The sequence below is a fragment of the Nelumbo lutea genome, chromosome 1 (genome assembly GCF_056320005.1).
Source record: "Nelumbo lutea isolate HS-2025 chromosome 1, American lotus-T2T, whole genome shotgun sequence".
NCBI classification, from domain to species: domain Eukaryota; kingdom Viridiplantae; phylum Streptophyta; class Magnoliopsida; order Proteales; family Nelumbonaceae; genus Nelumbo; species Nelumbo lutea.
Window position 1 is genome coordinate 137,056,778 of NC_142684.1, and position 144,179 is coordinate 137,200,956.

The 144,179-nt window shown below is 38.9% G+C and overlaps 7 protein-coding genes and 1 long non-coding RNA gene across 38 annotated transcripts in view; 6 read left to right on the plus strand and 2 right to left on the minus strand.

Annotated features, from left to right (window-relative positions):
* The first annotated feature begins 5,974 nt into the window (after positions 1–5,974).
* On the plus strand, positions 5,975–7,160 carry LOC148877826 (F-box protein SKIP23-like). Its single transcript, XM_088970584.1, has 2 exons — positions 5,975–6,486; positions 6,584–7,160. The coding sequence occupies exons 1-2, from the start codon at positions 5,975–5,977 to the stop codon at positions 7,158–7,160; spliced, it is 1,089 nt and encodes a 362-aa protein (XP_088826710.1).
* Positions 7,161–11,684: 4,524 nt separating this feature from the next.
* LOC148877827 (putative acyl-CoA dehydrogenase IBR3) lies at positions 11,685–25,298 on the plus strand. 22 transcript variants are annotated; one of them, XM_088944680.1, is made up of 9 exons: positions 11,723–11,898; positions 12,393–12,502; positions 17,569–17,651; positions 18,016–18,155; positions 18,560–18,726; positions 18,810–19,042; positions 19,480–19,606; positions 20,150–20,254; positions 24,991–25,298. In XM_088944680.1, exons 6-8 carry the CDS (start codon positions 18,824–18,826, stop codon positions 20,173–20,175), a joined length of 372 nt encoding a protein of 123 aa, XP_088800806.1. In that variant the 5' UTR covers positions 11,723–11,898; positions 12,393–12,502; positions 17,569–17,651; positions 18,016–18,155; positions 18,560–18,726; positions 18,810–18,823; the 3' UTR covers positions 20,176–20,254; positions 24,991–25,298. The 22 variants fall into 22 exon arrangements, 21 of the variants coding, with proteins under 21 accessions (XP_088800935.1, XP_088800906.1, XP_088800926.1 ...); XM_088944687.1 differs by lacking the exons at positions 11,723–11,898; positions 12,393–12,502 and adding exons at positions 13,233–13,611; positions 24,070–24,189 and having other exon boundaries at positions 17,558–17,651; XM_088944673.1 differs by lacking the exons at positions 11,723–11,898; positions 12,393–12,502 and adding exons at positions 13,234–13,611; positions 16,426–16,978.
* A 6,149-nt stretch (positions 25,299–31,447) lies between these two features.
* Positions 31,448–33,362, minus strand: LOC148877828 (uncharacterized). The gene is made up of 2 exons (XR_016105749.1): positions 32,862–33,362; positions 31,448–32,442 (listed from the first exon to the last, which is right to left on the minus strand). It is a non-coding gene; the product is annotated as an uncharacterized LOC148877828 (long non-coding RNA).
* Positions 33,363–38,621: 5,259 nt separating this feature from the next.
* LOC148877829 (wings apart-like protein 2) lies at positions 38,622–67,287 on the plus strand. Of its 5 annotated transcripts, none has more exons than XM_088944832.1 (11): positions 38,622–38,778; positions 38,965–39,087; positions 40,161–40,500; positions 40,876–40,988; positions 45,297–45,425; positions 52,995–53,085; positions 61,759–61,864; positions 61,969–62,961; positions 64,041–64,199; positions 65,985–66,082; positions 66,780–67,287. In XM_088944832.1, exons 3-8 carry the CDS (start codon positions 40,242–40,244, stop codon positions 62,171–62,173), a joined length of 903 nt encoding a protein of 300 aa, XP_088800958.1. In that variant the 5' UTR covers positions 38,622–38,778; positions 38,965–39,087; positions 40,161–40,241; the 3' UTR covers positions 62,174–62,961; positions 64,041–64,199; positions 65,985–66,082; positions 66,780–67,287. The 5 variants fall into 5 exon arrangements, with proteins under 5 accessions (XP_088800958.1, XP_088800982.1, XP_088800973.1 ...); XM_088944856.1 differs by lacking the exon at positions 61,759–61,864 and adding an exon at positions 66,170–66,249 and having other exon boundaries at positions 62,741–62,961; XM_088944847.1 differs by lacking the exon at positions 61,759–61,864 and having other exon boundaries at positions 62,741–62,961.
* A 6,719-nt stretch (positions 67,288–74,006) lies between these two features.
* LOC148877830 (lanC-like protein GCL2) lies at positions 74,007–76,669 on the plus strand. Of its 2 annotated transcripts, none has more exons than XM_088944887.1 (6): positions 74,007–74,532; positions 74,617–74,795; positions 74,879–74,993; positions 75,121–75,237; positions 75,336–75,650; positions 76,004–76,669. In XM_088944887.1, the coding sequence occupies exons 1-6, from the start codon at positions 74,368–74,370 to the stop codon at positions 76,340–76,342; spliced, it is 1,230 nt and encodes a 409-aa protein (XP_088801013.1). In that variant the 5' UTR covers positions 74,007–74,367; the 3' UTR covers positions 76,343–76,669. The 2 variants fall into 2 exon arrangements, with proteins under 2 accessions (XP_088801013.1, XP_088801020.1); XM_088944894.1 differs by having other exon boundaries at positions 74,882–74,993.
* A 29,789-nt stretch (positions 76,670–106,458) lies between these two features.
* On the plus strand, positions 106,459–108,364 carry LOC148877831 (uncharacterized protein At4g19900-like). The gene has a single exon (XM_088944876.1). It carries the CDS (start codon positions 106,628–106,630, stop codon positions 108,110–108,112), a length of 1,485 nt encoding a protein of 494 aa, XP_088801002.1. The 5' UTR covers positions 106,459–106,627; the 3' UTR covers positions 108,113–108,364.
* A 4,022-nt stretch (positions 108,365–112,386) lies between these two features.
* LOC148877832 (Major facilitator superfamily protein) lies at positions 112,387–115,326 on the minus strand. The gene is made up of 2 exons (XM_088944906.1): positions 114,813–115,326; positions 112,387–114,119 (listed from the first exon to the last, which is right to left on the minus strand). The coding sequence occupies exons 1-2, from the start codon at positions 115,009–115,011 to the stop codon at positions 112,756–112,758; spliced, it is 1,563 nt and encodes a 520-aa protein (XP_088801032.1). The 5' UTR covers positions 115,012–115,326; the 3' UTR covers positions 112,387–112,755.
* Positions 115,327–139,059: 23,733 nt separating this feature from the next.
* The window catches only part of LOC148877833 (uncharacterized), a 14,847-nt gene continuing 9,727 nt past the window's right edge, over positions 139,060–144,179 (plus strand). For all 5 annotated transcript variants that reach the window (XM_088944922.1, XM_088944942.1, XM_088944932.1 and 2 more), the window contains exons 1-4: positions 139,060–140,279; positions 140,661–140,783; positions 140,896–141,021; positions 141,104–141,166. In XM_088944922.1, coding sequence (XP_088801048.1) covers positions 140,064–140,279; positions 140,661–140,783; positions 140,896–141,021; positions 141,104–141,166 — 528 coding nt within the window. In that variant the 5' untranslated portion in view covers positions 139,060–140,063. The remainder of the gene's footprint in view (positions 140,280–140,660; positions 140,784–140,895; positions 141,022–141,103; positions 141,167–144,179) is intronic.

A 144,179-nucleotide genomic window follows, 5' to 3' on the forward strand; every position in this document is an offset into this window, starting at 1 on the left:
TTATAGTCTCTCACAACTAAGAAATCACAACATTTTGTCAATGGTGGGGGTCAAAAATATTGGAATGGCATAACCATTAAAAAAAGCATGTCTCATTTTTCATTATTTCAACACAAAAGCATTTTTCAAAGAACACACATAAAATAAACAATTGACAAAGCTGAATAGGTTCCCTTACCTTTCCTTCCTTTCCCTACCTTTTATTTCAAATCAAACACAACCTTACTGAGTTTTTCTTTATTTCATTTACATGTAAATCGCATTATGCACAAAATCCATGTTAAATTGGAGGGACAAAAAAAAAAGAAATAATAGTTATCATTAGCTAAACTTAAAATATTGTCTACTTTCATTACTAATTAAAATTTCAAATTTGGCATGGTGATTTTGATCAGCCCGTGTCCTAAACAGTTTAAGTTACATGAAATGGTTCTAGACATTCCAGAATTTTCACTAATGGTAAAAATGTGAGATAGAGAGAGAAATAGCGGGAAGTAATAATCTCTATTTGTTTTCAATGCATTCTGAACTAGATATAAATTCTGCACCCAGTTCAGATTTGTATCCATTGGTTCACAACCATGTTTCAAACTCGGATGCAAAATTCACACTTTTTGTTTCATTTACATTCATATAGGCAATGCAAAATCTTGCATTCCATAGATTGATGTAAAATTTGCAATACCTTCTCTAGTTCTCCCTACCTGAATTCTCTCATAGAGAGTGGAGACCACATTGTTTTGCTTCATATTTCACTCCTAATAAAGGAAGAACCTTCCTTCTACCTTTGGTATCTTCAATAAGAGTTGGAATCACATCATTTTACTTCCCATTTTACTCTTCACCAACAAATAAAACAAAGTCAAATTTCAATGAAACATAAGCTATAATTTACACTCAACCCATTTACACTCCCACGCAGTTTTACAAGTTAGGTTGTTCGCTTTTCGGTAAGTTACTTAGTCAGGTAAATATAATTAATTGGGTAAGTTTTTCCTGGGAAACACTTACTCGGATAAGTAAGGCAATGGCCATTTTAGCCATAAAAATCCATTATTAAAAGGGGCATTTTTGTTCGATTCAAGTGTTGGCAACCCTCTCCTCTCCAAGTGGGAAAGTTATCTACCCTCCTAGGAGATACTTAGGAAAAACAAATTTCCCTGGTCCCCACATAAATTTGAAAAAAGAACATGGGATTCTTGGTCAATGGAAACCAAAATCCCACTGACCAACTTCCTCCCTTCTCAAAATCCCAAAAAAAGAATGCCCTCTTAATTGCACTCCCATCATGGACTCCCATTTGTACTCTCATGATACCCATGCATTTATGAAAAAATACTAGTATAATTAACTATATAAGGCCTCCTTCATTTTTCAGGAAGCCATTTACCTAAGTAAAAGTATTGACTTAGACAAATGTTTAATGGGAAACACTTACTTGAATAAGTGCACTTTTTATGGTTGTTTATGAAATCATAAAAACATATTAAATCGACCAAACTTAACCTGATTTTGTTGGTTTCTCAAATGAGTTGATCGGTTTCAATTTCATTGAATGTAAAAACCAATTTTTTTAGTTTGGTTGTGGGTTATGGTTTTGTAAGCTAAGTCGAAACGAAATCAAACCGATTATGTATATATATGTATATGCTATTATGTTTAGTAGTTTACATGTCATTCTAGAAAATTCAAAGTGTAGATGCTAAACTATCACCTAGCTCATTCGTTCAAATAAAAAGGTAACAGGTAATCAATGTAAAAGAATATATATAGTTGGTTAATTGATTAAGGAGGCGTTTGGCAAGTCTTTTTAGGAAGATCTTCTAAAAGCTCAAGACTTCAAAAGACTGATGAGCTTTCATAGATAGATCTTCGAAGACCAAAGACCGTTTGGTTCCAATTTTTTTCAAATATCTACTTAAAAGCTATAAAGACCAAATGACTATTTGGCAAGTATACTTGCTAGTCCCTCTTACATACATGTTAAATTTATGTGTACTTGTGGGTCCCACAACACAACACAATTTTAACTAAAGAATCCCTCATTTTCCTCTCCATCTCATCAAGATTTCATTTTAAAGCTTAAGCTGAATCAAATCACTGCTCCTCCAAATCTATTTGATCCAAGCCCCATTGGGTCAATCTGACCCCACAAATTGGTCCAGAATGTTAAAAAACCCCACCCTGTAAAATTTTAACCAAAGATTCCCTCATGTTTCTCTCTATTGCACCAAAATTATATTTCAAAGTTTTGGATTGACCAAACCACTCTCCTTTCCAGATCTACTTGATCCAAGCCAAGTTGGGCCAATTTGACCCCATCGATTGATTTAGAATGTTTGAAAACCCCATCCTTCCAAATTTCAATGAAAATACCCCTGATTGCCCATTAATATAAAAAGATTCTACTTTAGTTAATTCCATTGGCCCATGCACATAAAACCACTGTGTTCGCTCAAACTCATCTCAACCCTTCATACTTTGACTCAAAAACCCCACTAGACCTATTCATGGGCTGGGTAGCCCGATGGGCCGGTCTAGCCTAACCCATTATTTTTCAGGCTTGGACAAAATTTCAGGCCCACGAGCTTAGGCTTGGGTGTTAAATACCAAGTCCAACTATTTTTTGGTTTGGGCTCAGGCTTTCTCAAATAAGCTTGGTCCAGGCCCTGTCCCAACCCAACACTATTACATATAATAAAAAATGCTTATGTTATATATAATAAATATATGTAATATATATATATATATATATATATATATATTTTCATTAAATTATTATCAAATACTAATATACTATTTAGGAAATACAAATTAGTTTATTAATTTATTAAATTATTACTAAATTAATATAATACTAGTTTATAAAATTGCACCAAAAATATGACATTTTATGTGCAAATTGGGCTTCGGGCTTTATATAAGGGCCGGACTCGGGCTCATGATCTAGGCTCAATGGTTGAGGCTCAATGGTTGGGCCAAGCTCAGGCTTGAGCCTTGACATTTTCTATTGATAAATAGGTAAAGCCTAACTCAACCTAGCCTTTGAACAAGTTTAAACCCCAATGCTGGCCCGAACTTTGAACAAGTTTGAACTCTAATGTTGGATTAGAAACTCAATTTGACCCAACTTTCCTAAAATTACAAAATACCCACTAAACTTTACTAAAATTACCAATGCCTTAATATAAATATAACCTAACTTTTTTCATTTCAACTAATATACTATTCATCTTCCCTTTCCTATCGACACACAACGACGGAACAATGTGCCCCCGATCTCTTCTCTCCGGTTTTTTTCTTTTATTTTTTTAATCTCTCCTTCTATTTTCTCGATCCCCACTCTTAGCGGCGACCCATCTACAAACGTAGCAACGACGATGACCCAAAATGCCCTTTTCGTCTTCTTCACAGTAGCGGCGAACACAATTCAGTCAATGTAGCAATGACAACTCCATTTGAGCTCTCTCATCGTTCGATTCCATATCTCTCTCTCTCTTCCTCTCCTTCCCCTTATTTTTATTTTCTTTTGTTCTTCTTTTTTTACCAATTTCCATAACCTCCATTTTTTCCCAATCGTCGTTGCAAATCACAAAATCGGCGATCCATCCACTCTATTCCATTATTTCATTCTCTCTCCCTCTCTGTCTCTCTCTCTCCCTCTCTCTCCCTCTCCCTCTGTTTTTATAGCTTTATCTTCTTTCCTTCTATGATCATCCATAGCTCTTGCCACTGTAACTCGACGCTACATCGAGTTTGAATCCAACATAGACCATAAGCTTGAACATAGTGAATAACAAGTCTCGATCATCCATAGCTTTCGCCTAAACACAATGAATAACAAACCTCAATTAGTATTTGTGAGAAGAAGAAGAATAAGAAGAAACCAGAAAAACATACATTATGGCAGAGAGTTTCTTTCAAAATTTTGTGAAAAGCATCGGGAAGCCGAGAAGCCCGCATAGACCATAAGCTTGGCTCGTGGCTTCATAGATCTAGACCATTTTGGTCTTTTAGAGTCTTTTTGGGATTTATCTTTCCATCTAATGGGCTTTCATTAACCAAATAAAAAAAAAAAAAGATCATTTTTGATCAACTGAGCTTCTAAAAGTCTAAAAAATCTTTTAAAAAGACTTGCCAAACAAGGCTTACATCGACCAAATACAAAATAAATGTTCAAATTGATTTCAGAAGTTTGTCGGTTGGTTCTGGTATCCTCAAGTACCAACTCGACATCGTCCGTTTGGTTGGCACAAGTAAGTAAAACCGAACTGAACCAACCAATGTACACTCCTAACACTTATGTTATTTGTTTCCCGAGTAAGTCAAAAAATAACCGCTCTATCCATAAACTAGTGGGCCCCAACGCATGGGTTTTGTTATGTGATAAAAAATAACAAAAAATGATAGTAATTTTTGTTAATTAAAAATAAATGACAATAATTTATTCATAAATACATAAATTACAATATTTATTTATTTGTTAATTTTCAATAATTAAATGAATAAAATAATTACAATAGTTTCAAAATTAATTATAAAGTTTAGCAAAAATAATTTAGTATAATTGATTATCAATATTACCAATATCACCAAAATTAAATTTGCAAAATTATCATATCAAATTATTTAGTGAAAAATTTTACATATTTAGTTATTGATTCAATTATCACTAAATTAATATCTTTAAATAAATAAATTACACAAAAGGTAACTTAATATTTTCTATTGAATTAATAAATTTCCAAATTTTTTATTAATAAATTTCGAGAATCATTAATTTTTGTTAAATTTATAATTTTCCAAACCCCAAAAATATTTTTAAATTAATTTTGAAAATAGTGATAACTTCTGACATTTTAACTAAACTTAAAATTAAAAAATTATGAAATTTACCATAAATAATTTAGCACATTTAATGATCAAAACTACCAAAACTCATTACCAATATCAGAAAAAATATCTTTGCAAAGTTATCAAAACAAATTATTATTTTTTCATTAAAAGTTTTACTTAAACTAATTATTTGTTAATTAATTAATGATAGTTAATAAAATAGATAATATTGAAAAATGATGGATGCGGAAATAGATCTGGGTTAGAGTAGCCAGAATCCGACCCAAAGTAAGCACCATCTTCACCCGTTTTTTGCTATGAGTGACCACGGTAGCGAAACAGGGGGCAACCATTGGTTGAAACGGGTTGATGGCATAAGGTGGTGTTGTGTATTTTTTGAGTTTTTCTCTATACTATTTCGTGCACTGAGTGGGAAAAGAAAGGGAGAGAAAAGGGAGGCGAAAGTGAGTCACTAAGAATAGAGACAAAGAGAGAGAGTGAAATTAACTTCGGATCATTCGTTCTCATCACGGTTGCCACAACAGGGCTTTCCGGCGGTGTCTCCAGAACCATCACCACCAGCTTCGGATTCTTATTCCGGTTTTGTTCACCTTCAACATATTTTCCGCTCTTCTACTTCTCTTTACTCTTCTGTCGTCTCTCTCCCCTCCGCCTACAGATCACAATTGTCTCCACCACTCCTCTTTGGTACTCTACTAAATAAAATGGATTCTATTGTATTAAAACAAATGCAAACGTGATCAAAACAAAAAACAGAGGACGACGGTACAATCCAGACATACATGGAATGGAGTGGAGGGGAAATTAAACTTGGAGGTGATGGAGTAGTCTAGACTTCATGGGAAACGGTCAGAAAAAGCATAACCAAGTCAAGAGTCCGACTCCTAGTACAACTTAAATTAGCTAGGCTGAAGACAGGAATTAATAATGCACAAGAAATCCTAATCTTAATTTCTATTTAAATCTTTTGTTTCACTGCTCCACTACGACTAGAATTTTAGGCCTAGCGCTAGACGCTTGAAAACTATAAAAGCATATGGCTATCTCGGAGTTCTTGCATGTGTTCCCAAAAAATTGATAATTATTTCAAGCTATAATTCAATGGTTCGAGTGAATTATGGCTTATTCTGGTTCAAAATCAACCAACTTATTTCTATGCTGCGACAAGGACGACAATGGTTTCGGCAACATCATCGATTGGTCTGAAATTCCAAAGGATCTGTTGGAGGAGATTATATATAGATTAGTTCGTCTTTCCGATCATATCAACTTTGGTTCTGTTTGCACGTCCTGGCGATCTGTTGCAGTTGAGAATCGCTTTCGTCTTCCCCGTCAATTTCCACTTCTGATGCTTCACGGTAAAAAGGATACGCAAATCCGCGATTTCTTTAGTCTATATTCCGGCAACACTAATGGTGTTTATCTCCCAGAAATACACAAAAAATGGTGTTGCGGATCATCAGAAGGCTGGCTGGTCATAGTGGATGAATGTACGGAAGAGATTTTTCTACTAAATCCCTTCTCCAGAGCCAAAATTCAGCTACCATCACTGTCGACATTCTCTGATCCTCAGGATAGCAGTGACCCGGAGAAGCCACGAAATTACCATTTCATAGTGAAGGCAATCTTGTCTTCTAACCCAGATACAACGTCAAAATATGTGGTCATGGCTATAGTCTGTAATAGGCAGAAGCTGTCTTTCTTTCTGGAGGCCTGGAGATTATAGGTGGAATACGTTAACTACTCGATGGGATCCATACGAAGAAATTATATATTCTAATGGATTGTTTTATGCTCTCAGTAATCAGGGACCCGTTGTGACCGTTGATATTAACTCTGATCCTATATTAGTTACAGAAATTTTACCTAGTGTAGAAGAACCAATATTGACCGACCAGTTCTATTTGGTAGAATCACTGGGGGATCTACTACTGGTCTCAAGGATCATTGAGTGGCAGGAGGAAGATGACCGTCCACTACCGGCCTACAAAACAGTTCGGTTCGAAGCATACAGATTGGGTAGGATGAATCGAAGGTGGATGATGATAAAGAGCATAGGCGATCAAATGCTATTTTTGGGTGACAATTGCTCAATGTCATTGTCTGGTCGTTACTTTCCTGAATGCTTCAGAGGTGATTCCATCTACTTCAATGATGACTATTATGAAGGATACTTTAATAGTCCATCCGGTTGTCACGACATGGGAGTATTCAACCTGGCAGATGGATCTATAAAATCGTTTTACAAGGATCCTCCCATTTGGGTTACTCCTACAATTTGGGTTACACCTCAACCTTGGTAGGTCCAGCCGAGAGGTGATCAATGGAAATTAATTAATTAATTAATAGGCTTTTGCATTTGAAAGAATTTAAAGTTTTGTTTATGGTATATATAGTATGATCGATATAATATGTTTGATTGTGTTGATGAACATAAAGAATACGTTTTCTATTTATTTACTTAATTGTTTATTTTAGTAGTCGTTAATACGTCATCCATTAAATTAAAATTAATCTCTTGTGAATGCTAAAATCTTAGATAAAATGGAGCTACCTTTCCCTTCTTCTCTCGGTGAATCTGTTGTTTTCTCTCCGTCGAACTACGAACTACGATCGATCTCTTTGCATGCTTAGTCAAACATCGATCTCAATCTCTTCTCCCCATCAATCTATTGTGTTCTCTTCTATATATTGTCTTGTCAAACAGAGCAAGTAGCAGAATGAACGCGGGACGGCTGGAACTTCGAACTTTTTGCAAAAGTTTGGGTTTTGTCATTTCATTAGGTAGAATAATGGGTTTTAGACCACTTCAAATCCGGTTCAAATAAGAAACCGTCATGCCAGGTGCCAAAGATCGCCACCCAGTTTTTGTTTTTCTCTAATTTAGTTTTGCAAGACCTTAGTTCTCTCTATGGCGACCGCCAGCTATAAACCACTGGCATGGGTCGTTTTTCTTGTGGTGAGAGTTTGATTTTGAAGGATTATATCTGTATTAGTTTACATATCATGTGTTGTCGCGGATGTTTGATTTTGATATGGAAATTAAGTAATTCACACAAACAATACAAAACCAAGGGCCAAAGAAAGGAGATATTGTAGCTAGGGGTGCTAATTTTTCATCCAACCCATCCATTATTTAATTAATTCGTCTAATCCGTCTATTTTTTTTTTCTTTTGAATTAAATAATTTATAATTAATGCAGTAATTTTTTATTAATTATTGACTAAATTTAATTTTGTCTTGAATCAACACATTTCACCCAACATAAATCCAAATCAATTTTACCTAATTCTAGACCAATCCAATGCAGTCTTACCCGATCCATCATACACCGATCCGGGTCGACTCGAATTTGAAATAGACCTTGGACGAGATGGCTCAGTATCGCTTGCTTTGCTCGGTTTTGGTCATCCGATCCAACCATCATTCACACAGACTGGCTCGACCCGGTACAAGCCGATCCGGGGTCGACCTGAATCCAAAACGGGTCGGACCGGGTGGGATTTGGACCCTAAACCATCATGCTTGCTTTTCCCGATTTGGACCATCCAGTTTGTTCCATGCTCGTACAACCCGAGCCGAATACGTTCAGGCCCGTTTTACTTTCCTTTCGACCCGTTTGGGCCAATCGGTTCGGCCCCAAACCCATGCACAAACTTGATATGATCCAACCCAAGTCAATCCACCATTAACTGAACCAGTCTGGTCTGGTCCGACCGGATTGAACCAGCCCGGTCGGTGTTTTCTTCCAAAACCACTTTTTCCCACAAAACTGTTGATTTTGGTCAGCAAACCGCTGAACTGGCTAGTTAACCGTTCGAACCGTTTGAATGGTTTTGACCTTTTTCCAATTCTTTTTTTTTATTTTTTGTCAGAATGGGCTAGCCGTTCGGGTCGAACGGTCAGATTGTTCGAACCGGTAACTAGACCCATGATCGCTTCGGTCATCGATTCATTTTTAAAAACCGTGAATTAGATAGTTCAAGTTGGTCTGGCCGGTTTGAGCCTATGTGGTTCATCAAATCCGAAACCCAAACATAATTAAATGGCTTTGCTGCTTGTATAAAAATAACATGCATGTAATGTGACTTAAACCTTCACCACTTGTGTAAATAGCAACTACTATTACCATTAAGCTATGACTAACTTATTTGTTAAAAATGAGTTAGTTTTTTAAGTACATAAATATAAGATTAATGGTTTGGCCGGGTTGAATTTGGTTAAAGTGGGATTGGATTGAACCCAACCGATTTAATTTTATATAGATGGGTCATTAATGGGTTGGCGGGTTAAATGGGTTGGGTTGAAACTAAACCCAACCCAACCTGCCCAATTGCCACCACTAGTTGTAGCGATGAGATAGTTACAACATTATTTTTTGCTTTAATTAAGTGATGTTTGGCAACAATGATGGTTTCACTTTGCCAATTATACAGGAACTTGTGATTTCTAGAATTAATGACTTTTGAAAAATCATCAAAATTTGTTGTTTGGTATCATTTATGCCATATAAGCTGATTTTTCAAATAATGACTTTGAGTTATTTGGTACCGATTTTCAAGAGCTTATTACTTTTATATTAGAGTTATTATTCAATGCCATGCCATCCTCAAAAAATCAGAATCGGTTAAAAGTAAAGAAATCACCAAAAAAGATGATCCCTAAGAAGGGAGGATTTCAATAATTGATTTTTCATTGATTTCCTATAAATTGGCATAATCGGCCAAACCAAACAAGAAAAAAGTCAATGATTCTTCAAATTCTGAATTTCCATGGGCTGACATTTTCAATAAATTCCATATATATAAGGTGATGTGAACCCTCACCTTGCTTCTCTGTGCTCCATTACTCAAACCTTGCATTCTCCTCTCCTCTCTCTCGTCTCTCCCTTCTTATCACTCCCAATTTGCCATCTCAGCACCCTCTATCTTCAATCCTCTCCATTCCCATTGGGTTCTCTCTCCCCCCCTCCCCCCTTTCACTTTCTATGACAACCTAAATTCTCTCCTTAATTAGCTTAATATATGTTTTATTCTCCCCTTTATGCTATCTCTAATTCCCCTATATTCTCTCCACTTTCTATAAAAATAGGGTCATAATTTATTAGGATTTGATTTTCCAAATCAAACAATATTTATATATATAGACGTGATTTCAAGCAAAGAAAGGGGTATAAGAGGAATTCGATGTTTCCTATATATTCATGGAATCTTTCATTATTGTTAAATAATCCATTAGTTATGAAAATTATTAAAATTTATGAAAAATATTCTACCAAAAATTATGAAATAATTATTTTAGGAATAATCCATGATTTAACAAATATTAAATAATTTAATAATCTACAAAAAGTAATAAAAAATCCATTATTTAATAATTTTTGGTTATTAATAAATGTTCAAAATTTCATTGTTTACCATAAAATACTTTAATCATTGTATTTTAATAAAATTTCATTAATTTTTTACAAAAATGATTTATTGATTGACGATATTACTAATTACCATAATTTAATAATTTTTATAAAATAAAAAGTTATAGTTAACAATTATCAAATAATTTAGGGAAACTATTTAACTAATAATCCATAATTGTTTTTTAAATAAGTAATTAAGAATTAAAAAATTAATCTATGAAAAAATGTTCTCCAAAACTATTTAAATAATAATCCATTATTATTATTATTATTCAACTAAATAGTTATTAAAAATTTAGGAAAATTAAATTAAGAAGTTAATCTGTTAGAAGTTGTTTCATAATTTTCATTATTTCAATAAATAATTATTAACTAATTTAGGAAAATTATTAAGTCTATCCACACCAGTCTAGACCACATGGCTGAATTCGATCAGACTTGGTTTTACATTAATTAACAATAAATGTATTTTTAATTAAAAATAATGTAATTTACCATAGTTACATTAATTTACTATAATTGCATTTACTTTGATTAATAGTAAATGATTTAGGCTTAAAAATTAAATAATTCACAATAATTTATTTTTATTGTAAATAACGAATTTACTATACATTACTACTAATCAATAGCAATTTAATTTTTTTTTGGAAATTATCATAAAATATTGTAATTTATTGTTTTTTAATTTATTATTAGTTAGTTAGTTATAGAAAATTATTAACATTGTAGGGATTGAAAATTTCCCTATAAATTTGGGTCCTACCTTGCCTTGCTTCAAATGGGGCAAGTTTTCACAAATCTTAAACAGAGGCAGATAGGAAAAATATTTTTGTTCCAAATTATGGATGAGATTTGCATATAATTCCCTGACCATGATGATAAATTAGTAAAATATTCATAAATTTAACATTGATTTTTAAAATATCTCTAAGTTTTTTTCATATTCTTATAATCCTAAGATCCTATAATCCAACGGGAAATGGGTGACTTGCCCCAGACCCGCCCTGTCACTGGGGTTAGGGCGGGGATAGAGTGGAGTGTCTTGACTTTTGTAGGGGTGAGGGACAAGGGGGGGTGCCCCATCCCATACATCAAATGGGCCGCTACTATATATATAGCGTTAAAGCAACGTCAACAGCTTCTCAGCCTCTTTTCCCATCCCTCTCGTGTAGCCACATCACCATCCCTTTTAACTCCTTGCCAGCTTCTACACGTTTTTAAGAAAGAGCCCAACTCATTTAGGAATGTAATTGATGGAGAAAGAAGAAAAAGTTGCTAAACAACCTATGTAGAGGAAAGTAAACTTGTAGAGTTTCCTTATCCTTCCTACCTTTAATTAACAGCTTGTAAATGGACTTAGGTAGAGGCAATCACAGTTATAGTCGTGATATAATGAAATACTACCTCAAAATAGGTCTCTTTTTGTTCCCTTTCCTCTGGCCAAAACGAAGAAGCGAGAGGAGTGTAAAACAGCTCCAGATTTTGCTGATCAAAGGAGTCTTCATTGTGTCAAACTTTTCTCATAGTGCTACTCCTATCACTATCCGTTGTTCACTGGGGGTTGAAGAGATCCCAGTTCACACAGTTCATCATTCAGCTCTTACCTCTCATCTCAACCCGGGTATGACTTTAAATTAGTTTCAGTTTTTATTAGATTGATTTGCAGTCGAAATTTGAAATCTTTTAAAATCAGAATTGGAATGGTCTATTTTTGTAGTTTGTTTGATTCAGACATGAATGAGAATGAGAATTGAAATCACCATGAATGAGATTTCTTTCCCAAAAGAGAGGTAAAGAATGGCCATTTTCTCAAATGGAGTAATGCAATTCCAACAAGATGAGAATGAAATTCCGATTCCGCCCAACCAAACACAGTTAGAATCTGAATAACCCATTCGCAATTCACGGAACATATGAAGACTTGTTTTGTTCCATCTGACTTAGTTTTTTTTAATGGTTCCATCTCGCTTAAAAGTTTCTTTGCATCTAGAAAGTAGAAAGTAGAGGAGGAAAACTTCAATCTCTTTTCTAGCCAAGTATGATAAAGAAGTTTCCAAATTTATTTTGATATTTTGTGCTCATTCTGCTAGTTTTATGTTGAAAATGGGATTCTAGGAGACTTGCCGGCATCCGGAGAGTTAGTAGGATGCCAAAGGATGGAGTCTTATTGGCCCAACATCGATGTTGCTGCAACTGTAATTCGGGTCAAGAAGAAAGTTAATCAGGTCAGTTTCAACTAATAACCGGACCCATTAATTGAAATTGGTTCACCCATTTTTGTCACTGTGGGGCACGGCGGGCACCCATGCTGTAAACATTACTTCGGCGTGATTCAATTTTTTGCCCTAACTAAGATCCAAGAGTGTCGCTCATTTGCTAGCTTTGAAGGAGAAAGAGTATAGAATTTAATGCTTTCGTAGACAATCTTCCTCCTTGGTGGTCTAGCCCACGTAATTATCCAATATAATTTATTTAAATTACATAATTGAGGTACCCACGCCTCTTGGACTGAAGGGGTGCCCAACTGCCCATTCATTTATTTAATTATGTTATTTAGCTTAATCACTTGTTTTACTTATTTCATTAACCTAATTTACTTAACAAATGTAATTAGTTAATTAACTTAATTAGTTGATCCATTTAAATAACCTAATTATCTTAACTAATATAATTACTTAATTACTTGATTTAATTGTTTTATTAACCTAATTGGCTTAATAATAGGCTCTTTTCTTCTTAGGCCATGTTCGTTTTCCGTGAAAAAGTTTACCTGTGTTCGGATTTCAAAATTTTGTAGGACCGATAGTAAGTTTGATTTACCCGAGTATCACTTCCCCGGGTAAAAGATACCCTTGCGAGACTCGGGTAAGTTGATTTCCCAAGTGGAGGGTAGGCAGATAAAAATAGAAAATCTCAATATTACCCCCAAAAGATATAAAAGTTCGAGACTCTACCTTTCCGAAAAATCACCTGTGTTTCCCTCCTTCACTTCGTTCTACTTCTCCGAAAATCACCAACTGCCTTTCTCCTCCATTCCTTTTTTCTTCTGTGACATTATTTCTTTCAGACAGAGAATGCTGAGTTCTGCTTTTCTTCTACCGCTGATGTCTGTCTCTGAGTTCTCTGCATATCTCTGCGTTTTTCCTCCGAAAATCACCTCTGCGTATCTCCGAGTTCTGCTTCTCTGCCTTCGCTTCTGCTACGTCAAGTCATCACAAATGCTGAAGAGTTGTCGTGGCCGTCCTCCATCTGTTGCCAGCACCATTGATCATCCCAGTTGCTGTCGCCGCTCCGTCTAGTTGCCGTCACTGGTCATTTTTCCTCCATTTAAATAGTAAGAATCGCTATTTCACTTGCCGTTGATCCACCGTTCCTCTGTAATGCATTGATTGTTGCTTATTTTTTTAATCTTATTAAAAAAAATGTTGCTTCTCATCTTATTATTTCTCTTTTATCATTATTTCATTGATTTCCTTTTTATTTTGATTTTTTGTTTCTAGATTTCTTGGATCTAAACCAAACCAGGATTAGGTTGACTACTTGACAGAGGAAGAACAATGCAGGACTGAAAATAACTAAAGGCTCTAGAGGAATACATAGAGAGCAAAATTATGTGATTTTCCAGGAAAGAAATGCTAATCAGTACAACAAAAAGAAGAAAATAAAAAAATAAAATTGCATATGTAATTTACCTACAGAGAAAACCCTCTTCGATGTAAGAAATCTCAGTAAGACTGTAATGTGAAGAAAGCTATAAAACTAGAGAAGCATCAAGGGCCTATCTGACAATATTACCTCAGATGCACCTATCCAAACTCATCCTATAGGTAGTAAAGAGACAAGATACACTGTATCACATTACACTACAAATTAGGAAGAATGAAATCTAGTTGAGATTCTATTGTGGATGGATGAATATTGTGATATAAAAATTTATTGTAAAATAAAATGTAATATAAAAAATACATTCATTATCACTTTTCGGTGCCCACAGACGGGCGACTCCACTGGGGAGACCCTGGGAACAGTGTGAATGCCATTTCCCTTGCTGGCTCCAGCTGTGGCAATCAGTTTCGGTTCCCAGACAGCAATTTGTTTTCTGTAAAATTTAAAGTCCCTCTTGTTTGCACTTTTTTTTGCAGCTTGTTCTAAGTTTGTTTTTAGTTGAAGCATTCCTAGTTTTATTAGTATGGGTCTGGATTGAATTCCTAGGACGGATAGCTGTCTTGATTTTGCCCCAACCTGACATAATCCCTGCCAGAACTCGGGCCCTGCTCAGTTCCGGGTGGACATTTGTGGGCATAAGCTGAACATCGGTTACATAGTGTAAATATATTACATAACTGTATATGCTAGTTTAAATGCACATTGTTATAGTTGTAAATATATAATGTACATGTATACATTAGGGTCAAATATAGTAGAAGGTAATGCTGACTTCAAGCTTGAGTTTCCAATCTAGAGCCCAAAATATTCAGGCCTAATCCATCCAAAAGATCGGATTGAGCTGGACGAGGTTTGGGTTAGACCCGTCCAAGTTGCAGCCCATTTGGTGTTGAATGCAATGGTACGCCTGTATGAAGTTCTACTTAAAAAACCTCAATCTGTGACTGCAAACTCAATTGATGAGAAATGGAAGTGGTTCAAGGTTTGTCTACTTTTTTATATATTTGTTTTTTCATTACAACACATATTCAGGATTATTGTCCTTAAATTCATCTTTTTTTGGTGTATGTGTGTAGAATTGCCTAGGGGCCCTAGATGGAACCTATATTAGAGTTTGAGTGCCTGAAAAGGGTAAGCCTAAGTATCGAACGAGGAAGAATGAAATTGCAACAAAAGTCTTGGGCGTTTGCTCCCTAGAAATGCAATTCATTTATGTTTTACCTGGTTGGGAGGGATCTGCCCATGACACTAGAATCCTTTGTGATGCCATCTCAAGGAGAAATGACTTGTAGGTACCACAAGGTATATAATAAACCCTAACCACTAAGGAAATAGTTTAGAGAGAACCAATGCAACCATTTACTAATTTAATATATGTTTTGTTACTTGTCTAGGTTGCTATTATTTGTGTGATGCTGGGTACCCTAATAGTGATGGATACTTAACACCTTATAGAGGACAAAGATATCGTCTAAATGAGTGGAGGCAAGGGCACCAATCCAACACCCTAGCTGAGATTTTCAACATGAGACATTCTGCAGCCAGGAATGTAATTGAGAGGACATTTGGCCTCCTTAAAATAAGATGGGCAATACTTAGGACCTGAACTTGGTATTCAATAAGAACCCAAGTTAGGATCATTATTGCATGTTGCCTCCTATACAACTACATATGGAGAAGCATGCCAAATGACCCCATGGAAGCAGGACTTGAAGAATTTTTTGTTGGTGAACAAAGCCAAAGTGCAACTGAGGTAGATTATGAACGAATAACAAGCCTAGATGGTAGTAGGGAGTGGAATGCATTTAGAGACAACTTGGCAAATCAAATGTGGCAGCACTTTAGACACCAATAGAAATTTCCATTTGTTACTTTTGTGTTGTAATAAAGTATTACTTGTTCATTATGTTTACTATGAGACTATTGTGTATTACTCTTGTGATGTTTAGTAAATAGTGCTTTGTTTCAGTAGCATTTGTTGAGTTATTTGCTTGTATTTGCCTTATGTTTATATATTACTTGTTTTTAGACATGGCTAGCAAAGACAAGGAAAAAAAAGCAACCAATTAGACAAAATAGAATTTGGTCAAAAGAAGAAGGCAAGTTAATTGAAGGATTAATGATGCTAGTTCATATAGGGGCGTGGAGATTAGACAATGGGACCTTCAAGTTAGGGTACTTGAGTTAGTTAGAGAGGTTCATGGAAACGAACCTCCCTAGATGTGGATTGAAAGCAAACCCACACATTGAGTTTAGAGTGAAACATATGAAGAGATAGTATGTAGCCATTTGTGAGATGCTCGGCCCTAGTTGCTTATGGTTTGGATGGGGTGATGTAAAAAAGTGTATCACTTATGAAGATGAGGTCTTCAAGGTTGGGTTAAGGTAATTGTTATCAATTATTATTTATAATGAAGCAATGTTTATATTTATTTCACATAACATCTAATTTGTTAATGTACTTTTGTTTTAATAAATGCAGAGCCATCCACATGCTAAGGGGTTAAGAAACAAGGCTTTCCCATTTTTTGATGACCTTTCCATTATATTTGGGAGAGATAGAGCAACTGGGGTGAGTGTAGAGGCTCCTGCTGATGCTGTAGAAAATGTGAAAAGGGAGGAGTATAACAACCCTCTTATAGTGGGTGAATCGGTCAATGGTGAAGAAACCCAATATAATGGAATAGAGTTCATTCAGGATGATGGGATAGCTTCTCATTCTACTACACAATCCCCTAATCATCGACCTCAATTAGGTGCTTCATCAGCCCCTCACCCTCATAGAGCAAGTAAGAGATCAAGAAGCAACACAGATGATGATCCCGTGGCTAGGGCTCTTATAGATGAGTTGTCTAGGGTGGGACAACACTTTTTCATGGTAGGGGACAGAATATCTCAAGTGGCAGATGCTCTTATTGACAAAGAGGGTAGGGAGATGAGGATGAGGGTGTTTGACGAGTTAATGAAGGTAACTAGTTTAAGCATGAATGCAGGGATGAAGGTAGGAAAGGAAGATGACTAGTGACATGAGTGAGGTGAGTATTTTTTTCATCTTGCCACCGGATTTCAGACATGCATACATCTAATCCGAACTCCTTCAATACCAATGAACACCTTATGTTGTGTTGAATGAAGATTGAAGAATAAAGAGAGTATGGAATTGAATAAAAAGGCCACTATCCATTGTTGGTCTCAGCTTATGGAATTGAATACTGTTCTTGTTTCATTGATAAAAGTACTGTTTATATTTCATAATATTTCTATAGGAATTTGGTGTAATGTGAGGCAAGGAAATACTACTATCAGTATGGTTTAGAAACCTAACTCATTTCTTTTCACATATAATTCATGCAAAATTTGTTTCCTAAGGGCATCCATCTATGTCTTAATTTTACTAGCACGGAGAACTGATTTTCTGATACTTTTAACCATATCAATACTTCGAGCCTTGATTAGTAATTGATTATTCTTTTAGTTTCCAATCAAAATGAATAGAAAAAGTTCCCAACATAAGTAAATAAAATTCACTGATTAGTTTGGACTTTGAAATGACAGATGTTTATGTTTGTAATAATCTGCATATTGGTACATTCGTATTCTGATATTATTTTTAGAATGATGACAGGGTAGAGGCAGAGCAGAACACCTCCTAACCTCATGCATTTGCACAAAGGGGTCTTTTTATGTATCGTCCACTTGTGATTTAAGGTCAATATATCCTCTTAGTTTTAATTTCTTTGATACCTCATTGGTAATTATCTGTTTAGTACATTCATTTACTTTGGGGGGAAGTTGCTTGGTGAAATGGTAAAATCTCAGGCTGACAAGTGTGGTGCACCTGACACTGGAAATATGGAGGTTAATTATGTTTCGGAGATTGTTTTCATCTATTTTGTTCTGGCCTATGAAATATATTTTCATCTGATGGTTAATCATGTATTAATCGATGGTAAAACCTATCAACAGGTGTTCAACTGTTTTTTTTTTGGTTTGTTTAGAAGAGAATATGGCATACCTAATGAATCTATTTTGGATTTTGTGTTTCTTTGTGTTGTGCTCTCTTCTGTTCTAGGTATTGTTGCGGTGTGGAAGTAAAGAGCAACTAGAAGAGTGGCTTATTCCTTTACTTGATGGGAAAATTCGTTCTGGATTTGCAATGGCAGAACAAGTTGTGTCTTCTGATGCAACCAATATTGAGTGTTCAATAAAAAGGTAGGTTCATGAAAGAAGTTTTAATTGAAAAGGTCAACAAGACCTGTATAATATAGCATGAGTTTCTGGATTTCAAAGACATGGATTTGTGGACTAGAAGTCTTATAGGGTAGAAAGAATATTGAGGATGATGAGTAGGGGAAGGTCAGATTCTTGATCATTTTCAAGTGTTTTTTGTGATATGGTAGTAAGGTGGATTGTCAGAGTAGGTACTCAATATTGATTTACTACTAAGGAAATACCTGTATAATAGGTAGGTGGATATGCAATACGTTCACCTTTTGGAGCTCAGTGTTAACTTCCTTGGTTGCTAAAAGTTTAGAACTGTATGCTCTGGTCATGAATTTTGGGTTCTGAATTATAAAGTATATTTTAAGACAACTAACATGTTAATTATTTCGCAGCAATGTTCTATAACTGTTGGTATTAATTGGTCTAGAGTGGGATTTCTGCTCATTATTATTGATGGATCACCTAAACATTCTCTAAAGGGGACTTTTATTGCATCAATGGAAAGAAGTGGTGGACAGGTGGAGCAGTGGATCCTAGGTGCAGAGTTCTGATAGTCATGGTTAGTTGTACTTGTGTAGCCACTTTTGGAACTTCAAGAGAATAGAACAGTACTGCCACTGTGTTTTGGTTGATGTCTTTAAGGTGATCTAAATAACATGCAGGGAAAGACAGACTACACGGCTCCCAAACATAAGCAGCAATCCATGATGATCCTAGTTGATACGAATACTCCTGGTATACATGTAAAGAGACTACTCATGGTATTTGGATTTGATGATGCACCACATGGGCATGCAGAAATATTGTTTGAGAATGTACTTGTGCCTACCAAGAATATACTTCTGGGAGAAGGACGTGGATTTGAGATTGCACAGGTGAAAATTATTTGTCCTTTTTAAAGCTTACCTCTTGAGGGATGTTTGGATCCTGTTCAAACCACTCCACTCTATTCAGCGGCAATTTAGGGTTAGCATCCTTTGTCAAATGGATCTCCTTCATGACCTATTCAAAACAAAATTTGAACTGCAGATTGATTTACTATGAATGGTCAAGATGCTAATAGGAGAAATGGGTAGATAATTCGATTATAGAGGGGTTTTGCAGGGGTGTCATGGAAATATGGTACCACCCCTCTGCATATGCCTCACATAATCATGTTTACAAATTTATTGTGGTAGGGCTTCATTTGGTTCTACCTCGTGAATTGACTTTAGATTACCCTGTGTCCTTGTTAAATCTAAAATAAATTCTATCACATCTTCGTGGATACTTTACATTATCATATACTTCAAATTATCTTGAAATTTTGCAGGGCAGGCTAGGTCCTGGAAGGCTACACCATTGCATGAGACTGATAGGTGCTGCAGAGCGTGAGATGGGGATGATGGCACAAAGAGCTCTTAAAAGGAAGGTGTTTGGAAAATTGATTGCTGAGCAAGGTTAATTTCTCTCTGATATTGCAAAGGTGTGTTATTCAATTCTTTGATTTGGATTGCCCATCCTGACTCTGAAACAGAGAAAGATACCTCCCTAGCTTTGTGAAGAAAAACTGATGAAATCCATTACCAAAATACAAATTGCTGAAGTTTCTATATATGAATTTTTAGAATCTCTTTACCCACTTATATTGCTTGCTGCCAAAAAAAAAAATATTAACAGGTTCTAAATGCAAGACGGATACATCTGTAACAGTTATACCATAGAAAGGTTCTATACTTGTATATACTTAAGCTTGTGTTATCACCTATTGGATTGTTATACTGATTGGCCATCTCATTTATGAAACTTGTGTCGATCTAACTTGACTCAGAACTTGAGTCATCTGGTGGGGCTTCAAAACTGAAGAACTCATTTATTAGAAGTGTATAGGTCTTAGGCCATTTATGCATCTAATAATCTAGTAAGCTTGATTAAATAAAAAAGTCATAATTATTTTGGCCTTGATAAATCCATGTGAATTAGAATTGTATCATGTTTTGTAGTGTCGAATGGAATTGGAAAAGACTAGACTGTTAGTTCTTGAGGCAGCAGATCAGATTGATTGTCTTGGAAACAAAAAAGCCCGCAGAACCATTGCCATGGCCAAGGTAAGATATTATTTATATATTAACCTGGAAACTGGATTGGTCTAGACAATTAAACCCTATAGTATAGTCACCAAGCTGCCTTCTTCATTCTGACTATTTCCTGTTGCTTTTAAGTCCCAAATACTTGATTGGTTTGTTAAATCATATAAACCTTCAATGGTTCTGAGCTATTTTAAATCTTGCATATGCTCAACTTTTAGTTATTTCCCCCAAAACCCAAAAAAATAATAATAATAAAAATAAAAAAGGAAGAAAATCTGCTTACGTTGAGGATAGGTGATAGGAGAGCACCTTCTCACTTGGGTGATTAAGCGCCAAAGTTATAGCAGCAAGAAATTTAACTAAAGTGCATGGTGAGGCATGCACCTAAACAAAGTCCTTGCTTGGTTTGGTTTATCAACTTGCATAGTTTTACAAAAAAAATTTTGCTTGCTTTCCTACAGTTTTGCATTGGTGAAAAATTATAACATGCCATGCACTATCGAATCAGCATCACTGGAGCCTAAACATGGCAACAAATTCATTGCTGGTTGTGACGACATGTGGATACAAGTCTGGTTCATTAATATAAATTATGTATGGTTAATCTTTTGGGTTGAGCTGGTCTCCTTGACCTTGCATACAGTTTCATGAAAGCCATGGCCTTTGTTGCCCTTCTTGTCTGGTTCATGGGGATGCTGAAATAGCAAAAACTATATCGAAGCATATTATCGACAAGGCCGGTTGTCTGAGAGATGGAGAGTACATGATGCTGTCTAACATGTTTGCATTGCATGGTAGATGGAAAGAAGCAAATAACTGGAGAAGAATGATGAAAGAAGCAAGGATCGATAAAGTTGCTGGTTGTAGTACTGAAGGGATTAGAGATCCATCATATGGATGACCGAACCCTGCAGGTAGGTTAGGCGAAATTTAAAAAATTTCCTCTCACCTCATCTGGGAATCACATTCCCTGTTTTAGAAAATTTGCATTTTCAAGGACCAATCTTGAACCATAAACCGAACAAGATTTGAAACCAGAAACAAAAGAGGGATATACCTGATACGGAGAAGCAGTATCTCCCAATGGAAGTGTTCACGCCCAAGGAAGGAACCAAAAACTACTTCCACTAAAGATGGCGCAGTGTAGGATGGAGCAGAATCAGCAATGTTCGTCTAACGAACCGAACTCTTCACAAGAATTCGCTAGAGGCTATGAGCACAACTTCAGATCATCCTTTCTCCAAAGGCTGATATCAAGATCCAATCTTGATCGTTCCTGCTAGAAAGAGGAGATCAAACTGGTAGTTATGGCGGCGACAAGAAGGAGGCGGCAAGGAGAAAACAACTCAGTCTCACTGGGTGCTATGTTCTCTCTCTGTTTTGAATGTGATGATTTTCTAAAGGCTGCCGCCCCCTTCTCCTTTTATAACCTAAAGGGATCAACTCCTAATCCCATTAGGAGTTGCTGATCCAAATCATATTTGGATCTAAATTCCCTTTAAGAGATAAGGATAGACCCTTATCTTATCTGTTGATTAGATCAGCTCTCTCCAAATTTATCAGGAGGTTTCCAGATCTGAATCTGTATTCAGATTTGGACACTCTGAGTGGATAGGGTAAGACCCTATCCTATCTGCTAATCTAATCTCAGATTCGCCCCTTTATTTAACTGATCAAATCAACCCAGTTCGAAATGGGCTTTAGGCCCAATAAGAGTATGTGTTCACTTAGCTTTTCAAATTGCTACTCAGTTGGGTTTCCTTGTATGGCGTGGGACCCAAGCATTGATCTACACATCAGCCACAAGGGTTCGACCCAGCCTTTGTTACAAGGCCTAGCCGAATTCACTAGAAAGCCCAGTGAACCCCTTGAGCCCATCACATGGACTCTATGGGCCCAACACTTACACTAAGTGGTCCTTGGGCCAAGCCACCTTGTAACACGCAGGGACTGTGGGCAGATGCAAGATTAGCCCATCAGGTATTACCCTCAATGGTCTTACACTTAACCTCTTGGCCTATAATGATCATACACTGCCCGACAAGAGATGACCTCTCCCTCGGCTGTAACGAACAGTGTTGCACTCTCTACTCACATGGATCCCGGGAATTAAAACCTTTTGCAAACAATTTGAAACCGTAAAATATATTTTGCAAAACAAATCTCAACGATTGAAATCGGCTGCCGACAATCTTGGTTTCCATCAGAGAGAGTGCATCCCCGATCATTACCTTTGTCCAACAAAGGGGCTGATCCTGTCACTATGATCACCGACTCAGATGAATTCTCGGACTGTCCCAACATACCCAGGTTTTGACCCCCTCTAAGGATCTCCTTGATTGGCATATCAAAGACAACCCAATCTGTCACGTAGTGCAACATCATAATCGAGTCTAGGGGTCAGGTGTAACTTTTCAGTTTTGCTCACTAATCACCAAGGTCCAGGGCAATACTGGAAATCTGGTCCGGTTCAGGGTTTCAAGTAAACCTACACTGCATGTACCTCAGGTCTCACCCTGACAGTTGAGACAGGCCACTCCAATACTTGGCGACACATCAGTGTTAGCCTTAGTAGGATAAAACTCCCCAGACTTATCCAACGGCTGTGAACATTCTAAACTAACACGAGTCTCATAAGTGTCAAGTTTAAGGGTATTACACAGAAACACACCACAATAACATGAATCAAATATGTACTTTATTCATTTACAATAAATGTCATAATGTATATCAATCTGATTGGAGCTAAGGGCATACACTGTCTAACAAGTACTATAGAGGTCAATGGTAGAATGCACAGATTTATGGCCTGAGACAGAGAAGGTGGTTAAGCCTAGCTTGATGACATCAAGACCTCAAGAATACTTGATTAGAAAATCTGGGTTGTACGAGTTTGCTTGATAGTTGATACTTGTATCAACATATCAGCATCAATCATAAACATGTTTGATCCAGCTTCCAGCATCTTTCAGCCCTTCTAATCAGCAAGTCAACATCTTCAACAAGTTTTGTTAAAACAAAACAATGGTGACATCAGTAAATAAGTTATAGGTTTTGGATATTTGAGGCTAACTGTATTGTGAAACAAATATCACTTTTTTCAACGTGTTTATTGAGGCTGAAACATCCATTATACAGTTTACTAATATAGCATACACGCAGGATATCTGAGGCTAACAGTCCAATCACTTGTTGCCTTTAGCTTTTCTAAATCAAAGCCTTACAAAATGCTTTGATTTTAGACCATCTGACAGCTTTTCCAATTATCTATTCATTTGTCAATTAATTGTTTCTCTCTCTCTCTCTCTCTCTCTCTCTCTCTCTCTTTTCTGTTTTCAAGTTTCGACAGTCTTAAATGCCCAAAATTTGAGCCCAAAATAATGGCAGATGGTGTTTTTTTCTATCGTTCCAGAGGAAAAACTTGAATTAGGATCAAATTGGGTTTAAAAGAAGAGGCAGCATGGTTTATTTCCAAAAATTTTAAGGGCATTTAAGACTTTGTGACATGGTTTTCAAATCCAAGTCCAAAGGGTAAAATTGGCAAGAGGTGAAAAAATGACCAACTTACCCGGGAGAGTGGATGTTGCAAAAGAACATGGGAAAGTAAAGAATCTCATTTACCTAGGTAAATTAAACGGAAAAAGAACATGGGTAAATGCACTTACCCAGGTAAGTGGCTCCTAGGTAAATGAGATTCCGAAAAAGGAACATGGCCTTAAAGTAAGGTCGTACATCGGCCGGCCTTTTGTGTTTAGACCAGAATTTTATGGAAATCCATCTTTACAACATATTTCATATTAACACCCATTAATTATACGTTCTCGCCCTGCAAGATGCAAATGGAAAGCATGTAACTCAAAGTAGGTCGTTCAATTGGGAAACAGTTAGTTGCTGGAGCAAAAATAGGAGGAACAAGTCGTGCATTTGGGCATGGGGTGGACTAGCGCTACAAGGTAATGGCCATGTTGTGCTAAAAATAGGAAATGTGTGAACTTTTGAGGGTAGAGTAAATTCTATTGGAAATCATGCTAAATAGGTTGAAAAGCACATTGCATTGTGTTCATGGTTATCTATAGATTGTTTAAGGGTATGCCCTACTGTAGGTTTTAAATATTTTGATAATTTATGATTTGTTTGCTTGTATTACATACCTTGTAATGGGAGGTGTGTGCACTAACTGGTTAATCTGATTTGGCATTTTATGGGTCCCTTCTCCCTTGTACAGTTCCTTGGTGTACAACATACGTACCTGTTCTGTTCAGATACACCATCCCAAACCAAGAACGGTTTTGAAAAGAAAAGAAAAAAAGCTTCTTCTACTACCACCCCGGACCAAGGATGCTCTGCTGCTCCTCTATAAACTCCGCCTAAACCCAAGGAGCCAAGATTGTCAATCAAGTAGTAATCAAAGTTTACTTTGGTTCTACCTATTCCTAGGGTATAAACATCTCAATGTTGTTCCATGTCTATGCTTTAACTGATATTCTAGGATTATGTTTCATCATTAATAATCAAGTAGTAATGAACAGAATGTCATGACCAAGAAATTGTATTTGAGGGATTCCTTGTATGGCAGATTTGATCATATATTATCTCTTTTGTCCAGTAGAATCCTGTTTGCTTAGATAGGCGTGTGTCTTGATCTTCTTTCCTTTTGTAATTCTTTATTCTCTATCAGGTTGCTGAATAACAAATACCTTAATTTTCTTTTGATTACCTAACTTTACACTTCTCACTTGTTCTTTCAACTTCAGGGTTAGACTGAAAAGTTCAAGGAGAAAGATCCACACTATACTGGAGCAGCAACACTTACCTATGATGCATTCATGGCAATGATCATTCCATTCCTTGTATCATAGACTGAGTTTTGTTTTGATTCTATTACATTGTATCATATATTTTTTTCGCATGTTACATTGAATCATTCTGTATCATGGAATGCATGTATTTTAAGTGTTTCATTGTTCAGTTTTGAAAGGCATGTGAATAAGACCCTTCAGGGGAGTGGAATGGAGGATGATCTTAGGCAAATGAAAGAGAACATTTTTCATTTTTCAAGAAATTTAAATTTTGGAATTGCATAATTGGTCTTTTTGAGAACACAAATAAAACTGGTAACTCATGGGATGCAGTTTCCTCAAATTGCTTGCATTGACCAAGGCTGGCTTCCATATTGTGTTTTAGTTGTCCAACTTGTCAAATTGAATGAAAGATGCAACCTATATGTTAAGTTTCAAAATCTTTCAATTTTTTTTTTCTGGTAAACTACGTCTTGTCCTGGTTTTAGGCTCAATTTCTTGGTGTGATGGTAAATCATGGGGTGAAAAGTATGAGAACGCAGGTTTGAGCCTCAAAGTAGCCACTGTTAGGTCCACATCTACTCCACCTTCCCAAGAGCCTAGATATTTCTGACAAACATTGGGTAATGGCCTTTTTTATATATTGTCCCTTTTTAGAGGCTAAGGTGCTTTTTTAGGTGACTTTGCCTGTCAGTGGGATGAGTTTCATGTTAGTTTGTTTCAGAAGCTCACCAAGTTAACCTGATTACATCAAATTTCCTATTATCGTTGACTAAATTAGAACTTCAAATATTAGGATTTTGGGTTCCCTATTCTGCAGTTCTACTTTGTTCAGTAGTACAGGTTGTCAAGTATTCAAATATCTAAAAGTGTCGAACATTTCTTGTTGATATGTGGTTGCATGGAGTGTAACATCCATGACATAACCATGTAATTCTCTTCTATCCACTTATCATGCGAAACATTTGAACAACACTGCCAATGTATCCCAATATTTCATGTCCTCTGATGTACATTTGAATGGATTTTCTATGCCCTCTCTAAATAATTTGTTTCATTGAGTCTACTTGTAATCACTATGGGTGATAGGGTTCTCTACAATTCCAAAAGGAGCAACCCCAGATTTCAAAATTCTGCTTCGAATCAGTTCCAAGGGGATCATTGATTCAAATTCAAGTCCATATATACCTTTACACAAGGAGGAGGAGGAGGAGGAGGTATCCATCTTCTGTGCACAGCTTGAGAAGAAGAAGAAGAAGAAGATGAGAAAGAAAAAGAAGATGGAGAGAGAGAGAGAGAGAGAGAGAGAGAGTTAAACTTGGTTTTGAGCTCTTTGGATCGATTTTAGCTTTAGGACTTCAACAGATCGAGATACCTTAGCAGAGAGGGAGAAGGACAGGGGTTTACCTTGTACAAAGAGAGAGAGGGACGAGGGATTACCTTGTACAGAGAGAGAGATAGAGAGAGGGACGAGGGTTTACCTTGTACAGAGAGGGAGAGAGAGAGAGGGACGAGGGTTTAGTGACTTCAAGTCGAGAGGACTCGAGCTTGAACGAAAAAAAAAGAAAGGATGGGACACGAAAAATTTTCGTGCCACAAATTTTTGCCGAAACCCAAATTTCATTCTAGGAAGAATGACTCTTGCGGCAAGAAATGAATATCCAAACACCTACATTTCATTCATTCTTGCCCTTTTTTTTTTTCAAAATCGGCAAAAATTAAAAGAATGAGGCCATTGGCAGCGAGCCAAACAAGGCCTTAGTTGCTAAAGCAAAAATACATAGGAACTAGTCATGCATTTAGGCATGGGGCGGACTGGTGCTACAAGGTAATGAATTTAACCTTTCAGCAGTTTCTTTAGTTTCGGAAAGGCATGTACCTGAAAAACTTTAAACCAAAATGAAATTGGATGAATACCATTACCAGATGATTGATTATGAGTTTTTTAGGTACCGTTATTATTATTATTATTATTATTATTATTCTTATTATTATTATTATTATTTGCAATACTTTTTTGATTGAAATATTTCAATTATATATCAGTCCTTTTAAATGAAAATATTTGTCTTCTCACTTCATAAAAACAAATTAAAGGGAGTGGAGTATAAGATTTTTACTGTAAACATGCAGAAGTAATACCTATTGCTTTTGATTAGAAGGTGCTGATTTTTGGTACTTATCTATTTGATTGGACCATCCACATCCAAGATCCTACGATGGGTTTGGATGTTTCAAAGGCTCAGTTTGGATAGAGTACAAATACAAATATGTATAATACACACACATACACACACATATATATATATATATATATATATATATATATATATATATATATATATATATATATATATAAACTTATACCGATGCAAAACTATGGCAGTGTAAATTCTAACCTGTTTTTTGTTTTAAATCTTAGCTTACGATTACAATACAAATGAAGTAAATTAAGATGAATTAGAATAAAATAAAACCCAAAACAAAGTTAAACGAGAATTTGTATTTTTTTTCATTTGCACTCCATGCATTTGTACTAGTGCAAATAAATTGCACTGCAACCAAATACAACCTAATAGTTTACGTAAGTTGGCAAATAGAGACCTTCCTTGAAAAAAAAAAGTCTCTTGCCATGTGAACTATTGGGTGGCCTAGGTAGGGAAATGAGAGGGGGAGAGGGGAGAGAGAGAGAGAGAGAGTGAATGAAAAAGCCCAAAATGGGTAAGAGAGAATGGAGAGAGGTTTAAGGAGAGATCAAAGAACAAGGAATGGGACAAGGGGAGGGCTGTTGAGGTGGGACCTAATGGCTATACAATATAGTATAGAAGTGTCATTATTGAAGGGACAATGTTGTCCCACCATGTTTTAGCAGATTTTCTTGTTTGCAAGAAAGTTAATTACCCAAGTGGGTGGAGGGGGTAATACTTACCTATGTAACTATTGCATTCAAGAATTATTCTTTTCCATAGGACGAATATTGAAAATCGAATGTGAATAAATTGGGCAATTCTCATGCAGACCAACTTACCCATCATTGGTACCAAAAAAATGAACGAGGCCTAAAATCTGCACTATAGACAAATGGATCTTAGCTGTTTTTTTCCCCTATTACAAGAAGAGAAAAGTGTATAATATCATTAGGAATCATCATCATCTATGCCTTGTCCCAATTATATGGGGTTGGTTATATGAATTTATTTTGCCATTTTGTTTTATTCAATGCCATATCCATTGTTAAATTAAACACTTAGAAACACTTCTTACTATGCACATGACCAACCCATGTCTACTTTTTCTCATTTTATCACTTATTGAAGCGACTCATAGGTTCCTTTTAATGATTTCATTTTTTTTGTCCTATCATTTTTTTTGTTTTTTTTTTCACTCATCAATCTTATCATTTTTGCCACATCCACTTTTGGACATATTGTTTTTTGATTGCCCAACACTCTACTCGATAGGACATTGTTGTTCTAACAATTATTTTATAGAAATCTCCTTTCAAAATAAGTGACATTCACTTATCATATAAGACTCCAGATGCACCATTCGTTTTTTCCATCATTCTCTAATTTAAGGGCAACATCCTCCTTAGTCCCCCTCTGGTTATGAGCTATCAAAACAAGGTAATGAATTAAGAGGTCACATTGAGTTTTCTCTTGGTCTCCAACCTTAACTGTATCCTATTATACAATTAATATTAATATTTTATTATTATTATTATTATTATTATTATTATTATACGTCATATATCATATTTTTAGTCATGTTTATTTTAAAACCTCTTGTTTTTGGGGATTTTGTCCATAAATTTAATTTTGCATTTAATCCATTGTGACTCCTAAATATGTATAGTCAAGTCATTTATGATTAATGCAAATAGATAAGAACTAAGTATCTAGCCCTTGGTGAAGATCACTTATAAAATCTAAGTCTCCCAAGAATATTCTAATATTTGTTGTTGCACCCTCACACATCTTTAATTAGATCTATGTACTTGTTTAGAGCTCCATAATTAGAGATGCACACCCATAAATTTCACATCACAATTATTACAATATAAGTGAATGCATCTTGATCACTAGAAATAAGAGATGAGAAACTGGATTTATTAATTTAGAACACATATGAAAAGAATGAAATGCATTTTAAATATAAGAAGTTAAAATTATGGTAATAAAGTTAAGAAAAAAAACTTAAAATTGATATAGGAGGCTTAAAGAAATCCAAATCTCCTAGATCTATCCTTCTACCCACATGACCCCATAGTTATGCAATGGGAACATCTCCCCATGAATGATAACATACAAAAACTGTTGGAATGGTTAGAATCCACCTTATGGATGGATAAATCATGCTAAATGGCTAGGTGAAATTTCAAAAAATTTTCAAACCCTTCTTGGAACCAATTTCCTGGTGTTGTGAAAAAATGCATTTTTCTAGATCGATCTTACATTGAACCGGACAAGAGTTGAAACCAAATAAAAAGGGAGATTATACCTAAATGGATACCACAAGTTTAGATTCCAAGGTGGAATTTCATGCCCAATATCAGTCCCAAAACCCACTTCCAACTAAAGATGGCATAGCGTAGGAGAGAAGTCGGTTCAACAAAACAGTTTTTAGCAAAATTGCTATCCAACTTGCTTGGATCGAATGAGATGTGTGAGCCTGATTTTCCCAACATTTTCTTGCAAAAACTCAAAGGAAAAACTAATAAAAATCATTTATTGAAAAGCCTTAGTTGTGATAGGGTTTCTGGGAGAGAAGAGAGAAGAGGAGAGAGTAAGAGAGTGAAGAGAAAAAGTTTCATTTGTCATCTTCTTCTTAACCCCCTTATATGGAGCACTCTCCTAATCTAATTAGGAGATTATCCAAATCTAATATGGATTTAGACTATTTTAACAGACAAGCATTCTTAAGAAGATAGGTGCTCTACACTCAAAACCATAACCATGCCCAATTTTGACCCAAATCACATGACAACTAATGTGACAACTTAACTAAGTGTTGCATGGCTACTTTGGGCATGCCATTGTATGATGTAGGACCTCACAATGATTTTACACAAGTCCACATAGGTTCGGCCCTACCCATAAAAGAGGTTAGGCCGAATTCACTGCTTAAGGTAGTGAACCTTGACCCAATCAACATTGGTTCAGTTTAAACCCAACATTTACACCTAAATGATCATTGGATTCAGCCACCACATGAAAACCCAAGGATAATGAACTCATGTAAGACAAAGCCCATCAGGTAATCAACCCTATAATGGTCTCTTATACTTAATATCTCGGCTCATAATAATCAAAACACTGTCCGACAGGGAATGACCTCTCCCCTGGTTGCAAGGTGTACTGTCACACTCTCTGCTCAAATGGATCTCAAGATTAAAATCTTTTACAGTTTTTTTTTCATAAAATAATAGTATATAACATATAAATACATTTTGCAAAATCAGATTTCAAACATAAGTGAAATCCACTACCGACAACTTAGATTTCCATAAGAGAGAATGTAAACTCTGATATTCACTTTGTTCAACAAAATGGCTAATCCTATCACTATGGTCAACTACTTAGGTGAATTCTTGGACTGTCCCAACATACCCAAGTATTTAACCTAGGAGTGCAAGTCGGATTGGCCCAAGTCAATAATTTACATTGTTTCGGGTTCAGGCTTTGAGTTGGGTCAATTGAAATTTTGACAAAATCCCAACCCTAACTTGTAAAAGTTGCACTCCTAATTTGACCCTTGATGGATCCAATTGGTTGACATATCAAAGACAATCTAATCCAACACCTAGTGTGGTATTATAATTAAGTATGGGGTTATGTGTAATTTTTCAGTTTGCCCATCCATTTGTAAGGTCCAAGACATAATTAGAAATTGATTTGGATTCAATGCTTATGATAAACACCCATTGGCTATGCTTGGGGCTTAACCCTAGTAACTGAGGCAAGTTGCTCCAACTGTTTGGCAGTACATTAGTGTTAGCATTGTTAACACAAACTCTCCAAGTCTATCAAATTTCTAAGAACATTGTAAACTAACAGTAGTTTCTTAAGTATCTAGTTTAAGGGGTAATGCACAGAAACATCCCAATACCAACATGAAACAACAATTTATTTTATTCATTTATAAATAAATATTTATGTACATCATTCTAATTGGAACTAAGGGCATATGCTGTATAACACATACATGAGATGTTCTCATAGGTTATTGTGGACAAGAGATCCAAATGTGGCTTAAAAGATACAAGTTCTCTCCAACTTCCTTATTAGTTTATTATTTTGCCAATATGCATTTCATTTTACAATAGCATACAACAACAATTTAGGGATTGCTTAATGATGATGATTATGAATAATAATAATAACACCACCACCACCACCACCAACAACAATAATAATAATAAGGTAAATTTCTTAAACTATCCTTATCGTTTAGATAATTGACTAACTATACCCTTACTGTTTACATATTGTCTTAGAGTACTCCTAAATTTTCGATAATTGACTAATTCTACCACTACCATTAGTATCCATTAATGTTCCGTCACAATTCATGCACATGTGACCCCACGTGACCTACAAAATTTTATGAAAACCCAATATTACCCTTTCCTTTATTCTTTGCAAGAAGGCTATGAATCAACAATGTGACAAACTGCAATGAACCTGAGCTTCCGTTAACTGAACTCTGGCCTCAGTTACAACAATAGGTCCACTGCTTCGCGAAGTTAGGGTCAGAGGCCAACGGGGTATGTTGTCGTTTGCTACGCCAATGGCAATGCCAATTCAGGTGTTAGCTAGGGCTTTGATGATAGCTGGATGACGCCGTTTCGAAACGAGGTGGACTGGGGCAATTTTGCCATCGCCACAGGTGGGGGAAGGTTGCTGGTGACTGAAGAGCAAATTTAGGGTGTCCCTGCCCCGTGGTCTTATGTGACCTGGACCTCGTGGTCTTCTTCCAATAGATCAGGGATGACGAACATCGTGTCCTCATTCCAGAACAACGGTGAATAACGACGGTGAACCAATATACTCATTTGAAGACAATCTTGCCGGTGAAGTATAGTAAAGAACGGTGGTGACAATTTGAAGAACGACGACGAGGACAATCTGGTCTTCATGGTTGGTGAAGAACGGTGAAGACAATCTGCTCACCATCATCCATGAAACCCAACAATAAAAAAATCCTCGCTGGTCCATGCTTCTGTTGACACGAAGCTTCCCCTACAACACAAGCCACTGAGTTTAGATACCTCTCACCAATCATTCACTCTTGGAATGAATGGAGAAGTAGGACAAATCGTTGAGGAGTTGTTGTTGGGCTTCAAAATCCTGCAACATGATAAAACCCCACTCCCTCTTCTCCGAGTGCATGCATCTACCCAGTTGGCTAGAGATATAAAAGAAAGTAACCAGTAAGAGACATTTGGAAAATTCTTGATTAAAAAACTGCTGACAATGTTAAAGAAATTTGTGTATATTTAAACTTGAATTCACCTGTTACTGTAATACAGAAGATGAGAAGTATAAACGACAGTTAGTTACCTTCTCAAAATAGAATTCTGTAAAATTAGATCCAAACTCAAATCTATCTCAACATTTACATCTGAATGAGAAAATTCCTCAAAGAGAAGGAAGAAGAAACAAAGGAAGAATTTCCAGAAACAAAAACTTTGAAGAACTTGTGCAACCCAACTCTGTGGGAGAAAATTTTCATAAATTCAGCCGACCAATCCATAGCCAGAAATAAAAACTCATAAACAAAAAAAATTGGAAATTTGAGATAACAAATTAAAAAGAAAGAAATACCTGTTAGTGAAGAGCATTCCAACACAAAAGCTTCTGATACAAAGAAGGGCCCATTTCTTGGACACAATGCTCTCCTCTGCTCTTCCAAGACATTTTTGTTCTTCTGCTGCACTACTTTTTATCCAACCAAAAGACCTTTTAAAGAGAAACTCATTTCAAATCCATAAAGAAATTAACGTAAAGAAAAAAGAAAAGAAACAGATTCAAATAACTATGTCTGCAGCATATAGGACCATATAATCTTTACAGTGAGCTCCAAAATAAAAAATTCAGAGGTGAGGTACTGACAGAGTGATCGGGAGCAAATATATTGTTTATATATGTAGAGAGAGAAGAGGGATAGTAAATTTGCAAACAAGCAGCCAACACTCTTCGCTTCTTGGTTTTCCGACACGGTGATTCGGAAACAGTAGAAAACTTGGGTGACCGAAACAAACAATTTTTGCACCTCAGGGGTTCTTAGTGAAAGCCCGTTCTGCTACTGTCGAAGGGTTGTAGAAGATGAATAGTCCCTGGGCTCGATGCAGCGAGGAAGAGAGAAGGAGAGGGAAAATGACTTAAGGGTAAAATGGATATTTCCATTCCTTCTGTTACAATTTAACGACCATGGTAATTATCCAAAACATAGGAGCAGCGGAAGACAATATATAAATAGTAAAGATACAGTTAGTCAATAAGGGTAGTTTAAAAAATTTGCCAAGTCTAGATGGTTAGTTTGACAAGTCCACGTGGCATAATAGGAGGTAAGAGGGAGGGAATAGGAGAAAAGAAGGATTATGATGAACAAAAGTAAATAAAAAAGAAGAAGAGGAAAATAAATAAAAGTATAGTAGCAGAATTTTTAGCATAGAATAGAACAAAGAAGTAATAAATCAAGTGGATAATAAAGCAATACAAAGAAAATGAATCAATAAAAAACATATAGATAAATAGACAAAAATAAATTAAAAAAGTAAAATATAAAAAATATAATAATAAAAAGGAAAGGAAAATGAAAATATGTGCATAAAAAATAAAAAATGATAAAGTTGAACACAAAAAAAAGATAACAAATATAACGAAACAAAAAAATAATAAGATAAAATACGTAGAATTTACCTTTGTGATTATTTGTTCATATGGTTTGCCTTCTTTATTGTTATTTTGTTTGTTATTGTGCTTTTTTTGGATTACCATGTGGGCCCTGCCTATTGGACTCGGGAGGGGGGTTTCTAATCCCTTCCCTTTCCCATACGAGTCTTATCCACACTGGTGGAATTAGTACCTAAGCTTTGGAGTTGCTATTAAACTAAAATGGTTTTCAATGTAGATCCCGGAGGTCCCATCACCTCCATTTCACATGATTAATGGGTGGCAACTCCAAATCTAGCCCAAAGTGAGCTGTTTCCGGACACTCACAATATGTTGGTGAGAGGAATGTTCCTACTTGGAGAAAGGAAGGATCAAGGTCCCTCTCTAGAGTTAATTTGGACTGTTATCTTAGATGTAATTAGACAGGTACATTGGTTGTTTGTTTGAATTAGGTGGAATCAGGATCGGTTGATTTAGGTTATGTGTAGGTAGTAGTATTTTTACAAGGCCAATGGAGGTTTGTAGTATTTGCGAATATGTAGAGGCATAAATGGTAGATCTCCAAGGTCGTTGAAAAATAACCCATGGTAGAAATTGTTGGGATTGTGTCTTATGTTTCACCTTTGGATTATTTTTTAATCTAACGGTTCGTGTGGTTCTTCTTTAGGTTAAGAGGGTTTTACATATAAAATGTTTCTTTTGTATGTAGAGTTTAGACAAGTGAGAAATAATTTACTATTTTTTCTTGTTGGAGAGGTAGAGAGAAAGAGGGTGCCCTTGGTGTAAGAGTAGTTTTTTTTTTTTTTTCCTCTTGTTTTTGCTTTTTGGGTTGAGAGAGGAAAAGGAGAATGGATGTACAAAGGGTTAAGGGTTGGTTTGGGTTGTAAGCTACAAGGTACATGTACTATTTCTCATTTTCTTTCATATTGAAGAATAGTTTCCGTGCCTCCCATGGACATAGACAGTAAAGCTGAACCACATAAATCCTTTGTGTTCTTGGTGGGGGCTTGTTTTTATTTGTCTTTGCTTGGATTTCGTTATTTTGTTTTTATTGGATCTTTCCTTGGTTATTTTTTCAAATACTTTGTGGTTTTATCATTTGGGTGATTGTTGCGAGGCCCCAACAACAGTTTCATCATCTGATGATCTTATGCTCTATCATTTATAAGAGCTTTTATATTTTTAAGAGTGGACACTTATAAAATATTAATGGTGCTTTACCAGCTAATTAACTTATGTTATGGCTTTAGAGTATAGTTTTTTATTATTGACTGTGTTGATAAATTGTGAATTTTAATCATGCAAAAAAAATTGTTTATTGTTATAATGTTATTATGCCATATCACTCATTAGAGTTATATCCTCTTAATAGTGAACTTGCGGAGGGGGCCCTGCGCTGTAGGGGATCACTCATAAACTATCAGGCTCGAGTTTGATTCAAATTAGAGACTTGAGCTCGAGCTCGGCTTGAGTCAAAAACTCGAAAGTTTGAGCTTAGCTACCTTTGATTTTAGGTCTCTTAAGCAACCAAGGTGTCGAGCCAAGGTCTTCCTCAATTGCTGAGGTGCCAAACAACCGAGGCCTTCCTCAGCTGTTGAAGTGTCGAGTTGAGGCTTCCTTAACAGGCGGGGTGTCAAGATGAAGTCTCCCTTATTTGACAAGGTTCTGAGTTGAGGTCTCCCTCAGTTGTTAAGGTGCTGAGCCAAGATCTCCCTTAGTGATCAAGGTGTCAAGCCGAGGTGACACCCTATGTACACACTCGATTAGGCTTGTGAAACCTTTGATTGTAGGTTTCCCTAGCAGCCGAGGTGTCGAGCCAAGGTCTCCCTCAATAGCTAAGGTCTCTCTCAGCTGCTGAAGTATTGAGTTGAGGTTTCCCTAGCAAGCGAGTTGTCGAGTTGAGGTCTCCCTTAGTTGATGAGGTGTCGAACTGAGGTCTCCCTTAGTTGATGAGATGCCGAACTAAGGTCTCCCTTAGTTGATGAGGTGCCGAACTGATGTCTCCCTTAGTTGATGAGATGCCGAACTGAGGTCTCCCTCAGTTGTTGAGGTGCTGAGCTGAGATCTCCCTCAGTGGTCGAGGTGTCGTCTAGCTCAAGCTTGATTCGAATTAGAGACTTGAGCTTGAGCTTAGAAGTTCGAGCTCAGCTCAGCTCGAGCTTGACTACCTTTGATTGTAGGTCCCCTAGCCGTCGAGATATCGAGTTGAGGTCTCCCTTAGTTGGAGAGAGAGTGGCATTCTTATAATTTATAAGGAAAGAGAGTTGATAGGAGAGAGTGTCATTATTGTAATTTGTAAGGAAAAAGAGAGAGTTGGTAGGAGAGATTGACATTTTTGTAATTTGTAAGGAGAGAGAGAGGTGTGGCATTTTGTAATTTGTAAGAAAAAGAGAAAGAGAGTTGGTAGGAGAGAGAGTAGCATTCTTGTAATTTGAAAGAAAAAAAAGGAAGAAAGAGAGTTGATAGAGGAGAGTGGCATTCTTGTAATTTGAAAAGAAAAGAAACAAAATTTACTGTTAGATTCAATTTCATGCATTCTTAGGCCTTTTTTCATATATATCCCAACTTAATGTATTTATATTAATTCCACAAGGTAAATAAAAACTTACCAAACAACTCATGTTATATCTTTTAATTCATAGTTTTTCATTATATTAAATAAATTGTAAATATTGACCAATAAAAAACGATAAAAAGTTGCTTGTTTGAAAACTATAAATTTTGAGAGTTGTTGTAACCTTTCTCAAGTTGTCAAAAGTGGATAGTGTATGTGTGTGCATGTGCACATATACATATGTGCTTATGCTATTTATGTATGGTTGCATGTTTTTGTTATTTTGGCAGTTAATTGGTATATGTCATGAAAGCTGAAATGTCGAAAGGGTTTATTAGTGTATTTTTGTTTTTTGTTTTTTTCTATGGTTATGTTCCTTTCAAGTTGTTCTTTGAAGTTCTAAAAATTCATTGCTTGGTGAAGGATGAAAGCATTTGATGGACTCAGAAATGTGGAAGGAGCTTAGCATATCATTTAGGTCTTTCTTGTTCAGTCACTATTACTCTCTAATTCCCCCGTTTTCTTAATTTTTGTCAGTCTATTTACTGTAAATGTAGAAGTCTCTAATTAAGTGGCATGATTATTGGAGAGTATGCTTGGATTTTGATTGTTCAGTGCTAGATTTACAGAATGAGGGAAAATTGCTGAAACCTCCCCTATTGTTGCTAAAACCTCTAATTGCAACTATCTTCCCTAAACTTTTTGAAATGGTTGCAGATAAATCCCTTCTATTAGAATTATCTAGAAGGAGGCATGAAAATGTCTAAAATAGCCATGCAGTTACTAGTGAGGCTGATTTCTATAGGAAAAACAATACAAGCTTTATGGAAATAAAAAAAGAGAATTTAAAATTGCAACTTTACCCTTGCACCATTGATATGAAGGGCAGATTTAGAAAGTAAATCAACTTTAGAAAAGAGATCTAAAGAGCTTGGAATAGCGATTCATTTGTAGAAAAAACTTGGAAAATAAACATTTTGATCAAACCAAAGTAATTGCATAGGTGTTTTGGACATTTTCGTGCCTCTTTTTAGAGGATTCTAATAGGAGGAGTCTACTTACAACTGTCAAAAAGTTTAGGGGAAGTGATTACAATTACCAAACTTTAGGGGAGGTTTCAGCAACAACCCAAAATTTAGGGGAGGTTTCAGCAATTTACCCTATATTATATTATAAGGTCAAAGTACAAGTATACATTGATCTCCAAGTGGCTCCTTCTTCCTCTTTTAATGTTTGGAATTGCCCTTGGATTTTAAAGGATAATAAGTTCTGCGCCCCCAAGGACCACCTACTTGTACTTCTCAAAATCAGCCTTGGTGATTTGATGTTATTGAATGGTGGTTAGGATCTTTCTAAGCTTCACCAACACTTTGGTCCTTCCTTGTTTCTTTAAAAGTCAGGAGGTAAGTTTTTTTTTGTGAAACTCTATTATGATAAGACTTGGAAGGATTCTTATGTTAGACTAGACTCTACTTTGCTAAATTAAACATATATGGCAATTGAAAGGCCGAACTAAGTTCACACTGTTCCTTTGGAGGCTTTGCTACAGGTTTTGTTATTACTAAAGATAAATCGGTCAATTTTGGTTTCATTTCGGTTTTATCTTTTTTGTTCTGTCACGAGGAATCTATTTTGCATTTGTTCTGGTTAAAGCTATTTCTTTACATCTCCTTCGGGTTTTTGTTCTCTTAGGCTGCGTTTGATTTGTGTGAAGATTTTGGTGGAATGGGAAAAGGAAAATGGATGAAAATTTTTTATGTTCCATTGTTTGGTTGCAAAAGGAAAAATAATAGGAAAACCAACCCTTAGTAATAATTAATAATTAATTAATTACTAATATTTTTATTAATTTATATCTTACTATTATTAATTATTAGTTATAAATATTTTAATGAAATTAATTAATTAATATTGATAATTATCTAATTAATTATTAATTAATAATAAATATTTAAAAATTTATTTTATTAATATTTACTATGAATAAATTAATATTTTTATTTTTATTATTACTTATTTAACTATTTTATTACTTAATTGTTTTTATTGACTCATTAATTACATTAATAATAAAATCCTTACTTATTTATTCTTTCTCATCCATCCCAACTCATATTTTTCCATTTCAACAAAATCTTCCCACAATCCAAACTCTCAATATGGTTCATTTGTAATGTATTATCTAATGAAATTCTGAGTTGGTTAGCAGTTGTCCTATCTTTGTTTGGAAAGCTCGCAATGACTCAAGGTTCTGCTAGCACTATTTTGGCTGCAGTCTCAAAGGTCTTTATGGTAAGAAGTTCTAGCTCAACTAACCAGAATCAATCAATCCCCAGCACAGATAATCTGACTTGTGTTTTGCCTCCTTTATCTGATTTTGATGTTATCATGAAATGTGATGGAGGTGTAGCCCCAAATGATATGGTAAGGTGTGGTATTTGTGTTTTTCAACCTTAAGACTTTTTATATTGGCTGCAGGTGGTAAGAAGAAGCTTGGGGGACTTCGGTGTTGGCTGAACTTTTTGCAATATACTTTGCTCTTTTGTTGGGATGATCCAAGAATTGAAGACACATTCTGGTGCTTTCAGATGCTAAAATATAGTAGGCTTTTTGGAGAAGGGCTCCCCTTCTCTTCCTTGGGAATCTTTTTGGTTATGTGACTGTATTCGATCTATTTTGGGCTGGTTCTCTGTAGTTAAGTTTTGTTTTGTGTCTCGGTCTGCTAATAGGGCTGCTCATGGTTTGTCTCAGTTATCTAAATCTTTGTACTCGGATTTTGTTTTGTGGAGCAGCCCTCCCCCTGTATAGAACAATCTGTTTCCCGTTTCTGTTAGTTAATTACTTTTATCTACCAAAAAAAAAAGTTGTCCCACTAAGAGAACCTTTCTTAACTAATAGATAATAATGATTCGATGATTCTTCTTCTTCTTCTTTTTTTTTTGCTGATTTTAGTGGATTACCCATCGGTGGCTCTTATTTTGGTTGTTGGACGATTGTAGTCTTTTTGCTTCTAACCCGCCTTAGTCCAACTGAGTTACTTGTACTTCTGCAGAAATCATGCTTGCTCTGTCTATAGTAATCATTATGTGGTTCAAGATGCTCCCCATTTCGTGTCTTTATCTTTTTGTTGGCTCCTCTATATTTCTTGAGGATTACCACTTAAATGAGTCACTAATTTGATGTAAAAGGTTTAGACCTTGTTTCATGTAATTTTCATTCCTTTGAAGCTTAAAAGTTTCTATACTTCTCAGTTTAGTTTAATTTATTTATTTTTGGATAGTGGTCACACAATTCACACACAGTCTCAATGGCAGATTCAGGGGCCATTGTTTGGTTTAATGGTAAAATCCTGGGCTGGAAGCTTGAGAACGTGGGTTCAAATATGAGAGTGACCACTTCGTGCACACACACAAAAAGAGGGTTGGGACCATATCAAGTCTAACCCTCCCAAAACCCCAGATAGATGGGAGCAACATTGAGTAATGGACTTTTGGTTGTCGTTTTCATTTCTAATTTCTGTTGAAGGTTTTCAACAGTTCCTGCTTTTCCATGTAGTAGGCTATGCGTAGTTCATTTCATTGTCTATATATGTGGGTGCACTTGATTGACCAGCATTACTTGGACATATTCTTTTGTGTAAGCTCCTTGAAGTATTTGCAATTTTACTATTTCAGGGTTAAGATGATGACCTTCTGGATTCACCTATTTCAAATAATTCCCTTCTAAAATTATTTAAACCACCCCTTGCTGATTCCATGGAAGATAAAGTCCTCACCACTGGTTGTAAGCTTCTAGCACTATGCAAGAATCCAGTCATAATGAATGATACAATGAAAAGATCAGATTTTAGCTCAAGTGGCAACATTTTGAAAGTTCGGGAACTTCTATTGAACTGCAAAGAGATAATATCAAGCAATGGGGACAATAAAGAAAAGGTGAAGTCAGAATTAAGCCCAAAATGGATAGCTTTGTCGACAATGGAGAAGGCATTCTTATCTACGGTTTCTCTAGAAGGTACTCTGACGAGATTTCTCCAATTTATTTTTTTTGGTTCCTGGGAGCTTATGATATTTTGAAAAGAAAAAAGCTCTTGTTAACAGATATTGTTATTTTGTTAACAAATGATTTCTAGAAAATTTCTAAGTGCATAGTTTCTTCCCTGTATGCCTTAACAAATTCACTACATCACACATCCAGGATATTGTGCCTGGGACCTACCTATACTGGTGGTTGGGGATCCAACTGTAATGTTCCCAATATGTGATATATGGTGCATTTGTAATCCATACAGGAAAACAAATTTGTATTCTTAGCACTGCTCTCATTTATGTCCTCTTGATTGATTTCTCTTAGGCCTTTATGCTACTTTATAAGTTTATATTATTTCAGATATGTCTAGCACTATGAGACGGGTTGGTGGAAATTTTAAGGAAAGGTTACAAGAACTTGGAGGACTGGATTCTGTCTTTGATATCACTACTAATTGCTGTTCCACCATGGAGGTGTGAGCCCATATGTTTAGAATGGTGATGACAAGTACATGCCATGGATTCATGATTAAAAATAGTTCAAGTGTATGATCTAAGGTTGACATAGTTGCAAAAGTTTGATTTTTTTGAACTCATAATATCTCAAACTGCCTTCTGGTTTATTACTTTTTGCTTTCAATGGTCCCATCTAGTATGATAAATTCAATTGAATATTTGCAGGAGTTCTTATGGGGAGTTAAAGGATTGATGAAATTTCATTTAGCCAAATGGGACAAAGTTTGCAAGGAAAAAAGGATGGGGTTTGGGAATAAGGAAATTGAAGGTCTCCAATAAAGCCCTCTTAGGCAAGTGGTTATGGAGAAGGAGGCACTTTGGAGAAGGGTGGTGGCTTACAAATATGGGGTTATTGGCTTCAGATGGGACCCTGAAGAAGTGAAGGCATCTTATGGGGTAAGTGTGTGGAAAGGGATTATGAGCTTCCAATCAGCTTTTCTCAATCTTGTTTCCTTTAGAGTTGGTGATGGATTGACAATTAAGTTCTAGGAAGATAATTGGTTGGGTATTGGGAAGCTCTGTGACCATTGCCCTCAGCTATATAGGTTGGGTATGAAGAATAGCTCTGTCGGAAAGAATATTGAGATCAATCAAGGTAGAGCAGTTTGGTGTCCAAAATTTAGGAGATCTCTATTTGATTGGAAAATTCAAGAGTGTGTAGATCTTCTAACAAAATTACAATTAGTGGAGCCTCAGGTGAAAAGGAAAGACTCAAGATGGTTGAAAGAATTAAGAAATGGTTTATTTTTAGTTAAATCCTTCTATTAGTCTCTCTCAAGGTCAAACAGGGATATCTCAGGGTTGAAAGGCATTTGGGGAAACCCTATTCCTCCAAGGGTGGAAGCTTTTGCTTGGTTAGTGGCTTTTTGCTTGGTTGTCTGGGGTAAGTTGGGACCTGGGGCTAAGAAGAAACTTGAGAGACAGTGAGCTTGAACTGGCAACTTAGTTCTTGCAAATGCAAGTCCTTGATTCTGTTTTTCTGGATCTTTCTAAACCTGATGATCGTATTTGGACTCCACACCCTAGGGGTTTGTTTTCCTGTGCTTCTTTCTTCTCTTGCTTGTGTTCAGCCCCGATTCACTCCCCTTGCCCGTTTAAAGAATTCTGGTCCAAACCTCTCCCTCCCAAGGTTGGGGTTCTGTTGGGAAGTCTTTCTTGGAAAAATAAACATGTTAGACACCTTGCAAAAAAGAAGACTTACCTTGTGCCTTTCCCCAAACTGATGTATCCTTTGCAAAGCTTGTGGTGAAAGCTGTTACCACCTCCTAATTTCTTTCCCTTTTGTTGTAGGCCTCTGGGAAAAGGTTTTTGATCTTTTTGGTCATAGGTGGATTGTGCCTCTGCAGATTGGAAATCTCTTTGACTCCATGACCTTCAGTTGGCCAAAGAAGAGAGGTAAAGTCATGTGGAGATGCATTAGGGCTGCTGTGATATGGGCGGTGTGGGAGGAGAGAAATGGTAGTCTTCAGTGACATAGAAAAGAGTATGGAGGCAGTTTGGGAGTGTATTTTTAATAGAGCTATACATTGGGTTAAAGCCTCAAACTTATTCTCAGATTTCTCTGTTGATGACTTGTGGAGAAACTGGGGAGCTGTAGCTAGAAGTTCTACTGCAAGGAACAGACCAGTGGTAGCTTGGGAACCTCCTGATGAAGGCTTTATTAAGTTGAACTTTGATGGCAGCAGCCTAGGGAACCCAGGTCCAGTTGGTGTAGGAGAGGTCTTTAGGAATAATGAAGGACTCATTGTTGCTGTATTCTCAGGCCCGGTTGGAATAGGGGACTCAGTTTTTGCAGAGTTCCAAGCAGTCTTGCAAGGAGTACAGATTGTGAGACAGCTAAATTTTGATAGACTGCTCATTGAAGGTGACTAAATTGATAATAGGGTGGCTGAAGGAACCAAAAACAGTGAGTTGGAAGTACAACGAATCTATGAAAAAGTTCAAATGGCTAGTTAGAGACATGACAGTTCTTGTGAAATGGGAAAGGTGGTCTGCAAATGGAATGGCTGATTATTTTGCGAAGATGGGGGTGTTTAAGTCTGAACTGTTCTTCACTCAGTTGTAATTTGGGTCATTGTAGAATGGGGTCGCACCTTGTGTCCCTATTGGGATAGTTTGTCTTCTAAATCTTGGTGTGATCCCTCTTTTTTAATAAAATGCTATCACTTCTAAAAAAAATAATCTTCAAGACAAAGGTTTTCACTTGGCTAACAGATGCTACCTTTGTGAGAATTCTAAGGAGGATGTGCTTCATATGCTGGTTGAGTGCCTTTTCTCCAAGTTCATATGGGGTTTTTTCTTTAGGCTATTCAAAGTGGGTGGATGGTCTCCCAATTCAGTGGAGGAAATCTTCTCTAAATGGCCAAAGATAGCTAGGAATGACAAGGAAAAGATCACTTGGAGTTGCATTCCTTTTGCAGTCTGTTGGGAGCTTTGGAAAGAAAGGAACAGGAGAGTTTTTGATGGGAAAGCTCAATCAAGGGATCACATAACACTCCTATGTGGCAAATGATTCATGGATTGGATTCTGATTCTCCCAGATTTCGAAGGAATCTCGAAGTAAGATCTTGGTGCTGAATTTTGGAATACCTCGCAGCTGGCATGATGTGTTTTTGTTTTTCCTTTGTTGTCTATATGGCCTATGCTTATTGTATCATCCTTGTATTTTTCCCTATTTTGTTCCTCTTTGTAGGGTTGTACTCCAGTGATATCTCATCACTTCCAGATGTACTGCTTTTTTACTTTAGTAATTTTTCTTTTTATTGATTACCAAAAAAAATAATATCTCAAACTGCAATTTCAATCTCAAATTTTTATTTTAGTGCTACAGTCGATATGCCAAAGAGGATTTAGTGAGTTATTTAACATAGTATGCCATTCCTATTTAAAAAAATGATATTATGTTTTGCATTGAAATTATCCTTTTAGTATGGGAAGTTTATTTCATGAGAACCTATGATACTCATAACTGCATATACCTAGCTTACTGGTTTCAGGTATGGTATGTACCCACTATGATGGTGGATACTGCATGGACACTTTGAGAGTATACTTCATAGCATTGACACCTAAACTATGATACTCAGATAACTGCGTATACCTAGCTTACTGGTTTCAGATATGATATGTACCCAATATGATGGTGGACAATGCATGGACACTTTGAGAGAATACTTTATAGCATTGACACCTAAAATATGTAAAATGGTATGTTTTAACAATCGTATTATAAAAAAGATCTGTATATCTTAGAAGTTTAACTGAATATGATGAGATATAAATTTTGAGAAATAATAGTTGCTTTAAAAACTACATATAGAAGCATGATATAAACATATTGGGATAGTTCCTAGGAAATGGAGTCATATCACCATTTGCTGTACCCGTGTCCTTGTTGGTATCTATATCTGGGTATCACAGATGAGAAGAGCACAAATGCCATTTGATTTTCTGTTTAACAAGAAATGCAAATATGTTGATAATCATTGTAATGTGACGAAATATTCTGGAAGGTTTACTTGCTTGGATGAGTTTATTGATACTTGGTAGGTTTAGCAAATGTTCCATCTGGGTTTGTATACAAGCAGTTCTTCACATCCCTGACCTAGGTACTCATCAGAACTGGATTGGAATGTGATCAGACTTGTGTTTTCTATCCAAATTATTGGAACCATGGTGGACAAACAAAAAACCAGGAGGAAATTCTTTTCCTCCTCAAATGCCTAAACGTGCATCTATTCTCAAATACAGCATTAATTTCAACTACTTTAGTTGTGTTGCTAGATAGTTTGTTGCTTTCAAGTCCCCACTCTATACCCAATACTTGTATTGCTATTGCATTGCTAAATTCCTGGTGTCATTGAGCTTATAGTATGGTTTATGCATTTCTTTTGAGTGGTAATCCTCTGTTTTACCTTGGATATTTGTTCCTGTCCTAAAGTGTGTATTTATTTATTTTTTTTCATATATTCAAGTCTGTGTATGCTCAAATGCATGCTTGTGTTCTTGTTGAGATCGCAAACACATAATGTGCATATGCATATGCATGTTATAGGATATACTCAGACTTATGGTTGCTCTGTAAGTCCAGACATGAAATACAAGGGCTGTGTTTATTACCATTAGGTTTAATGGGAATTATCTTTCTGGGAATTATTCATTGTTTTCATCTTTGTTTCTCAATTATTTGTTTTTTACATTGTTTAATAAATATATTTTCTCCATGTCCTTTATAGATATTTCTTTGCAAAAATTCCTTTTTTGCAGGGATGGTTAAAATCTAACTTGCCTTGTGTTTGCAAATTAAAAGATGATGTGGTTTTGGAAAATATCATGCTGCTCCTAAAATATTTAAAGATCATGGAGAATGCCATGTTCCTAAGTAAGGAGAACCAGGTACAATTGAAATCATATTTTGTTGGTAAGACCTTTTGGATTTTATTAAACATCCCTTGACACATCACTTTTGCAACCTTTATGTTTACTTTAATGACAGAACCATTTACTTGGAATGAATGGAAAGTTGGTTTCTGAGGGATCCTCCCTTTCTGTAGTTCGACAGAGAAGAGGGAAGAGAGAAGAGAGAATGAGAGAAGAGAGAAGAGAAGAAAAATATTGTCTTGTCTAATCTAAAGCTGGCGGCGCCTAAGTTAGTATATATACTTAGGGCAACAGCTCATAAAAAATACAAGAGGAAAGGGCAAACATGCCCCTACTAGGCCACAGGCCGCTACACATTACAACACTCCCCCTCAAGTTGGAGCATATATGTCAATCATGCCCAACTTGTCACATAGTTCATTATGTCATAGATAGTGAAGACCCTTTGTAAGAACATCTGCTAGTTATTCTTTGGAACTGATGTAAGGAGTACAAACTTCCCCCTTTTCGAGTTTCTCCCTTATGAAGTGCTTGTTAACTTCAATATGCTTGGTCCTGTCATGAAGAATTGGGTTGGCAGCAATATTAATGGCTGTCTTGTTGTCATAGTAGAGAGACATTGGGCCATCAACAGAGAGACCCAACTCTCCAATCAAATTCTTTACCCATAGTACTTTAGCAACTCCATGCGCCATGGCTCTATATTCAACTTCAGCACTAGATCTGGCCACAACACTTTGTTTTTTGCTTCTCTAAGTAACCAAGTTTCCACCAACAAAGGTACAATATCCACTAGTTCATTTTCAGTCATCAACTGCCCCAACCCAATTTGCATATGTGTAGACTTTCACTTTCATGTGATCATGTTTCTTGAAAAGTAACCTAGTTCCTGGATACTTCTTTAGATACCTGAGAACCCTCTCAGCTGCCTCTAAATGAGAGGATGTTGGTGCATGCATAAACTAATTAGGTACACCAACAACATAAGCTATATCTGGCTGAGTCATTGATAGGTAAAGAAGTCTTCCTACCAGCCTTCGAAATTTCTTGACATCTGTCATGGGTTCTCCAGTACAATCACCAAGCCGATGGTTTTCCTCAATAGGAGAATCTACAGGCTTTGCTCCTAACTTTCCTATGTCTTGCAAGAGATCTAGGACATACTTCCTTTGGAAAATGAAGATGCCCCTTTTTGAGCGAGCAACCTCAATACCAAGGAAATAACGTAGCTATCCCAGATCTTTCACCTCAAATTGCATAGCAAGGGATTCTTTGACCTTCTTAATCTCAAAGTCCCAGTTCCCTGTAATCACAATGTCATCAACATAGACAATTAATACTATAACATTCTTCTGATTTCTCTTGACAAATATATGGTTAGATTGGCACTGTTTGAATCCAATTTGTTGAAGGGCCAAGTGAAATCTATTGAACCAGGCTCTTGGGGATTGTTTCAAACCATATAAAGATTTTTTTAGTTTGCAGACTTTCCCTTCACACCCTTGTGCTACAAACCCAGGAGGTTGAATCATGTACACTTCTTCTTCCAGATCCCCATTTAAGAATGCATTTTTGTTGTCCACTTGGTGGATCTCACAATCAAAGTTAACAACCAAGGATAGTATAATCCGAATAGTGTTCATTTTAGCAACTGATGCAAAAGTCTCAGCGTAGTCAACCCCATACACCTTAGTATACCCTTTTGCAACTAACTTGGCTTTATACCTCTCAACTGACTCATCTGCTCTATGTTTTACTGTGAATACACACTTGCATCCCACTGGCTCTTTTCCTTCAAGAAGATTCACCAATTCCCAGGTGTTGTTTTTGTGAACAACACTAATTTTTTCCTTCATTGCCTCTGTCCATTCAGGTGTAGATAAGGCTTCTATAACACTTTTGGGAATGGAGACACAATCAATGGCAGTCAAAAAGGCATGAAATGAGGGAGCAATGTTTTTGTAGGACAATAACTGAGCAATAGGATGCTTAGTAGTACATGATCGAACCCCTTTTCTATGAGCAATTGGGATATCAAGATCATTAGTAGATTCATCAATAGCAATAGGTTCAGTAATTTCAAAAGGAACAAGGGTACCTGGATTTTCCTTCAAGGAGTCAGATGGTGCTGGATGTATAGTCTCAAGTTGCTCCACAGCCTTTGAGTTCAGCTGTCCCTTATGGCGCCTCAAGAAGACACGAAATGGAGAGGAGTCAGGAATAGAAAGAAGATGAATTTGAGGAGTTGGAGCTTGCCTCTCCTCCTTCACACTATTCTCCCCCTGAGGAGAGGCATGGAAGAAGGGTTCAAATTCAAAGAAGGATACATCCATCGACACAAAGTACTTATGTGTGACCGGATTGAAGCATTTGTAACCTTTATGGGAAAAACGATAACCTAAGAAAACACATGGAACAGATTTGGGATCCAATTTACCCTGGCTGGGAGAAAGATCATGAACAAAACACTTACACCCAAACACATGTAGTGGAATGGAAAATAAAGGGGATTGAGGAAAAAGAAGTTGATGCGGGGCCTTGTATTGCAGGAGGCACAATGGCATACGATTAATAACATAAGCGGCAACCATCACAACATCAACCCAAAAATGTTTTGGAACATGTATGTGAAGCATCCTACTATGAGCAACTTCGAGGAGGTGGTGGTTCTTCCTTTCAACAACGCCATTCTATTGTGGTGTTCTGGCACATGAGCTTCTATGAAGAGATCCAAGAGAAGAGAAAAACTCGGCTAAGTCATGATACTCCTTTGCATTATCTGATTGGAAGATTTGGACTTCAACATGAAATTGAGTGAAAACCATGCGATGGAAATCTTGCACAATCTTGGGGACCTCTTCTCTCGAATGCATGGGATATAGCCAAGTGTATCTCGAATAGTCATTAATAAAGCTGATAAAGTACTTGTACCCACACCCAATAGGTATGTTTACAAGGCCCCAAACATCAGAAAAGACAATATGGAAAGGCAAAGTAGATATTTTATTATTTGAAGAAAAAGTTGTTCTACAATTCTTGCTCAACTGACACGTTTGACAATGTAAACTAGTAATAGGCATTGACTTGAACAATTCAGGAAACTCAACTTTCAAAGACTCAAAGGACAAATGACCAAGGCGATTATGCCATTACCATAGTTGACTGTTTGTAGACTGACTCATAAGACTCACAGAGGCTGATGCTGTAGGACCAGCTTTATTCTCCAAGATGTAGAGGTCATCAACCATATTTCCTTTACCAAACGTTCTCCCTGAGGTTAAATCCTGGAAAACACAAAAATGGGGAAAAAAGGTTACACAACAATTTAAGGACCGAGTAATATTGCTTATAGATAACAAATTACTAAGAAGCTTAGGAACATGAAGGGTATTGGATAAGACAAGACCATCTGGAAGGGATATAGATCCCTGACCAACAATGGTGGATAGAGACCCATCAGCAAGTCTCACTTTATCCTTTTAGAGAGAAGAGTGTAGGTCTGAAAGAGATTGGGCTTACTGGTCATATGGTTTGATGCCCTTGAGTCAATGACCCAAGGTGACTCGGGAGCAGAGGTACACACATGAAATGCAGAAGCACCTTTAGCTGATGTAGAAGCGAATGAGTTAGAAGGGGTAGGAACCGACCTATCTATTTGTCTGAGTGTCCTACCATACAATTCCAGATGATCTATGAAGGAGTTGATGATATCTTCCTTGGGATCGGAACCACTGGGATGTTCTTGGGGAAAAATAGTAGTCTTATTATGTTAGACAGTTGTATGCCCTTAACTCCAATCAAAATGATGTACATTATAAATTTATTGTAAATGAATAAAGTACATATTTGATTCATGTTCCTGTGGTGTGTTTCTGTGTAATACCCTTAAATTGGACACTTATGAGACTCGTATTAGTTTAGAATGTTCACAGCCGTTGGATAAGTCTAGGGAGATTTATCCTGCCAAGGCTAACACTGGTGTGCTGCCAAATGTTGGGGTGGCCTGTCTCAGCCGCTAGGGTGAGAATCAAGGCACATGCAGTGTAGGATTAATTGAATCTTTGAATCGGACCAGATCTCCAGTATTGCCCTGGACCTTGGAGATTGATGGGAAAAACTGTAAAGTTACACCTGACCCCTAGACTCGATTATGATACTACATTAGGTGTTGGATTAGACTGTCTTTGATATGCCAATTAGTGAGATCCTTAGCGGGGGTCAAAACCTGGGTATGTTGGGACAGTTTGAGAATTCATCTGAGTGGGTGATCATAGTGACAGGATCAGCCCCTTTGTTGGACAAAGGTAATGATCGGGGATGCACTCTCTGATGGAAACCAAGACTGCCGGCAGCCGATTTCAATCGTTGAGATTTGTTTTGCAAAATATATTTTATATGAGATATAAAAGTATATATAAATTATGGTTTCTAAATGTTTGCAAAAAGGTTTTAATTCCCAGGATCCATGTGTGTAGAGAGTGCAACACTGATCCTTGCAGATGAGGGAGAGGTCCTCTCTTGTCGGGCAGTGTTTGATCATTATGGGCTGATACCTGGTGTGATAATCTTGCATCTGCCCACAGTCCCTGAGTGTTACAAGGTGGCTTGGCCCAGGGACCACTTAGGGTAACTGTTGGGCCCATAGAGCCCATGCGATGAGTTTCAGGGGGTGCACTTTCCATAACAGTGTATTCGGCCAGGCCTTGTAACAAAGGCTGGGCTGAACCCATGTGGCTGATGTGTAGATCAATGTTTGGGTCCCACGCCATACAAGGAAGCCCAACTGGGTAGTAGTTTGGAAGGCTAAGTGAGCACATAACCTTATTGAGCCTAAAGCCCATTACGAACTGGGTTGATTTGATCAGTTAAATAAGGGGCGAATTCTGAGATTGAATTAGCATATAGGATTGGATCTTAACCCTATCCACTTAGAGAGTCCAGATCTAAATGTGATTCAGATCTGGAAACCTCCTAATGAGATTAGGAGAAGGCTGATCTAATCTGCAGATAAGATAAGGGTTTACCCTTATCACTTAAAGGGAACTCTGAACCAAATATGATTTGGATCAGCAACTCCTAATGGGATTAGGAGCTGATCCCTTTAAGGTTATAAAAGGAGGAAGGGGCAACAACCTTTTGACACACTTCTCATCCAGTCTTCAGAGCTGAAATCACAGAAGAGTGAATTCAGCATCACTGCGCTAAATCTCTCTTGCCGCCTCCTTCCTGCCGCCGCCATATCCGCCAGTTTGATCTCCTGTTGCCAGTAGGAGTGATCAAGATTGGATTTTGATATCAGTCCTTTGTGAAATGGCTGATTAGAAGTAGTGCTCACGTGACGTCCAGCTGATTCTTGCGAAGGATCTGGTTCTTTTGAAGAACACTGCTGATTCTGCTCCTCCCTGCACTGCACCATCTTCAGTGGGAGCAGTCTTTGGTTCCTTGGGTGTGAACACCTCCATTGGGAGATATTGTTTCTCTGTATCAGGTATATCCCTCTCCTACTGCTTTTGTTCAGATCTGGTTCGGTTCATGGTTCAAAGATTGATCTTTGAAAAATATGATTTTTCTAAAATAAGGAAATACGATTCCCAACAGGATGGAGAGAAATTTTTGAAATTCGCCCATTCTATTCCGCAAGATTCGGGCGTTCATACGATGGATATCTCATCCCTTCAGATTATTCTGCTGATAGTCTTGTGTGGCCAGATTTGCAGGAGTAAACTTCTTCTGAGGAGGCTTCTTTGAAGTGTCTTGACTTTTGGTTGCCCACTTGGGCTTCCTCACCAACTCTCAATAGGTTTCTCGAGTGTGTCTAGGCTTCTGGCAGTGAGTACACCACAGTTTGCCTTTATCTTCACCTTTCCTTGGTTCCCCCTTTTTCATTCCTGTGTTACCCCCTCATGCAGCTAGGGCAACAGGTTGCTCCTCCTCAGAAACATTCATGAGATTTTTTTCTGCTCTCTTTAGATTGGACTAGAGGATATACTTCATGAATTGAAGGAATTCCCTACTTCCCAAAATCTGCACCCGGAGAGGCTCATAAGCCGGATTCAACCCATGCAAGAAAGCAAAAACCCGCTATTGGGAGACAAGTTTTTTATAGTCCTGTGCATCTTCATCATTCCTCTAGCCAATAATCTGATAATAGTCCAGTTCCTTCCAGACAAATGTAAGGGCTGAGTAGTATGTAGATAGGCTATGGTCCCCCTATCTACACGTAGATGATTCTGCTTGAAGTTGATAAATCTTGGCAAAATGCCTTTGTTCAGAATAGGTTGCCTTGGCTTGTTCCCAAATTTCACAGGCTGTGTCAGCCCATATGAAAATTTTTCTTACATGAGTTAACATGAAGCCTAACAGCCATGACATAACCATGCTGTTTTCTTGATCCCATCAATCATGTTCAGCAGTATCAGACTTTGGTTCTTTTATTTTTCCACTTATATAACCAGCCTTCCCCCTAGCTGTAACATAAAATTTGATGCCTTTGGACCATTCCAGATAGTTCAGACCATCAAATGGGGTAATGGACATAGAGAAATTCATGCCTTCCATCCCCCATTTAAGTTTCCTTGTTGGGAAGTAATACCAAAGGTTGCTGAATCTTCAATAGCCATTTTCACAGAAAATCTACCGCTGTTTTCTCGAAAACCGAATCTGATATAGAGGGTTTTTGTCTGAAAAAAAAATAGGAGTCTCCAAAAAAAGTTTAACAGTACTGTAGGTGATAACTTTTCGTTGAAACACCTCGGTTTCCAGGAGGAAGAGACAACCAGTCCCTACAATCCTCAAAACTGTGACATTCACAGTGGTCAAATGCTTGTGTGAATGTAACAGTACATACCTGTCTTCCACAACCCACAGCACATAGAAAACCCCTCAGAAAATCAAGTTTTGGTGCATTCGGCTGCCACCACAAACCCAGAAAGACACCTTACTGCATTCGGTTGCCACCACAGATCTAGAAAGATCTCTTACTGCATTCGGTTGCCACCACAGATCTGGAGATATCTTTTACTGCATTCGGCTGCCACCACACCCTTCTCCTTGGTACAGCAACCAAGAGAGAGGAGAAAAAAAATCAGGGCTGAAGGTTGCGCCCAGAAGAAGAAACCACGATCTGAGAAAAAAAACAGATTTCCAGAAAAGGAAGGAAATCACGATCTGAGAAGAGAAGAGAACTTGTGCCCAGATCAGAGATGCTCTGATACCATGTAGTTCAACAGAGAAGAGGGAAGAGAGAAGAGAGAAGGAGAGAAGAGAAGAAAAAGATTATATTGTCTAATATAAAGCTGGTGGCACCTAAGTTAGTATATATACTTGGGGCGACAGCTCATAAAAAATACAAGAGGAAAGGGCAGAAATGCCCCTACTAGGCCACATGCTGCTACACATTACAACACTTTCTTTTTCTGGGCTCATTTTAATTATCATCAAAATTCTTTCTGGTAATTTTACAGTGCGTTAGTTGGGCTTGAAATTTCCAAATTTGGCAAGCTTACATTAAGAGGTGCTAGAATTATCTTATAGTTTTTTATTTGACACTGTTGCAATTGCTTTCTTAGTTTTTCTCTGCTTCAGAGTTCTTCCTCCATTTCCAATGTTGTAAAGTCTCAGCATGTTTCTGATGGGAATAGTGATGCTTCAGAAATTCCATTGATGGAAGACCGAGGTACTCAGTTATTCATTTGACCATAGATCTTGTGTTGATGCTCTTTTATGTTACTTTGTATATGTAGTTATTATGGATAAATAAAACTTCACAATTAAAAGATTTACTTCTGGAGTTCCATTTAGGTGCATCAAGAGAGACAACCTGCTACCAAGGAAATATGGCTGCCCTTCAATATGTGGAAGAGATTTCTATCCTTAGATTTGACAATATTTATTTGTTTTCATTATCTTAGAAAAATAAAATAAACAGGATCTTCCTCAAGAATACTCACTGATATATCATTTGAGCATTTTTCAGTTTACCATATCCCCCCCCCCCTATTCTATTTTCAAAAGCATTACAATTTGGAGAAGGGTGTAATGCAAATCTTTTAACAAAACCATAACACTGTTATATCCTTAAAGGTGGAGTGTGATATCTTGCTTGGTGCAGCAAATATCCTAAAGAGAAAGGGATGTACTGCACTAGTGCAATAGTAGAGATTTGATAAATCATAAATGGTGGTTGGCGTTGATGTTGACAAAAACTAGGAAAAAGAGACATTTGAGAATGAGAAGATGAAGTTTCACCACCATAGGAAAAATCTCTCTTCTTGAATCAACGAAAATGAAGAGCAAAGAATGGAATTCTTAAGTTAATTTCACATGAAATGACACACATGACACAACTGTAGAGGAAGTTAGGTTCCTTTAGGGTAAGAAACCATACTTGTACAGAAACTATACTCTTCTGGAGATAGAAAGATCTGCAAAATGTTTGAGAATGGAACCTATGTGGGCCTACACCATCTGTCCTTCATGTGTTGGGCTTGATGAGAGGCTTCTTATATCTCAGCCTAGGGAGAGGTTCCTGCTTGTGTACAACTTTACTCCAGTGAATCTAATTGTATCATTACTCAGAATTATCTAATTACAAATTTGGTATGGGGAAACCCTAAAAGTAACTGATGTCACATTATTATGGGACTTTACAGGTTATGGTTGTTATATCACCATATCATTAATTTTTTATATGCGATTGCGTTTATAAGAAGCCTTTGGCTCTGATTGAGAAGACCTTGGATTTGGGATTCCTAACCTCTTGGCATTGGTTTATTACAACCCAATTGTCATCATTGAAGGGAGTACAGTTGTGCCAGGCCAAAACTAAAGATCAAGACTCAATATGTATTAATTCCTTTCACTATTTTTAGTTATCCAATTTAGGGCTGCAAATGATTCAGAGCGAACTGGATATACCTGAAGAAAACTGAAGAGAAGAGAGTTGAGGGTTCGGCAATGAGGGTCTGAGAAGGGGATTTCAAACTCACACTCTCTCAGCCCCCTAACACTGTTTTATTAGATATATTTGAATGATTACAAGGAAGCCCTTAGTTGGGCAAGAATTTGCAAAGAACTTAATATTGACAGGATGGGCCAAGAATAAGGCCCATTACAGAAAAGAAACATAAATAACAAGAAAGAATAAACAACCTATGGGCCATTCGGCCCATCTTTTCTACACTCCCCCTCAAGTTGAGCATAGATGTCAATCATGCCAAGCTTGCTGGTATCATGCTGAAGTTTCGCCTTGGGAATGCCTTTGGTGAGAAAATTTGCCAACTGTCTTTCAGATGTGATGAAAGGAAGACACACTTCACCCGAAGAGACCCTTTCCTTAATGAAGTGTCGATCAACTTCAATATGCTTGGTTCTATCATGTTGCACTGGGTTGTGAGCAATGTTGATGGCAGCCTGATTATCACAGTACAACATCATTGGCTTGTCATATTCAACTCCAAGTTCTTCCATCAAAGATTTTAGCCATAATAATTCAGAAACGCCATGTGCCATGGCCCTGTATTCTGCTTTAGCAGAAGATCGAGCAACAACCGATTGTTTCTTACTTCTCCAAGAAACAACATTACCAGCTACCAAGCTGCAATACCTAGAGGTAGATCTTCTGTCATCAATGTTCCCGGCCCAGTCAACATCGGTGTAGGCTTCAAGTTTCATATGACCATGCTTGGCAAACAGAATACCCTTTCTTGGGGAGCCCTTCAAATAACATAGGATTCTCTCTACAACTGCCATATGAGTGTCTCGGGGAGCATGCATGAATTGGCTAATAAAATTGACTGCATATGCAATATCTAGCCGAGTCATGCATAGGTACAAGTTTCCCAAGAAGTCTTTGAAAATTCCTTTGTCTTCTAACAATGTCCCTTCTGAGGCTGAGAGTTTATGATTCATATCAATAGGAGTAGCAACTGGTCTAGCACCCATCTTTCCAGCTTCAGAGAGCAAGTCAAGAACATACTTCATTTGGGAGATAAGAATCCCATCCATGGATCGAGCCACTTCTATGCCAAGAAAGTATCTCAATTCCCCCAAATCTTTAATCTCAAACTCTGTATGGAGAAAAGATTTTAGATCATGAATTCCTGAGGCATCATTACCAGTCAATACAATATCATCTACATACACAATGATGTATACTACCAGAGGTCCATTCCTCTTCACAAAAAGAGTATGATCGAACTGTGTCTGCACATAACCAAAGTTAACATGTGCTGTTCTAAATCTCTCAAACCATGCTCTAGGGGACTGTTTTAGTCCATAAAGAGATTTCTTCAGTCTGCATACCTTCCCTTTCATATCAGTTCCATACATCCCTAGAGGAAGAGACATGTAAACCTCCTCATGTAATTCACCATTTAGAAATGCATTCTTCACATCCAATTGATAAAGGGACTAGTCAAAGTGAGCAGCTAAAGATAGAAGAACCCTCACAGATGTCATCTTGGCAACAAATGCAAAAGTCTTTAAATAATCAATTCCATATGTTTGTGTATAGCCTTTTGCAACCAGCCTGGCCTTGTACCTTTCAATGGTGCCATCAACTCTGTATTTGATAGTAAAGACCCACTTGCAACCAACAGGATCCTTCCCTTCAGGCAAATCCACCACTTCCAGTGTGTCATTCTTGTGTAGGGCATCGATTTCAGATCTCATAGCATCCCTCCATTCTGGAATCTTAAGAGCTTCTGACACAGACCTGGGAATAGGATGAGAAGCAACAGAAGAGAGATATGCAAAGTATGAAGGTGAAAGCAAACTGTAAGAAAGGTGCTTGGAAATGCAGTGTGTAGTGCGCTTCCGTTTTCCTTTTCTAACAGCAATGGGAATATCAAGGTCAGGGAAGGATGAATCCAAACGTGTTGAAACAGTACCTGTTGTCTCTTCTGTGACTGGAAGTGTATGAGGCTCATGTGTTGTAGGAGAAACAACCTGCACATTTCTGGATTTTTTCCTTTGATACACCTTGGGATTGAGGATAGGACGAGGAGGTACAGTATTGGGACAAGGAGAATGGAACGACTGATCCACCCTTGATACATTTGAAGGTGAGGCAGACACATCAAGAGACTCAACAGGGACAGGAAGAGGAAGAGCAAACACCTGTGTCAAACCCTCCCCCTATGGACAATGTCCTTCTGGAGAGGAACCAAAAAAAGGGGAAAGCTCATCAAAGGTGACATTCATTGAGACATACCGATTGCCAGACTTTGGATCAAAACAACAATAACCCTTCTGTGTGGGGGAATAACCAAGGAAGTTACACTTTTGAGCTTTGGGTTCAAATTTATGCCTTTGGACACTTGGAACATATACGTAACAGGTGCAGCCAAAGACACGAATAGGAATGGGAAAAAGGTCATTGTTCGGATGAAGAAGAGTGAAGGGAGACAAACCCTAAAACCCTGGATGGCATGTGGTTTATAAGGTAGGTAGTAGTAAGAAGAACATCACCCCAAAACTTGGTAGGAACATGTGAGGCAAATAAGATACTTCTTGCAACCTCAACAATATGCCTGTTTTTCCTCTCAGCAACCCCATTTTGTTCTGGGGTCCTAGCACATGAGCTTTGATGAATAATCCCCATGTCAGAAAGATAGCAGGATATGTTTTTCTCAAAGTATTCTTTTGCATTGTCCGATCTGAAGATTTTATTCCTGGTATCAAATTGGGTTAGAACAAATTCATGGAATTGTTTTACAAGTCTTGGAACTTCATCACGGGATTTCATCAGAAATATCCAAGTGAACCGTGAAAAGTCATCAATAAACAGGATAAAATATTTGTAGCCACCCATGGATGGTAAGTGGTAAGGTCTCCACACATCAGAATGCACAATATTAAAAGGAACAAAAGATCTTTTATTGCTCAAAGGATAATTGTTTCTACAATGCTTTGATAATTCACAAGACTCACAATGAAGACTGGACAAACTAATTCCCTTAAACAGTTCAGGGAATGGATGACTCAAGGCAGAAAAAGACAGATGACCAAAACAACAATGACACAACATAATCCGACTAACAAACTCTGAAGAGACATATCCGAGAGCAACATTCCCAAGATGATCAGTGCATTGTCCCGGAGTATCAAGTAGGTATATTCCATTCGCCTCATGGCCACTCCCAATCACCTTCTGAGACTCCAGATCCTGAAAAACACAGTAGGAAGGAAAAAAGGTTACACAACAGTTTAGTGATTTGGTTAAACTACTCACAGACAACAGATTTGTATCTAGTTTAGGTACATGAAGGGAAAAAGGTAGGTACAAGGAATCCGTAGCCTTGATGGTTCCCTTACCAAAGATAAGGGCAAGTGAACCATCAGCTAAAGTGATTTTATCACGTCCAAAAAGTAAGTCATATGAAACAAACAAGGTAGACAGATTGGTCATATGGTCAGAAGCACCCGAGTCAATAATCCAAGGGATCTTGAGATTACCTGAAGGGGTAGCATGATTGGTAGAAGCCCTTATACCTGAATGAGCAAATGTTGAAGCAGTAGAATTTCCTAAAGGGTTGGAAGGAGATGTCACATCACTCAGCTGACTGATCATCTTCCCAAACTTTTCATATTCTACCCTCATGGTTGCCAACTGTGCAGAAGCAAACATCTCTTCACTATCTAGCTCGACAGCTACATTTGCACTTTCTGATCTTTTACTATCATGTTTTTTCTGAAACCGAATGGGAACAAGATTAGGATGTAACTTCCAACACTTGTCTTTGGTGTGCTTCGGCTTCTTGCAGTACTTACATATAACTTCTTTCTTTCCTGTGCCACTAGAAGTTCTAGTATTCCCTTTAGGTTTAATCCCCATATTGGCAAAGTGATCATTAATATCAGCCCCTTGAACCTGGACAACCCTTCTGCTCTCTTCACTACACACCAATGCATAAGCCTGTGACAAAGAGACACTCCTTGGAAAGAATATTCTGTTTTGTGATATCATATTCCGTGTTTAGTCCAGTTAAGAACTCAAAAACCTTGTTCCTTTCAACCAATTTTCTGTAGGTCTCTGCATCATTGGTGGTGTCCCAAGTTACAGCTTCTATTAGGTCAATCTGTTGCCATAGGGACTTTAGGGTTGAGAAATATACAGCAAGAGGTTTCTCTCCTTGCCTTAAATTCTTTACATCACTTCTCAATTTATATGCTCGGGCCACATTGTGTTTTTGGGAATAAGTTTCTGCAACACTGTCCCAAATTTCTTTTACTGAATTCATCCATAGGTAGTGTTGACTGATTTGTGGCTGCATTGAGTTCACAAGCCACCCAATGACAGTGCAATTTTCTTGCATCCATTTCTTGTAGGATGGATCATCTTTTGGGGGAGCCTTCTTATTCCCGGAAATGAACCCCTACTTTCCTCTACTACATATATGAATCTTTACTGATTGTGACCATGCCAGATAATTAGTTCCATCTAGTTTAACTGTGGTCACAGTCAATAAGGAATCACTTGGAGTCCCCTGAACTAGTCCATATTCAGCACCACTTTTGTTTTCAAACTCTGAGGAGTACATCATGTAAACACTCCAAATATGATTTCAGATGACTTCTACAAGTATACTGAATAAGGACAAGCAATAATAGAGTTCAGCCGACCACAAGAAGGCAATACACTGAGTTCAGCCTTCAAGAAGTAAACAAAAGCTTCTAGGCACTCAACCGAAGTACCCTTTTTACAAACACAGTGTGGGCAATAGAGACAACCCCACTGTCAAAAGGAGCAAAGGCCTCAAGAACAGTTCGTACAACCCCCCCAAAACAGCCAGGTATAAGCAATAATCCACAGCCTTGTTACAAGGATGATTCGACAGTTTGATAGTCCAATAAAGAGTGAAAAACAACCTAGAAATTTCTGGGTTAAACCAGATTCAATGGCAGCCGAAGGTAGTACAGAACAACCAAAGTTTTTCGGGCAGTTCAACAGTCCAAACACATTCGAAAGCAATACAGGACAACCAGAAGAAACAGAACCCAGAAATCTGAGTACAACTTACAGTTTCGAACCAGAAGAAAACTGAACCCAGAAGTCTGAGTACAACTTACAGTTTCAAACCAGAAGAAAACTGAACCCAGAAATCTGAGTACAACTTACAGTTTCGAACCAGAAGAAAACTGAACCCAGAAATTTGAGTACAATTTACAGTTTTGAGCTTCAACAGAACCGAACTGTTCCTTTTCCCCTTTTTCTTTTCTCTGATTCTTCTTGCCCACCGAACCACTTCTCCAAGAGATTTGAGTCTTGGGCACTTCCAATGACCTCCAAGAATCAGGCAGCACGAGTCAAGCTTCCAGCCCTAGGATATTGAAGTTCAGGTATGCTCTGATACCATGAAGAAAACTGAAGAGAAGAGAGTTGAGGGTTCGGCAATGAGGGTCTGAGAAGAGGATTTCGAACTCACACTCTCTTAGCCCCCTAACACTGTTTTATTAGATATATTTGAATAATTACAAGGAGGCCCTTAGTTGGGCAAGAATTTACAAAGAACTTAATATTGACAGGATGGGCCCAGAATAAGGCCCATTACAGAAAAGAAACATAAATAACAAGAAAGAATAAACAACCTATGGGCCATTCGGCCCATCTTCTCTACAATACCTAAATTCTAATTTGATTTGTAAATATTGGATTTGAGTTGATCCTGTCTGTTGGATTTATATTGGGTTTGGATGATCAAATATGAATTGAATTCCATTAACAATGTAAACTAAAAATTATCAAAATATTTTTTATTTCATGAATAAAATGAATTGAAAATAACTACTATGAAACTTGAACTTATAGTACTCATTAGAACACATACCAAATCAAAACCAACTTTGCTAATAGATACAGTACATATTTTATGCAGTTGAATTGGATCATAGCACGTAGGATGGGGTGGATCCATATTTGATCCAACTATAAACAGATAAAATTCATATCACCCTTTACAAGATTGAATTTGGATAAGCAGATCGTTTTTTTTTTCAGCTACAATCCAATTCCAGAGAGAAGTGAGTGGGCTAGATATAACTTTCTACATCTTGGAATACTGTTGAATTTCTTTATTTTAACTGGTGGATTTGCTACATTTCTGTTCAAATTGGTGTGATGTTGAGGTATCTGGTATTTTTTCTTATATTTATTTTGTTGTTTTACATTTAATTTTCACTCCACTTTTTGGTTATTAGATAAACTTGCATCTAGAAAAGAAAAAGAGGCCTTCCAAATTCAGGTTAAAAGAATTTACCAACCTGGGTTGGCAGAAAAGAACCATTTCTCAATCAAAAGGAGTAGGGGAAAAACCTTAGGGGGCAGAAACAGCCACCATAAAAGTTGAGGCATTTGGCGATCATGAACCTGTTGAGTTGGTTGAATGAACTCTCCTTGTCTAAAAGAGACATGATACAATAAATGTGATGATTAGAGTTGCAATGTAGCAAGGCTACTGTGCTGAGTTCCAAAAGAGGGTGGAAATCCTTTTGTTGATAACACTAAAATACAAGAACATAAGCTTTTCCTTCAGGTTTAAAGAATCTAGAAAAACGATAAGGGATATTTTCATTTCATATTTAAAGCATATGGAGCATTTGGAAAGAAGAAATGCATTTGCCATAAGTTGAGGCCTTTGGTAAGGCACTGAATCCAATTTCCAATACTTAGCTGAAGATAGTTATAACTTATGAAATCTGATCCTTAAGAAAAGGAAATTCTTATGTTAGATGATCATTAGTTGTCTAAAGAATGTCTAATAAAATAGTGTCACTATAGAAAAAAAAGAATAACTAGGTTGGTTTTTATGATGGGTGGAGAGACTAGTGTATCATTGTTAGTTAATGTTATCCAGTTTTGAAAGGTATCTGGGGAAGGATATACTCTTGGGCGGCAGCCCATAAGATATTCAAGAATATACCTTATAGCTCTTTTTTTTTTAATTTCAGTAATATTTTTGTATGCAATTAATTCAAGTAGAATTTGGGTTGTACAAAGAAAATACTTGCCTTTCCCAGTGCCTAATTGTGCAAGGCTTTGTATATGTTTTTAATTTTTTACTTTAATGAAATACTTTACCTTTCTCTCAAAAACGTTATGTTATCCCAGGCATGCAAAAGACACGAATGTTTTTCTTTTAACTATCCTCTTTCTTTCTTTCTTTCTTGAATGCGATGTAATATAATGGACAGTTAGTGAAAGTTATATCATTATTTTTTTTTCAGATAGTTACATCATTGTTGCTAATATAGTTTTTGAAATAGGTATATTTCTATTCTAAATTCTGATGCCAAAGTTAGGAAATTGCTTAATCGATGATAATTTACATTTTTGTCCCTTAAATTGCAGTTTTACGAGATGGTACTATATCTAACAATTCTTCTAGAGAATGTTGTAGCATCATGGAGTATGTCTTTCTTATGAAAAGCTTGAGGTTACCTCAGAAACGTCAATGGTTGTTCTCTTTCTCAGGGTTCTCTTTATCTAGTTCTGAAACAACTGTTGATTTTGTGGCGGATGTTTGTTCAATGAAGTGGGATGACAATTCTTTGACATCAGGTTCATATTGTGGACACGAAGGAGTTCAAATGGTAGAACTTTTGTAAACTTTAACAAGTCAAACAGCGTAGATCCATTTGCATTTGATGAAGATGAACTGAAACCATCAAAGTTGGAGTTATTATCAATGAGAATAAAAGGTCCTCAAACTCAGAAAAGCAGGGTAGTGGTTAGAGAGCTCAAAGTGGGTGTGAGCCCCTGTTAGTTGTGAGCCAAGACGGATCAAGTAATGGAGAAAATCACCATTCTTGTGAGATCTCCTGTTCATCCTCAGTTACAGAAGAAAATTCTTCCTTCTGGATGACAGTATACTTTATACTATTCAGGGTATATCTATCTATGTATATATAATGGATTAAGAGTCAGGATTTTCCAATTCCAATTATTCTGATTTTTTCCCTTAGATCTCCTAGACAAGGCTTATAGAATGCCAGGTTCCTCCCAGTGCATAAGCATTGTATCTAGTTTCTGTTATGAAATAGCATAAAGTTCCTTGTGAATCTGTGATATCAATTTCAGGTTGTTTAATGCTCATGAGTCATGACCTGATTGCTCTTCAGGCAGTTTCACAGGGTGGCATAATGTTGGCATTTACTAGTCTAATATCAACTCTTTCTCCTTGATACTGGAGTTACCTTCTTCATCAGTGTTTGTTTTAATCTTGATTTGCTTAGTGCATCACAGTGGGTGTGAAATCAACATTAAAAACATTTCTTATTTGTTCTAATTTCTTGGAAAGTCCTAATGAACTTAACAAATGACAATCCTGTAGCAATAGCAGATTCTGGAGGATTGGAAACCATATCTTCCTTGACAATCAGCTTTTCTGGTATTCATCTCTTGCTTATCTGAGCGCAGCCAATTTGAAGAGAACTTTCCGTTATCAGAGCTCAATAATCAGAATGAGATACATCTCACAAATCACAAAATAGATTTTCTGGTTGCTATTTTGGGAGTGCTTGTGAACATGGTTGAGAATGACAGATGGAACAGGTTATATCTCGATTTTTACCACCTTAAGATTTTCTCCTGTATGTGTTATTGCATTGAAAAAGCTTATAATTTGTTACTATTAAGTACATTTCTGGATTATAATAATTTGTTATTAGTGATAATCTTTGATTTATATGTTGAATTCTGTGCTTTAATTGGGATTTTTGCTACTAATGCTCTATGACTTCTCCCAACTGTTCAAATAATTCAAAAGAACCTATGAGTAACTCCAATAGGTGATAAAACGAGAGAATGTAGACTAAGATTGTTTTTTGACGTGCATGGAAAATCACCTACTGCAACCTGTAAGAAGAAGCAATTTGTTGCAAGTTGAAAGGGCTAGAAGGGCTAAGAGCATACCAAAAAGGACATGTAGTAAAGTAATACAAAATGTAATTCATGTATCCAACCCCCATATAGTAGGGATAAGGCTTAGATGATGATGATGATGATATAACTCCTAGTTGTGCCTCTGTAGGAAAAGGGTGTATAAATCTCCTAGCATGCGTGTAGTGCAAGGAATAGTAGGAAAATTGATTCTTACTGTCTGGCAGAGCTAGCTCTAGATAGGTCCAGAAAGGGAAAAAATTGAGAAAAATAAATAGGGTTAAATACATGATTAAAGACCAGAATGTGTCTTTTTGAAATTGACTTAAATGCGCATAATTTAACTTGAATATGGCATTATATAGAACGGAGTGGTGAAACAGGATTCATGTAGCCGACCCCATATATTTGGGATAAGGCTCGGATGATGATGATGATGTGCCTAATGGTGATTATCTATCTTTGAAAGAATATACGTGGAGAAGTCAATCAATTCTTTTTTTTTTTTTTTTTTGAGAGAAAGTATAGTATAATTTCATTGAAAAAAACCAAACAAGTTGCATAAGAGGTTGATCAATTCTCACTACCTGGACTCTCACATGCATATCCTTGCATGAGAGGATAAATCTCTATGTGAACCCTTGCCATGTTAATCCATGTTCATGAAAATTTCAATCTCACATTATGTTGGTACATATGAAGAAGAATACAATCCTTTTGTTTTGTAGACCTTATAGTGAGTTCTGTTGCAGATCACAGATAGCAGCAGCTAGTGTTTCATTACACATAACTCTGCCACATCAAAAGGGAATGACGAACGAGAGTCACAGGGATGTAATCCCACTACTGTGCTCCATCTTTTTGGCCAACCAAGGACTTAGTGAGGCTGCTGGAGAAGACTGTTTCCATAGGTAAGTAAATTTATTTTCCAGCCACAATAGTCATGGATGGCCACCTCGCTTAATCACCTACCTATTTTATACATGCCATATGCAAAACTTTTATATTCTTTGTTTTTTCATTTTGATATTGTAATAATTAAATAGATATTGTTAAACTAAAATATTTGTTTGGTGGGTTTATATACTAGTTTCTTTTTATGATTTTCTTATTTGCTAAGATTCAATCAACACACGTTGGCATATGCTGCTTGAACCCTCAAAGACTTCCACCCCCCTTTTTTCCTTTTCCTAGACAAAAATAGCGGCTCAGCCCATATATTTTCAGAATTTCAGAAATTTCTTTTCTTTCTTCTTTTTATTCTCATAAATATGTTTCTATGTTTTAATATCAAAGCTTATACTTTTTTTTTATGAAGTGTTATAGATTTTTTCAATGAAAGATGGTTGCTGATTGCTATGGAAACCTAGGGAATTATTCTAGGATTCATGGTTTCTATGTAAAAAATTCCATCGCTTAGGTGCCCACTATCGCCCAGCTTCGCCTTGGTGCCTTGAAAAACTATACCAGCCACTTTTTCCATTTCAATTATCTACAATTATGGATGAACCTGGGCCGTTGAGTTGGAAACAGTCTTTCAATGGTTAACCCAATCAGTGGTATTGGTTGGTTCTAACCAATTCTGTTTTTTTTTTTTTCCTTGGAATGGGGGTTACCCAACTGATTTGGCAATAGGAACCTCGTCCCTATAGCCTTATTCATGTCTTGGGTTTAAAGCACTGCTTCAAGTAAATGCAAAGATCTGAACTCAACTAAGCCTTAACCCCAACTATTTGGGGTCGGCTACAGAAATCCTGTCATTGTGCTTAGTTTGAGTCAGGAGCCACGTTTTCTGTTAAATTTTTAGGTCCTTTGATAATTTCTTACTACATCCCACATTTTTCTTGGTTTTCCCTTGCTCTTTTATAGCTTTCCACTTGCACCAAGTTACTCCTCGTGGTGCAGTCATCGGTTGGCATTGCTTGAAGCAAATGCAAGGATCATAAGAAAAACTTTCCCTCTTTCTTCACTACATTGGAATAAAGCTGAAAATACAAAGGAATCATTAGCAAACTCTCTTGCATTCAAGCAGTGGCCATGGTGCAAACAATAACTTGATAATGAGACCCATGTTAGACTTGGCAGTCGGTTGGCCTTCAATCACAGATGCTTCTGATTGAACTCTTGACACTGAAACCAGATGACTTTCTTCAAATATGTCAGTTTATTTTTTAAGCTAGTTCAGGAATGTTTTGATAAACTACATTTTCTTCAATTTAAGCATATACAAATCCCTTTTGTTAACAAAGTTATATTCTTAAAGTTTTCAAGAAAGAAGAAAACCCTAGTTAATTAAAAAAGATACATAAGGGTTTTGCATGAGGTTCAGTTTGAAAAGAACAAATACAAATATGTAGAGTGCAAAACCTTGTATTTTGTATGTATTTGCACTGTACATATTTGTATTTGTACTCTTTCCAAACTGAGACTTAGAATTTAAGTCATTGGGCTTGTGGTCTTGGGGAGGATCCTTTGTCCATCCTCACTTGTCTACCTGTATATTAAGCTTGGGGCATGTCCCCTTTATAGGTCCATTAATGGTCTGAATTTCTTGACATTAGTGCATCCTTCAGGCAGTGGTGATCCATTCTAAGCTTAGCTACTGCAGAGTTGTAAAGAGAGTGAACAAACAGAAAAAAGGAGAAAATGATAGGTATATTCCAATTTTATGTTTTGTATTTGTTTTGAATTGTCAGAACGGTGAGGCTGCTGTGCTACAAGGAGAGCATGAAGCTGAGAAGATGATCATTGAGGCCTATTGTGCTTTGCTTCTGGCATTTCTTTCAACTGAATGGTTCCTCTCCAACCTTTATTTTCCTTATATAGAAATAGATAATTTTTGAGGATTTTCCTAATAGAAGATTATGTCTTCCCCTGACAGTCAGCAAATACGTGACAGCATTGCTGGCTTTTTCCCAGACAACTTAAAAATTCTTTTTTCCCGTGTTAGAGAGATTTGTGGTAGGTATTTCTTGGGCTTTCTAAGTGGCAAAGAGTATGAGAGTAGCTATGTTGCTTTCTTCTTCTTCTTTTTGATTTACAATTTGGAATTATTTTCATGAATTAGTTTGTGATGAGCAATGAGGGTGGGCCTTGGTGCAACAGTTGGGTTGCTCCATCACGACCTGGGGGACCAGAATTCAAATCTTGGAAACAACCTCTCTGTATGGGGTTAGGCTGCATACATCTGTCCCTCCCCAGACCCTGCATTGGCAGGAGCCTCGTGCACTGGGCTGCCTTTTTTTATTTTGTGATGAGCAATCTCATTGAATTGGATCATCAAACCCTTTGAATTGGAAATAGCTAGAAACCCAAATAAAGTTGCACCCAATACAAGAAATGGTGCATTGGTGCACCAAGTTGGGAGCTAAAATGAATTGAGAGGGCATAGTTTTGGAGTGATTCTCTGTTTCTTGTTTTTTCCCTTTTTGGTAAGAACTTTGTTTCTTGTTTGGGATTGTATAATTTATTGTTTGCATTTTCTTTTTCAGGCGTTCCATCTGACAGTAAACATGATATCGCCAGAAATCCATAAAGCTGTAAGTGAAGTTATTGAATCATGCAGGGGGCCTTAGATTATAGAGACCATCTGTACTCTGGAGGTTTTCCATCTCTTTCTCAGGCCTAACTGATTGACCGACTATTCTCCTTCGTCCTTCCACGATACCCAGAATGACTGGTGCTGGTTGCAGTTGCAGCACAGTATATTGAACTAACCACGCATCTTTATTTGTAATGTCATTGATTCTTTTTGCCCTATTTGCTTCTTTTGGTCTTTTCTACGTTATTGTCAGCTCTCTTTGACCATCTGGGCACAGTGCTTATTTTTCTTTTCCCACTGATGAATGCTTGTATACTAAATGATGCCATAATTCCAATTGTTAATTCACCTCAGTCTTTTTTTTTTTCTTTCTTAATTTGCTTTGTAATTACATTGTAGACAACCTGTAATTCGCAATTTGTTGTTTAATAAAAGAAAGGATAGTTGTTTGTTTAATATGTTCCAGTTCAGAGGATCTTACCTACTAAATAATTCTATTTATTATTTTAACGAGTAACATGCATCTGCCATTGTGGAACTGGGCACCAATTCAATATTCAATGGGTGCGTTTTCTTTAAGGGGGTCTTAGGTTGGTGTTTCTTTTTTTTTTGTTTGTGTGTGTATGCGTGGAAATGAACCGTAAAATGTAGTCATAGGATTATAGGAAATGTTTGGTTATTGTATTTTTGAAAATTGGAACTAGTAAACCGGGTTGACAGGGAGTCTGATTTCATTTTTTAAAAATACTAGTAAACATGTACGTGCATTTGTAGGTGAGAGTATCTCCAAGACAAAACTATTTACAATTCATGGATAAGTTTTGAACAGTTATAAGTGGACAATTTCTTAACTGTTACAAATGGGCTGTTTTTGAATAGTTATAAGTGGGTAGTTCCTTAACTGTTACAAGTGGGCAGTTTTTGGAGTGAGAGTAAATGACATATATGCCATTTTTATGTCTATTGTATATTGCTTAGATAAGGGGTAAAAATGTCAAATGAAAAATCCAAAAAATGGGGCTATTCGCTCTTTTGTTAGTAGCATAGATATAGATATAGATTTTTTTTTCTTGTATTTTAATGCTGTGTACATTCGTAGTGGCCTCCATGGTTTTGAAAACCGGACTAGATTGGTTGACCCGGGAACTGTCCAAGCAACCATTCTGTTTCACCTTTAACCTGTATTTGGCCAAAAACCATTGATCGTTTAATGGTTTTTGGCCATTTTTTATTTTAATTATTTTAATTATTATTTTATATTTTTAATTGGGAAAATTCTTGATCAATCTTGTACTTTGGCTCGAGTGACAATTTGGTCCGCAAACTTTAAAATGCGACAATTCAATACCTGAACTTTCAAAATGTGACAATCCAATACCTGCTGTTCGTTAATCAACCGTTAAGTGACATTTGAAAAGTCAAAATTGCCCTAAGGATTCCATCTAATTCTCTTTATCAACCACCCAAACATTGACAATAAAATGAATAGTCCCAAATTCTAGATTCTTCTAAATAGTCACCAACTTTTTTGAATAGATGATGGTAGAATTTGGGACTATTCAGTTTGTTGTCAATGTTTGGATGGTTGATAAAGAGAATTAGATGGCATCCTTAGGGCATTTTTGACTTTTCAAATGTCACTTAACGTCTGATTAACGGACTGGTTAACGACAGGTACTGGATTGTCATATTTTGAAAGTTCGGGTATTGGATTATCACATTTTAAAAGTTTGGCTACTGGATTGTCGTATTTTAAAGTTTGGGGACCAAATTGTCACTCGAGCCAAAGTACATGGTACTAATCGGAAAATTTCCCTTTTTAATTTGGAACTGGATTGTCTGTTTGAACTAGACGGTCGAACCGCTGGCTTGAAAACCAGTGGCTTGAATGGTTCTGATTTTGGGTCAGTTTTTAAAACCTTGGTGGCCTTTGGCTTTCCAAGGTGGGCCCATACACAATCTATAACAAGGTTTTAAAAACCGGACTAGACACGGAACCGTTTTGGGGACCGGTTCCTAGGTCAAATGGTCTAACTGTCTGGTTCGAACAGATGGTCGCTGACCAAATCAATGGGTCCGAGGGTCGCTGACCAAATCAATGGTTTTTGGCATAGGAGCAGTTTTAGGGTGAAACGGAACTAGTTGCCTCGGTTTGGTCTAGTTTTCAAAACCATGATCTATAAGCATTGTTTGGTAAAATGGGAAAGCCCAAATCAGCTGTCAGTCAGTGATTTGAAGGGCGGTTCGCTTCAGCTTCTTTAAATAACTTATACAAAACATTTAAAAGCAGCTGACCTAGTTTAATTGAGGCCCCGTTTGACGCATCTTTTGGCACGGTCTTTTGGCTGCTTACAAGCCAGGAAGACCGAAAATCGGTCTATTCCCGTTTGGCACATGGAAGATCTCGCTGCCAAAAGATGGGGCACCGAAAAGATGCAGGAAGCCCATTTTGGGCTGATTTCGGGAAGCTCCAAATGAAGCTTCCCGTGTCTTCCGTGTTTTAGTCTTGCGCGAAAAGACTCGAAATGACACACGGAAAGATGCACATCTGCCAAATGATCTTCGGGCTGCCCAGATCTTCTATCTAAAGCTCAATGTGTTTATTGACTGTCAGAACTACGAGAAGATCTTCTCAAAAAGACTTAAGAAACGGGCCTGAATCTTCGACTCAACCATCCTAAGAGTCCTGAGTTGTTTGCCTTGCCACGCCAAGGTTCGAAATGAGGGAGCGACTGAAACTGCTTTGTGCTTTCCATGCCTACCCAGGCGGATGGTTAGGGGCCTAATCCTAAAGTTGAGCCAGGTTTTACTTAAACAAAGAACCAAGTAAAGACAACGGATTCTGAGCATCATATATTATTGACGAGCCATAATTTTCTAATGCCAAAACATCTGCTGTTGATCAAATCGACCCTCGCCAAGCCCTAGGAAGTGGATTGATTTCACTAATGAAAACATATTCATTTTCCAATGCCAAACATTTGCACATGCTGTTGGAAGAATCAGATCCGGAAACAATTAACACATTGATGAGAAGGTGAGAAGTGAGAACCGTGACAATGTGAGAATAGCTATGTTTATTGTTTAATGAATTTGAGCTCACTTAACTCAGTAGTACCTTCCGTGAGATTTGCAAAGCTCTGGCTTTAATGAAGATTGTTTACTCGAATTTAGTTTAATGGACATTGTTTACTCTGTAATCTGTATTGAGGGGTTGTGAGTTGTGACATTTAGGAATTGGAATGGCTTATTTTAATTCTAATCGTTTGGTTGGTCAGAATAGAATTTTCAATTTCCATTTATGGTAGAATGGCATTTTCTCATATGAGGGAATGGCCCCTCTGGCCTCCTTTTTTTGGGAAGGAGAATCTCATTCCATTTCTAGTAGAATCCTTAAGATTCCTCTTCAAACAAAAAATAAAATTTATTATTGATGGTAGGGTATTCAAAGAGGTGTTTAGCTCTCTGAGTGAAAAAAAACATGTCCAAGAAGCTTACCAATTGGAAGCAAAATACTCTTTTTTAGCTGGCAAGATGACTCTTATTAATTTCGCTGCATCTATGATCCCCCAGTTTGTGATGTAGTCTTTCAAAATCCCGGATAATGTGGTTAAAGGTTTAGAAAATTGGCATTGTATTGAGACCAATCTTATCAAAGATTTGGTCCCTCTAGAAAATTGGCATTGTATTGAGACTATTTTAATCCCTTCTACCCCAAAAAAAGATTGTGTGGTTTGGAGGCTCACGCCAGATGGCAAGTTCTCTATTAGGTCAACGTATAATGAGGAATGTCTTACTAATAGAAATTTGAGTTATAATTTTAAATTTCTAGAGGCTTAAAATACCTCCCAAAATCAAGGTGTTCCTTTTCCTGCTTCTTAATGTTCCTATGGCATTAAGAAACCGGGGGTTTAACTTAAAGTCCCAATTGGAAGAGGATTCTAATCACTTGTTTCTTAAACGTTTCTATGGCAGCTGGTGAGTTTATTTCTTCCTGTCCCCATTGTAAGTGATTTGTCAATCAACCAGTGGTAGTCTAAAACTTCTAAGACTGTAAGTGGTAAATATGATCAATATTTTAGAGAAAAGCTTATAATATTGATGTGATTTATTTGGAAGAATAGAAATGAGAAGTGCTTTAAACAATAAATCTTCTCAGCCCTGGATTATTATGGACAGGGCTTTATCCCTTTGGGAGGAGGTTAGGGTGAATAATGTGAGTGATCTGGTGGAATCTTTAAAAGATTGGAAGGCGATGGGGGTGTAACCCAAGACCTGGGACCATCAAGGTTAACTTATGATGCATCCCGTAATTTGGATGGTCGGTGTTCAATTGGGTGTATTGCTAGGAACCATTTGGATTCGATTCTTGATTTCAAAGCTTATATTATTGGTTTCACCTTTATTAATCTGGCCTAGGCTTGGGCTGCTTGGGAATACATTAACCTAGCGCTAAATTACAAAGATTCCCCAGTCATTCTTGAAGGCGATTCAAAGCTCGTGGTCCATTGTCATAGAAGGAAAACGAAGGTTTTATGGAATTTGGTCTCCATCATCAATGGCTTCACCGTTTCGTCATATTTTGACTCTATCATCACCTTCTGGCATGCATTTTGGAAAGCAAATCAAGCACGGATTGGTTCGCTCTAATGCATTTTTTGGTAGGAGTTTTAGTTTAGATTGTTTACCTTGGGAAGTCAGATTTGTTTTTCGTACTCTTGGGGAATAGCTACCCCAGTTTGTATAGCTCATTTTTTTATCAAAAAAAAAAAAAAGGAATCTCATTCTAGTTAGCTAAATGAAAGAAAAAAAAAGATCTATATAAATATATTAAGCTGAAATGTCTACCTAACAAGGCCTTAGGATGAGGAAAATGGAATTTAATAGTATTTTTTTTTTACTTTTTTTCATAAAAATTACAAGAATGCCACTCTCTCCTACCAATTCTCCATCTCTTGCTTTTTTTTCTTTCAAATTATAAGAATGCCACTCTCTCTCCTACCAATTTTCTCTTGCCTTTTTTTTTTCTTTTAAATTATAAGAATGTCACTCTCTCTCTTACCAATTCTCTCTCTTTTTTTTATAAATTATAAAAATGCCATCTCTCTCTTCTTATAAATTACAAAAATGCCATTCTCTCTCCAACTAAGGGAGACCTCAGTTCGACATCTTGCTTAGTAGGTGACCTACAATCAAAGGTAGTCGAGTTTAAGCCGAGCTGAGCTTGAACTTCTGAGCTCAAGTCTAATTTAAATCGAGCTCGAGCTAGACGACACCTCGACCATTGAGGAAGACCTCGACTCAATACCTTGACAACTGAGGGAGACCTCATCTCGACACCTTATCAACTAAGGGAGACCTTAGCTCGACACCTTGCCTACTAGGGAAACCTCAGCTCAACACTTCAGCAGCTAAGGGAGACCTAGTAATTGAGGGAGACCCCAGATTGGCACCTTGATTGCTTGAAAGACTTGCAGTCAAAAGTAGCTAAACTCGAACTTCCGAACTTTTAACTCGAACTCAAAATCAAATCTCTAATTCAAATCGAGCTTGAGCCTGATAGCTTATGAACGAGCCCCGCAACACAGGGCCTCTCCGCTAGTTAGTGGCTTAAAACCCTCAAACCCAATTTATTCTTATCCAATACCAATCCTCCTTGGGAATTGTGTGCATCTTATGGAATGGAATTACAATTTACATCTGAACCAAACAAATAAGGAATAGGCAATTCCAGTTCTGATTCTCATCCCAATCACAAAGTCTATAAAACCTTGTTTTGTGAATTGTGACAACTGATTAAATCTACTTTGGATTCTAGCACTTAGTGATTTACACGTGTATACGTTTTCAAAACCCCAGACTATACTTATATTATTTTTAATACCATATTGCCTCTAAAGTTCTAAAACACATGTTTTTCTCATCAAAGCCTAATAACTCGCGCCTTTGATGAAGTGCTACTAAACGGTAAAACAGGTGGTTTAACGCCTTCGAGGAGCATGTATAATGGGTCATGGGTGTTTTAGTAATTTTCACGCCTTCAAGTGAGCAATTTGATAATTTCCCTGTTAACTATTGAAATCCAACCAACCGACTATCGATGATGGCTCAGTAGTTTTTTTGGCGGATTGTAGTGGAGATTAGGATCAAATCCTGTGTTGCTACCGGGGTTGGGGGTTTATTGCTACAAGAGGGACAGGCCACAGGGGGTGTAGCCTCATGAATAAAAAAAAAACAAAAAACAAAAACTTAATGAAATCCAAAATAAAACATTTAATAGCTAAGTGTCATAACCCTTTATAAGATTATGAATCCATTTAACTTTGGATTGAGTTAGGATTGAGGCCTTAATCAACTCGAACTTGACTAAATTTCATATTTTCATGCTCAAATATTATATAGATATGTATTTATGCAAGTATTTATATATATATGTATACAATTATATATATATATATATATATATATATATATATATATATGTGTGTGTTTATATACCTATACAATACATATACATTTTATGTTAAAAATTTAAGTTTAAAGACAATTATTTTTAACATGATAACAATGTTTTTTTACACAAAATAATGCTAATATTAAATTAATATAAACCCTAATTAAAATCTAGGAAATAAATACATTTAAAAAAATTAAACAATCCAACAAATTCAAAACTAAATTGAATTTAAGTCAAACCTGACTTAATCCATCAATAACTCGGGTTGGGTTAGAGTTGACCTCAACCTAACTTAACCCAGGCCTGAGAAGGAGGTGGGTTTCGGCACTCGGCAGTATACTCAAATAAATGATAATAACAAGGCAAAATCTATAATGTGAAACACACAAATTGATAAAAGTGAGACATTGCAGATAACAACTTTAAATTATACTAAATCCTTTAATGTGATTATGATTTATGAATCGTGAATTAATAAAATAGAAAATAAATGAATTTATAATGTCTACATCTTCTGCACCGTATTTAGACCAACGTCTCCCCTCAAAAAAAAAAATTAATTTATTATATACGTGGACAAGTCATTAGTTTGTATACGGAGACAAGTGGGAAATAAGATCAATAAAACAAAAAAATCTAAGGAAAATAAAATAAAATAATCAATAAAATTTTCTAAGGTAGAGCGAACCATAAATTTTGACGGTGGCTTGGGCCATCGGTGGGCATGTGCACGTTGGTTGAGCCGTGTGTTTTCGAACTGAATAACCGAACCAAGACAACGGTAACGTTGCCACGTCGAGAGCCTGATTTCTACGTGGAATCGTCCTGCCATAGCCTTTGCTGAGTGCTGACTTCTTCAGGGATATTTTCGTCGTCCAGTTGCTTTCTCCTCCACGTCTGATTCCTCTGTTTTTTTTCTTCGGGAGAACTCGGTAGAGCGATAAAGAAGAACTCAGGAGAATTCGGAAGAGCGGCAAAGAACTGAGCGACCACTGCATTTGTTTCGCTTTCTTTCATTTTGGCTGAGGAATAAAAAGAACTGAAGTTGTTGGGCAAGCGGCGCAGGAAGAGAAAAAGAGGGATGGCCGACCGTTTCTTTATTAACGAAATGCCGGAGTTCGTTGCCGAGACAAATGATGAAACAGGCGCCGAAGGCATCGAAGATTCGCTCTTGAAGCTTCTCTCTCTTCCCTATCCAACTCTCGCGGCGAAACTCAAAAGAACGGCTTTGGATTTGAAAGAAACGGTAATTCCAATCAAACGATAGAAACAATGTTGATTCTGGAGATCCACTAGGGGTTTCTGATGCATTCATTGTTTGTTTTAACAGATTGTGACCAATACATGGGGTTTCAGTGGGCGATGCGTCAGTGACTTCACACTGTACACTGGCTCCCTGGGGACGGCTTTCTTGCTTTTCAAAGCATACCAAGCAACAAAGAACAAAAACGATCTCAACCTTTGCGCTGAGATTGTCAAGGCCTGTGACTCTGCTTCCTGTGGATCTGGGTTCTCTCTCTCTCTCTCTCTCTCTCTCTCCACAGTTTTTCTTTGACCGTTTTGATTTATGGCTTTATGCGGTTATTGTATAGCAGCGACGTGACATTTATATGTGGGCGAGCTGGTGTTTGTGCTCTGGGCGCTATCGCGGCAAAGCACGCTGGAAACGAGCAGTTGCTTAATCACTACTTAACCCAATTTAAAGAGGTAATAATCTTTAAATTACGCTTATTGATCCATTTTTAATAGCCCAATTTGTTACATTTGCTTCTGTGCTTGAATGAACATCCACATCAATTGAGTGTTTCCTTTCTCCTGCTGCACATCTCAACAGATCAAACTTCCTAAAAATGTTCCCAATGAGTTGTTGTATGGGAGAGCTGGGTTCTTGTGGGCATGTTTGTTCATAAACAAACACATAGGTAAAGGAACCATTCCTTCCACCCTAACGGTAAGGCTTTTCCGCCCTCTGTGTTATGTTATGTTGCTCTTGTTCAAAAGGAGGAGCTTGTTTGATTTCTTAAGAGAAGTGGGGTAAACATTGTTTAGGGTCCAGTGGTGAAAGAAATCATCAAGGATGGAAGACGATTAGCCAGCAAGGTTAGCTGCCCATTGATGTTTGAGTGGTATGAAACGAAATACTGGGGTGCAGCCCATGGATTGGCAGGGATTATGCATGTGTTGATGGACATGGAACTGAAACCAGATGAGCTACAAGATGTAAATGATACTCTCATCTACATGATTAAGAATCGTTTTTCCAGTGGGAATTACCCCTCGAGTGAGGATGATGGAACTGATTGTCTTGTACATTGGTGTCATGGTGCTCCTGGTGTCGCCCTTACCCTTGTCAAAGCTGCTGAGGTAATTTTCTTTTGATGGTTATAAGATACTGTCACTTGGTTAGGTTGTATATTGAAAATGCTGACAAGGAACAAGGAGCATCTCAGGCTGTTGTGATTGGTGAATTGGTAATGCTCCAATCAATGTTTCTGACAAAAGAAATTCCTTGGGAGTGTTACCAAACATCGCCTGAATTTTGCTAGTTTTGTCCCCAACAGATTACTTAGTTTTTCATTCTTCAGTGTCTCCTTTAGTTTCTCTGTATATGTAGCTATATGGAGGAGTTGATGTCTAAGTGGGATAGAGGTAGGTTCTTTGGTTTTAATTGCCATTTTGCTCATTATTGCCATAAAAATGTTAAATTAAATGGTCAGGTTTTTGGAGGTCGGCAGTTCCTGAAAGCTGCTGGGGACGCTGGAGAGGTGGTCTGGAACCGGGGGCTGCTTAAGCGAGTTGGAATTTGCCATGGCGTCAGTGGCAATGCTTATGTGTTCCTCTCACTCTACCGACTGACTGGTAATTTGGAATTTCTATACAGGGCCAAAGCGTTTGCTTGCTTTCTACTTGACATGGGTCCCAAACTTATATCTGAGGGGAAGATGCATGGAGGTGATTCCCCGTACTCCCTGTTTGAAGGGATTGGAGGTATGGCTTATCTCTTTCTGGACATGATAGAACCTTCTGAAGCCAGGTTCCCAGCTTATGAACTCTGAGAAATGAATGTTTGAGAAGAACTTCTCTACACCCAATTCCCAAATGTGCATATTTGTAAAAAGTAGATAATTGCAGTGGTCTAGAGAGAGAGAGAGAGAGAAAGAGAGTGAGCTCAATTTTGATGTGCATCTACCTCAGCAGAAATGATCCATAACTTAATGAAATTGTCTTATCAGATTCTACTGTTGTCTGATAGGACTTAAAGCTTTTTTGTTGTTCAAAGTCGCAGGAACTTATACCCATCTTCACTAGTGTTAAGTTTGTAACAGATTTTCTTTCAGTTGGAATGATTTTACCAACAGAGATGATTGCAAGCTTTGATGTGAGGGCAACTGTGTCTATTATGCTTAATGCTTCCTCATTCTGCATATTTTCAACTGGAGCATTTCAGGTAGACTGGGCTCCATTAAATTTGGATCGGAGTTCCATGTTGGTGGGTCTGCAAAACAAATTAAGCAAATGAAAATTGAAGCACAACCTGATCGAAACATACAAAACCATACATTCTTTCTTGCTCCATGAACCTCTTCAACCTAGAACCAGAATATTAGGTGATGTAACGATTTCTGGTCACGTATCATTTTTTTGTGCTAAGTACATCGTCATTTCGTCTGCTCCCAAGTGGCCGATGACTCAGAGGCTGAAGTGGAACTTCCTAGTGTAGCGCAACCCGGTTGCTCCCTGCAGGAGATGATTTGCTCATCTTTGTAGACGGCAGACCTAGTTGATTTACCAGAATTGAATCAGAGAACCCGGGGGTGTTTACCCGGCGAGGTCACTCTGATGGCTAAATTAGCATTAGTTGTGAGCTGAAATTGATATTAGAGAATGAGAGAGCTAGAGAGCAGAGATTACCCATCATTTTTCTTCTCCCCCTTCACCCTTGTGGGGTGAAGCCTTTATATACTGGAGTCCTCGTGGGTTTGGTGGAGTAGTTCCTGGATCCCCGCTGTGATGGGATATGTTTCCGTGTTACTTGGGGATAATGCCACCAATCAGTAAGGTTGCCCATTTCCGCCTGAATCGGGGAGTGGGTGAGCTAATATAGCCGTTACAAGTCATAATCCCGTAAAATGCGGGGTACGGTGGTGAGCGCCTCGGGGTTGTCATGAGGTGGTCGGTCTGACTAGGAAGCGAGTTGCCCATAAGGTGTCAGGCTGCATGGTGGCGAGCTGTCTGTAAATGTCAGGCTACTTGGTGGCGAGCTGCCTGTGAGGTGCCGAACTGTCTATAAGGTGTCAGGCTGCATGATGGCGAGCTGCCTAGTGGCAAGCTACCTGTGAAGTGTCGGGCTACACCTAGTTGTCATGAGGTGCTAGGTGTCATAGTGTCATCGAAGGGCCAAATTCGCCCTCATCATTTGACCCCCACTCCCGAGCTGAAAGTAACTCGGCGAACGGAGTAGATTTCTCCTTTTGGCCCGGAATTCGATGGGCTCGTAAGTGCTGATTCAGTTCCTTAGGCTTTGGGAGCGACTTACAGTTCACTCCTGGATTTTGCCCATGCCGAAGAGGCGACTGGGTCTTATGTGGTGCCAAGGTCTCTGCTAGTTCGGTACTTTAGCCCTTAGGCTCTGGGAGTGACTTATAGTCCACTCTTGTCGATTTTGTCCATATCGAAGAGGCGACTGGGTCTTAAGTGCCCATGCCAAGGAGGCGACTAGGACTTGCTCGCCCATGCTGAAGAGGCGACTGGGTCTTAAGTGCCCATGCCAAGGAGGCGAATAGGACTAGCTCATTCATGTCGAAGAGGCGACTGGGTCTTAAGTGCCCATGCCAAGGAGGCGACTGGGACTAGCTCGCCCATGCCGAAGAGGCGACTGGGTCTTAAGTGCCCATGCCAAGAGGCGACTGGGACTAACTCGCCCATGCCGAAGAGGCGACTGGGTCTTAAGTGATGAGGAAGTCTTTTATCAGTTCGTTAGTTTGCGCCTGGGCCAGGCCGCTAGGTCGGCGCCCGCACCAAGTTGCCAGGCCATGCGCAGGCCGCGCTAGGCCACCGGGTGGGAGCCTTAGAGTTATGATTGCATTGCATCAGCCTCGTGATGCCGGTCACCCACTCCTACAAGAAGCTACTAGGAACTCAACCTTTGGGGGCAATACTACTAACTTTAGGTCGCTAGCTCGCACGGGAGCCTTGGAAGGCTCGACCAGTAAGGGCGTTCGTGTAGTCTATTGATCACCAACTCCTGCAGAAGCCACGAAGAGCTCATCTTTGTAGAGCTGCTTAGTCTATTAGCTCCCTGCATAGTCTTTGAGTTCATAAAAAATGGAAACTATAAAGCGAGAGCTTCGGTTTCTAAAATGTGAGGACTTAGCTTTCTGGGAGAAGATGACTTAGCTTTTTGGGAAAAGAGGACTTAGCTTTTTGTAGGATAAGAACTTAGCTTTTTGTAGTGTTTCCCACAGACGACGCTAAATGATGTAATGATTTCTTGTCACGTATCAGTTTTTTTGTGCTAAGTACCTCATCATTTCGTTTGCTCCCAAGTGGCCGATGACTCAGAGGTTGAAATGGAGCTCCCTATTGTAGTGCAACCCGGCTGCTCCCTGTAGGAGATGATCTGCTCATTTTTGTAGATGGCAGACCTGGTTGATCCATCATTTTTCTTCTCCCCCTTCACCTCTGGTGGGTGAAGCCTTTATATACTAGAGTCCTCATGGGTTTGGTGGAGTAGTTCCTGGATCATTGCTGTGATGGGATCTGTTTCCGTGTTAGTTGGGGATAACGCCTCCAACCGGTAAGGTTGCCCATTTCCGCCTGAATCGGGGAGTGGGTGAGCTAATATAGCCGTTACTAGTCATAATCCTGTAAAATGCGGGGTACGGTGGTTAGCTCCTCGGGGTTGTCATGCGGTGGTTCGTCTGACTAGGAAGCGAGCTACCCGTAAGGTGCCAAGCTGCATGGTGGCAAGCTGTCTGTAAGTGCCAGGCTGCTTGATGGTGAGCTGCCTGTGAGGTGCTGAGCTGTCTGTAAGGTGCCAGGCTGCATGATGGCGAGCTGCCTATGAAGTGTCGGGCTGCACCTAGTTGTCATGAGGTGCCAGGTGTCATAATGTCATTGGAGGGCCAAATCCACCCTCATCAGTAGGCATTTGAAGATATAATTATATAGGAGAAAGTGAACATTCAAAGTGGATAGAATTCTTCCATTTTTTTTTTCAAGTGTATTCGTGTAATGGTACTCCAGATTTTTTATGAGTTCTCATTAGTGTGTAGTAGCACAAAGCATCAAGTTTAGGAGATCTGGGCTGCAAAAGAGTGAGGTTCATTCATCAAAATGACAAAATCCACTCTTCACTGTTGAAGGTTGAGATGAGATGAGAAGTAGTAAAATGAAAATTAAAAAGAAGCAAGACAAAAGGTCCACCATTGTTTTCACTTTTGTCATGTTATCCCCATTCCCTAAAAATTTCATTAAATAACGTTTTAATCCATCTATTATGGAGAAAGCTTGTAATTAACTCCTTGTATGGTTATTTAACACTTTTTCTGGATCATTCATTCTGAGTTTTTCAATCCATGTAAAGGGTGCATTTACATTGTCAAAACTAAGTGTGAATGGTATATTTTCAGTCTGTTTGGTTCAGAGACGAATTTGAACTTGAATGGAATTGGAATCAATTAGAACGGGATTTCATTCCAAGTGAGGAGGGAGGAATCATTTCACAGAAATGCCTTGGGATGGTATCAAAATCCAGAACCCAGTTTGCTTGTTAATTGATTAATTCAACCAGATTCAGCCCTCTGCTGCCCCTGTATCGTCTGAAACAGTTCCAATCCCTTGTCTGCTTCTTCCATTCCCCAACCTTTCTGCCATCCTTTTCATAGGTTAAACAGATTTTCCTTTACAAATAAATTAAACATGGAAATTATTTTATAAGATAACAAGAAAACAGTCGGTCACTACCATCATATGTATTGGATAGGAAATCTACCCACAAACTCTTCACACGTCCCTACTCATAAGGTACTACTGTATGTATTGGGAACATCTCCTCATGATATTCCAATACACGGGAGTCGTGGAGGATGTTCTCGATACATGGCAGTAGTGTCTTGTGAGGAGGGTCTGTTGACAGCCCAGGCTGTTGAATTTAGACAGCCAAAATTTAAAAATCCTCATGATATCAAAGTATTACTGTCTGATATCATATGCAATAACTTAGATTTGGATATAGATATGTTTTGGAATATATGGATATGGACAAAAGATATGAAAAATACTTGGATATACAAGGAAAAATGTATATAAATAACACTAACTTCAAAACTAAATTATATATGAATAAGATATAAACACATGAGAAATACACAATTCAATAGGTTATATAAAAATAAACATTACAATCAATATCAATGGGACCATAAACATCTACACATAATAAAATAATTATCACTCTATTTCAATATATTTCTAATTATAATTTTCAATTTTTATTAAATTTTGAAAATGTTTACTTATTTAGTATTTTATATAAATAATAACTATTTTTTCAAATAGTAAATATGTTTTCATTTTAGCATTTACTATTTCTATTTTACATATAATTGTAAAATAAAACATATAAAATCATTTAAGGTAGATATTTTTTTTTTATAATTATCGGTTTTTATTAAAGTACACAAACAATGCAAAAGTGATCAATATACAGTTTCATCAAACTAGGCATTGATATTTGATACACATCTGTATTGGTGTATAGCGGACCATATCCACTGGTACAAAGGCATATCATGCCAATACACACAATTCATGAGATACATATTTGATCATGATATCTTGTACAGATAAGATATGCCCCATATAAGGAATATTGTGTTGATACTTTAAACCCTTGATGCTAACACATATGTGAAGAACTCATCACCATTATTCGTTATTCAGCTAAAAACCAAGAAATTCCGTAAAAGACATTTGATTTGTTCTTTTTTTTGGGTAAAAGATTAAATATACCCTAATTTTCTACAAAGACTTAAAACATCTTGTCCTTCATTTTTTTTTTTCAAAATTTAAAAATCTACCCTAAAATTTTTAAACTCATGCAAGTAGTGGGCCCTCTCTCTCTCTATATCTATCTATCTATCTATCTATCTATCTCTATATATATAGCCTTCAATGGTGGCTATTCTTTCTCCACGTGTCCAACTAGTTAAAGATCAATTTCCACCAAGCTTTCTCAAGGTACAAGAACTTTGAGAGCATTGTGGAATTTCATAATCTCTCATGTTCTGCAATGAATCTCTAATTTTTGCTGTACATAATCTCTCATAATTTTGTTGTACATAATTTATATTTTTTATGCTTGACTGAGGTAAAATGTCTTGAAAATTTTTTGGTTCTGATCCATTTTCAGTTCTATTAAGTACCTTTTACTATGTTTCCTTTATTTTTGCAAGTTTTTTTTTTCTTTTGTACCTTCCCTCTATTTTACTCTAGAAATGGCCCAACTTTTTTGTTCTTATTTTCTTCTTTCTTCTTCCACTTCACTCCTCTTTCTTCTTTTTTCCTATATAGAAGGGCAAAATAGAATTTTAAAAATTTTAAATAAGTTATTTAATTGTGGAGATATATTTAAGTCCAGGGGTCAACCCACAAGATATATTTAAGTCTATTTGAAAAACTTAAGTTACATTTTAAGTCAATTAATGAAAACTCAAGGTATATGCAAGTCTTTTTAAACTTTTTTTTTTTTCAAAAGGGGAATATAATATCTAATGGTTGAAGCATGACTAGTGGGAGTGGGGGGACACACAAAAGATTTCGAATCCTTTAGGGTTATCATTTGTCAACCAGGTGATCAACCCTTTCTTTGGCTTCACCCAACTTAGGCCTTTGGGCTAAAACCATTTAAATTTTGACAAAAGCCTCATCTAAGCCCACCCAAATTGCACCCCTACTTGAAAGCTGTGCTTATGTGGAGGTTGAATTGTTTTTGCCTCTTGCTTGCGGGTCACCATTTTGACCATCCAGGTCCAATGAGTTGGATCATGATACGTCTATTTATATGTATCTATGTATGCATATTTTATATTTTTTATTTCAGTCTTTAAAGTTTTATTTATAAAAAATGCTTAATTTTGGAATTTAAGGCCAAACATTTTTTTCTTTTGTAAAAGTAGTGGGATTTGGTGCCTTGGAACATGTAGATCTCAAAAACTTGTCCAGCCAAGTATACTAGGAGGGGGGAGTCCTTGGCCCCCTTTGTTAAATCATTATTTATAATTGGAGATTGGGTCAAAATGTAATAAATTGGATCCCTACTTCTTCTGCTCCCTATCTCATTTTCTTATTCAACTTGGCCCCTACAAAAGAAAATCCTTGGCTCCGCCAGTGAAGTTAAGCATGCGTTTTAATGTGTAACCCATGACCCAATGGTTAAGTCAAATAAGTCAATGATTCAATCACCTACATCAAATGGGTTTTGATCAAGTCAACAATTTTCCTTTTGTCAAAACCCTGGATTTTAAGAAAACCAGACTAGAAATTATGATTGGGTGGGGATTCAAACAATTCAACCATCTGGATCAATGATGGATTTAAAACACTGCCTAAAAATGTATTAGAAGACATGAATATAGGCAACTAGACCATTATATTGTTCTTGAGTATGGATCCACATGAGTGGAACTGTGGAAGTTGTGGTCCATGTTTTCACCTAATAAGGGAAATTTTTCGATTAGTACTCTGTACTTTGGGCCTAGTGCCACTTTGGTTCCTGAACTTTAAAATGCGATAATCTAGTATCCAAACTTTTAAAATGTGACAATCCAATACCTGCCGTTAATTATCTGTTAACCAGTTGTTAAGTGAAAATTGAAAAAGACACAAATGCCTTTCAAGTGTTATTTAATTTTCTTTACCAACCATCTAAATGTTGACAAAAAAAATTAACAATCCCAAATCCTTGCCCTTTTCATTCAAGAAAGTTGGGGTCACATTTGAGTAGGCATTCTGGTGACCCCAACTTTCTTGAATAGAAGAGGCAAGGATCTAAAACTATTAATTTTTTATCAATGTTTGGATGGTTGATAAAGAAAATAACATAAAATTTAAAGGTATTTATGTTTTTTTCAAATGTCACTTAATGGTTGATTAACAACTAATTAACAACAGGTACTGGATTGTCATGTTTTAAAAATTAAGATACTAAATTATTACAATTTAAAATTCGAGGACCAAAGTGGCAATAGGCCAAAAGACTAAAGTATAGGGTACTAATAGCGAATTTTCCCAATAACTAAAGATGATGCAAAGGGAAGGAGATGGGTAATGGGTTTTGATGAAGGAAGATTTAGCCCGACCTCATCATTACGCAACACATGGCAAAGGCAACAGCTCAGCACAACAGCGCAGGAACCAGCGGTCCGAACTCCCTCCCAGCGGTCCGAACTCCCTACTAGGAGCTTGAACTCCCTACAAGGAGCCCGAACTCTCCCTTAGGCCCCAAGCCTCACACAAGGCAACGACCTGAACTGGCCATCCCCACGACAGTTCGAGACACTCCCCTATCCGAACTCAAGACTTCACATTGCTCACGACTCTAGCACTTCACCTCCAAGATGCCAAACTGAACAACCGTACCTCGCCTGACACTGAGGTAGTTCGTACCTAGGGGCGGCGCACCTGACTGACCTGGGATCTGACGCTTGAGAGCCGCACTCAAATGGCCACCTGCCACCGTCACCTGCTACCGCCATCTCCAGTTACAGAGACGGCTTCGACAAAGAGAGCAGTGGCGGTTTTGTCCCAGTAGAGGTGATGACACCTGAACTGGCAGGAGCGCAGAGATAGTCATACCCGACTTGACAGAAGCCTCAGAGTGAGTGCGCGAAGTGGTTATAAAAGGCTTCGTAGCCCCCAAGAACAAGGTATGTGAACTTTGCGCCATCTGGTTTTATCTTGCCTTTGAGAGAATACTAACTTGAGCTTCGGAGCAATCTCACCGGGTTCCCCTCGGAGTTCCCTTATCTTCTCCGTTTCAGGCTCTCCATTGCTCCAGTTAGAGGCAAGGCCGTTGATAGCTAAGACCAGCCGAATTGCGCACCATCAATTGGCGCCGTCTATGGGAAAGCTTCTAAAAGCCTCCCTCTAAAACTCTCTTAACCTCTTCTTCTTCCAAAAAACTCCAAGTCCCTGTGGTGTGCATCGGACAGTTCACCATCCCCCTTCTAGTGGATGGGATCCCAGCTTGAATGTGCCATAGGCAGTGGCGCCCCTAAACCTTCCTACCCTGAACATCCCTCTTCCACTCCCTATCGAAACAACTTTTGTTGAACCAAATGCTTTCCCCCTGGCGACCCACCCCTGGTGACCCGCTAGAACCAGTTCGACGACCTGATCCAATGCATGCGGGCAATGCAAGACCAAATGCAATAGTTCCAGCAGCATCAACTCCAACAGCACCAAGTATTGCACCATCTCTCTCAACATCACTATCAGCAACAGTTCCCTCAACTACCCTTGAACCAGTCACTGCTTTCGCCTCGGCACCCTGCTCCGAAGCCGGTTAAGGCCTCTCCTCAGGGTGGACGCCCTCACCGAGGAGAAGCCTCCCAACTCCAGAACCCCCCTAATAGCCAGGCCTCATCCCCAGGCTGAAGGGAAAGGAAAATCACCCATGCCTCGCAGCTCGTAGGCGAGTCGGGAACCTCGCCCGCAAAGTCAGCACCTTGGCGCTCCAAGCCTGAGTTCCCGCTCACAGAGAACCGGTTCAGCGCCCTAGCAGCAGACTACCAACATTCCGGGCCCATCAAGCTCGGCAACACAGAGGCCAGCAGTGCCAGTACCAAGCCCGCTCAACAACGAAGGTGCCGACGAACTCGCCGAACTGCCACCCGTGTCCTGCCTGAGCTCAGAGGTAAGGAAGAGATGAGCTTAGATGAGGTAAAAGCTACCCCAATTCTCTTAGTTCCTTCCCCCCTCGCATCAGAACTCCCGACAGTCCCCATGCCCAGAGACTTCAAGCTCCCACCTTTGGACAAGTATGATGGGTCATTTGACCCCAACGACCACGTCGATGCTTTCTAGTCCCAAATGCACCTCACTAGGGCCAGTGAATCATGCATGTGCGTGGCCTTCACCACCACCTTCAAGGGGGTGGCCTGCACCTAGTACAGGAACCTAGCCCCCGGGTCAATAAGAAGCTGGATCCAGTTCGTGCAGGTCTTCATCACACACTTCGTTACCAACAAGCGGTGCCCCAGAACCGAGGAAAGCATCTTCGGAGTAGTCCAGAGGGAAGGAGAATCCATCCGGGGCTACATCAAGCGATTCAATGAAGCATGCTTGCAGATACTGCGATTAGACCCTATAGTACAACTCACGGTGGCCAAGAGAGGAGTAACGCACAAGGAGTTCAAATGGCACATGGTAGCTAGCTAGCCTGCGATCGTGGCCGAATTTCTCAAGCTCGCGGACATGTTCATGAAAATAGAGGAAGAAATCAACCAAAGAACCGAAGGCGGGGTCGAGAAAAGAAAAAGAGAAGGTGAGCCCTCCAACCCAAGCGACAGAAAAAATGAGGCTCGGGAGGCGAAGCCAAGCTAGCCGTCCCAAGCTCTCTTAGCAGTTCGGACGGATTACATGCCGTTAAACACAAGGCGGACCAAGATCTTGATGATGATCAAGGACGCCCCATACGTAAAGTGGCCACCTCACCTAAAGAGTAATCCAAACGAGAGAAATAAAAATTTGTACTGTAGTTTTCATAGAGATCACGGTCATAGTACCGAACAATGTAATAGTCTCCGGGACGAGATAGATGAACTCATCCTTCACGGATACTTGAGAAATTTTGTACAACATAATGATAATAATAATAAGGCAGGTCGGCAAGGGGAGCACGGAAAGGATGCCCCCGAATCCAGCAACAGACCGGCCGAAGCGTTGCAGCGACAGCCTCCAGAAGAGAGGCCAGTTTGGGGAACCATCCATGTGATAGTGGGAGGTTCGATGGTAGCAGGGTGTACTTCGGCAGCAGCCCGGACATCAATTCGCGAGGCAGCCCGAGAAGAACAGAACCCTCCAAAGAGGCCGAAGACAAAAGAACCGATCTTTTTCACGGAAGATGATGCACGAGGTGTCCACTACCCCCATGATGATGCGCTTGTCATAAAACTAAGGATCAGCGACTTCGATGTCAGGCGCGTACTTGTGGATTCAGGTAGTTCGGCGGACATCCTCTTCAAGTCAGCATTTGACCAGCTACAGTTGCAGAGAAGCGAGCTGAAGCCCACAAACACTCCTCTGGTGGGCTTCAGCGGAGAGGAAGTCAGGCCCCTGGGGAAGATAACAGTACCTATGGAAGTCGGCACATGGCCTTGCGCAGTCAGACTCAACCATGATTTCCTGGTGGTCGCGACCCCCTCCCCATACAATGCCATAATAGGGCGGCCAATTACGCATATTCTGTGGGCAGTGATCTCCACTTACTATCTAGCAATGAAGTTCCCTACAGACTTCGGTGTGGGGGTAGCGTGGGGTGACCAGCTTGAGTCCCGCAAGTGTTATGTTGTCACCCTGAAGGGAAAAACCAAGGTATCCGACGACCTCGAAATGGAGCGGCCTATGGAGCAAGGCGAGGAACGAGCTTCACCCATAGAGGAAACGGTCGCGATCCTAACCTTGGCTATAGATCCGGCTCGAACGCTACAGATCAGTGCTTCCATCAAGGAGCCTCTATGAACCGAACTTGTGAGTTTTTTAGTTTAAAATTTAGATATTTTTGCATGGTCCACGGCCGATATGCCCGGTATTGACCCTGACCTTATAACTCACAAACTTAACACTGACCCTGTAGTCAGACCCATTAGATAGAAGAAACGCAACTTAGCCCCAGAGCGCTGGAAGGCGGTTGACAAGGAGGTCGAATGCTCCTCGCGGCAGACTTCATAAGGGAAGTTCATTACCCGAGCTGGGTAGCCAACCCAGTACTGGTGAAAAAGGCAAACGACAAGTGGCGCACGTGCGCCGACTACACCGACCTGAACCGAGCTTGCCCAAAAGACTGCTTCCTTCTCCCCAGAATTGACCGCCTAGTGGACGCAACCTCGGGACATGAGTTGCTAAGCTTCTTGGACGCCTACTCAGGCTACAACCAAATCAGGATGGACCAGTCCGATGAGGAAAAAACCAGCTTCATAACCGAGTTTGGCCTGTACTGCTACAAGGTCATGCCCTTCGGACTGAAGAATGCTGGGGCGACCTTCCAAAGACTTGTAAATAAGATGTTTCGACCCTTAATTGGCACAAAAATAGAATGTTATGTAGACGACATGGTCGTCAAGACGCAGTTCTCACAGGAATTAATACAAGACTTAAATTCTATCTTCCAAATTTTGCGTCAATTTAGCATGAAACTGAACCCCAACAAATGTTTCTTCGGTGTCACCTCGGGTAAGTTCCTAGGGTACATTGTCAACCGGCCCAGTATTGAGGCCAACCCGGAAAAGATAAAGGCCATCCTAGATATGAGACCACCCTAAAAGGTAAAAGAGATTCAGAGGCTAAACGGCCGCATAGCCGCTCTGAGCCGCTTCATGTCTAAATCGACAGACCGCTGTCTGCCTTTCTTTAAGGCAATCAAAGGCAAAGGATTCAAATGGACCCGAGACTGCCAGCTCGTGTTCGACGAGCTAAAGAGCTACCTCGCCATTGTGGTAACCATAGCCAGGCAATAAAAGAAGTAGATTGGGTCTAGCGGCCCATCTATTATGTTAGTAAAATTCTGCAGGGAGCAGAGACGAGATACCCACAGATAGAAAAGCTAGCATACGCATTGGTAATTGTAACTCGGAAACTCCACCCATATTTCCAGGCTCACACTGTCATCGTCTTGACTAACAAACCTCTGAGGCAAGTCTTACTCAAGCTCGAGGTTTCTGGTCGACTGACGAAGTGGGCCATCGAGTTCAGCGAGTACGACCTCCAATACAAGCCACAAACTGCCATTAAGGCCCAAGCCTTAGCAGATTTTATCACCGAGTGCACATTGAGCCTTGGAGCCCCTGGGCCGGTTGAGCCCGAGATCCCCAGTTCGAGTGAACCCAGAGCTCCCAAGCCAATAGAGTCTGAACCCCGTGAAGTAGCAGCCAGTGTGGCATCTCTCCTAGTTAGGCCAAGCACAAACTGGTGAGGAGCCTTGGATCCTTCACGTAGATGGCTCCTCGAACCAACAAGGCAGCGGGGCTGGAATAGTCCTACGCGGCCCGGGTGGCACAAAATTGGAATACGCACTACGCTTTGAGTTTGCGGCATCCAACAACGAGGCGGAGTATGAGGCACAAATAGTCGGGTTGAACCTAGCGCAAAAGGTAAGAGCAAAGCACATAGTTATCTGCAGTGATTCCCAGCTCATGGTCAACCAGGTTACGGGCGAATACGAAGCACGCGAGCTCTCTTTGATCATATACTTGGCAAAAGTAAAGAAGGCTCTTCTCAACTTCCAGTCACACTTCATTAGGCAAATCCCGAGGTCAGAGAACACTGAGGCCGATGCCTTGTCCCGATTAGCCAACACGAGTCACAACACCATGAGAACTGTGTACATAAAGGACTTACCTCAGCCTAGCATTCTCGGTGGGGCAGAGGAGGTCGCTCCCGTCCTTGAAGCAAAGCCGAGCTGGATCGACCCACTCGCGAGCTTCTTGCTAGATGGAACCCTCCCTGCGGACCACAATGCAGCCAAGAGGGTGCAGCGCCAGACAGCCAAATACGTCATAATAGACTAACGGTTGTACCGACGGTCCTACATGCTCCCCTACCTGCATTGCTTGCGACCCGCCGAAGCTGAGCTCGTACTCCGCAACACTCATGAAGGACTGTGCGGCAGACACTCGGGGCGCAGAGCTCTCGCCCAAAAGGCACTTCGACAAGGATACTACTGGCCAACGATGAAGGCAGAAGCTGTTGAGCTCATCAGAAAATGTGACAAGTATTAGAAGCACGCCATTATCCAGCATCAGCCAGCTTCCGACCTCAAATACCTCACCAACCCATGGCCCTTTGCGCAATGGGGCATCGACCTCCAGGGGCCATTCCCGCCAACAATAGGTGGGAGAAAGTTCCTAGTGGTGGCAGTAGATTACTTCACAAAATGGATAGAACCTGAACCTCTAGCAACAGTTACAGCCCGAAACATGCAGAACTTCTTTTGGAAGAGCATAGTATGTCGCTTCGGGCTACCTCGGGTACTGATCTCCGACAACGGCAAATAGTTCGAGGATATCAAGTTCCAAGAATGGTGCCAAAATATGGGAATTCATCAGAACTTCACATCGGTCGCACACCCATAGGCAAATGGTCAGACAGAAGTAATGAACATAGCCATCCTCCACAGACTGAAAGCACGACTAGACCGAGCTAAAGGGTTGTGGGTGGATGAGCAACCAAGTGTTCTATGGGCTCACCAAACTATAGAAAAAACCACCATAGGAGAGACCCCCTTTAACCTCACCTACGGGACCGAAGCGGTAATCCCGACAGAAATCGAAATACCTACACTGCAACTAGAAGCATATGATGATCAGACAAACGGAGATGAGTTACGCACTAACCTCAACCTACTGGATGAGGTAAGGGACCTCGCGCACATCCGGACAACGGCCTACCAGCAAAAAGTAGCTCGGTACTACAATGCCAGAGTAAAGAAGCGGAGCTTCTGCGTCGACGACCTGGTTCTCCGTAAGATCATGGTGCCTGAACCTGGTGTGGGAAAACTTGGACCAAATTGGGAAGGACCCTACAGAGTATAAAGAGCGCTCGGGGGGCATACGAGCTCGAAACCTTAGAGGGAAAACAAGTACCCCGAGCGTGGAACATCGTCAACTTAAGGCGATACTACCTATAGATCACCAAGCGAAGCAGACAAAATCGCTACCAGAGCCGAAGGACTTGCATACCGAGCTGACGAAGGCTCAAGCAAAGTAGGCAAGCAAAGAAAAGTGTCAACCAAAGGCTCAGGCAAAGCAGAAACAACGAACTAATAGAGACACCGGCATATCATAGAGTATTAAACACCAATCGGGCGAATGGTCAGTTTGGGAGAAAGAATAACCAACACTTAACCAAAAGAAAAGTCATTCCATTACAAAATAAGGGAGTGTACATTTCGAAGAAAAAATTGCATTTCACAGGCCCGGAGCTACTTCTTCATTATCAGAAGGCACTTCAACAATACCCGAAGGTCCTACCTCGCCCTCGGAATCTGGCTCACCATCAGCAGCGTTGGCCATCTCCTGAGTTATGCGCGAAGTGGATATGGCACTGATATCGAGCTCAGGGTACGTGTTCCGGATCATCCACTGGCTTAGTTTAAAACCCCTTATATACGAGTCCACCATTAGGTCATCAAAGTGCAACAAGGCGATGTACTCATCAACGACCTTCTTCTTGGCATCTTCAATTCCTTGAGAAAAGATCTGTGTCCTCTCTCTAATGTCCTCCTGAAGGTATTCAACCTGATGCTGCAGATCTAGCCTCAGGTCTGCCATGTGTTTCACAATAACCCCCACTGCCTCGGCATCTCTCTGAGACCTTGCCTACCGGGCCATAGCAGCGCGAGCAGCCTTCTCAGCAGCTTAGGAAGTCGCCTCAGCAACGACCTTCTTCTTGGCATCTTCAATGCCTTGAGAAAAGATCTGTGTCCTCTCCCTAATGTCCTCCTGAAGGTATTCAACCTGATGCTGCAGACCTAGCCTCAAGTCTGCCATGTGCTTCACAATAACCCCCACTGCCTCGGCATCTCTCTGAGACCTCGCCTGCCGGGCCATAGCAGCGCGAGCAGCCTTCTCAGCAGCTTAGGAAGTCGCCTCGGCAGCACGGAAAGCCTCTTCGGCAGCTCGTGCCTGCCTCGAGCTCCTCTCCACCTGGGCCACCAAGGCATGGATAGAAGAGTTCACCTACCAAAAGGAAAGAACAAGTGATTAAGAGAATAACAACAAGAGGGATAAAAGCAAAGAAGCCCGACAAGAAATCTGACTCACCACCATAGCATGAGTAGCAGCACGACAAGCAACCTGGTTCAAAGGAAGATCGGTCCACGCCGCGATCTCCTCGGGGAAGGTGGCCTCCCTACTCTTTTGAAGAGCGTAGTTCGGCGATAGCACGCTCCTGAATTCACATTGGGCTCCCGAGCCTGAGGGCCTAGCTCGCATATAAGCGGACCCAGAGTAAGCGGGAGCTCCCATGTGAGTAGTCTCGGCATAAGGGGCCCCTGCCGCTTCTTGCATTGGAGGAGACACCTAGGGCTCCCTGGGCGGATCCTCTGACGGGTAGTCTGGTACCTTAGGCTCCGCATCTTGGGGCAGGTCGGCACGAGTTTGCTTGGCGACTCACTTCCTCCTCTTCATGCCTAGAAACAGGTGCCCACCGCGAGTCCTTTCTGAGTCCATCACACCTGCAAAAAAGAGTTCAGCATCAGAAAAAATGAAAGAACAAAGCAAAACAAGAAACCTCTGAGCAAGGAACCTACCTGAACTTAGGCCGGCCGCAATGAGCTTGGCCTCCGCCAGATACTGATGGCATTTTAGCCCTAGTCGTGCCCATTGCCGGAGGCCCTTCACCGTCTCTTTATCAAGCGTAACACCGGAGTCAGGGGCGGCCATCCCCCACCTATCTAAAACGGCCACTCTAGTACACTTCGCAACCTGAAGTAGTCCCACTTCCACGCCGGGACCTTGTTGGAAAGTTCATGTAAGAGCTTAAAACCCGGGCGAGGAGATAGGTAATACGCCCGGGAAGGGGACCCGCTTGCTTCTTAAGCATTAAAATAGAGGAGAATATCTCCAAGTCTAAAGGAAAGCCCTGTTCGCAAAATAGGGAGATTGTCCCCACCAAGTTACGAATGGAGTTCGGATGAAACTGGCCGACAGTAATGCCGAAGTGGTTCATGACCTCGACAAGAAGGGGGTGGAAAGGCAGTCGCAGCCCCACAGTGAGCTGCTCCTGGAATATCACGATCTCTTCAGGACCATATTCCCAAGGAAAGCTACCCAAAGGTATGAAGTAGGCGTACTCCCCAGGCAAGTTGTAATAGGTAATAAGGGATTGGATCTCCTTAAGCGTCATGGTCAAGGGACCAAACTTGTCTAACATCCGACCTCGACGAGAGGTGGACGCCAAACTGCCCGAGGCAGCTCGGCCTACGGGCTCAAACTCTTCCTCAAATTCTACCTCAGGTTCGCTAAGGCCATTGGGGGATGCAACTCGGTTCGTAGAACCTACATCAGACCCACTTGAAGAATCGTCTGAGCTATCCGAGCTAGACATCGAAGAGAAAAGATGGATTCCAAGAAAGTACTCACCCAGAAAAAGGCTTGAACAGACTACGAGAACTGGAACGAGCAAAAAACCTTGAAGGCGAACTAAAAGCCTGGACGCGAGATGAAACTCGGATGCGAGCTCAAGAAGAAAAGTGCAAAAGTGACAAAACGACTGGGGTCCCCCACTATTTATACCCACAGTGACCGAAAACCAACAGTGCAGATCAAAACCAATCCGATGGCCCGCAGTCGCACTGACCACACGTCCCCTAAGACCAAGACATGATTGGCGCACGTCTTTTTGAAACTGACAAAATGCCGACGCACGTCTTTCTGAAACTGACAAAACGCCAGCACACGTCTTTCTGAAACTGATAGAACGCCAGTGCACATCTCCTCGCATTAAAAACGGCAGCGACACATTTTTTCAAATTCGAAAAGACCCGCTGTCATGTCTCCCAGTGGCACACTTTTTTGAAATTTGAAATAAGCGCTCGCCGCCACGTCTGTCAGCATTTGTAGGCAGGTCATCGCGTTTCCCGTCTTTTGGGCTCTCGAGAAACCTAAAGAACCCTGACGACGCACCTTGCGCTATCGAAATTCGAAGTACGGGACTAATCCACTTGCCACCTTGCGAACTCCCCGCGCCATGGCAAGACCCTTAGCACGAGGAGTGGGGGGCATTTGATGAAGGAAGATTTGGCTCAACCTCGTCATTACGCAACACATGGCAAAGGCAACAGCTCGGCACAACAGCGCGCCCAAGGCGCGAGCACCAAAGGGAGGAACCAGCGGTCCAAACTCCTTACCAATGGTCCGAACTCCCTACAAGGAGCCCAAACTCTCCCTCAGGCCCCGAGCCTCACACAAGGCAACAACCCGAACTGGCCCGCCCCACGACAGTTCGAGACACTCCCCTATCCGAACTCAAGACTTCACCTCGCTCACCACTCCAGCACTTCGCCTCCAGGATGCCAAACTAAACAACCGCACCTCGCCTCACACTGAGATAGTCCGTACCCAGGACGGTGCACCTGACTGACATGGGATCTGACGCTTGATAGCCGCACTCAAATGGCCACCTACCACCGCCACCTGCTACCGCCATCTCCAGTTACAGAGACGACTCCAACAAAGAGATGAAGTGGTGGTTCTGTCCCAACAAAGGTGATGACACCCGAACTGGCAAGAGCATAGAGATAGTCATACCCGATCTGGCAGAAGCCTTGGAGTGAGTGCGCGGAGTAGTTATAAATGGCTCATAGTCCCCAAGAACAAGATATGTGAATTTTGTGCCATCTGATTTTATCTTGCCTTTGAGAGAATACTAACTTGAGCTTCGGAGCAATCTCACCGGATTTTTCCCAAAGTTCCCTCATCTTCTCCGTTTCAGGCTCTCCGTTGTTCCAATCAGAGACAAGACCGTTAATAGTTAAGACCAGTCGGATCGCACCATCAAGTTTGGTTAAGAGATATCCTATTCTTAGTTAGCATTGAAAAGTAGTTTTCTCTCACTTTTGGCTTCAGCTTTGTTCAAATTATTCACGACTGCAATCCTTCATAAATTGATTCTCTTTCTCGTAGAGACCCCACTCCACTTTTGAGGCTTTATTGTATAAGGAAAAATTATATAGGAGAATGATCAATCAGCCCAGATCAGAATTTTATAGTCCCATAGACCCAGAGAAAAACTATATATATATAGTAGACGTCTTATCTTATCTTTTAATTTGTTTTTTTTTTGTTTTACCCTGCGAGTTATTAATGACCACATGCGCTGTCTTTTTTTACTGTACGAAGGAAAAGAGTTGCGTCAGATCGGTAGCTCGCGTGAAACTTTAGCCCAACTCTATTGCTCATGAACTCATGATTTCACGATTTGAACGAATATAAAATCTATTTGTCGGAAAGATTGTTCATACTTTATGCAACTATTATATCACATGGGGTTTGGATAAAACAGTAAAGGAACAAAGGACAACTATGCAAAAAGATGCCAGACCCTTCCTGCTCCTGGCCAGTTATGGGCCACTCTATTCAGAGATTTATAAATTTAAAAATTAAAAGATAAATCTAAGTTTTTTAAAACCTACATAATCGGATAAAATTAGAATAGTGGCTCTCCAAAATAACCCTTTAAGTTGTATTTGTTTGTGGGTGTAAAACTTCATTGATGTAAAAGTTCATAATAGAATTTGACACTGAACCGTTGAAATTTAAAAAACGGAATTATTGATATAGTATTTATATCGATAATTAATATAAAATCTCATTATAAATGATATTTTATATCAATTTACTATATAAAACTCCACTTTATTGAAACATTAACAAACCTGAACTGAGAATGGAGTTTTAGATCGATTTTGATTTACGCCATAAGCAAACACCAACAAAACCGAATCGGTGGCAAAGATTTACACGGCAAGTAAACGCAGCTTTAAGAATCTTCAAGGCTCTCAGCAGCTCCACACCCTTCAACATAGCAACCGCTTCAGCTTGGATTGGAGATTGAAACTACTGCATGGGGAGGGCATGACCAAAAAATGCAGCTATTTGCTCTTTCAATGTGATTTCTGAGGACTATGTACACCATGAAAGAAGTCAGCACCATTAAGTCGGTTACAAAACCGACTCAATTTTTGGTTAACAAAGGACCCAAGTGGTCCATTTAAAAACCATAGAAAGATTAGAATCACCTGTAATAGATAGTTAGTTCAAGTATAAATAGGGGTTAACACCCTATGCTTATAAGTGAGTTTAGAGAGTAGTAGCATCCAAGTTTAGAGAGAATAGTCTCTTGGTGAGTAGCCTCCAAGCAAGGTCAGTGTGTAATTTCTAAGTTGAAATAGTGCACGTGTGTGATATATTGTGTATGTTTGTATTTTTGTGTGTTTTGCATTAGTAATATGCATAGTTATTTCTAGTTATAGTGTATTTTCTTCTCTTTGCTTTTCTTGTGTGGTCTCACTTGTTTGTTGTGTTTCTACACACCAAACCCTTCACGACCCAAGCGCTAGCTACTTGGGGAAAAGGCCGCCCAGTCTTGAAGGGAGGTCATATTCTTGGGATGGGGAGGACGATGGATGTAGTTGATCAAGAATTTGGAGCCATTTCATGAGTAGTTTCTTTTGCTTAAGACTTTAAAACTAGAAATCTATAGTAGTGTGGTGTGTTTCAAGATTCTAGGTCCTACGATGGAATGTTTGAAATTGTAATTTCTGAAACACGCGAGACCCCTTGTGAGGTTATATGCCATGGTGGTGTGATGAGTTTTGAAACACTATAAAATTAGTGCATTCCAAAATTCAAATATTTTATGATTTGGAACCAGCATACTATACATTTAATTGCAAAATCCAAAACATACACCACTGCAGCCTGAAGAAACATGTAGCTTCTATGGTGCATTTTAAAATCGGCTGGAATGAGCTTTTAACATGGTACCAAGTACCAACACTCCTTTAGTTAATGTAGTTATTTCATCTATAAAAAAAGGAAAAATCTATGATATGGGAGGAAAAGGTTTTGGCCGATCAATATCCCATGCATTTTGATGAAAACATATATGATTGGTTACCACTTTTATGATAAGGGTTGATTGGCTATAAGTTTTTATAAAAATTCCTGATTAGTACCTTGTACTTTGGTTTAAGTGATAATTTGGTCCACAAACTTTAAAATACGACAATTTCAATGCCTGAACTTTCAAAACAAGACAATCTACTACTTGCCATTAACCAGCCGTTAAATGGCATGTGAAAAAGACAAATGCCTTTCAAGTATTGGATCAGAACCTGTGATGTCACAATTTTCCTAGGAGAACAAGCTTGGCACCACATTTCGCTAAAACTCATGTCGTCTCAACTTCGATCCCTAAGGTGATGCTTGGTAAGTCAAGTGATTTAAAAACCAAGTGATAAAGTGAATATAAACTAAGGACAGAGAATGCCTGTCAATATGAGACTTATGTACATGGAACTATAGAAGTGGGGTCACCCTGTGAATTATGATAATAACGGTGATAGAGCGGAGATGGGAACAAGCTCCAGTAACCTGCTTGGCCGTCAACTTGGAGCTAAAGTCGTTGAGGCCCACTAGACCAAGGAGGCATTTTACTGTGTCAAGCATTTCGCTATAACATTTCTATTAGAAAAGGACTAAGGAAGAACATATAATAGAAAAACAAGTGTTGTATTTCCATAGGAGAGATGGATTGGCCGTGGCAAAGAGATGGGTTGGTAACCAAGGTAGGTACGTCAGGAGGAGGTTAAGAAATTAGTTACTTCAAGAGACTAAATAATGGTGGGGTATTTATATAACTTAACAAAAGGTTTCTTTGGCCGGGTTTTTGTGCACCAGGCATTTGGTAGAGGTGTTTGGAGGACTGTCAATTATTCTATGCAAGAAGGGTTTTGGTGTTTGTGACATAGAGCTTAGGCTCTGTTTCATTTGCTTGAGGAAGAAGATGATGAATAATGTGTTTTATTTTCAAAGGTAATTTTGACATTTTCAAAAGTCTTAAATCACACGAGGTCATGTGATATACATAACTGACGGTCCATTAATGGCATATACTAGATTGTCATGTTTCAAAAGTTCAAGTATTGGATTTTCACATTTTAAAGTTTAGGGACCAAACTGTCATTCGAGCCAAAGTATAGGGTATTGATCGGGAATTTTCCCTAAGTTTTTTTTTGGCATCATGGTCAAACTCTCAAAGAAAAAAAAAAGAAAAAGAAAAACTCTCTTAGTTATGGATCATAATTGGAGGAATGGGATTAAACATAACCCACTCCTTATAGATGGGATAAGGCTTGGATGATGATGATGATGATAATAATGAACAAAACCTTAATTATTGGTCAAGTACATATTTCAACACGCAAAGTGCACTATGTATATATTTTATCATCAATTCTTTTAGATTGGTTTGGGCAAATCCCATTTTTGATAATCATTATACATAAAAACATCATGGATAACTATTCTCCACATCTTAGGCCCCGATTGGTTCGCAGGAATTGGGGTTTGGAATCGGAATCAAAATGGGCTATTCTAATTCCAATTGTTTGGTTGGATAGAATCAGAATCTCATTTATGTTCTTGGTGGAATGGCAATTCTCCATTTGAGGGAATGGCCATTCCATCCCCCTCCCTTGGGAATGAAATCCCATTCTTGTTGCTTCTAATTCTCATTCTCATTTATGTCTGAACCAAATAGACTATGGGAATAGACCATTCCAATTCTGACTTCGAAGGATTTTGATTCTGATTCTGACTATGAACCAAATGGACCCTTAATATATTAACGTTGAATACATATATCATAAGCTTTTGAGCCAAGTCGGGTTGTCCAGGCCTAAAACTTCACAACCCAATCCCAAGTTAGGCCATGTCAGGCATAAATGATTGATCCTACTAAGTTGACTAGTTTTATACTAGTATATGTATGTTTAGGGGTGAATAAATGGGTAGATTCTAATTGGAATGGAATCGAATCGACTTTGAACTAGCATTGAATTGACTCTACTCAATTTGTTGTCGGGTAAGGTCTAATTAAATTCTTGGCACTGATCCCCATCCAAGCTTAAAACTCCACAGCCCAATCCCAAGTCAGGCCATGTGTTAGACAGTGTATGCCCTTAGCTCCAATCAACATGATGTACATTATGACATTTATTGTAAATGAATAAAGTACATATTTGATTCATGTTATTGTGGTGTGTTTCTGTGTAATACCTTAAACTGGACACATATGAGACTCGTGATAGTTTAGAATCTTCACAGCCGTTGGATAGATCTGGGGAGATTTATCCTACTAAGGCTGACACTAGTGTACTGCCAAGTTAGTTGGGGTGGCTTGTCTTAGTTGTCAGGGTGATACTTAATGTACATACAGTGTGAGTTTTTTCTTGAAACCCTGAACCAGACCAAAATTCCAGTATTTCCCTGGACCTTAGAGATAGATGGACAAAACTATAATGTTACACCTGACCCGTAGACTCGATTATAAAACTGTACTAGGTGTCAGATTAGGCTGTTTTTGATATGCTAATCAGTGAGATCCTTAGAGGGGGTCAAAACCTAGTTATGTTGGGTAGTGTTTGATTATTATGGGCTAAAAGGTTAAGTGTAAGACCATTGAAGATTATACTTGATGGGATAATCTAGCATTTGCCCACAATCCTTGGGCCTTTATAAGATGGCTGGGCCCAAGGACCATTTAGTGTAAATGTTGGGTCCATTAAGAGCCCATAGTGATGGACTCAGGGGTTCAATGCATTCAGTAGTGAATTCGGCCAGCCCTTGTAATAGAGGCTAGGTTGAACCCATGTGGTTGATGTGTAGATCAATGATAGGGTCCCACGCCATACAAAGAGATCAAAGTTAGACAACATTAAAGTGGAAGTGAGCCTAAAAGCTTAATGGGCCTAAAAACCCATTTCGAATTGGGTTAATTATATTAATTAAATAGGAGCGGATATGGGATTTGGATCAGCAAATAAGATAAGGGATTATCCTTATCCACTTAAAGATTCCATATCCAAACAAAGATTTGGATCAAAGGAACTCCTAAATTGATTAGGAAGGTTGATCTTTATCTACAGATAAGATAAGGGGTTATCCTTATCACTTAAAGAGTTCAGATCCAAATAAAATATTTGGATTAGGAAACTCCTAATGGGATTATGAAATTTTCTCTTTAAGGCTATAAATAAAAGAGCAGGGCGAACCTCCAAAGACACATTCGCTGAATACAGAGAAAATACAACACAGTTAGACTGCTCTTGCCTTTTGCTCTTTCTCTTCTTGCTCTTGCCGCCCTATCCTGTTCGATCTCCAGTTCTTGGATTGGATCAAGATTTGATCTTGATATTGTTTATTACCAGAAGAAACAATTTAGAAGTTGTGCTCACTATTCCATTCGATTCTTGCTGAAGAATCGCTAGTTCTTAGTGAAAAACTACCTGTTGATCTTGCCTCACCCTAAGCTGTGTCATCTTTAGTGAATTGAGGATTTGGTACTTTCTTTGGGCATGAACACTTGCATTGGGAGGAGCATTCTTGCATGGATTCTATATCAGATATATCTCTCCCTTAATTTGGTTTCAGATTTGGTTTGGTTTGGTTACAAGAACGAATCTTGAAAATGTAGTTTTCTAAATTGAGAATAGGATTCCCGGATGGGAGTAAATAAATTTTTGAAATTTCGCCCAACCTTCTTACAGGGTTCGGCCATCCATATGATGGATCTCCCATCCCTTCACCATGTTGGGCATGAATGATCAACCCTACTAAGTTGACAAGTTTTATACTTGTATATGTACTTAGGGGTGAATAAATGGGTAGATTCTAATTGGAATAGAATGGAATTGACCTTGAACTAGCCTTGATTTGACTCTACTTAATTTGTTGTTAGGTAAGATCTAATTCCAAATTTTGGGCACTGATCCCTATCCAGGCCGATTCTAGGGTCTAAGGGTTTATCCTACCCAAACCGATCTAGATAATTGGCATTACTTGGTCTTGGTGGAACTAGCCTTGGAATTGGACATGCCTCGAAAGAAATATTGAAATGCTTTCATGATGTGAAGATTTGAACCCAAGCTCTCATGATTATAAAGACCATGGTCTCACTTGATCATTAAATCACTTAAGTGCTTTGATTATTATTTTTCTAATTTAATAGTTGAATGTGTACAATAAGTAATGTAAAAGGTAATTTTACAGAACTTAAACAATACAAGATGAGTTTTATATTGTATGTTAATATATTATGATCATGTTAAATTACTCGATCCAATTAATTTAAGTATTGTCATTATTATTATTGTTGCTGTTATTGAAAATCAATGTTTCAAAGATAGACATTGGAACAACCGAGACTAGAACTAGAATCAGCCTTGGAACTGATCTTCACAGGGTAGGTTCCAGTTCCAAAATCCAATTCCTACATAGTAAGCTTCAATCCATTCTCACCTAGGTTCCAAGTTTTGCTTCTTGATGTTGTCTCAAACTAGTGAGTTGGATAAGTTGAGGTGTCTCAAGTTGGTGAGTTGGATGAGCTATAGAATTCCGATGACTTATGAACACATAAACAGTTAGAGGCCTCGAGGTGGACCCTTGAAAAGATAGTCTTTGACGCTCAAGTCAGTAAGACCACTGAGAGGGTTGACTAGGTTGTTTTGGCCATAAGAGCTGTGAACTTGTGAGTGCAAGAAGAGTTGAAGAGAGTTTGAGTTCAGAATGCATGAGTGCATAGAGAGTTTTACCTAGGGTAGTGTGCCCTATACAGATGTTTGGGAAGCCATTGCACTTTGTGCTTGTTGGACACATGTCATCTTCTCAGGCAGTCTTCGCATGAACCGTTCTCTTACATGGCTTAAACATTCTACTATAGGGAGGATGAAGAGAGTTCGAGCCATTGCATCGATTTGGGGGTTGGGAGACACTTCATTGATGTTTACCACGTATCTCGCCCATAACAAGACATGTGGTGTTTCCTTGACACTAGCTTACTCTGATAATCATTGTTTTAAAAGGCTTAAGGCTTAAGGTGAGACGCATAGATTTGGCCTCAAGGCTTAAGACTCACAATTTTGATGTAAGGCTTAAGCCTTTGCTAGAATGATGCATAAACCTCAAGACACCTCATGCCTCATGCCTCAATGATTATCTAGTGATTTAATTTAAATATATATATATATATATATTATGCATTTTTGTAGTTCAAAATATATGAAAGAAGCACTTCAATAATTATGAGCCAAATAGTAAAAGAGTAAAAATGAAAATAAATAGAAGAAATCAAGTTCTATTAATTTCTCATATTATTTTATGAGAGTTCAATGCAAAAGGGGTCAATCAAGTTCCTAGTTTCTCTTGGGTATATCAAGTGAGCTTTTATTATTATTATTATTATTATCATTATCATCATCATCATCATTATTATTATTATTATTATTATTATTATTATTATTATTATTATTATAAATCTAATATCTCAAGTTTGTTAATTTTTTCCTAATGGATTTATTTTATCATTGATTTTTTTTTTTGCATAGATCAAACTAACAGAGTTGTTTTCTTTCTTTTAAACTATTGAATGGCCATAAATCTAATATTCAATTATATGATCATATGTTTCAGTTTTTTAAATTGGTCATTTGAATTATTTGAGAACTTTACATTTTAAAATATGAAATTTAAAATATTTATAATTGTCACATTAATTATTATTTTATTTAATACTTAAATGTATTGATTATAAACTTTTATTTTATGAATATAGTTAAATGTATTGATTATAAAGGAAGGTCCCACTCTAGTACAGATATCCGTCCTCTATTCGGACATGTGTTATTTTCTCATTGGGCGAGGATTATGGCTGCATTAGCATCGCTTGTATAAATCCGATTGTACGCTTGTATATATATATATATATATATATATATATATATATATATATATATATATATTAAAACCGGTCCTGTCATGTCAGCATAGCGCTCCTTGCAGGAAAAGCCCCCTTCCTAATTTTTTGTTTTCTTGAATTTTTTATTTTTTTAATTCCACATAATTATCCATTAAACCAATAAGGAAATCACATATACCTAACTATTTCTAACAACCATAAAGCTTTTCTAATGTTTAGCCAAGGGGCACCACTTTCCCCCACTTCCTCCTAAATTGTCTCTAATTCCTATTTATCTCCTAAATTCTCTCTAGCTCCTATTTATCTCTTAAATTATATCTAATTTAATAGAGAGATTCTCTCCAAAACTATCTCTAATTCCTATTTATCCTCTCCCCCACTTTTTATCTATATCTATCTAAAGAAAGTTTCAATTAAAAAATTTTCAGAACTATTTAAATGTTATAACAAAATTTTATACTAAATTTAAAATAATTATTCAAAACACAAAAAATTAGTAGATTTAATAATATTCATATTATTAATGATTCAATATTTTAAAAAATTCATCATGAAATTATGTAATAACAATAAAAATTATAACTTTATGAATAATTCAATTTAAATGTTACCCAAATAATAGAAATTTAACATTAAAAAATAAAAAATTATTTAAATATTTCAATAACTAAAAATATTAAATAAAAAACATTAAAAATAGATAAATAATATAACAAAGTATTTAATATTACAAAATAACATTAAAATAAATAAAATTCAAATAATGAAAATTTTTAAATATTTTACACATTATTTAAATATTTAAATAACAAAATATTTAACATGACAAAATTGTAAATAGTTAAAATAACGAAATTATGTAATAAATTTTGTATTTTAATAGAATTCATAACAATGAATTATGGATAATAATTTAATATTTTACAAAATTAATTATATTCATATTATAATAGAATTCATAATATTCATATTATTTAATAATAGTACAATTATAATTTTATGGATTATTAAATTCAATAAGTAATTAAAATTTTAAGAACTTAAATAACAATATTATTTAAGTATGTAAATAATATTAAAAATAACTAATTTCACTTTTATCAATTAATAATTATAGAAATAACTATCAAAAAAATTATATTTATTAGTAATAATATTGCAATAATAGTGTATATTCATTATATATTTATATTTACTATAGTTAATATTTATTTTATTTTCAGTAATTATTTATTGCTTTTAATAAATATGCTTTCAATAATTATTTTTAAATGTATTTTTATTTTGTTATTTAATAAAAAATTATCAATAATTATTGGAGATTAAAAAACTATTGTTTAACTTTTTGAAATTTAATTTATCATATTTATTGTATTTTTGTTATAAATTTATTTTTAGTAATTATATATTTTATAATTTATAGATTAATACTTATTAGAGATTAAACTATTATTTAAGATTACACTATTTATTGACTAATTTAGTATATTTTCAATATTTATTATATTTTTTGTAATTATTGTATTTTTTTATATATCTATAATAATTTCATTATAAACTTATTTTCAATGATTTTGTACGTTTGCTATAAATTTTCAATAATTATTAGAGATTAAAGTATTGTTATTTATTAGATATTAGACTATAAATTTAGTTGAAATTAGGAGTGTTCAATTATTGATTTAGTTCAGTTGCAGGCTGTTTTGCCAACCAAGTCAATCAGGTCAAATCCGTAGTTTGTCACTCAAAACCAATTGACCATTAACGAAAACCTACCAACTTGGGTTGTATCGATTTGGGTCTATTTTCGGTTTAGTTTGTTTGTTCAAAAGATTTAAACTTAAAAAATTAACTTTAAATTTTATAAATTACAATGATATTATTAAAAAATTAATTAAAAAAATTAAATCTATGATATAAAATATTTTAGACTAACAAATATGAGAAATTTCCTACTTTCCCGTATTACAAAATTAAATTTAAAATATAAAATATTAATATATTTATTAAACCAAAGCCAATTTGAAATACTAGAAAACCGACTAACTCAGGTTGAGTTTGATCAGATTGTTTATTAAAAAATTCAAATATAAAACAATGATATACTCTTATGTATTTCTATTGTTTAACTTTCACTTAAAAAAGCACGCGTGCCCGTCACCATGCCTCTCCTTGCTCCGTTACCCCCTGCATTCTCTTTGACTTTCTCTCCTCTCCTCTTCCCACCACTCCCATTAAGCCATGTCACTCAACTACCTAAAAATATTCCTATTATCTCTCTCCTAAGATATCTCATTTAAACCAATAGGAAAGTATCATGTTGCCCCACTCCCTAATGAATTTCTAAAATGCATCCCCCTCAATCTAAACCCATTCTCCCTCATTTAAAATATTCATATTAATTAATAAATAGTTAAATACGGTTAATATTTAATCCCACCCATATTCAATGAGTATTAAATATTGTTATTACCAAAAGTTAATAAATACGGTTAGTAAATTACCAAAAATTAATAAATATTGTTATTAATTAACCCATTAACAACATTTTATAAAAATTGAAAACTCTTTAACTAATTTCTATAAAATTGAAAAACAAAAGATAAATTAGTGTAATTTTGTTAGTAAACTACCAAATAAAAATATAGATTTAATAACAATTTAAAAAAAAAATCAATAAATCCCCATAGTTACATAAATGTAATAAACATTTCAAAAATTGTCATAAAACTACATTTTCATAAAATAACATTTTTGAAATTAAAAGATATAAAGTATTTGAATGTTTATTTAAAATGCATTAAATAATTATTGAAAATTATTAGAATATTTTGGAAATTTTAGTAAAATTTATTACATTTGATAGATTTTGGAAAATCATTGAAAAATTATGTAATTTTCATTGCATATTATTGAAAATTATTAAAGATAAATGACTATGGGAAATGAAAAACTATAATTTGAACAAATAATTACACAAATTATTAAGATACATTAGTATAATATTGGAAAAAGGAAATTATTGGTTAGTTAATATTAGAAATTATAAGATAAATTAGTATAATTTTGTAAGTAAACCATTTAAAAAGAAAATAATTTATTTAATAAAATTTTAAATAAAATTGATTAAACTTTCAAAATTACACAAGTACAATAAAATTTCCAAAATTTTCATAAAATTATATTTTTGAATATTAAACACAATTTAGCATACTTTTAGAAATTTACCATGTGGTTGATACTCAATATATCCTTTTGATCATCTCTATCATCAAATTGAATATTGGGTTGACGGGGATAATGTTTTCAAAACTAGATCAAACCAGATGGTTAGATCAAAAAATTGGGAACTGAACACCGTTTCTCCTCAAAACCTCTTTTTGTCCAAAAATCGTTTATTTGGTTAGCAAACCACTGCTTGGGCGGTCGAACCGTTAACCCGGACAACAGTTTTTGGCCTTTTTGTTTTTCTAATTTTTTTTTGGGTCAGAGCGGGTCATCCATTTGACAAATAGACCGTTCGACCCCAGAACCGTTCCCTATCCGGTCCAATTTTAAAAACCTTGGACAGGGAGTGGGTGCTTTGCCTTGAGTGTGCGGCATGGCCTAGCCCAAGGCCTGGTCCATGGACCAGCCTGACCCATGACATGGCATGGGCCCGTGCCGAACCAACCCCCAAATTATCCTAGAGGAGGGAGGCACAACCCGGGACGCCTCGTGGCCCAACACAGCACGACTCACACTTTGTTTGGGCCACATGCGAGTCGTGTTGTATCGACCCAACACGACCCAATTTACACCTCTACTTGAACCTGCCCAATATTGGGGACAGGGTAGGGAAATTCGAGGATTCTCCATCCTTGATGAGGAGTGGGGTGCCTTGCCCTTGAACTCGCTCGACATTGAGGAGTGGTTACCTTGCCCTGAACCCACGTGACACTGGGGACGGGGCAGGGATGGGTGCTCTGTCTTGAATCCACTCCATTGTAATTCTCATATAATTGTTAATTATTAGTAGAATTAATAAAAATATTAGCTTTTATAATCATTTTTATTTATTTTAAAAGTAATCAAAATTTCATTTAGAAATAATAAAAAGAATATTTATTCATATTAATAAAACTAAATTTATTAAAAAATATTTATTCATATTCAATTAGCAATTATTATTTTTTATAAATCAACATTAAATAAAAAATAAAATTATTAAATCTTTCAAAATTTTCCCGTACATCGCACGGGTCCCTACTAATTTACTTTTAAATTCTCTCGAAAAATGTGATTTTCGTTTGAACAACAAAACGTACGTGCTACTGAGTGCAAATTGCGACGCAGACATAATTATTATTGCAATAAAGGAAACAAAAAAAAAGTATAAAAAAGGAAGCCGAGTCGGATCAAGCAAGCCAAGCCGAGCTTGCTGCGTAATTGACTACTTTTTGTGTTTTTCTTTATTCGAAACAAGAGAGTGCAGAAATGGTGGGAGCTTCTTCCAAGTCGACTGTTACTTTTATTTATTTATTTAATCAGATTTCATCTTGTATTTTTCGATTTAAAAAGTAGAAGCTTTTGCCGCGTCCGCCATGAAAATGGTTTTCCATCTTCCATTCGATTCTCCTCTTGATGAACAAACCAAAGATAAAGAGAAAGAGGATGGAACTGCTCCCAGAGGGAGCAAACCAGAAGAATCGGTTATGAATGTTAAAATCGCTAACCCTTCTCGTCCTTTTCTTCTTTTTCGTTCTTACTACCATTTGCAGAAGATAAGGAACTCTCTTTTTGGTCTGGTCTTCTGCTTTCCTACCTCCCTATTGTCTCTCGTCCTATTTGTGCCTCTGGCCTACAACGGCGCCAGCATTTTCTGTCTAAACGTCTCTTTTCCGACCAAAATCTCGCCGGAATCTACTGGCTTTACACCTGAATATGCAGTAGGACAAACAGCACGAAAATGGTCTTCTTCGTCTTCCTTATCCTCCTCGTTCATGTATGCTGTCAAGGAGGAAACCCCACCTTCTAAACCGAAGGGACATGTGCCCCCTTTGCAGGAACAGGAGTCTTCAGTTCTTCCATGGAACTCTTCTTCGGCTCAGAGATCAAGGTGTCACAGAAAGAATGAGCTGATGTTTAAGATTCTGCAGCCTACCGCCCTGTCAAGGCAATTTTCTGTAAGAGTATACGAGTTCTTCCATGGGTCACATTCGAATTCTTCCTGTAAGGTGCGGTTTTTCATGACTTGGATTTCTACTTTGGAGTCGTTCGGTTACAGGGAATTGCTTTCAATAGAGAGTCTTTTTAAATCACATCCAAATGCTTGTCTCCTCATAGTCTCCAATTCGTTGGATTCAAGTGGAGGAGGCCAACTGTTGAAGCCGTTCGTAAACCAGGGATTCCGGGTCACAGCAATTTCCCCTGATTTCAACTATATCTTCAAGAATACGTCTGCAGAGATTTGGTTCAATCGCTTAAAGAAGGGGAGTGTAGATCCTGGGGAAGTTTCTCTTGGTCAGAACCTCTCCAATTTACTTAGGCTGACACTCCTGTACAAATTTGGTGGAATTTATTTAGACAATGATGTTATAGTCTTGAAGAGCTTTTCCAATTTCAGGAATGCCATAGGAGCACAGACTATCGATCTAAAAACTGGAAATTGGAGTCGCTTGAACAACGCTGTCATGGTCTTTGACAAAAAGCATCCACTCCTCAACAAATTCATCGAGGAATTTGCACTCACCTTCAATGGGAACAAATGGGGTCACAATGGACCTTACTTGGTTTCAAGGGTTGTTTCAAGAGTGAGCGGAAGACCTGGTTTTAATTTTACTGTGTTGCCACCGCCAGCATTTTATCCAGTTGATTGGAATAGGGTTCAAAGCCTCTTTCATGGACCCCGGGATGCTGCCCATTTGAAATGGTTGTCTTCAAAGCTCAAACACATTCACAGGGAAAGTTTTTCTGTTCACCTATGGAATAAGCAGAGTAAGAAGATGAAGGTTGAAGAAGGGAGCATTATCAATCACATAATGTTGGACTGTTGCATCTTCTGCAACTATACAGTATCAGTCTCATAAGTATGCTAGAAAAATGAGGCAAATGTGTTGTCATCTCACTCTCTTCTTTTCTCATGTCCTGATCCAGTAATGTGGCTATGGACCAACTCAGTCCATTCCATTGTTTGTGTCAGAAAAAAGGAGTAAGAAAAAGAAAATCTTTTCTTTCATCCATCATAATCTGAACATAAACAATTGAGTTTATGTAACCTACACTGTACTTTGTCTTCTTGTCAGATCAATTAAGGCAGTCACGGAAGACCATTTCACTTATTCAGTTATACACAATTTCTAGAATATCAGTGTTGATAAGATGGATTATGAGATTCTCTGAAATGACATTTGTGAGAAAATTTTAACAAGTCATGCTAACATGAAAAAAAAAAAAAAGAATTTTATCTCTAAATGCCTGTTTAAACATTTTATATGGATGGTTTCTTAGCCTTTCTCTTTCATTTTGATATAGTAGGGGAATTAATATTTAGTTTCTGGTGTTAATACTTGCAATTATATATCAAGATCCTTATTCTCCCTTGACGTTGTAACTTGTACATATTTTCCATGCTTCTACTCATTAGGTACTTCATGCTTCTTTCATGGTATGTTACAGTTATTTCACATGAATGATCACATCCTTTCCTTAACATTTTTATGAATTCCAGATCTAGGTTCATACTTGATTTATGCAATTTCTTCTAATTTATGTGTTAACTGTTATTTGTGGTAAGTTTCATTTTATTCTTTTTTTTTTTTTTTATTTCTCTGGAGGAGGAAGGTGAATCCTTTCTTATCTCAGCAATTAATGTTATGTATACTAGAAAACTATCCTCACAGACTGATTAGTTCTCCTTTTGCGGCTGTGACTGCACGCATCATATCACTGTTGCAACTTGAAAGGCTTCTTTCCCATTTGCCAATTAATTTGAAGTTGGTATAAAAATGTGTGATTTCTTGGTATTGACTACTGCCCTACGAGATATCTATCTCGAATTGAGACCATGAACAATTGAATAACTGCATGTTTTGCCGTTTCTCCTGATGCCTGATTTATGGACTGATTGCTCTCTGCTAAGATAATTTCCATCCTAATTTATTAGGGTGCTAAATACTTCCTCTTGATATATCCTTTTGACAACTTGTTATATCTGCAAAATAGCCATTTTGTGTGTTAACGTATTAAATTAGTTGTTACAACTGGAACATGGGCTCAACTCTGTAATTGGATATGAAAACTTAACATTTATTTTCACTTGTTTTCTTCTGCAAATTATTGTAAAGATAATAAAAGAACAAACATGTTAAAGGTAGTATAGCATCCCAAATTATTATTTACTCAATTTTACATGTTTCTGGACCGTTGACATATCTGAGATGGATGCAAAGTGCTCATTTCCAATTTTCCTTTTTAATGGGTAATAAACTTATCTAAACTTTCCTAGACGACCGAATACATTCCATGGGATGACAACTTGCATGACAGTCTAATGGTTGGGTACTTCCAATATGTTTATTGAGGAAGACAATGATTAGCTGGTTTGCATGGCCTGAAAACTGCTCCTAAATGAATTGGGTTCTCTCAGGCCACATTATCATTTCCAAATCAGGAATATATTCCTTCATCTTCTCCCTTTGTTATATGCATCTGTGAATTTAAGGGCGTAATAGTTTTCATTTATAATCAGAATGCAGGAGATTGAATCATGGGATTGGTTAGACCATAATCTTTTGCCATTTCCTGCATGAGACACCATTTATGTCTAAAACAATTATCTTATAGATTTGAAGAAAATATTTCAAACTCTTCTTAGACAAATAAATTCGTGCTATTGAAAATTTTGAAGGCCTCTCTCTACCTCTATGGCAATTGTAATGAGGTTTGAAATCAGCATATAGGGAGTTAACCTTTCTATTTGATGATGACAGATTGAAACTATTTGAGTTGAAAATGGGTAATAATAGTTATTGAAAGTGCACTTGTGCATGTATTCTGGATCTCTAACTGTCGGATCAGAATCCAATCTGACAATTTGCAGCTTTACAACATAGTGCTCAGATCCTGAGATGGTGTTACACCTTGGGGATGCTGAAGAAATCATGGATTACAAGGACAATATCAACAGGGTCACTAGATCTTTTTCTTTTTCCTCGTTCAGGAGGCTGTTAGAGGGACCATACCCCTGTAATCTGGACTCTGGAGTGATTGTCTGCAAGCACAAGTTATCTATAGCAATCTTCTGGTGACACCATGAATAATACCGTATCCATGGAAAACTATATAAGAAAACCACTGCTGGAGGCCCTACATAGTGATGGAAAACAATATACAGGATAATAGGAGCCAAAAATTAAGATGGTATATTCTAGTTATAGGCATGCTGGTGGTGGACCTATTCCAATGTCAGTAACATGGACTTCATCTCTCTGATATTCACAGATATTCAGATGTGCTATATCTGTTCCATCCAACTTTGAGTAGAGGATTATGGAAAGAGAAGAAAGTAAAGCTTATGTAAGCGTGAACAAAGTTGGCTAGTTTTTTTTTTCCAGGTACACCATCCATTTCATGCTTTCAATTGATGATTGCAACTTTTGTCTTTCTCTCTGCATTTAAGCATTCAAGACGGTGATAGTTCTTTTTATATATTTTTCTCCTTCTCATAGGGTGTTCAGATTTTGAACTTTCTTATTACGTAAACTGTGACAGATAAAACTATGTATTCCTGCAAAATGGATCAGAAAAAATGCATTCACAATTTAAACCAACTACACAACAACATTTTTAGGTAATTGCAGTCAAAATTTCAATCAAATTTAGGAAATTGTTATTGTTTTATCATGTGAATGTGTGGATTTTCTCGTTGCGTATAGTATATCAATAAAAACAAGCTACTGATGTTCTTTAGCTTGTTTCTATCCTTTCACTCTGAGCATCTACCCACAAAAAAGTTTGCCCTACCCTGGGAATCTTCTGGGTTTCCAATATTTTTTTCATCATATTGACTGGTTTGTTACATTTAAGTGATATCACTTGGATGATGCTCCATGTAACTTTGAGGTAATAGGTTTATTCCCCATCTTTCCTATCAAGAAAAGAAAATAAACCATGACTACTTACCTTTATCTGGACTTAATTAATCTGATACCAGGTGTTTGTCAAGGAAACACCCTGGAATGGTAAATAGGATTCCAATTTGAGATTAATAACAAGGTAGCACAGTGAAGATCAGTTCCTAACACAGCTTTAAAGCAATACAAAATTAATAGGTTCACAAACCAGTGGAACCACAGGCTCTCTGTGGTTAGGTCAATGGACCTCATGTGCACCCTGCTCTGTCCCCAGTCCCCAGCTGAGTCCCCCTATAACGTTTAATATGCAATACCAAAAAAAAACAGCTCATGATGTGAGCAGAAAATCAAGAGGTTAGGTGTAAGCTCAAACCCATATAAGACCCTACAAGTACTTAGTAAATTTAGAAGTTCCATTATCCAAGTTTTAAAGCTTTAGTTATTTCATAATCTCAAGCTGTGGGCGGTAGGGATGATGATCGGTGAGCCAGTATGGGCTTTGGGCCTATGGCTTTAAATATATTATATTTAATATATTATTTTGTATCATATGACAGTGTATGCATAAAATATATGTTATCTATACTTTATACTTAGAACACAGTTGTTCACGTCAGCCTACTCTCTTCCTCGCATTGCTTCCCAACCCCCTTAGAATTTTGTATTTTTTTTAATTTAAAAATAAAAAAATCAAACATGGATGGGGAAACTTATATACTAATCAACAGGTATCATAGTGGTAACCATATGGTTTTCACCAAAATTCATGGGGGTGGGGGTTTGATTGGTCAAAGCTCTTCCAGTATCATACCTTTTGGGCACCATATTGTATGTATGTTTATGTATATATGTATATGTATAAAGTATATATATGTATATAAATATATTGTTGGCTGGGGTTGGCTAGAAATACTGAGTAAATTTAGAAGTTCTTTAGTTGTTAATGCTGCAGCAAATAATCTGTTGCTTTATTACCCTTGGGCATTATTGTAGACCCAAGAAAGCATTGCTCTTCCACCCAAATTCGCAAGATTCAAGTAACAAACTGGAGTGTAGGGGGGGGGGGGGGGCTTAAAACATGAAAACATGAGGTTCTTGTGCGGAATAAATTTGTTCCTTGTTCAATAATTTCCTGTCGTGCAGATCTGTTTCAACATTGACTTCACACTGTAAGAGGCATTAGGTTTTTTATATAAAAAGGAAACCTTGTGAACCATTAGAAGGTGCAATAGTATAAAGAAATCATGTAACTTTATTCCTATGCACCAAGAAAGAATAATGCACTCTAATCTCAATTCCTTATAAATATTGGGGCATGCCAACCCCAGAGGAAGAACTGTACACCACAATCTGAATAAGTTCATGTATATGACTAAATTACAACAATGTAATTTGGATAATATATGATTTCTGGATCTTTTTATGTCATGTATCTCTTATGGTGTAGCGGCAAAACTTCTGATGCAAGTCCTGCACAATGAAAATGTGGTAGGAGTTTCATTGGAGATGCAGAAACTCTGAAACATAGACGGAACTGGCATCTTTGAGCTAGCTGTATGCTTTCATAACTGCTTGGACTATCAAACTAAGCTTAGTGCTCATTCTTTTTGCACTAGATGCTCTACATCTCCTAGTTCCACTTCACCTGCTTTGCTCTCTCCCTCGTTCTGAAATAGCAATTCTATCTCCTCTAGAGACTTTCCCTTTGTTTCTGGAACAAATTTATAAGCAAAGACAACAGAGAGAGCTGAAATCATGGAAAAGATGAAGAAGGTTCCTGCCACTGTAATGGCACGGGAAACAGAGAGGAAGGACATGGCAATCAGGCCACTGCACACTCGATTTCCTACTGCCCCTAAGGCTGATGCTTGAGCACGCAACCTCAAAGGGAAAATCTCAGACGTCAACACCCAGCAAATTGGACCAATTCCCACTGAGAAAAAAGCTACATTCCCACAAACTGCCAAAATCGCTAGCACAATTGTAGCTTGTCCATGCCCCGTTAAAGATAGAGCAAGGCTTAATGCAAGCAAACAAACAGTCATCCCGATTGTGCTCACATACAGAAGTGGCTTTCTTCCCACTCTGTCAATGAGAAAGATAGCAACCAAGATGAAAGCAGTCTTGGTAAATCCAACAGCAACAGTTGCAGCAAGAAGTGGGCCATTATCCTTTATTCCAGCTTCTCTAAAGATGGTCGGACTGTAATATACAGTTGCATCGATACCTGTGATCTGTTGGAAACATTGGATTCCAAAACCAGTAATCAGCATTCGCCGAAGTGAGGGAGATGGCTTCAAAAATTCACGCCACACGGCCTTTTCTTCATACTTCTCTGCATTAGCAATTCCCGCTGCTGCTTGTATCTCCACCAGCCTCTGTTCCACTTCACTCTCATTTTCATTTGTTTTCAGCAGCACCGCTCTTGCTTCTTCAACCCGGTTTTGCATCACCAGCCACCTGGGGGACTCAGGGATGATGAACAATGCAAACCCAATAAAGACCGAAGGCAGGATTCCCACAGCAAGCATTATTCTCCAGTTTATGTGTGCTGAAAGTCCTGAAAATGCATAGTTTGAGACGTAGCCAAGAAGGATACCTAGATTTATAAAAATTTCAGGAAAGGATGTGAGAGATCCTCTGGCAATGGCTGGTGATATCTCTGCAATGTATACAGGCGCAATCATGACTCCAAAGCCTATTCCCACCCCAGCTAACAGTCTTCCGATCATCAGAACCTTGAAAGAAGGAGCAAAAGTCATTATAGCAGCACCTGTTTGAAAGACAACAGCTGCCAGGGCCATTGTCCATTTTCTACCAATGGCATCTGAGGTTCTTCCACCGCCCAAACTTCCTAAAAGTGAAACGATGCTCAAAATCCCAACAAGAACTTCTTCTTGTACCTCTGTTATATTCAGATCCTCCTGAATAAATATGATTGCTCCACTCATGACACCAACATCTACAAATGGAGAAAGGCCCAAACTTTAAGCTGCAAATTCACTTTAAAAGTACTAATTATAGAAATGGGAGCAGAAACGAGATATGAGTCTTGGTTGCAAATAGCATCATCAAATAACAAAAAGCTGTTGAATAAAAAATTTCTCAAAATGAGCATTCTCCAATAACGAATGGTTTTGGAGATCCAAAGAGATCTTTCATCTCATATTCTAACTACAGTTCTGGACAATGAGAACTATTAAAGGTATATACAAGAAAGTTTATTGCAAAAGGGTAAGATGAGTTCTGTTGACAGAAATTAGATTCAACTCTTTCTGAAGTTTTACTCAAAGCAGATAGAAGTTCTAAAGTTTGTTTGTCTCTGTATGCCCAAAAATGGAAATTTGAAGAGGACATAATGCAACAGTTTATTTATGGCATGGCGTGAAGTCATAGACATTGGATGAAAATCGACAAACTCTCCAGAACATCGAGTCGAATTCATGTGCAGAGCACTGCAATAACCAAGATCTTGCATATATGCCATTTTAGTGTGATAGAGTGAGCAGTCAGCTGCCCGACTATCAATCCAAATAAAGCTTTTTTCTTTCCGGATGAAACATAAACTTCCTATGTGAAGTTTTACAAAAGAAGTGCCGGTCAAAGAGAGAATATCGGAAAAAAAATAAGGAGAAATAGAAGGAAATATACTTACCGTAGCCGAGGAGAACAGAGTTGAGAGAGGCGAAGATGGCGCAAGCTATAACGTATTTCTTGGTATTGTCGCTCCGGCTCTGTTGATAATGATGATAAGAGGGGTCATCCACATCTGGAAGATCTGAATCCATCCTCCTGTACTTGTTCTTGCTTCCCAAGGGAAGGTCATCGGGGTTCCCATTTTCCTGAAGACCCATGTCTCTTCCTCTCTCTCTCTCTCTCTCTCTCTCTCTCTCTCTCTCTCTCTCTCTCTCTCTCTATCTGCTTTGAGGAAGAGAAGAAACTAAAGTTTTATTCTTTCCTCTGTTTCTCATCTCTTAGAGTCTCAGAGCAGAAGTCATTGTTCCAGATCTGAAAAACGAGTAAGAGAAAGACTTCGTCCATGTTGTTGGCTTTTATGGGTCCCTGTACTGAGAAGACCTTTTACTTTTGATTGGAAGATCTGGCTGCAAGTGGGCCTTCTTTCTTCGCAGTAAGCAACATTTCCATTAAAAAATACACGAGGTGGAAAGCATGGAACGCGACTTTGACCTACCCATTCTTTTTTATTAAGAAAAGTTCTGTTTCCAAGCATCCGGAGACGAGTAAAAATGAAGATCCTTTCTGAAAACCAAGATGAATATTTTACTGTATTTGAGAAACCGAGAGTGTTTACCCCAAAGAAGAGAAACTGAGAGAGTCGGCAAATGGGTTACTATAGGAAGAGAAGACTGTTATCTTCATGTTTTTCCCTCTTTCGTCAATTTATTTTGGTGGTAGTGGGAATTGTTGATTCCGTTTTTGCTGGTAAACTTCCTATTGGTTGGTTTTAACTTTTAAGATCACGCCGACGCGTGGCGCCAGAAGTCGGGATCTGAGCCTACATGTGATCCATGTGGATGAAATACTAACGTGTTCATTCGTTATTTTACACGCTATTGTTTGCAGCAGATCCGGAAATGGGTAAGATCTTAATCCCGCCCGGTAGCCGATTGGGGAGGTCTTTCAGGCAGCAGCTCTAGCTAGGCTTTACGAGGTGGGCCCCCGAACAACATATTAAGCCGTGAAAATTCTTAATTCTGAAATGCCCAAAAATGATTTTATTGATTTTTTTTGTTTTCTCAAGAGCCTCATTGAAAACAGCTCAATCCAGGCTTAAGCCCTCTCAAGAGGCCAAGAGTTTTTAAGCAATGTTCAAAATTTGTATCGTATCGTTGGCTTTCCGGAACTCCGAAATGGTGTCTCGAAATTTGAGCCTTTTTTAGGGGTGAGACTGGATCTGCTCCTAACACTTAGGGCCTCACAGGTGTTCACACGCACATCTTATCACGGGAGATATTCCCAATGCACGGTGGGTGTTCCTGTGAGACGCCCATTTGTGTGGAGCAGATCCCGTCACTTCAAGGGTAGGTAGAGAATTTACATCAGCGCCCCACAATGCCCTATAGTAAGTACATCCCGACCTTGTATTGATTGAGAACATCTCCCGTGGATGTCTCATCATATTTTGTATGTGTGGGGCGCAGATGTGGACTCCTAGCTAAACCTAAAACCAAACCCTGAATCATTTTTGAAAAAAAAAAGTTTGAAATGTGCCTATCAATAATTTAAAGTTTAAGCCATAATTTTAAGATGAGATTTATAGCATTTGCAGACTGGGTCCCACGTCAAATTTGAAAGAATCGAAACAACAAAACCTATGAAAAGTTAACAGACCTGGGGTCTTCGGTTTACCCTCACAGGTGCTCACGCCCCAAACACAGGCCATCTCCAAAAGGGTCTTAATTTCAGATGTGTCTGATGCGTTATAAAGCCGCCCATAGGATGATCATGGACTGGGCCTGACCCAGGGCAAGCCTGAAGTGTGAGCCTAGATCAGACTGGGCTTCAAGCATATATTATATTAAAGATATATAATAGTCCATCTAATATGACTTATAATATGTATAAAATATATGTTGTGATAAATTCTAAGCCTTGCTGAAGCAGTTGTGGTGTTGTGTTTTTACGCTTGGCTCAACCTCTCAGGTTGAAAAGGATTTACGTTGAATCTGATTGCATGGTACTGGTTAATATGATAAAAGAAGGGGCGAATAACTTTCCTAAGGAGATATGGATGATCTTTGATGATATCAGAGCTGAAGTGAATGGGTTTGTTGAGGTTAGATGAAAATATGTTAAGAGGTTTGTCAATGTCAGTCTATTTTAATATAACTTTTTCATAGTTTATAAAAAAAAAAAAAAAAAATCATCTGAGCCTTATTCCAACCCCAGCATCAGTTAGTCTTGTTTGTCATTTCTGTCTGTTTATATTAATTAATCCTTTATTTTGCTCCATGGGGCCAATGGGGGTAGTCTATCCACAAACCCACAACACCCCAACCCTGGTGCACGTAGGATTCAATCCCAATTTTCTTCTACAACCAGTTGAAAGACTTTACCAACTAACCAGTTGACACTTTATTTATCCTACTTATGATACCGGTTGACTGGACATAAGTTTTTTCAGTTATAAGTCCTTACAAAATTATATAAATTATGTTATACATAATTATCTTATGACTTGTTCCTTTTTATTAGACTTCTGAGAGAACATCGTAACTTAGAAATGACCACTCTTATGTAACTTTAATCTCAAATTTCAAACACTTCCCATCTAGAGTTAATTTACTTTTTCAAAGGATAATGAAAGCTCCTTTTGAAGAGGGATAACAAAATCATGTTAACCAGATTAAAAGGATGGATGGCTATTCATTATATGGTCTAGACCGCCATTGCACTGAACCAAATCGGAATTGCCAGTTTGGTCTGCTCCAACCTTAAAATGGTTTGGTTTGCACTGAGAATTCCTCAAATTATAACTTTCTGGTTTGGTATGGTTTTTTAAATTTTAAAAACTAGCCCAAACTGTAAATCAAATTATCAATAATCTATTCATTGATGTATATAATATATATATATATATATATATATATATATATATATATATATATATATATATATATATATATATATATATATATATAATATATGTCTGTATGCATATATTCATTTAACATTTCGATTTCATACATTATTGTTGTTTGTTTCAATTTTTAACTTGTAGTTTGATGCTTAAAGAGTTGTCTATGTTTGAGGAAGTGTGAATGTAATTTATATAATAGTAATAGGTGGCATTTTTTAACATTCCAATTTGATATTTGAATTATATTTGTTATTTATGTTGGCATGCATGTTATTTGGGCTTTCTAAGTGGGTTAAGCCCAATAGAATGACCCAAACCATAATTTATTGATTTGGTCTGAAATCTTCTCCAAACCAAACAAACCAGACTGTGAACTCTCTTTATTAAAATGAGCAAAAGTTTTCCGACCATTAGATGGATGGTTAATGAGTCTTATCCCCTAGATTAATTGGGCAAGGATCAACATAAAATTGACTAATGCCCAAATCAGATTGTTACCCGTTAACTTCTGATTATGTTGATTTTTGAAAAATTTTCCTGGTTGAATTGTTAAAGAGAGAATGACTGATCAGCCCAGCTCAGCATTCTTTAGCCCCATCATACAGGGGGATGAATCCTTACCGTGGATTGATGCCAAATCTACAGACAGGATGCGGTGATTTATAGGGGGGCTACTATGGGGGGCTGTATTTCAGAATTCTGCATTGAGCTACAGTATACTCTAATTGTTAAAAGGGCATACCATTAAAAAACATTGCGAACTGACCTTTCCCTTAGATCAAACTTCAAAGCTTTATGTGTGAAAATGAGGGGAATCATCCACAAGATAGAAGAGAAGCTGCATATGGAGGGAATAAAAGAGGGGAGAAATAGCACAAGCCAACTTAATTACCATGAGGATTGCATGTTTAAAGAATACAAATACCTTGTGATGGAGCGCGATCCGGCCGGTCTTAGCTGTCAACGAACTCGCCTCTGAGCTAGAACGTCGGGGAGTCTGAAATGAAAAAGATGAGGGAACTCCGAGGGGAACCCGGTGTGATAACTCCGAAGCTCATGTCAGTAATCTCTCAAAGGCAAAGTGTAGACCAGATAGCGCAAAGTTCACATACCTTGTTTGTTGGGGGCAGTGGGCTCTTATAATCACTTCGCGCACTTGCTTTGAGGCCCTTGTCAGGTCGGGTATGATTACCCTTACGTCTGTCAATTTGGCCGTCGTCCTTTCTGCTGGGACAGAACCGTCACTGCCTAACCATCTCTCTAACTGGAGATGGCGGTGGCAGGTGGCCATTTAGAATGTGGCCATCAAGCGTCAGATCCCAAGTCAGTCAGGTGCGTCACCCTCGGGAACGGACTTCCTCAGTGTCAGGCACAGTACGGTTTGTTTGGTTTTGGTGCCCTGAAGGTGATGTGGAGTGGTGAGTGAGGTGAAGTCTTGAGTTCGGAGGTATGTATAGGGCAAGTCAGTTCGGCGAGGGGTCTCCCGAGCTGTTACAAGGCTGGCCAGTTCGGCGAGGTGTATCCTGAACTGTTACAAGGCAGGCCAGTTCGGCGAGTTGTATCCCGAACTGTTACAAGGTAGGCCAGTTCGGTGAGGTATATCCCGAACTGTTACAAGGTACGCCAGTTCGGTGAGGTATATCCCGAACTGTTACAAGGTAGGCCAGTTCGGCGAGGTATGTCTCGAACTGTTGCAAGGTAGGCTAGTTCGGCGAAGTATGTCCCGAACTGTTGCAAGGCAGGCCAGTTTGGATTACTCTGGTTTGGGGCCAAGGGTGAGTTTGGGCCCCTAGTAGGGAGTTCGGTCCGCTGGTTTCTCCCCTTGGTGTTCGCGCCTTAGGCTTACTTTTGTTCCAAGCTGTTGCTTTTGCCATGTGTCGCATAACTATGAGGTCGGGCCAAATCTTCCTTCATCAATTGCCCCCCACTCCTCGCGCCAAGGGTCTTGCCCTGGTGCGGGGAGTTTTGCGAGGTGGTAAGTGGATTTGTCCCATCCGAATCTTGATTGCGCGAGTTGGTTTTGCCAGGGTTCTTCGGTTCCGAGAAGGCGGGAAACATGCCTACTGCTCATAAATGTTGATGGGTGGCAGCGCGAGTTTTAAATTTCATAAATTTGCGCTGTTGGGACGTGACAGCGAGTCATTTAAATTTGAAAAAAGTGCGCCACTGTCGGACTTGCGCTGGCGGTTGTTAGGGAGACGGGCGGCGCGGTCAGTTTCAGAAAGACGTGCGTCGGCGCGACGTCGGTTTCAAAAAGACGTGCGCTGACGTTTCGCTCTTTTTGGAAAGACGTGCGCCAATCACGTCTCGACCTCAGGGGACGTGCAATCAGCGTGAATGTGGGCCGTCGGATTGTCTTTGATCTGCATTGTCAGTTCTTGGTTACTATAGCTATAAATAGTGGGGGACCCAAGTCGATTTGTCACTTCTGCGGTTTGCCTATTGAGCTCGCGCCCAACTTTTCAGCTCGCGTCCAAGTTTTTTCAGCTTGCGTCTAGGCTGGTTACATAGCCTCCAAGGTTTTTTGGCTTGTTCCCGTCTTCGGAACCTTCAAAACTTTCTTCCGGTGAGTACCTTCCTGAATCCACCTCTTTTCCTCAATGTCTAGCTTTGATAGCTCAGACGACTCTTCAAGTAAGACTGACGTAGGTTCTACAAGCCGAGCCGTATCCCCCGACTGCCTTAGTGATCCTGAGGTGGAACTCGAGGACAACTATGAAACCGTAGGCCGAGCCGCTTCGGACAGTTTGGCGTCTACCTCTCACCGAGGTCGGATGCTAGACAGGTTTGGTCCCTCGACCATGACGCCCGAGGGGCTTCAATCTATACTTATGTCTTAAAATCTGCCTGGGGGGTATACATATTTCATTCCTTCGCGTAGCTTTCCTTGGGAACACAGTCCTTATGAGATCGTGATTTTTTGAGAGCAGCTCGCTGCGGGGTTGCGACTTCCTTTCCACCCCTTCTCGTCGAAGTCATAAACCACTTCGGTGTCACCATTGACCAGCTTCATCCGAACTCTATTCGGAACCTGGTGGGGGCAGTCTCCCTTTTTTGCGAGCAGAATTTCCCTTTAGACTTGGAGATATTCTCCTCCATCTTGATGCTTAAGAGACAAGCGGGTTCTCTTCCTAGGGGAAGACGGGAGTATTACCTTTCTCCTCGCCCGGGCTTTAAGCTTCTGCACGATCTTCCTAATAAGGTCCTGGCATGGAAGCGGGACTACTTCGGCGTGCAAAGTGCGCAAGGATGGCCCTTTCAGACCGGGTGGGGTGAGGCCGCTCCTGATTCTGGTGTCACTCTCGACAAAGAGACGGTGAAGGGCCTCCGGCAATGGGCACAACAAGGTTTAAAGTGTCATGAGTAATTGACGGAGGCCAAGCTTATTGCGGTCGGCCCGAGTTCGGGTAGGTTTCTAGTTCTGCGATTTCTTGCTTGCTTTTTTCCCTCATTTTTTCTAATGTCGAACTCGTTTCTACAGTTGTGATGGATGCGAAGAGAACTCGTGGGGGGCGCCTATTCCAGGGCATGAAGAGGAGGAAGCGGGTTGCCAAGCAAACTCGTACCGAGCTGCCCCCGGATGAGAAGCCTCAAGTTCCAGGCCACACGCCGGAGGATCTGCCGAGGGAGCCCGAGGTGACTCCGCCAATGTATGAAACTACTAGAGCGCCTTGTGCTGAGACCACTCATACGGGTGCTCCTGCATACTCCAGTGCTCCTACTCACTCTGGGTCCGCTCATACGCGAGTTGGGCCCTCGGGCTCGGGAGCTCAAGGGGAGTTTAAGAGCGTGTTGATGCCGAACTATGCTCTTCAGAAGAGTAGGGAGTACTTTCCCCGAGGAGATCGCGGCATGGACCGATCTTCCTTTGAATCAGGTCGCCTGTCGCGCCATAACACATGCTATGGTGGTAAGTCAGATTTCGTCTGCCTTCATTTTCTACCGCTTTTGTTGTTGTTGCTCACTTGTTTCTTTTGGTAGGTGAATTCTTCAATTCACGCCTTAGCAGCCCAAGTGGAGAGGAGCTCGCGACAGGCGCGAGCTGCTGAGGCTGCCGCCCATGCTGCTGAAGAGGCTTTCCGTGCCGCCGAGGCGAATACCCGAGCCGCTGAGGCGGCCGCTTATGTTGCCGAAGGAGCTGCTCGTGTTGCCATGGCTAGGCAGGCGATGTCTCAGCGTGATGCCGAGGCCATGGGGGTAGTCGTCAAACACATGGAGGATTTGAAGTTGGACTTGCAGCATCAAGTCGAATATCTTCAGGAGGACATCGGGGAGAAAACGCAGATTTTTCCCAAGGCATTGAAGACGTCAAGAAGAAGGCTGTTGAAGACTATATTGTCTCTCCACGTTTTGACGATTTGATGGTGGATTCTTACAGAAGGGGGTTCAAGTTGAGCTGGTGGATGATCCGGAACACGTACCCCGACCTCGATGTTAGTGCCATATCCACTTTGCGTATAACTCAGGAGATGGCCAATGCTGCCGATGGCGAGCCGAATTATGAAGGAGAGGCAGGGCCTTCGAGTGTTGTTGAAGTGCCTTTTGATGGTGAAGAAGTAGCTCTGGGCATGTAAAGATTTCTTTTTTTTTTTTTTGAAGTGCCTTTTGATGGCCAATGTACTCATGTTTCTTGCAACGGAATAGATAATCTTTTTGCCCAAGTGTTCCTTTTCTCGAATTGATTCTTTGTCGAACAGATAATATGCATCTGTTTCTTGTCCGGGTTATTATACTTCCGCGACTTGTTTTGCCGCTAAGGCTTTTGAAGCGAACTGATTTTTTTGCCGAGCTAATAATATGCCCGACTTTTCTTTGCTTGTTTACGCCGAGGTTCCTCTTGGCTCTGCATCGTGGCCCATATGACCTTATAGCAATTTCGTCCACTTCGCTTGGCGGTTTATAGGTAGTATCGCCTTAAACTCACGATGTTCCATGCTCGAGGTACTTGTTTGCCTTCTAAGGTTTTGAGCTCGTATGCCCCCCAAGCGCTCTCTTTACTTTGTAGGGCCCTTCCTAGTTTGGTCCAAGTTTGCCCACGCCGGGTTCGGGCACCATAATCTTATGAAGGACTAGGACGCCGACTCGGAACCTTCGTTGCTTCACTCTGGCATTATAGTAGCGAGCTACCTACTGCTGGTAGGCCGCTGTCCGGATGTGCGCGAGGTCCCTTACCTCGTCCAGTAGGACAAGGTTGGTACGTAACTCATCTCCGTTTGTCCGATCGTCGTATGTTTCTAGTCGCAATGTTGGTACTTCGATTTCCGCCGGGATCACTGCTTCAGTGCCGTCGGTGAGGTTGAAGGGGGTTTCTCCCGTGGTGGTTTTTTCTGTAGTTTGGTGAGCCCACAAGACACTTGGTAGCTCTTCGGCCCACAATCCCTTAGCTCGATCTAGACGTGCTTTCAGTCCGCGCAGGATGGCTTTGTTCATTACTTCCGTCTGACCATTTGCCTGCGGGTGCGCGACTGATGTGAAGTTTTGTCGAATCCCCATGTTTTGGCACCACTCTTGGAACTTGATATCCTCGAACTGCTTGCCATTGTCGGAAATTAGTACCCAAGGTAACCCGAAACGACATATTATGTTCTTTCAAAAGAAGTTCTCTATGTTTCGAGCCGTAACAATTGCCAGAGGTTCGGCTTCTATCCACTTCGTGAAGTAATCTACTGCAACAACTAGGAATTTTCTTCCACCTGTTGCTGGCGGGAATGACCCCAGGAGGTCGATGCCCAATTGTGCAAAGGGCCATGGGTTGGTGAGGTATTTGAGGTCAGAAGCAGGTTGATGGTGAATATTGGCGTGTTTTTGACACTTGTCGCATTTTCTGACGAGCTCAACAACTTCTGCCTTCACCGTTGGCCAGTAGTATCCTAGTTGAAGTGCTTTTTGGGCGAGTGCTCTGCCCCCCAAGTGTCCGCCGCACAGGCGTTCATGAGTGTCGTGGAGTACGAACTCGGCTTCGGCAGGTTGCAGGCAATGCAAGTAGGGGAGCATGTAGGACCATCGGTATAACCGTTCGTCTATTATGACGTATTTGGCTGCCTGACGCTGCACCCTCTTGGCCGCATTGCGTTCTGTAGGGAGGGTTCCGTCTATCAAGAAGCTCGCAAGTGGGTCGATCCAGCTCAGCTCTGCTTCGAGGACAGGAGCGGCCTCCTCTGTCCCCCCCCCCCCCGAGAATACTAGGCTGAGGTAAATCCTCGATGTACATGGTTCTCATGTTGTTGTGACTTGTGCTGGCTAACTGGGACAGAGTGTCGGCCTCAGTGTTCTTTGACCTCGGGATTTGCCTGATGAAGTGTGATTGGAAGTTGAGCAGGGCCTCTTTTACTTTCGCCAAATATGCGATCATGGAGAGCTCGCGTGCTTCATACTCGCCCGTAACTTGGTTGACCACGAGCTGGGAATCGCTGCAGATGACCAAGTTCTTTGCCTTTACCTTTTGTGCTAGGTTCAACCCGGCTATCAGTGCTTCGTACTCTTCCTCGTTGTTGGATGCCGCGAACTCAAAGTGTAGTGTGTATTCTAATTTTGTGCCTCTTGGGCCACATAAGACTATTTCAGCCCCGCTGCCTTGCTAGTTCGAGGAACCATCAACGTGAAGGATCCAGGGCTCCTCATCCCAGTTCACATTTTGCCTGACCAGGAGAGATGCCACACTAGCTACTACTTCACGAGGTTCAGACTCTATTGGCTCGGGAGCTCTGAGTTCGCCCGAACTGGGGACCTCAGGCTCAACCTGTAGAGCTTCATGGTTGAAAGTGCACTCAGCGATAAAATCTGCCAAAGCTTGGGCCTTAATTGTGGTCCGTGGTTTGTACTGGAGATCGTACTCGCTGAGTTTGATGGCCCACTTCGTCAACCTACCAAAGACCTCGGGCTTCAGCAAGACTTGTCTTAGGGGTTTGTCGGTTAAGACGACGACGGTGTGAGCTTGGAAGTACAGGCGGAGTATCCGAGCTGATATCACCAGTGCGTAGGCAATTTTTTCTATCTGCGGGTACCTTGTTTCTACTCCCTACAAAATTTTACTAACATAATAGACGGGCCACTGGACCCGATCTACTTGTTTTACTAATACTGAACTGACCACTTCGTCGTTTGCCGAGAGGTATAGTTCTAAGAACTCGCCCTCCTCGGGTCTGACTAAGGTTGGTACGGTGGTGAGGTAAGTCTTTAGCTCATCGAATGCGAGCTGGCAATCTCGGGTCCATTCGAACCCTTTGCCTTTGATTGCCTTGAAGAAAGGTAGGCAGCGACTTGCCGACTTTGACATGAAGCGGCTCAAAGCGGCTATGCGGCCGTTTAGCCTTTGAACTTCTTTTACTTTCCGAGGTGGTCTCATGTCAATGATGGCCTTTATTTTGTTTGGGTTGGCCTCAATACCGCACCGATTAACAATGTACCCTAGAAACTTACCCGAGGTGACACCGAAGACACACTTGTTTGGGTTTAGTCTCATGTTATATTGACGTAGAATTTGGAAGACAGAAGCCAAGTCTTTTATTAATTCTTGTGAAAACTGTGTTTTGACAACCATGTCGTCTACATAACATTCGATTTTCGTGTCAATTAAAGGCCGAAAAAGTTTATTTACAAGTCTTTGAAAGGTCGCACCAGCATTCTTTAGCCCGAAGGGCATGACATTGTAACAGTACAGGCCGAACTCGGTAATGAAGCTGGCTTTTTCTTGGTCGTGCTGGTCCATCATAATCTGGTTGTAGCCTGAGTAGGCGTCCAGGAAGCTTAGCAGCTCGTGCCCCAAGGTCGCATCCACCAGGCGGTCAATTTGGGGTAGGGGAAGTAGTCTTTTGGGCAAGCTCAGTTCATGTCGGTGTAGTCAACGCACATGCGCCACTTGCCGTTGGCTTTTTTCACCAGCACTAGGTTGGCTACCCAGCTCGGGTAATGAACTTCCCTTATGAAGTCCGCTACGAGGAGCTTTTCGACTTCTTCGTCGACCGCCCTCCAGCGCTCCGGGGCTAAGTTGCGTTTCTTCTGTCTAATGGGTCTGACTACAGGGTCAGTGTTAAGCTTGTGAGTTATAAGGCCAGGGTCAATACTAGGCATATCTGCCGCGGACCATGCAAAAATATCTAAATTTTGGAGTAAGAAACTCACTAGTTCAATTCGCAAAGGCTCGTTGACGGAGGCACCGATTTGTAGTGTTCGCGCTAGGTCTGTAGTCGAGGCCGGGACTGCGACTGTTTCATTAGTGGGCGAAGCTTGTTCCTCGCCCTGCTCCGCAGGTCGCTCTATTTTGAGATCGTCGGCTGCCTTGGTTTTTCCCTTTAGGGCGGCAACATAGCACTTGCGGGACTCAAGTTGGTCACCCCGCGCTACCCCCACACCGAAGTCTGTGGGGAACTTCTTTGCCAGGTAATAGGTGGAGACCACCGCATGTAGAATATGCGTAATTGGTCGCCCTATTATGGCATTGTATGGGGAGGGGGTCGCGACCACCAAGAAATCGTGGTTGAGTCTTACCGCGCACGGCCATGTGCTGACTTCCACAGGTACTATTATTTTTTCCAAGGGCCTGGCTTCCTCTCCGCTGAAGCCTACCAGAGGAGTGTGAGCGGGTTTCAAATCGCTTTTCTGCAACTGCAATTGGTTGAACGCCGATTTGAATAGTATGTCCGATGAACTGCCTGAGTCTACCAGTATGCGTCGAACTTCGAAGTCTCTGATCCTTAGCTTTATGACGAGTGCGTCGTCGTGGGGGTAGTGAACACCTCGCGCGTCGTCTTCTGTAAAAAAGATCGGTTCTTTCTTCTACGTCCTCTTTGGAGGGTTCTGCTCCTCTCGGACTGCTTCGTGAACTGACATCCTTGCTGCCGCCGAAGTGCATCCTGCCACCACCGAACCGCCCACTATCACATGGATGGTTCCCCGGACTGGCCTTTCTTCTAGGGGAGGTCGTTGCAAGGCTTCGGTCGGTCTATTGCTCGGCTTGGGGACACCCTTCCCGTGTTCCTCTTGCTGACCTGCTTTATTACTATTGTCATAATGTACAAAATTTCTTAAGTACCCGCGATGGATGAGTCCTTCTATCTCGTCGCGGAGATTATTACATTGCTCGGTGCTATGACCGTGATCTTTATGAAAACTACAATATAAATTTTGTTCCTCTTGTTGGGGTTGCTCTCCAGGCGAGATGGCCACTTTACGTAAGGGGCGTCCTTGATCATCATCAGGATCTCGGTCCGCCTTGTGTTCAATGGCATGTAATCCGTCCGAACTGCTAAGGGAGCTCGGGATGGCTGGCTTGGCTTCGCCTCTCGGTTATGGCCTCTTCTGTCGTCGGGGTTGGAGGGCTGCTCGCCTTCTCTTTTTCTTTTTTCAACCCCGCCTTCGTTTCTCTGGTTGATCTCTTCCTCTGTTCTCATAAACTTGTCCGCGAGCTTGAGGAAGTCGGCCACGATTGCTGGCTGGCTGGCCACCATGTGCCATTTGAACTCTTTGTGTGTCACCCCTCTTTTGGTCGCGGCGAGCTGTACCGCGGGGTCTAACCGAGGGATCTGCAAACATGCTTCATTGAACTATTTGATGTAGCTTCGGATGGGTTCTCCCTCTCTTTGGATTACCCCGAAGATACTTTCCTCGGTTCTGAGACACCTTTTGCTGGTAACAAAGTGCGCAGTGAAGATCCGCACGAACTGGGGCCAGCTTCTTATTGACCCGGAAGCTAGGTTCCGGTACCAGGTGCGGACCACCCCTCTGAAGGTGGTGGTGAAGGCCACGCACATGCACGACTCGCTTGCCCTAGCGAGGTGCATTTGCGACTGAAACGCGTTGACGTGGTCGTTGGGGTCAAAGGACCCATCATACTTGTCCAAAGAAGAGAGTTTGAAATCTCTAGGCAAGGGGACTACCAAAAGTTCTGCTGAAAGGAAGGAAGGAACTGAGAGAATGGGGACGGTTTTTACCTCGCCCGAGCTCGTTTCTTCCTTGCCTTTGAGCTTGAGTAGCACGCGGGTAGCAGTTCGGCTACTTCGTCGGTGCCTTCTTTGAGTGGGCCTGGTGCTGGCGCTGCTTGCCTCCGTGTTGCCGAGCTCGATGGGCCCGGAATGCTGGCCTGCTGCTAAGGCGCTGAAGCGGTTCTCCGTGAGTGGGAACTCGGGCTTGGAGGGCTGAGGTGACTTTGTTGGCGAGGTTCTTGACCCACCCGCGGGCTGCGATGCGGGGGTGATCTTTCTTTGCTTTCGGCCTGGGGATGAGGCCTGACTATTCGGGGGGTTCCGTGGTCGGGAAGCCTCTCCTTGGTGAGGTCGTCCACTTTGAGGGGAGGCCTTGATCAGCTTTGAAATGGGGTGCCGGGGTGGAAGCAGTGGTTGGTTCAAGGGTAGCTGAGGGAACTGTTGTTGATAATGGTGTTGGGAGAGGTGGTGCAACACCTGGTGTTGCTGGAGTTGGTGTTGCTGAAATTGCTGCATTTGGGCCTGCATTGCCCGCATGCATTGCATGAGGTCATCTAGTTGGTTTTGGCGGGCTACCAGTGGGACAGCAGTTGATTCCGCGAAGTTCGTTTCAATGGGGGGTGGAAGGGGAATGTTCAGAGGTGCCACCACGTGTGGCACATTCAGACTTGGGATCCCATCTACTGAAAGGGGGATGGTGAACTACCCAATGCACACCGCCGGAACATGAAGTTGTTCTCCGGTAGTGGCTGTTTCGGTTCCACGTCCGGCACTGCTGGAGGAGGCCATTTCGGTGTTGGAGTGGGTGTTGGAGTTTTTGAAAGAAGGGTAGGTAAAAGAGATTTAGAGGGAGGCTTTTGGAAGCTTTCCCACAGACGGCGCCAATTGATGGAGCGCGATCCGGCCGGTTTAGTTGTCAACGAACTCACCTCTGAGCTAAAGCATCAGGGAGCTTGAAACGGGAAAGATGAGGGAACTCCGGGGGGAACCAGGTGTGATAACTCCGAAGCTCAAGTTAGTAATCTCTCAAAGGCAAAGTGTAGACCAAATAGCGCAAAGTTCACATACCTTGTTTGTTGGCGGCAGGGGGCTCTTATAATCACTTCGCGCACTCGCTCCGAGGCCCTTGTTAGGTCGGGTATGATTACCCTTACGCCTGTCAATTCGGCCATCATCCTTTCTACTGGGACAAAACTGTCACTGCCTAACCGTCTCTCTAACTGGAGATGGCGGTGTCAGGTGGCAGTGGCAGGTGGCCGTTTAGAGTGCGGCCGTCAAGCGTCAGATCCCAAGTCAGTCAGGTGCGGCGCCCTCGGGAACAGACTTCCTCAGTGTCAGGCATAGTACGGTTTGTTTGGTTTTGGTGCCCTGAAGGTGATGTGGAGTGGTGAGCGAGGCGAAGTCTTGAGTTCGGAGGAATGTATAGGGCAAGTCAGTTCGGCAAGGGGTATCCCGAGCTGTTACATGGTAGGCCGGTTCGGCGAGGTATGTCCCGAACTATTGCATGGTAGGCTAGTTCGGCGAAGTATGTCCCGAACTGTTGCAAGGCAGGCCAGTTTGGATTACTCTGGTTTGGGGCCAAGGGTGAGTTCGGGCCCCTAGTAGGGAGTTCGGTCCGTTGGTTTCTCCCCTTGGTGTTCGCGCCTTAGGCTTGCTTTTGTGCCGAGCTGTTGCTTTTACCATGTGTCACATAACTGTGAGGTCAGGCCAAATCTTCCTTCATCACCTTGGGAAACCAAGGAGGGAGAGTTTGTTTACAAAATGAAGGAGAAAGATTCATGTAGAATAGAAACACAAGGATGAAGGGAAGAATGAATATGGTCACAAGCACTGCAGTCACAAACAACAAAAGCAACAAGAATTGGAAAATATTCATGACAATGCAGAAAGTTAACATTGGCCTTGGTCATTAATACAAGAGTTAAGTTAGGATTCATTACGTTAAATCTAGATCTCAACCTACTTTAAGATTGGATTTGCTCGTCATAGTGCGCATTTCACACCAATCCACACAATACATCGTAACTGTGCATTGAGAACATTTTTCGTACTTGATGTTTTCATTCATGAGAAGATGTTTCCAATGCACAACTACAATGCATTGTGAGTAAACTTATTCATGAGCCGGGCTCGGACTTGACCTTTACCAAAATTTGAATGGGGCTTGATCTGAAGCCCGAGCCCAACATAATGTTCCATAAACAGGTTTAACTGTGAGGTTGGTGTGAGATGCATTATGATAGTTCACATTTAAGAAAGTGCGAACTATCACATCTTATTTAACAAAGTGTACTTTTACTATTTTACATTTAACAAAATGTACCTAACATTGTATTAAACCAATCACATCTTATTTTAAACACCATAGATTTTGTCTTGATATAAACAACAGTTGTTGCATTGTTGAATTTCTCTCAATAGTTTCTTCGAACTCCTTCTCAATATTTACTGGTCTTTCTCCCTCTCTATCCCGCTCTTGAAAATTTCCTGCTCTATCGTGAGAATCTTGATGGCCTAACCAATGTTTTAAAACCTAGCCTAGATGTTGAATTGTTTCTTCCGGCAGGTTAAAGGGTTAGTGGTTCAACGATACAGATCAACAGGTCACATTGATAAAGTCATAACTATAAAATTTTCAAAAATTAGAAATAGTGCAAAAAGAAAACCCGATAACCCATCAACACAAGGGGCATTAGCATGGGTCCCAATTTAGCTGTTATCATGGAAATCCGATTAGCTGAACGCCATGCCTGTTCAGGAGGCTGTGAAACCAATAATTACAACCCACAATAGTGATAAAACGCATGGACCCACAGTAAGAAATTAAATGATTGTTGAGTCCCTGAATTTTATTATTGGCATAAGCATTATCATTGATTCCACATCCTCTTGAACAGCCATTATTGCTGCATTCAGCTAATCCTTTCTCCGTGTCATACTAAGACCGATTTATCTACTTCTATATATTATTGCATTGCCCTACACATTTTGACTAAATGGCCTCTTTACCATAAATTTATAGATGTAAAGGTTTCTTTGATGCCTTTTGTTCTTTTCTTTTCTTTTTTTCATTTAATTGTGAATGAATTGATATTATGTTAGCGACAAAACAAATTTGAAGCCTCTCTTATATGACATCCCTTTGACACCATTGGTATTAAAACACTTTATACACTAATCTTTTACAAAGATATATATTTCTTTTTCCTTTTATTAGTTCTGTCTTAGTGGGTATTGGAACTTGGAACCGATATAAGGATGCAAATATATCAAATCAGATTCGAATCAGGGTATATCATATCCAAATCTGATTTGAAAGCATATATTCAATTGGATCTCATAAAATGGTTGTTCAAATCCTAATTGTTAAGGATGTTAGATATCCAAATCTGATTTAAATTATGAAAAGTTTAATAAATTATTAAAAATATATAAAACTTTATATACAGAAAAATAAAAAGTATAAGTTTTTTTTAACTATTTTCATCATATATATTAATATATACATATCTTTTTATAAGTAAATATGTTTATAAATATATATAAGCTGAATGGGATAAGGGGTGATCTGAATCCGATCTAATTTTTCGATCGGATCTGAGTATCCAATCCGATCCATTTCCACCCCTAGAACTGATGCGTTTCACAAATGTTACATTACACCAACTTACCACACAAGAAAGAACAAGAAAAAAAATGGAAAAAATTACTTAATCAGATGTGGCAAGCAACAAGCTGTGCAGGAAAAGATGTTGCAGCAATGATTATGGTGATGTTGGCACCATTGCTGATTCCTCCATTGCAATTTTTCAGAAAATTGCTTATATTTTTAGGAATTAGCAATTTTGTTTCTTTGGTTCCTAACGTGAAGCCCACTTTTAAGAAAACGGCAATGATATTTATTGGGATTTGTGAGGGGATTTTCTGGAATCACCTTGGTCATCTTGAATCTCCAAAATGATGTGGCATGTAATATATATATATATATATATATATATATATATATATATATATCCCAAATGTCTTCTACATTTTTTTTTATTTTTATACTTTTATTTATTTTCATCTTTTTTAATTTTTATTATTTAATTATGACATATGAGGTTTACAATTTAAACTAAAAGGCGGAATTGTTGATTTGCTACCAAATAGGAAAATAACTCGATTTTAGGTTAATTTTAAATTTATATTTTATTTCTATCATCAATAAAAATAATTATTCATTGATACACTTATTTTTTAATATGGTCAATTAATATAAGAGTCAATGAAAAATGGGAGTGAGTACCCTAAAAATAAGACTTGATGAGGGGAAATTGAATGAGGAGAAATGTAGTATTTCAAATTACATTTTATACCCTTACAATTGGAGAGGCCAAATTCAAAAATATGGGTATTATAGTCAAGAATAAGATTCAATGAATGTTCATTGGAGTTAATACCTTAAATATAAAGCTTAATGAGAAGGATTTGAATAAGGAGAAAAGTCCTTGTTCAAATTACATTTCTGTCCTTACAACAAGAGAGAGACCAAATTAAAAAATTTGGGGTATTCTAGTCAAATAAAAAATTCCACACTTTGGAGATTTTCTTGTATTGGGATTTGTGAGGGGATTCTCTCTCTCTCTCTCTCTCTCTCTCTCTCTCTCTCTCTCTCTCTCTCTCTCTCTCTATATATATATATATATATATATATATATATATATATAGTAATTTTCTTGTATTGGGATTTGTACTCTAGTAATTTTACTAAACAGGGGACCTATAGCGTGGGGAGTGCTCTCCTCATCCCCGCCTACAGGGATAGGAATGGCAATGGGGCAAGTTCAGGGCAAGGGTCATATTCCCCTTCCCCGACTCTTGTCAATCATCCATATTAATCCCATGGGGAGATCATCCCCATCCCTTGCCCCATTTGTGATGGATCCTTGCAGGGATTAGGAAACAGGGAAAGTTGGTTGTCATCCCCAAGGCTTAGTTTGGAATGAGTACAAATGCAAATATGTAGAGTGCAAAACCTTATATTTTGTATGTATCTACATTGTAGATATTTGCATTTGTACTCTTTGTTTTTTGAAAAATATATTGTGGGAAGTATTTGAGTATTTCCATCAAATATTATGTTTTCTAATTAGTTTCCTCTCTTATTTCAATAAACCCAAGAGAAAAAACAGAAATGATAGACATTAAATCACAGCAACAAAAAGAAAAATGGATTTTGCTTGCAGAAATAGTGAATTTGATGCTTCAGGGGGGTAAGTCAGAAGAGGACTTGAAGTTTCAGTTAGGGCAATTGAAATAGATCATAATCATAAACATACAAATTTTGGTTAAAATGCTTAGAGGAATGATCACGTAGCTTCCCAATCTAAGGCTGCATTTGCCATTCCTTATTTTAAGGATTTATCTCATTTTTGCAGTTAAAGATTCAGTGTTCACAAAGGGCATTTTAATTGCAAAAAGGAGATAAATCCTTAAAATAAGGAATGCCAAATGCAGCCTAAAACAGCATGTAATTATAAGTTTTGAACTATGGGTGCAATTTGGACGAGTCCAACCCAGTTCAAAATTTATATGAATTGGGCTTGGATTTTAAATCATTGCCTTGGGCCTGAGCTCAAAACTTTGGACTTTCTTATTTTTTAGGTCAGTGGTGGATCTAACTTTAAGGTTCCAACCCTGGTTTGATCTGAGCCCAGTCTAGATACACATATGTTAAAATTCAATTTGGGTTGATTGATCAACCTGAGCTTAGACTGGAACTGAACCCAACCCATGTATATCAAACTTCATTGTAGGTTGGGTCTGAATTGGACATATTGAACTTGACCTTGGACTTGGGTCTTTAGCTAAATACTTAGGTTGGTCTTGGGATGACCTTAAATCCTAATTAGCTCACCCGACTTGCAACCCTAAAGAGGACTTTTAAGAATGGAGCTAATATATGTACTCAATATAGGGTTGCTACTTGGGTAGGCCCAACCTAAACTCGGATCAACCTATCCTATAATTTTAGATAAGCTAGGCTTAGGCCCAAAATTGTTTTTTTTTTTCCTTTTTTTTGTTGGGTCTGAGTCTAGCCATAGATTGTTCAAGCCTGGCTCAATATTATCCTAACCTGAACTTGACCAATTATGTATATACATATATGCATATATAGACACATATTTACATATTTTTTTACAATGGATTCTAACAAATAAGTGCAACTTTTTCCCTTATATTAATAAAAATCACATTCTTAATATAATAACCAAGACAGAAAAACTTTTTTGAAAAAATATCAATTAATGGCACAACATATATTATCCTATAAGATATCTTGTATTTATTTAATATGGGTATTGCTTACCTTCTTCCTCCGGAAGCACGAACAACAACGACAAACCTGTTCTTCTTATTAACTTAGTTTTCTTCTTCTTCTTCTCTCTCTCCCTTCCTTCTTCTTCCCCATTCTTTATTCCAGAGGGAATTTATCGAATTTTCCAGAAAGTTGATGTGTGCTCATCTTCTGGAGTTGTAAAGGGAAAGAGAGGGGCGTTGCGACGGGGTGCTGGGTTATTTTCGGTCTCACTGGCATCGCATGAACTTTGGGTTGTTGGGTCACTGGATTCTATTGTTAGGGTTGGGAGTTCTTGGTTGCCCTTTTACTTTTTAGTTGTGCTCTTTGTTGTTTATCCAAAATCATTCAATGCTTTTCTGTTGGAGATCTATGAATTTTTCTTTCTTGTTTTACATATTTTGCTTTATTTTGTTTTTTGTTTTCTTTTTTGCTAGGGTCTTTGGGTGGGTTTGCATGCCAGCGCCATTTCTGATGAAGACGCATAAGCTAGTGGAGAATGCAAACACGGACGATGTGATCTCATGGAACGACAATGACACCACCTTCGTTGTTTGGAAATCTGCAGATTTTGCCCGTGATTTGCTCCCTAATTAATTTAAACACAATGACTTCTCGAGTTTCATGTCACATAGGCTCTATTTCAGTAGTTCCTCTCTCATGTTTTGTACGAGAATAGAAAAAGGTGACTTTAATTTTTTTGCACGTTTATCGTTTGGAGAATTTATTTTTTAAATCTTTTTCCAACGGTTAAGCATTTTTCCACTGTAATGTGGTGCTTAGTTATCATAAACGGTTGTAATAATTACTTTTCTCCATTTGGTAAGCAAATAAAGTAGAGACGTTGAATGGAAAAATGTAAACGGAAAACATACATTATCACTCTTTCCCCCTCACTCCTCCCTTTCTCTGTAATCGTAATTTTCTCTATTACAGTCGTTTAATTATCTTTGATTATTGTTTTTGTTTTCTATTTATGCCAAAGTAAACGAGATGCTATTAATAAATAATAATATTTTCTTCGAGGATCTGGAGTGATCAGATATCTCTGGTGGCTTTAGCATGCATTTGAAGAATTCCGCTTTCAATGCTCAAGTTCAGGTGAATGGTGTGGATGAATCATTTGTCTAACAAAGGAAAATGAAAGAATAAAGGAGTAGAGTCATTTGGTACCAAATATAATTTATAGGTGCATACATATCGTATCTGAAGGGATGAGATATTTATCGTATGGATGCCCGAATCTTGCGGAATAAAATGAGCGAATTTCAAAAATTTATCTCCATCTTATTGGGAATTGTATTCCCTATTTTAGAAAAATCATATTTTTCAATGAACAATTTTAAACCAAAGCTGAACCAGATCTGAACAAAAGCAGTAGGAGAGGGATATACCTGATACGAAGAAACAATATCTCCCAATGGAGGTGTTCACGCCCAAGGAAGGAACCAAAGACTATTTCTACTAAAGATGGCACAGTGCAGGATGGAGCAGAATCAGTAGCGTTCTTCAAAATAATCAGATCCTTCTTAAGAATCAATTGGACGGCACGTGAGCACTACTTCCAATCAGCCCTTTCACAAAGAACTGATATCAAGATCTAATCTTGATCACTCCCACTGAGAACAGGAGATCAAAACTGGCAGATATGGCAGCGGTAGGAAGGAGGCGACAAGAGAGATTTAGCACAATAATGCTAAATTCTCTCTTTTGTGATTTCAACTCTGAAGAGTATGTGAATATGTATATCATCTAAAGGTTGCTACCCCCTCCTCTTATAAGCTTAAAGGGATCAGCTCCTAAGCCCATTAGGAGTTGTTGATCCAAATATAAATTCCCTTTAAGTGATAAGGGTAAACCCTTATCTTATCTGCAGATTAGATCAACCCCCTCCTAATCCCGTTAGGAGGTTTCCAGATCTGAATCACATTCAAATCTGGATTCTCTAAGTGGATAGGGTTAAGACCCAATCCTATCTACTAATCTAATATCAGAATTTGCCCCTTATTTAATTGATCAAATCAGCCCAATTCGAAATGGGCTTTAGGAGCAATAAGCTTATGTGCTCACTTAGCCTTCCAAACAGCTGCCCAGTTGGGCTTCCTTGTATGGCGTGGGACCCAAACATTGATCTACACATCAACCACATGGGTTCAGCCCAGCCTCTGTTACAAGGCCTGGCCGAATTCACTGAAAAGACAATGAACCCCTTGAAGCCCATCACATGGACTCCTAATGGACCCAACACTTACACTAAGTGGTCCCTAGGCCAAGCTACCTTATAAAACCCAGGGACTGTGGGCAGATGCAAGATTATCCCATCAGGTATTACCCTCAATGGTCTTACACTTAACCTCTCAGCCCATAATGATTAAACACTGCTCGACAAGAGAGGACCTCTCCCTCGGCTACAAGGAACAGTGCTGCACTCTCTACTCACATGGATCCCGGGAATTAAAACATTTTGTATACATTTTGAAACTATAATATATATATTTATATCCGTATATAAAATATATTTTGCAAAACAAATTTCAACGATTGAAATCGATTGCCGGTAGTCTTGGTTTCCATTAGAGAGAGTGCTTCCTCGATCATTACCTTTGTCTGACAAAGGGGCTGATCCTGTCACTGTGATCGCCCACTCAGATGAATTCCTGGACTGTCCCAACATACTCAAGTTTTGACCCACGCTAAGGATCTCACTGATTGACATATCAAAAACAACCCAAATCGATACCTAGTGCAATATCATAATCGAGTCTAGGGGTTAGGTGTAACTTTCTAGTTTTGCCCATTAATCACCAAGGTCTAGGGCAATATTGGAAATTTGGTTCGGTTCAGGGTTTCAAGTAAACCTACACTACATGTACCCCGGGTCTCACCCTGACAGCTGAGACAAGCCACTCCAACACTTGGCGGCACATCAGTGTCAGCCTTTGTAGGATAAATCTCCCCAGACTTATCGAACGGCTGTGAACATTCTAAACTAACACGAGTCTCATAAGTATCCAGTTTAAGGGTATTATACAAAAACACACCACTATAACATGAATCAAATATGTACTTTATTCATTTACAATAAATGTCATAATGTACATCAAATTGATTGAAGCTAAGGGCATACATTGTCTAACAATAAATTCAATAGACTCCTCTCTCTCTCTCTCTCTAAAGTGACAATTTCACCATATCCTCAGTTCAAATCTGAATTCTAAACATGCATAGCAATGGCCAAGCTTTTGCAAGTACTTCGCCCTCTTCAAAAGCAGAATCCATTTAATTTTCTCTATTGTTTTTCTTCTCAAACAATGGAGGAGAAGCCATTTCAGCCTTCTAGCTACTTAGTTTTCACCGTCAAATGTTCAATATTCATTGCTTCAACTGAAGAAAATCTAATCCTTCTAAATTGTCTAATTCAAAACATGTCGAACTAGCTGTAAGTTGACTCTTTTGTCACCTTCTCTCTGGTGGGTACCCAAGTTGGGTAATTTAGAGGAAAGTTTATATTCTTATATGGGTTGAGATTGACTTCACTTTGGTTTTCCTGGTTCGATCTTGTCATCTCATTTCACTTCTATATATAAAATAATGGACAAGGAAGAAAGCTACTCGGTAGCCTAACTCTTAGTCATCTCACGCTTTTCTCTTATGATTATTCGTGGCCATGTGTCTCTTGAAACCTCAATTGTTTCCTGTCTACTGACGGGCTTCATAGGTTTAGATTACCCTCTAGACCACTATCACACAGTAATTGAAGCAACGGTTTGGTGATCAGAACTCCGGCGACACTAATACCAGAATGGTGGATTACATGCTGAACAATCCTCTGCCTCACCAAATGTCTCTTGGCTTTTGTAGTGCCAGGTCTCTCAATAGATTGAGCTTCTCTGAAGTTATGCAATTCACTGACTTTGGCCCCAAATTGGCCGTGAACCAAGCCAAGCTATCCGGTGAGGAAAATGGGATTGACCAAGGTTATTTTCTCAAGTTTTTGGTTTTGAATGACAAATTACAGGATCAAAGCCTCTTTATTAATCCTCCACCAATAGCAAATGAGGAAGAAAAATTCAAAGCTTATTCTGATTAGACGTTTGAATTTCACCAAGGAAAGTGAGAGAATATCCCTAGATTTACCTGTTGAATTTATTGAAGTGGAGATTAAATTTCACCAAGGAACATAAGAAAATAATCTGAGTCTGTTATTAGCAGATTGCATAACTTGAGAACCTAGATCCATTATCAACACATGAGGAAAATAACCTGGGTCCATAACTTGAGGAAATAACTTGTTGAAGAAAAATTTATTGAGGTGGAGATTAAATTTCACCAAGGAACGTGATAAAATAAACTAGGTCCATTATCAACAAACGACGAAGAAAAAATCCTTGGCTGTAATGGTGAGAGGAAAAAGTTAGGTGCATTTTCCGACCATGTGGGGATGGTGGATATGGTTGATGGAATTAGATTTATCGATAACTATTGGAGTGGTAGGAGAAAGGAGGAAAACTAGTTCAATAAAAAATATATGACGCTTGAAGGGTATTTGTGTTCTTTCATTTGCCGTACAACAACTGTTAATGGTTTTGCACTAAAATGATGTATTTTGAAAGTTTAGGTACACGTTTTAAAGTTTAGGGACCCTAATATAGAATTTTCACAAATAAAAAAGTAAAAATAAAAAGTTAAAAACCATCTTCCAGGTTGCTAATTTTTAACAAGTTGATTTGGCATCTATTTGGCATCGATGCCATTTCTCTAGAAAATAGTGACACATCAGCGCCAAATGCCAATATATTTGGAATCGCTTTTCCATAAAAAAATGGTGCTCCAAGTCATCCATTGGAAATTGAGAAGGCATAGTTTGGAGCAACGCCGAATTTGACATTTTCCTAGATTGGAGCTCATTGCTGCCAAAGAGGACGTGATGCAGACTTCCTACAATGGGTACTAGTGCTGAAAACAGATATGGGGAACTTGTACCAAACATAAAGTGTTGTTGTTGCTCCAAGAAACGTTGTACTTGACAACAACATTTCCAAACAAAAAAAAAGACACCGTTTTATCAGAAAATGATGCTTCCAACCTATACATCAACAAATGGTGCTGTGCAACATCAATGCCAAACATATATTTAATGAAATCAAGATATACTCTTCACATAGCAGAGATAGGCTTCCATCCGGATAAACCTATGCCTACGAGTTTGGCTTGGGTCAGGCCAAAGCCCATTGAATATATCTTTATACTTGTATGTTTTATATTATGGACAGATATTCCCAATGCAAAGCTACAATAGGCTGTTGGAATGGTGTGGGCGGGCGCGGATTTGACCTGATGAAGCCGTACCTAAACTATTTCAATCGCTTTTTGCAACTTTGCAGTGACAACATGAAATAAAACACAAGGATATATTCTCAATACAAAACTGTAAGGGTGCTCCAATGGATTTTACCCTGACGGAACATCTCCACCTTCATAACGTCCCGCCCTACAATGCCGATAGCGCATCTCCCGATACCGATGATATTATCATCGAGAGATGCTCTCAATACACGATGGGATGTGCTGTGGAGCGTTGTGGGGCGAAGATATGAACTCGACCGAAGCCGAATTCCACAGAGCGCATCTTATAAAGACTTCAAACCCCATCCCACTGTCTATTGAGAAGATCTCCCATAATAACAACACAAACGACGGAAGATGTTACCAATATATGGTGGGACGGGCCTGTGGGGTCATCGTGAGGTGTGTTTTGTCAGGCCAGACTCGATTTGATGGGATCGATCAAATCTTGCGAATGCAGCACTCATGATCAGTTGCTAGACCTTCCTTGCGGTCTCCCAGCAAATCCTGATGTTCAATCTGTTCTGTTGACGGTGCGCAGTTGCTCTGCATTGGCATTTGCCATTGAAATCGAAGAGGAGCGGGTGTGGGGATAAGTTCGTTCTGTCATTTCCGTCCCCAACTAGGCGTCTACGCGGGAAAGCCCCCCCCTCGAACGTTTGAGAGATTTCTCGTAAATTCGGAGCTGAAAGGGCGAGGATGACGGTGGAGCTCGCGAAAGGGAATGGACTCGCTAATGGGGATTTGCAACAGAAGAATTCTGACAACAAAAAATCGCGAGAGAGCGAGCGGCGCCGGCGGAGACGAAAGCAGAAGAAGAACAACAAAGCACCATCTCAAGCGACCACCGATGTTGTGGCCGATGATAGCGAAGGCGCCGAAGATGAAGCCAAGGAAAACGCCGATCCACAGAAGGTTTTTTTTTTTTTTTTTCTGTTTTTATTTTTTTTGTTATTTTGGAGTCAGTCATTTTCTTACTTAAGCTAACCTTTGTCGTCACTTAGAGACTTCAGAGTTTTGATTACTGAGTACAATGATAGATTGAAGAAGCTTCTGTGAATTCGTGTAACCTGGTCTGCAGTAGATTAGGTTTGAGATCTGGTATACAATTACGGAGTGAAATTCAACTCATTGTTCTGTTAAATTTAGGATTATGGTATCATTGTCTTTTCCATTCAACTTTGTTGGATGGTTTATTGGCTGTTTGGGGTTGTAGTCCAGTTATCGTATTTTGCCTTCTTGGCATCATATATCTTCTCACAAATACATTGTCTCTTCAAATGGTGATAATTATAGGCTGTCGAGCAAGTTGAAGTAGAGTACGTCCGCGAAAAGGCTGAGTTAGAGAACGACTTACTTGAAGATTTTAAAAAGGTTTTCGAGAAGTTCAGCTTCGGTGATGCTGCTATTACGACAGAGGTGTGTATGCGATTGTAGAAAAATTAATTAATTCTGAAATTTATAACGTTTTCATGCTATTTTTCCCTTTTTTTATTTTTCATACATAAAGGCATCTTTTACTTCTATTCAGGAAAGTGATAAAAATAATGAAACAGCTGCTAATGCAGCCTCAAATAAGAAGGTGGATTCAGATTCAGAAGAGGAAGAGCAGGATGCCAAGCAGAAGGAAAAGGGACTGTCAAATAAAAAGAAAAAGGTTTGACTAACTGGCACCCGTATGCTTCATTTCTCTTCCGCCTTGTTGTTAGGACTTAATAAATTAAGCTATCTTCCTGTAGCTCCAACGCCGAATGAATATTGCTGAATTGAAACAGATATGCTCAAGGCCTGATGTTGTTGAGGTATGGGTGACTAATATATCCCTGCATGCCTTGTTAATTTTTTTTTTCTGCCTCAGTTGTCATTTATGGAAGCTCATAATTGTCTTCCTTCTGTTCCATCTAAGTTATAGTGTGTCAGTAGTAACCATTAGGAGAATTGTATCTGTCTGCATCGTAGGGGCCATTACTTGGTGTAATGGTAAACCAGATTTTTAAATCTAAGGAAAACTTTTTTTATCAGTAACCATGATCAAAGAGGGTCACAAATGATTTAGAAATAAAAAGTAAGAATATCTTGCGTTTAAGAATGTATCAAGTATGGATATGATGCACAACATGTAGATGAGCAGCCGACCATCCTAAATAATCTGGGAAAATAGAAAAGCAAGATAAACTCAGTCATGTGGCTAAAACCTTGGGCCTGGTGTCTCCAAACTGATTTGGATCTTTCTACCTTTCCTTGCAAGTGAATTGACCAGGTTGGTTGATCCAAGGACAAAACAACAGCTGACATCCACTATAAAACCACTTGGCATTCAACTAATAAGTAGTTCCAGATCGAAGAGGATGCCAGTTTAAGGCCCTGTAACAAAGAGAGAAGTTTGGCTCTCAAAGAATTTCTTCTACTGGTTTTGAGTTGCTTGGCAATATGTTACCCTACCTATTCCTGAACACTTCTCCCACCTCAGATGGACTTTGATTGTCAACTCAACATCCAATAAATCTAATCCTTATGTTTTCTTCCGTGGATGGGTCCATGCTTGGGTCCATTATCTTTCCCTGTTGCAAAACTATCTACAGCTTGCCATCCCCCAATAATGGATTTTGTATGTGCTTTGAATTTCTCTCTTGTTGAAATCTTTTTTGTTTGGTAATAAATAAAAAAAAGCACATTTTATTAATAGAAAGAAGAAGTACAACTGTAAAGGTAATGAGAAATCACAACCAAAGGCTTACATTAGAACCAAGATGGTACTACATCAAACAAAGTAAAAACAAAAATAAGAAATAACTGCTTGACTCTAAACCAAGTAGAGACCAAAAATTTGCTCCAAGATCCTCCTTTGAGACTCCTTCAAATTCAGGGAGTATAAGAACCATGGTTTTCGAACTGCTGTTGACATGGACAGTCGGACTGTTTGGCCCGGGAACCGTCTAGGCAACTTGTTCCGTTTTACCCCAAATCCGGTCCCTGCCCCAAAACCATTGAACCGGTCAACAACCTATTGACCCGGGCGGTCGAATCGTTGACCCGTTCAATGGTTTTGGCCGTTTTTATTTTTAATTTAATTTTTATTTTTTAATGTTTGTTGTCAGAATGGGCCATCCGTTCGAACCGTTGACCCGGAAACCGGTGGCCAGAACGTTTCCATTTCCGGGTTGTTTTTTAAAACCTTGATAAGAACCCAATCCATTACCTTTTCCCACATAAAAGAGTGATTTGATACCTTCTTCATGCCTTATCTTCAAAAAGTCTTCTATTTCTTTCATTCCCAATCTCCCAACAAATGCCAAAAGGAATGCAACTTCAAACTATTTTTACCGTGATATTTCCTCTCATTTTAGGCCAACAAGCAAATAGTTATCTGCTGGTGATATTTCCCTTCTTGTTGAAATCTAATGGACCACTTTTGTCACCAGAGTCAACCAAATTATAAACCTCTTATTCCTTGTTTTCAAGGTTCTTGCATTTCTTTTTTTATTTCCAAACAGGCTAGAAGACTTCACCTCTTGTGCACTTCCATATACTTTTTCATGTTGTAATTTGGGGAACAATCTAATTCCAAAAGCTCCATTAAGCCTGTATGCAGTTCCATAAAGCTCCAAAAAGATCATTCTCACCACACCCAAGCAGAGGATGCACAAATATAGAGAGATGAACCGATATTATGATTGGAGTATGTCACCAATGTCTATTATTTTCAAAGCAGTTTCCTATAAAAAGGCTTTGATCATAGCGGGATCAATAGAACAAGATAAAACACCAAAAGGATCAATCTATACCCTAGAATCAAGACCTGAGGGTTGGACAAAGTTATGTTTAAGCAACTCAACAAGATTAAAAGCTTCATTACACTCAAAATCTCCAAGATCTCTCTTAAAGGCAGAATCCCAAGAAACATCAAGGGAGTAAAAGGATAACAAGAAAAACCTTTTTATAGCAACTGAAAATGGACTTTGTTCTTAATGAAATAGACTCTCTCTATCAATGTCAATGGACCTTTAGGAGAAAAATCCAAGCTAAGATTCCACAGCTCTCCCTGGAAAGAATTTCAGGAGATTACAAGCTCTTTGAAGAGGAAGATGTGATAGATTCTTGGAAAGGAGATTCTCCATGAATTCCTCCCTAACCACAAGTCACACCATAATTTAGTGTTGTTACCATTTCTAATCCCAAATATAATGTAAGGAATAAAATTATTGTAGGTTTTGAGAATATCATTTCAAGGATAGTAGGGCCCAGATAAAAGAGATTCTCTTGGAAACCATCACACGTAACCATCCAAGCCAAAGGGTCCCTTGTTTCACCAACTAATAGCCTAGTTAACCTCTTCATTGCTTAAAAAGATGTCCATAGAGAGGATTCTTGCTTTTGGGTAGTAGGAAGCTTTTCTCTTAATGGATACAACATAATTGTTACTGATAAAAAAGCTGCTGTCTTTTAATCAGTGTTTTAAAAGGTGTGGGAGGCATATGCCTGGAGGCACGCCTCCAGGTGAGGTGCTTCCAAAACGCCCTGAGGCGTATGCCAAAGGCGTCGACACCTCTGAGGCGTACGCCTCTTGCGTTTTTTTCATGAGGCCTGCTAGAGGCGTACGCCTCATGTGCCTCATGCACATCTTAAAAATGACAGGAAAAAAAAAGAAAAAAGAAAAAAAAGGAAAGGAAATGAAAGGAAAAGAAAGGGAAGGGAAAGAAAAAGAAAGAGAAGAAAAAAGAGAAAAGGAAAGGGAAGGGAAGAAAAGATAAGGGGAAAGAAAGTGGTTTGTCCCCTGCCCCTTCGGTTGGGGGGCTTCGCCCCCTAGACCCCCAC

Bases quoted from the DNA above. Each gene is read 5' to 3' on its own strand.
- LOC148877827 (XM_088944696.1), top strand. From the start codon at position 18,824: ATGCAGGGAAAGACAGACTACACGGCTCCCAAACATAAGCAGCAATCC. The intron at 19,043-19,479 runs GTGAAAATTATT...GAAATTTTGCAG, and splicing joins GTGGATTTGAGATTGCACAG to GGCAGGCTAGGTCCTGGAAG. The intron at 19,607-20,149 runs GTTAATTTCTCT...CATGTTTTGTAG, and splicing joins AAAATTGATTGCTGAGCAAG to TGTCGAATGGAATTGGAAAA.
- LOC148877829 (XM_088944832.1), top strand. From the start codon at position 40,242: ATGGAAGATAAAGTCCTCACCACTGGTTGTAAGCTTCTAGCACTATGC. The intron at 45,426-52,994 runs GTACAATTGAAA...TCTCTGCTTCAG, and splicing joins TCCTAAGTAAGGAGAACCAG to AGTTCTTCCTCCATTTCCAA. The intron at 53,086-61,758 runs GTACTCAGTTAT...CTTAAATTGCAG, and splicing joins TCCATTGATGGAAGACCGAG to TTTTACGAGATGGTACTATA.
- LOC148877826 (XM_088970584.1), top strand. From the start codon at position 5,975: ATGGCTTATTCTGGTTCAAAATCAACCAACTTATTTCTATGCTGCGAC. The intron at 6,487-6,583 runs GTCTTCTAACCC...TGGAGATTATAG, and splicing joins TTCATAGTGAAGGCAATCTT to GTGGAATACGTTAACTACTC.
- LOC148877831 (XM_088944876.1), top strand. From the start codon at position 106,628: ATGAAAATGGTTTTCCATCTTCCATTCGATTCTCCTCTTGATGAACAA.
- LOC148877830 (XM_088944887.1), top strand. From the start codon at position 74,368: ATGGCCGACCGTTTCTTTATTAACGAAATGCCGGAGTTCGTTGCCGAG. The intron at 74,994-75,120 runs GTAATAATCTTT...ACATCTCAACAG, and splicing joins ACTTAACCCAATTTAAAGAG to ATCAAACTTCCTAAAAATGT. The intron at 75,651-76,003 runs GTAATTTTCTTT...TTAAATGGTCAG, and splicing joins CCCTTGTCAAAGCTGCTGAG to GTTTTTGGAGGTCGGCAGTT.
- LOC148877832 (XM_088944906.1), bottom strand. From the start codon at position 115,011: ATGGGTCTTCAGGAAAATGGGAACCCCGATGACCTTCCCTTGGGAAGC. The intron at 114,120-114,812 runs GTAAGTATATTT...CTCCATTTGTAG, and splicing joins CTCTGTTCTCCTCGGCTACG to ATGTTGGTGTCATGAGTGGA.